This window comes from Euphorbia lathyris, chromosome 1 (genome assembly GCF_963576675.1).
Source record: "Euphorbia lathyris chromosome 1, ddEupLath1.1, whole genome shotgun sequence".
In the NCBI taxonomy this organism is placed as follows: Eukaryota; Viridiplantae; Streptophyta; class Magnoliopsida; order Malpighiales; family Euphorbiaceae; genus Euphorbia; species Euphorbia lathyris.
The window spans coordinates 94,875,590-95,019,768 of record NC_088910.1 but is presented as its reverse complement, the minus strand read 5'-3'; the positions used below and the strand labels follow the sequence as shown (position 1 = coordinate 95,019,768).

The 144,179-nt window shown below is 36.7% G+C and overlaps 6 protein-coding genes and 1 long non-coding RNA gene across 7 annotated transcripts; 1 reads left to right on the top strand and 6 right to left on the bottom strand.

Annotated features, from left to right (window-relative positions):
* Positions 1–57,610: 57,610 nt before the first annotated feature.
* On the bottom strand, positions 57,611–60,321 carry LOC136207460 (pentatricopeptide repeat-containing protein At3g02490, mitochondrial). The gene has a single exon (XM_065998719.1). The coding sequence runs from the start codon at positions 60,161–60,163 to the stop codon at positions 58,172–58,174; it is 1,992 nt and encodes a 663-aa protein (XP_065854791.1). The 5' UTR covers positions 60,164–60,321; the 3' UTR covers positions 57,611–58,171.
* A 5,788-nt stretch (positions 60,322–66,109) lies between these two features.
* Positions 66,110–66,579, bottom strand: LOC136211707 (stress-induced protein KIN2-like). Its single transcript, XM_066002731.1, has 2 exons — positions 66,449–66,579; positions 66,110–66,367 (listed from the first exon to the last, which is right to left on the bottom strand). The coding sequence occupies exons 1-2, from the start codon at positions 66,506–66,508 to the stop codon at positions 66,224–66,226; spliced, it is 204 nt and encodes a 67-aa protein (XP_065858803.1). The 5' UTR covers positions 66,509–66,579; the 3' UTR covers positions 66,110–66,223.
* A 635-nt stretch (positions 66,580–67,214) lies between these two features.
* On the bottom strand, positions 67,215–70,868 carry LOC136207443 (pentatricopeptide repeat-containing protein At5g38730). Its single transcript, XM_065998694.1, has 3 exons — positions 68,884–70,868; positions 68,616–68,755; positions 67,215–67,744 (listed from the first exon to the last, which is right to left on the bottom strand). The coding sequence occupies exon 1, from the start codon at positions 70,866–70,868 to the stop codon at positions 68,958–68,960; it is 1,911 nt and encodes a 636-aa protein (XP_065854766.1). The 3' UTR covers positions 67,215–67,744; positions 68,616–68,755; positions 68,884–68,957.
* Positions 70,869–70,920: 52 nt separating this feature from the next.
* On the top strand, positions 70,921–75,148 carry LOC136207452 (uncharacterized). Its single transcript, XM_065998706.1, has 9 exons — positions 70,921–71,128; positions 71,846–71,959; positions 73,297–73,410; positions 73,496–73,639; positions 73,785–73,883; positions 73,973–74,116; positions 74,262–74,359; positions 74,432–74,642; positions 74,764–75,148. The coding sequence occupies exons 1-9, from the start codon at positions 71,044–71,046 to the stop codon at positions 74,847–74,849; spliced, it is 1,095 nt and encodes a 364-aa protein (XP_065854778.1). The 5' UTR covers positions 70,921–71,043; the 3' UTR covers positions 74,850–75,148.
* Positions 75,149–81,411: 6,263 nt separating this feature from the next.
* LOC136207430 (S-adenosylmethionine decarboxylase proenzyme-like) lies at positions 81,412–82,959 on the bottom strand. The gene has a single exon (XM_065998687.1). It carries the CDS (start codon positions 82,797–82,799, stop codon positions 81,720–81,722), a length of 1,080 nt encoding a protein of 359 aa, XP_065854759.1. The 5' UTR covers positions 82,800–82,959; the 3' UTR covers positions 81,412–81,719.
* Positions 82,960–83,742: 783 nt separating this feature from the next.
* LOC136207438 (uncharacterized) lies at positions 83,743–84,045 on the bottom strand. Its single transcript, XR_010676617.1, has 2 exons — positions 83,887–84,045; positions 83,743–83,784 (listed from the first exon to the last, which is right to left on the bottom strand). It is a non-coding gene; the product is annotated as an uncharacterized lncRNA (long non-coding RNA).
* A 15,167-nt stretch (positions 84,046–99,212) lies between these two features.
* On the bottom strand, positions 99,213–107,556 carry LOC136207419 (uncharacterized). The gene is made up of 9 exons (XM_065998678.1): positions 107,334–107,556; positions 106,772–107,015; positions 106,455–106,650; positions 105,210–105,380; positions 104,999–105,115; positions 100,520–100,717; positions 100,371–100,430; positions 100,184–100,282; positions 99,213–99,612 (listed from the first exon to the last, which is right to left on the bottom strand). The coding sequence occupies exons 2-9, from the start codon at positions 106,912–106,914 to the stop codon at positions 99,541–99,543; spliced, it is 1,056 nt and encodes a 351-aa protein (XP_065854750.1). The 5' UTR covers positions 106,915–107,015; positions 107,334–107,556; the 3' UTR covers positions 99,213–99,540.
* Between the last annotated feature and the right edge of the window lie 36,623 nt (positions 107,557–144,179).

The window sequence follows — 144,179 nt, the reverse complement described above, 5'->3', positions numbered from 1 at the left end:
AACGTAGTTCAAGAACAAGAACAAGCTGATCAGCTTAATGCTGATCAAGAAGAAACTTCCTCCTCAGGAGAGTCTATTCAAGCTGACACTCCTCCTCGAAGAAGAAGATTAGTTAAGGCAAGTCAGAAGTCTGACATCGTCCCTCCTGTTCAAAAACCAACTGTCCCTGACTTTGTTATCCAGAAGCCGACCCAAGACCCTTCTAAACTCAAGCTGAAATTTTCCAGAAAACAACCATCTTCTACTCCATCGGCTTCCCTTGAAAAGCAAGCCTCTGTTTCTTCACCAAAGGAACACGCCGACTTGAATGCTTCTTCTAACTCTACAAGCCAAGTGGAGCCAATTCCCGTCAATGCTGTTACAATAAGCATTGTGCTGACTCAGGACATTCATGCTCCAGTTAGCACAGATAGCATTCGGATTACTTCTTCTCCAATCAACACTTCTGCCGATCAATCAGTTCTACCCGAGACTCAAGTGCAGATTGGAAACACACTTCCAGTCACTGACCATGTTATTCCTCTGACTCCTCTTCCAACCGGTCATACTGAGGAAGCTGGACAAGTTCATGAAGGCTCTCTCAGCTACTTGCATGCCACCGAGTCTGGTAAAAGAATCATCGACTCGGTGCAAACATTAATTAAAGACCTTCATCAAACCACTCCACCTGCTGCTGGGTCTTCTACTATTGAGACAACTCAGCTCTCCCAAGTAACTCAGCTTCTCAATGAAGTTAAGGGATTCAAGGATTTGCTGAGTGTTATAGTCTCCTTTCAAGCACAGCAACCTAAGCAGGATTCCATCACAAAGCTGGCTGAGCTCCAGCTGACAATTGTTCAACATCTCAATTCTCTTCAAGGTCAAGTTCAGACCCTATCAGCTGCGAACACGCGATATGCCACTTCTGATGAAGTTAAAATGCTCTTTGCTCAGCTTCACACCGAGCAAATCAAGACCAACGAGCAAATTGTCTCCTATTCTCAATGCTCAGTGGAGCAAATTGGTGAGGCTGTTCGACTGTTGAACTTGAACAAACAAGAGATGGACACTGACGCCATGAAGCAAAATGAAATACTGTCTGTCACCAGACAAACCTTCAACCATGTACATCACAGCAATATTCAGCGTCAATACTACGACACATCCTTACTGAAGACATTTCATCAAGTCGTTGCTGGTCTGTCCGAAGCACTTACCTGGATAGGTAAATCTCAAACCTTCATAGTAAGCATGATTAGCGCTGTTGAACTTAATATACCTGCAGAGGTCTCAGATGATGGAGTTGCTATTTTTGACGGTGTCAATGAAAGCGCCGGTAGACTTAAAGCGTTGTCCACCGAACTGACCAGAGCCGTCTTAACTGATGCCTTTAGGATTCCTCCTCCCGATGCTGACAAAACGGGGGAGAAAGAACAAGCTAGAACACAGCATGAGCATAGTCAGTCCAAGCAAAAGAAAAAGAAATAGAAATTAGGCTAGCTCAGTTATGCTAAGTTTGTAGTCTCTATGTTTATGCTTCTCTTTTGTTGTATACGCTGACTACTTCTAGTAATATCAATACTTGCATCTTTTTATCCAAAACCTGAGTTATCAGTTATTATATATGATGCTGAGTATTAAGTCATTATGTATCTTCAATTACATCAGCTATGGTTAATGCTTATAAAACTTATTGATTGAACCTAATGCTGATAACATGTTTGACATTGACTTGTATGTTTATATAACATTGTCTTATAAGACTCATTGAACAACAAATTACTCAGCGCCCTCTGAATGCTATAACTTCTGCTGCAACACTGAGTAAAATAGAATATGTTCCATGAGCTGACCTATATCTGAAAACTGGCCTTAGACTTACTCGATTAAACTTTCAAATGTTTAGAGTAAAACTAAGTCAGTAGCTCAACCCTGACGGGGGAGTTTGCTAAGTTATATTAGGTCAACTATCATGGGGGAGCTCAATACTGAGTTCTTCGCTGAATAGTTTTGCCAACATCAAAATGGGGGAGTTTGTTGAAACACCTTTCCACATAATTTTGATTTGACAAAATTGTTTAAGTATAATTAAAAACATATTCTAAACACACTAAGTTTAAATGCTTTGATTTATTCTACTAATGTGTTTGTTCAATGTTGAGTTAAATTGTTTATAAGACACAAAGATTAAAAGGCCCAAAGCCCAATACGGAAGTCAAAGCCCAAGTCAAACAGTTAAAGGCAACTCGACCCGCGTATGTCAAAATGTTGTCGTTATGTACAAAACGCAGCTCAGTGGAAGAAGGATCTAGAAGACCTTCGTGGAACAACTTCGGGACGAAGCTGCTGAGTTGATTCGACAAAGAGTACAAGACAGCAGCTGGCTAAGAACAACTTCCAGACAAAGTGTTTCCACTTTGGGTAAAGTTCAGACGATACAGAATGCTGTCTAGTTGACTTTACCATAAATGGAGAGACATTCTGCCGAGCTGACCAAAAGCTGACTGAGGACAGAAGATACTCAAATCTGATTGGCCGAGAGCTCTGAGCAAGACAGGATGACAACGACGGGAAGTCGTTGTTGGTCCCTTGTAAGGTTGCAAGTATAGTTCCAAGGGGGGGGGGGGGTTAGGAACTATTTAAACTTTTTTGCAATTAGGGCAAACTTCTTTTTCTAGGAAAAAGGTTTTAACAGCGGCGCTGAGTAAACAGCAAGATATTGGCTTAGTCAACTGGTGACTAGGTCAGTTTCTTAGCTTGAGTCAGGAGATAGCACTTAGAGTCTATTCCTGAGCTCAGATGTTCAACGCGCACAACTCTACTTGACCTCTTTACTTGGCCAGTTTTTGGTTATTTTAAGCAAGCAATATATATAAGGAGTTAAAGGTAAGAAATACTTTACTCAGTAGATTTATCCAGGTTCGGCTTCTTCTAAGCCTACGTCCTGTCCCCGGAACACGTTCCGAGATTTCGAATCCTCTACTGAGCTCTTTAAAGGTAGAGCCTCAAACCTTTTACAATCTTAGCAACTGAGTATAACAAGAGTACCTTCCTCTATACCTCTACTCAGTCCTAATCTCACGATGAGTACTATAACCGAGTACTCAGCCTCTCCTTTCTATCTTCTAGAAATGATAAGTGTTTTGTCCTATACAAAGATTTGCTAAGACACTTTAGACGATTGAAATAATCACTCTAGACTTTTACACAGATATAAGAATTGTAGTGTAAGATTTGCTTTGATTCTTTGCTTGCAGAACTTGTGTAGAAATTTGGTCAGCGTAATGGCTTGATCAAGTTCTGTGTTGAATGAAGCTTCTGATGGCACTATTTATAGAGACGTCTGGGCATCGGTCATTTCGAATTTCGAAATAACCGTTGGAGGGAAATGGCTATCTGTCGTTGTCATCCTGACTTGCTCAGAGCTCTCGGCCAATCAGAATTGTGTATCTTCTGTCCTCGGTCAGCTCAGAAGACTGTCTCTCCTTTTATGGTAAAGTCAACTGGACAGCATACTGTGTCGTCTGAACTTTACCCAAAGTAGAAATACTTTGTCTGGAAGTTTTCATTTTCCAGCTGCTGTCTTGTATGCTTTGTCGAGACTACTCAGCAGCTTCATCTTGAAGTTGTTCCCGAAGGTCTTCTAGATCCTTCTCTTGCTGAGTTGCGTTTTGTCCAAAGCGACAACGTTTTGACAAACGCGGGCCGAGTTGTACTGAGTTGTTTGACTTGGGCTTTAACACTTGTATTGGGTTTGGGCCTTTTAATTCTTGTGTCTTATAAACAATTTTAACTCAACATTGAACAAACACATTAGTAGAATAAATCAAAGCATTTAAACTTAGTGTGTTTTAGAATATGTATTTCAATTATACTTAAATAATTTTGTCAAATCAAAATTATGTGGAAAGGTGTTTCAACAAACTCCCCCATTTTGATGTTGGCAAAACTATTCAGCGAAGAACTCAGTATTGAGCTCCCCCATGATAGTTGACCTATTTCAATTTAGCAAACTCCCCCGTAAGGGTTGAGCTACTGACTTAGTTTTACTCTAAACATTTAAAGGTTTAATTCGAGTAAGTCTAAGGTCAGTTTTTCAGATATAGGTCAGCTTATTAAACATATTCTATTTACTCAGTATTAAGCGGAAGGTATAATCATATAGAGTGCACTGAGTAATTGTTGTTCAATGAGTTCTTAACAGACAATGTTTTATAAGCACATAAGTCAATGTCAAACATGTTATCAGCATTTGATTCAGTTAATAAGATTTATAAGTATAAGACATAGCTGATTTAATTGAAGATACGTAATGACTCAGTACACAGTAACATATATTAACATATATCATAACTCAGGAATAGGAATTAAAGATGCAGATATGATATATTTATAGTAGTCAGTGGTTACACAACAAAACTTATAGATAGGGCATATAGATTACATCTGACTTAGTCTATACTGAGCTAGCCTATCTATTTCTTTTTCTTGTGTTGAGACTGACTTCGCTCATGTTGAGCTCTAGCTGTTTTATCTTTCTCCCCCGTTTTGTCAGCATCAGGAGGAGGAAGTTTGAAAGCATCAGTTAAGACAGCTCGAGTCAGTTCTTTAGATAGCTCCTTAAGTTTGTCAGCACTTTCATTGACGCCGTCGAAAATTGCAACTCCATCAGTTGATACCTCTGCGGGTATGTTGAGGTCAGCAGCACTGAGCATATTGACGCTAAACACTTGAGCTTTGCCTTGCCAGATGAGAGCTTCAGTAAGACCAGCAAAGATTTGGTGAAAGGTCTTTAAAAGGGCTGTGTCGTAATACTGACGTTGAATATTGTTATGACGAATGTGGTTGAAGGTTTGTTGCATGATAGACTGCATCTCATTCTGTTTCATTGCGTCAGTATCCATCTCTTGCTTATTCAGATTAAGCAAGCGAATAGCCTCACCTATTTGCTCTATTGAGCACTGATTGTAAGAGACCATTTGCTCATTTGTCTTAAGTTGCTCGGTGTGAAGCTGAGCAAAAAGCATATTTACTTCAGATAAGGTGGCATAGTCGGTGTTTACAGCTGACAATTTCTGAACTTGTTATTGTAAAAAGTTCAAGTGTTGCACGGTTGTCAGCTGGATCTCAGCCAGCTTGGCTATTGAATCCTGCTTAGCTTGCTGTGCTTGAAAAGATATGATGACGTTCAGCAAGTCCTTGAGTCCCTTAACTTCGTTGAGAAGCTGATTGACCTGGGAGAGCTGAGTAGTCTCAATAGATGAAGACCCAGCAGCAGGAGGAGTGGAATGTTGAAGGTCTCTGATCAACGCTTGAACTGAGTCAATGAGCTTTTTGCCGGACTCAGTAGCATTCACATAGCTTTGGGAGCCTTCAGGGGCATCAGTGTGACCGGAAGGAAGAGGAGTGAAAGGAGTGATCTGGTCAGTGACTGGAATAGTATTTGCAATCTGCACTTGATTTTTAGGTATAATTGATTGATCGGTAGAGAGTTGAGTTGGAGAAGTGGTAATCCGAATACTGTTTGTGCTGACGGCAGAAGTGTGTGGAGTCAGCACCATGCTTGAAGAAATGGCATGAACAGTAATCGGCTCAACCTGACTGGTTGAGGTGGCGGAAGCATGTTGGTCGGCATGTTCCTGTTGAGAAGAAACAGAGGCTTTCTTTTCTAATGGCGTCGATACAGTAGAGGTTGGTTGGCGTTTGAAAAATTTAAGCTTTACTGAGGATGGGTCCTTGGTTGTCTTAGAAATGACAAAGTCAGGAAGAGTTGGTGGTGGCATAAAATCTTCACTGACAGGCTTCTCACTGGCCTTAACCAACTTTCTTCTTCTACGAGGTGGAGTGACAGTTTGAGTAGCATCTCCTGAGTGAGAAGGAGAAGATTCGTGTTGCTCATCATGAGGCTGGTCAGCTTGTTCTTGGACTGGATCAACATTGTGTTGATCAAGTACTTGCTCATCTTCAGTAGCAAACCCAGCATTGGCCTGCTCAGTCTCATATTCACTTGCTGTCTCCTCAGAGTCCTCAGCGTCATCCTGACCGCTGGCCTCTTCTTCGTCTTCTTCGGTACTGTCACCATCAAGTTCTTCTTCAACTTGTGAGATGAAATGATCATCCAGTTGTACCTTATGTTCTTCGGACTCAGCTATTGTACCTTGACACTGGGTGAAGTGAGAGTCACCCGGTACAACAAAGTCTGTAGGTATTGCGTTGAGGGGAGTCAGTGTAGAAGGCTTTTGCTTTTTCTGAGGTTGCTCGTCAGTTTCCTCAGTTCCAGGCTCACCTTGCTTGCTTCATTTTTCAGCTGACTTACCAGCTGACTTCTGTCTTTTTGCTGGAGACACAACATTTTTGGAAGAAGTCTCAGCAGTTTTCCTTTTGCGGGAAGCTGGGGCCGTAGTCCTTCGCCCTTTCTTTGGCTGAGCAGTTCCCTCAGCTTGTCCAGCAGCAGCAGCAGCTTTACCTTTCTTCAAAGGCTGTCCAAACTTTAATGCTCTCAGCGAGGCAGCTGTGATCTCAGTTCCTCGAGTCTTGTCCTCACCTTCGAGGTCAACTTTATGGTCGATGAGGATTCTTGTGATGATTGATCCTAGCCTCAGCGTGCCAGTACTTCGAAGGAAACCAGCAACAAGAAAGACTGGCATATTGATGGGAGTGTACATCAGCATATGCCATATAAAGCATTGCTCGAAGTTAGTTGCTGATGTAGTGCAGTTGATCTTTGGGTAGATGAAGTAGGTCAGCAAGTAATGAGCCATCTTCTGGTGCTGACCCATAGATGAAGCTGAGACTTCTCCTGAGTGGCCCTCAGGTTTGCAGAAGTTTTGTTCATACCCAGTGCCATCCTGATCTCTAGATCTTCTCAGCCTTGCTCCCTCAGTTTTTAATTTGAGAAGATTTCCTAAGTAGAGAGGGTTGATGAAGATGGTTTTCTCTTTAACCACTTTGCACAGATAGTCAGTGTTGTCATTTGCAACGCGGAGGTTGTGGTAAAACTCCCTTACCAGGTCAGGATAGGTTTCATCTCTAACCGAAAACAGCTCTATCCAGCCGTTTTGTGAAATCCACTCGCAGAAGGGTTGTTCGTTTTGTACGAAGTTTTCTGATACCCATCTTGAGGGTTCAACTTTCCATTCACGGACATTTTCAAAAACCTTTGAGTAGGTCCTGACCTTTACAGGCTTTTCCTGACCAGCTTTTCCTTTACCGGGTGTTGGAGGATTCCCTGTAGGTTCATCGGAGTTGGAGTTTTGGTGGCCAGCACCGGAGATGTTGTAGGAAACCTTAGTCATAGTTTAGGATGGGAAAGCTTAGATGGATTTTTTTAGAGAGAAGGAATTTCTTTGCTTGAGAGTTCGATAAGCGTAAAGAATAAAAATGGGGAAATACCCATTATTTATAGAGGTGATGTGTGGTGTGGATCTTAATCGAATCCATGTGTCAGTTTTGCCTTGGGATTTTGAACCGACAAAGATCCTGGCATTTATGACACATACGGCGTATACGTCATCCTAGGGCTATACGCGTGCTATTGCATTTATTCTAATGGATATAACACTCAGTGTTTAGAATACTAATCGTTTGATATTCTGAGTGGTCAGTATTGCATAAAGGGATAATTTCTAAGTTTAAGTTTAAACTAATTTACTCAGTGTGCAAGTTTACTCAGTATTTGCTGTTTAATAAATTTCAATGAGTACACAGCAAAAACAATCATTCAGCATAATAATTCACCCAGCATGCATATTCATTTAGTTCAGGAATTTACTGAAGAGGATTAAACATACCAATAGCTTCTCTCAGTATGCTGAACTGCTCACGAGCCAGTGGCTTCGTGAAGATATCCGCAAGCTGTTTGTCCGTTGGGACAAAAGTCAGCTTGATCTCACCCTTGAGTACATGGTCTCTAATGAAGTGATGTCTGATGCTGACATGCTTCATTCTGCTGTGTTGAATTGGGTTCTTAGAAAGATCAATTGCACTTTTGTTGTCACATTTGACTTCAATTGTCTTCGTTTGAACACCATAGTCTTCAAGCTGTTGCTTAATCCATAGGACTTGAGCAACACAATGACCAGCAGCAATGTACTCAGCTTCAGTGGTAGACAAGGCTACTGACGCCTGCTTTTTGCTGAACCAGGATACCAGACAGCTTCCTAAGAAGTGACATCCTCCAGAGCTGCTTTTACGTTCCAGCTTATCCCGTCCATAGTCAGCGTCAGTGTATCCGATGAGTGTAAAATCATGAGTATTGGGATACCATAAACCTGCGTTCTCATTCTCGTCAGCGCAGAGGACAGTGTCAGTGCCCATAGGAGTAGATATTGGCTTGTAATTCTCCAAGTCATATTTCTTTAATATATCCTTGGCATATTTGGCTTGACTGATGAATATGCCATTCTTTCCTTGTTTAATTTGAAGACCGAGGAAGAAGTTGAGTTCTCCCATCATGGACATTTCAAACTCAGTCTGCATTTGTTTTCTAAACTCCTTGCACATTGATTCGTTTAGTTGCACCAAATATTATATCATCAACATAAATTTGGGCCAGCAGGGTATCTTTACCCTTTCTCTTAATGAATAAGGTTGTATCAGCTTTGCCCCTGACATAATTTCTAGTCAGCAGGAAACTTGTCAGCCTCTCATACCAAGCACGTGGTGCTTGCTTGAGGCTGTACAGAGCCTTTTTGAGTTTGTAAACATGGTTTGGGAACTTAGGGTCCTCAAAACCTAGAGGTTGATTAACATAAACCTCCTCGTTTATAACTCCATTAAGAAATGCACTTTTGACATCCATTTGGAATAATTTAAAGTTCATGTAAGATGCATATGCACATAGAATTCTAATTGCCTCTAGCCTTGCCACTGGGGCGAAGGTCTCACCGTAGTCTATACCTTCTTGCTGACTGTAGCCCTGAGCTACAAGCCTTGCTTTGTTCCTGACTACATTTCCTTGTTCATCCATCTTGTTCCTGAAGACCCATCTTGTTCCAATGGTCTTTTGACTCTTTGGATGAGGCACTAGCTCCCATACATTGTTTCTTCTAAATTGATCGAGCTCTTCTTGCATTGCGTTCATCCAGAATTCATCGTACTCAGCTTCAGCGAAATTCTTCGGTTCTTGAACTGAGACGAAAGCAACATTGCTGAGGTACTTCCTGAGTTGATTCCTCGTCATCAGGGTATTCCCAGCAGAATCAAGGATCGCACTCTCTGAGTGCCCTCTTGGGATCCTTATCTCTTTAGGTAGATTCATGTCTTGTGCTGTCTGTGTTTCAACAATCTCTGCAGAAGTAGATGGGTCAGTAAAAGTAATCTTAGGTTCACTCTTACTCTTGGTCAGCCTTTTCGTGAATGACTCAGTAGCTGGTTCTTGGTCAGCGGTGGTTACTGAGTGTGGATCATCTTCGGTCAGCGGTTGGTATCTACCTGCAGGGTTAGTTCGTCGAACTCTACATGTACTGACTCTTCTAAAACTTGAGTTCGCTTATTAAAAACTCTGTATGCTTTGCTGTTTGTTGAGTAGCCCAAAAAGATAGCCTCATCAGCTTTTGAATCAAACTTTGCTAAGCTATCTTTGGTATTTAAAATAAAACATCTACAGCCAAAGGCACGAAAGTATCCAATATTGGGCTTTCGTCCTTTCCAAAGTTCATAGGGGGTTTTCTTGAGTATAGGTCTAACTAGAGCCCTATTAAGAATATAGCACGCTGTGTTAACAGCCTCTCCCCAAAAATACTTTGGAAGCCTATGCTCATCCAGCATTGTCCTGGCTATTTCAACCAGAGTTCTGTTCTTCCTTTCTACAACCCCATTTTGCTGAGGTGTTCTAGGAGCAGAAAAATTATGGTCAATGCCGCTGGCTTCACAGAATTCAACAAACTTGTAGTTTTTGAATTCTCCACCATTATCACTACGGATGTGAGCTAATTTTAGGTCTTTTTCATTTTCAATTTTTCTAACCAAATTTGAAAATGTCTCAAAGGTTTCATCCTTGCTGGTCAGCAAGATGACCCACGTATACCGAGAGAAGTCATCTACAATGACCAAGGAAAATCTTCTTCCACCCAGACTCAGCGGCTGGACTGGACCGAAGAGATCCAAGTGTAGTAACTCTAACGGACGTTTAGTTGAGACAATATTTTTGCTATGAAAAGATTGTTTGGTTTGTTTTCCAGCTTGGCAAGCGTGGCATAATTGATCTTTTTCAAATTTAAGTTCAGGCAGTCCCTCAACCAATTGCTTTCTTGCTAGTTTGGCCAGGAGGTCCATGCTTACATGACCAAGTCTCCTGTGCCATAGCCAGGAATTTTCTTCCTTTGATACTAAGCACACAGTTTTTGAAAACTTTTTCTCTAAGTCTAGCATAAAGACATTATCTATTCGAGGGGCAGTTAATATTAACTCATTTGTTTTACCCTCGTATATTTTACATCCAGTAGCATCAAATATAACTTTTCTCCCATTGTCACATAGCTGAGCTACGCTGAGTAAGTTATATTTGAGTCCGCTGACTAGGGAGACAGATTCAATAGTAGGATTACCTCCGATGGTTCCTGACCCTACTATCTTACCCTTCTTGTTGTCTCCAAAAATTACACTCCCTCCTCGTTTACGCTCAAACGTGATGAACTGAGTTTCATCACCCATCATATGCCTTGAGCATGCGCTGTCAATATACCACATCTTTGACTTCTCGGCACATCTCAGGCTTACCTGCATTGTAACTAGTTACTTTTAGGTACCCAATTCTTTTTGGGTCCTTACTTGTTAGGTGCAACAGGTAAAGCATCATATTTCATTTTATGGCGACATACATGAACAGTATGGCCATTCTTTCCACAGAAGTCACAGCTGACCTTCTGTTTAGGATGTTTCACTGACTTGTCAGCACCCCAGTGCTGAGCATGCCAGCACACCTTAGTGGTGTGTCCTAACTTCCCACAAAAGTCACACTGGACTTTTCGCTGGGGATTCCATCTCTGCTGAGTACCTTGGTACTGAGTTCTCAGAGGACTGTTTCTTTTATTTGGAACCTTTAGTTGGTCCTGGATAGTTGTGACGTCCTTTCTCAGTTTTTTTGAAACTGACTGGACTTCAGAGACAGACTCATGTATGATCTTCATGTTATCATGCAGAGTTGTATTGTCCTAAAGAAGGAATCTGAGGTCACTCAGTTTGACCTCTTCCACTTCGTCACAGCGCCTGCTGAGTGCTCTAACTTTTTTATTACACTTCTTGACAAGTGTGTAGAGATCACTCAGGGCATTAACCATATCGTTTCTGAGCTGGGGAAGAGAAATTACCTCATTTGATTTGCGACGGATAGGTCAGCATGCTCAGAGATGCATGGCTCAGCAAGTTCGTCAGCCATGAAGCATATCTTTGCTGACTCGGTGGCCTCAGTTTCTGTAGATGAAGACTCATCACTGTCGCTCCAAGTAGCCACCATTGCCTTCTTCCCGCTCTTCTTGTCTTTCCTCAGTGTGGGGCAGCTTGACTTAATATGACCAGTTTGATGGCACTCAAAGCATGTAATGGGCTTTGAGCTGTCCTTTTTGTATTTGATGTCGCTTGAGTCAGCTTTATACTTATCAAACTTTCTGTAAGGCTTCTTAGAGTATTTGTCATTTTTCCTGAATAGCCTTTTCATCTTCCTTGTGAACATAGCCATCTCCTCATCATCAGTTGAGCTCCCGTCAGTGGAGTCAGCTTTCATGATAAAGGATTTCTGCTTCTTGTCTTCAGATTTTTCCTTCACCTCGAAGTTCTTCATAGATATCTCATGGGTCAGCAATGAACCGATGAGTTCGTCATATTTGTAGGTGGTTAAATCCTGAGCTTCCTCAACTGCTGTCTTCTTTGCTTGCCAATCTTTAGGAAGACTCCTGAGTATCTTTTTGACTTGTTCTTCCTCAGTGAAGATTTTTCCAAGTCTCTTGAGCTCATTAATGATGTTGGTGAACCTTGCATTCATGTCTGAAATGCCCTCATCATTGTTCATCTCGAACAGCTCGTACAGTCTCATCTGCTGATTCACCTTGGACTCCTTTACTTTATTTGTTCCCTCGTAGGTGACTTCCAGCTTTTTCCAGATCTCTTGTGCCGACTCACAACCTGAGATTTTATTATATTCTGCAGCATCGAGTGCACAGTGAAGCATATTGATAGCCGAAGCATGGTTTTGGAGCTTCTTAAGATCATCCTCTGTCCATTTGGCCTCAGCTTTTACAACTGTTTGGCCAGCCACAACTTCGACAGGTACAAATGGGCCTTGGACTATAGATAGCCAGGCACTCATGTTTGTAGCCTGAATGAAATTTTTCATCCTATTCTTCCAGAAGGTATAGTTTGACCCGAAGAATAGGGGAGGCCTAGTAATGGACAGCCCCTCAGGCAGTATCTGAGTTGTTTGGTTTCCAGGGAGAAACCGAGTGCTGTTTACGCCCATGGTAGGGATCAGCTCAAGGTTGTTAGACCTTTTACAGTGAGCTTTTAAGCTCTGATACCACTTGTTGGTCCCTTGTAAGGTTGCAAGTATAGTTCCAAGGGGGGGTTAGGAACTATTTAAACTTTTTTGCAATTAGGGCAGACTTCTTTTTCTAGGAAAAAGGTTTTAACAGCGGCGCTGAGTAAACAACAAGATACTGGCTTAGTCAACTGGTGACTAGGTCAGTTTCTTAGCTTGAGTCAGGAGATAGCACTTAGAGTCTATTCTTGAGCTCAGATGTTCAATGCGCACAACTCTACTTGACCTCTTTACTTGGTCAGTTTTTGGTTATTTTAAGCAAGCAATATATATAAGGAGTTAAAGGTAAGAAATACTTTACTCAGCAGATTTATCCAGGTTCGGCTTCTTCTAAGCCTACGTCCTGTCCCCGGAACACGTTCCGAGATTTCGAATCCTCTACTGAGCTCTTTAAAGGTAGAGCCTCAAACCTTTTACAATCTTAGCAACTGAGTATAACAAGAGTACCTTCCTCTATACCTCTACTCAGTCCTAATCTCATGCTGAGTACTATAACCGAGTACTCAGCCTCTCCTTTCTATCTTCTAGAAATGATAAGTGTTTTGTCCTATACAAAGATTTGCTAAGACACTTTAGACGATTGAAATAATCACTCTAGACTTTTACACAGATATAAGAATTGTAGTGTAAGATTTGCTTTGATTCTTTGCTTGCAGAACTTGTGTAGAAATTTGGTCAGCGTAATGGCTTGATCAAGTTCTGTGTTGAATGAAGCTTCTGATGGCACTATTTATAGAGACGTCTGGGCATCGGTCATTTCGAATTTCGAAATAACCGTTGGAGGGAAACGGCTACCTGTCGTTGTCATCCTGACTTGCTCAGAGCTCTCGGCCAATCAGAATTTTGTATCTTCTGTCCTCGGTCAGCTCAGCAGACTGTCTCTCTTTTTATGGTAAAGTCAACTGGACAGCATACTGTGTCGTCTGAACTTTACCCAAAGTAGAAATACTTTGTCTGGAAGTTTTCATTTGCCAGCTGCTGTCTTGTATGCTTTGTCGAGACTACTCAGCAGCTTCATCTTGAAGTTGTTCCCGAAGGTCTTCTAGATCCTTCTCTTGCTGAGTTGCGTTTTGTCCAAAGCGACAACGTTTTGACAAACGCGGGCCGAGTTGTACTGAGTTGTTTGACTTGGGCTTTAACACTTGTATTGGGCTTGGGCCTTTTAATTCTTGTGTCTTATAAACAATTTTAACTCAACATTGAACAAACACATTAGTAGAATAAAGCAAAGCATTTAAACTTAGTGTGTTTTAGAATATGTATTTCAATTATACTTAAACAATTTTATCAAATCAAAATTATGTGGAAAGGTGTTTCAACAGTCATTTCCCTCCAACGGTTATTTCGAAATTCGAAATGACCGATGCCTCAGACGTCTCTATAAATAGACCCCTTCAGTTGCTTCATTCAACACAGAACTTGATCAAGCCATTACGCTGACCAAATCTCTACGCAAAGTTCTGCAAGAAAAAGCAAAGCAATCTTACACTAAATTTCATATCTTTTGTGTAAAAGTCTAGAGTGATTATTCAATCATCTAAGGTGTCTTAGCAATCGTTGTTTAGGACAAACACTTATCATTTCTAGAGATTAAAAAGGAGAGGCTGAGTACTCGGTTATAGTACTCAGCGAGAGATTAGGATTGAGTAGAGGTATAGAGGAAGGTACTCTTGTTATACTCAGTTGCTAAGATTGTAAAAGGTTTGATGCTCTACCGTTAAAGAGCTCAGTAGAGAATTCGAAATCTCGGAACGTGTTCCGGGGACAGGACGTAGGCTTGGAGGCCGAACCTGGATAAATCTGCTGAGTAACATATTTCTAACCTTAAACTCCTTTATATATTTATTGCTTGCTTAAACAAAAACTGGCCAAGTAAAGAGGTCAAGCTGAGTTGTGCGCATTGAATACCTGAGCTCAGGAATAGACTCTAAGTGCTATCTCCTGACTCAAGTAAAGAAACTGACCTAGTCACCAGTAGACTAAGCCAGTATCTTGCTATTCACTCAGCGCCGCTGTTAAAACCTTTTTCTCACGAAAAAGAAGTCTGCCCTAACTTAAAATTTTTAAATAGTTCCTAACCCCCCCTTGGAACTATACTTGTAACGTTATAAGGGACCAACACTAAACTTTCCATCCATGTCTGTCTTCTTTTTGAAGATCCACCTGCACCCAATGGGTATTATCCCTTCGGGTGGATCAACCAAAGTCCACACTTGGTTGGTATACATGGAATCCATTTCAGTATCCATGGCCTCAAGCCATGCTTTAGAATCTGGACTAGTAAGAGCCTCTTCGTAGTTTTCGGGTTCGTCGTCTAACACGGGAACCTCATTATCATCTCCCACTAGAAAACCATATCTAACTGGGAGTTCACGAGCTCTTTGTGATCTACAAATAGGTGGCACTGGAGTCTCATCTAATGGGACTCCTTTGGGTACCTCAACCGCCTCTGTTGTTTCAGTCGGTGTTTCTTCTTCTTGAACTTCGTCAAGTTCAATCATGCTCCCCTTTTGTGTTTCTTCGAGAAACTCTTTCTCTAAGAAGGTTGCGTGCTTGGATACGATTACTTTCTGATCATCTGGATGATAGAAGTAATATCCCATAGTTTCCTTAGGGTATCCAATGAAGAAACATTTATCAGATTTCGAATCTAGTTTGTCGGACGCAATGCGTTTGACAAAGGCTGAACAACCCCATACTCTCATAAATGAAAACACGGGTTTCCTACCAACGAACAATTCATATGGTGTGGAACTAGCGGATTTAGTTGGTACTCGATTTAGATTGAAGAGGGCAGTTTCTAAGGCATAGCCCCATAACGTCTTTGGAAGCAAGGCCATGCTCATCATGGATCGTACCATATCTAATAGGGTACGGTTTCTCCTCTCGGACACACCATTATGTTGTGGTGTATAGGGAGGTGTCCATTGTGAGCATATCCCACATTCAGTTAGATAATTCAGAAAATCATCTGAAAGATATTCGCCACCTCGATCAGATCGAAGCGTCTTTATTTTCTTTCCTAATTGATTTTCTATTTCATTCTTGAAGCATTTGAATTTCTCAAAAGCTTCTGACTTGTGCTTCATCAAGTAGATGTAACCATATCGGGTATGGTCATCTATGAAGCTTATGAAGAATCTGAATCCTCCTCTTGCTTGGACTGACATAAGACCACATACATCTGAATGAATGAGTCCTAGAGTGTCTGATACACGCTCACCTTTATTGATAAAGGGTGTCTTTGTCATTTTACCTTTTAAACATGATTCGCATGTTTCCAATGATTCGGGATCGATTGGATCTATAAGCCCATCTGAATGTAGCTTTAGCATGCGTCTCTTGTTTATATGGCCTAAACGACAATGCCACAAGTAAGTTGAATTATCTAGCTTATGTCTTTTGGTATCAATTGCAAAAGCAGGAATTTTGTTATCTAACACATAAATCCCATTTTGTGAAATTCCTGAAAAATAAAAGATCGAATTGCGAGAAATATGAAAACCTTCGTCAACAAGACGACTAATAGAAATAATGTTGCGAGACATTTGAGGAACGTATAAACAATTCCTTAATTCTATTACAAGCCCAGAGGGCAAATTTAAAACATAATCTCCAATTGCGAGGGCGGCATCTCTTGCTCCATTTCCTACTCGCAAGCTTATGCTTTCTTTCTTTAGTTCCCTACTCTGATTTAGCTCCTGCATATTTGTACAAATATGAGATCCACATCCGGTATCTAATACCCAAGATTCAGACAGTGAAACTGTATTTATTTCAATATAAAACATACCAGAAGTTGAAGCACCGCCATTTCCCTTCTTGAGGGAGGCTAGGTACTCCTTGCAGTTCCTCTTCCAATGCCCGTCTTTACCACAGAAGTGGCACTCTCCTTTGGGCTTCTTCACTTCCTTTCTCTTAGCTTTGTAGGGCACGGCTTTCTTACCTTTCTTGGGATAATTAGGATTGGGATAGCTCCCTTTCCTTTTCTTTGATCCCTCAATGACAAGAGCCGGTATGGCTTTGTCTTTCTTCATATTGGGCTCAACTGACTTGAGCATATTTGCAAGCTCTTCAAGAGAGGTTTGCAAGTCATTCATCTGATAGTTCATAATGAACTGTGAATAACTTTCTAGGAGGGATTGAAGAATTAAGTCTATACTCAATTCGTTATCCATCGCAAATCCAATACTAGAAAGTTTGGTAATGTAGCCAATCATCTTGACACAATGTGTCATGACAGATGTGCCCTCTTGCATCCTACTACGATATAACAACTTGGATATCTGGTAGCGTTCGCACCTGGTTTGTTTCCCAAACAATTCCTTTAGGTGCATGATGATGGAATAGGCATCCATTTCCTCATGTTGCCTTTGTAATTCCGGTGTCATCGATGCAAGTATGATGCATCCGGCATGATCATCATCAGCCTTATGCTTCTGGTAAGCATCAATTTCCTCAATGGGAGCATCATCAGCAGGGAGAGGGGGTATCGATGTATCAAGTACATACCCTATTTTATCAAACTTCAAAACAATTTTGAGGTTACGAAACCAGTCGGTGAAGTTTGAACCATTCAATTTGTTATCGGTAAGAATGTTTTGCAGATTGGTGTTAGTCATGATTATAAGAGTGGGTTTAATTAAACCTGAGAGTGAGAAAGAGTAAACGTATGTCATTCATTTGCTTAAAGTATATCAATCTAAAATTATATGCCTTTTAGTTTATTTTAGATTGCTCCCACTATTTTGCCAAATTAATAGCCCTCCATATTAATTCGAAGAATTTTACAAATCCTTTAGTGAGCTAGGATCCTAACTCCTGAGATTTCGCCTTGAGTTTACTCAACAAGCTAGTCTCATTCATTAGGTAGATTCATGTAATCAATCACATCTTTAATGTGATTCCTAGGTTATTGGGTTACTAACCACATTAGTAACTAATATGCTATTCATATTAATCCCAACCGTCTTGCCCATTAGTTTATGACAACATGAGTTTACTCATCCAATTATCATAATCTAATTTAAGTATTACCCCATATTCATGAAAATGATTTTCCATAATTCAGGTGTTGCCGAAAGGACCCCGAGCTTGAGTTTACTCAACAACCCAAAGGCCCTCAGCACTGCCGGCTGAATTATAATATTAGGGAGGGGCAACCGATTTTAATAACTTGTTTATTTACTTAACTTTTTAATGAGGGATTTTGTTTTAGGTCTCATAATCTAACTTAGTCTTGATTTTCTTTAGCATACATCAGACACATACATTCACATACATTGGCGTTATGGACATATCATCTAAATTATTCCGTCGAGCCAGAGACGGAATAAAAGGGCAAACCTAAGGAAATACTAACTATTACATATTTCTCTTTAGGTCCTCCGTCTTCTCCATGGCGCCTTGAAATTACATATTAATTTCTATACTACTAAAGAAAACTTCAATTGAATTGAAGGGAATCAGATGAGAGGAGAAATTACAATAGATAGTAGAAAGGCAGGACTCGCAGGCCCTATTTCAAAAATACCAAAAGACTAAAGAGGGTCCAAATATGTCCATAACTCCAAACGCGCATATACTCAATTAAATAAATTTAATTGGTTGATTACATAACTATCTTATGTAATATTTATGTTAATCACATTAACATATCAAATTAACTTTCATCCAATTTTACTTCTAATAGTTTCGTATCTTTTATATTAATCTTTAGATTAATATAACTATACAAAACTTTAATTATGCACGTCCCAATTATTTTGATTTTAATTCATTTAACATTTTGATTTACAAATTGGTAAAACAAATTTTTAAACAAATTTTCATTCGATAATCAAAACAGAATCTGTTAACCGTCATTTCATATAAAGAAGGATAAGAAGAAATAACTTTTAGAAGTTCTATCTACCGTTGCAAACGAAGTGCCCACAACTTCAAAAGAGATAGAAACTATCTACCAATCTTCCCCTATCCGAAATAGACCTTCCAGACGTCCGAACGACAATCCCTTTGGTGGAAACGTGGAAGAATATGTCTAGAAGCTCCTGTCCAAAAATCGCGACGATCCGACGGTTCAATCTCCGGGAATCCGCGAAATCGTGAACTGACCTGATGTAGGAGTAGTAAAACGAATTTCTCCATTTTGTTTGTTTTTCTTCTTCGAGTTCCGAAACACGAAATAAAACACGGGAAGATTAATTTGGAATCAACCATTGAATAGCAACCAAAGTAGATTGCCTCTAATTAATCAACACAAGATCAAGGATAAAAGAAATAGATGAAAATCAATTGATCAAACGAAGCCGTCAAGAAATCTCGTCCTCGAACTAGGGGTGTCGAATTTTCTCTCTCTTGGACTAGGTGATTTTCGAAAATCACAGTAGGGTATAGCTTTCTTGGATTTCGAAAATCTCAAGGGAAGGGGTATTTATAATCTCTTGTATCTAATCCCTAGTTAGATAGAATTAGGTTACTGAATAGGAATTCCATTCGGAATAGAATTCCTAATTATTATCTCACTATATATCTAATATATTAAGGATAATAATAATAACCTTATTGGATAATAATAGGAGTATATTAATCTAATTAAAACTCCTAACTTAATTATCTCTTAATTAATTTAATTCATATTCCTAATCTAATTAGGATTAACAAAATCAAATTAATTATTCATGTATATTACTACATGAATTTCGACCCCCTTATGTCCATGGGCCTTATTGGGCTCAATTGGGCTTCTATCAATTAATTAACATCTATCTCTCTTTTAGGTTCCAAGTCTTATGTGTGATCCATTAGGTTCTTATTGCTTCTAGCCGTATGCAACGTTATTAAATTAATTTTCAAAGAATTATATTTAATTTTTGCATAACGGAATGATGTACAGAGTATGTGATTAGCAAGTCCGTAATCATTCCGCCAGAGCTATAAGAAAACAGGCTGATTCTGTCGTTAACCTTTCCGTATTAGTTACAGTATAATTCGATCCTTCATCAACTACATCCTTGAACTGAATCTTATGACTATGGGTGATGTCAAGTCACATGTAGCGAGACGTTCGTTTTACTTGTACAGGCCGAGTCAACTCAAAAAGATAGGTTAAGTGAAATCTGTATTTCTTACTCTTAAGCTATCATATTGCAAGGATTTAGAGTCGAGTCTTCCACAAGCGATCCATGGATGTATCTCCCATTTATCGGGAGTGATAAATGCTCAATCCAATATATAACGACTCCGCAATTACTTCCTGTGATACCCAACGTCTACTGTTCACACCCCAGAGTCATCTCTGTTAAGGATCGTGTTACACCAGAGTCAAAGAATCACATTCCATAATCCAGAATACCAATTAATATTCCTTTGAGTCTGAGGATTAGTTATACCTATTAATACCAATGAGATGAACAGGTGACAAGGATGAATCTACCCATCCTGTTATCTCAAATCGGATCCCCAATCCTAATGAACAACGTTTCATCGGATCTATGTAACTGTCTAGATATCTGTATATATGAAGCTTGTGAGATCAGCTTTCTGTCGGACAGAAGACATTGTTACATACAAGTCTCAACAGTGATATGTCAATCCCAAACATATCACTTGACTTGGGGTGGTTTTAAGTTTATCAGTTTACTATAAAGTTTTGTCTCACTTCATGCTTGTATGAACACTTTATAATCACTTTAAATAAACTTATGGATTTCCTTTTATTAGACTTTATTTAGTGCTTAAAAGGGATTGCCTTTATATAGTTATAAAACATATATCTCATTAAACAAATGATATAAAGAACAATTCATTTACATTAAGTTTGTATCCTAGAACAATTGTTTATAGGATACTAAACCCCAACAATCGAGGTGCTTGAGATTTCCCCGACATGACCGGCAGGTTTGCAAAACTCAGCGGGATAATCAATTTTATCCTGGTCAACTGATTTCCTAAGTTTAGCTCCTTCGGTTTTTAGTTTTAGCAGTGAGGCAAGGTAAGAAGGGTTGATGAAGATATCTTTTCCTTGAACCTTGGTGACCATGTAGTCCCGGTTATCATCAGCTGCTCTTAGGTTAGTGTAGAACTCCTTCACTAACTCAGGGTAAGTGGCTTCTCGAGTCGAGAACAGCTCGGTCCAGCCGTTCTTTGAGATCCATTCACAGAAGGGTTGCTCAGCTTCCACAAATCCCTTCGAGAACCAGCGGGAGTGGTCAACTTTATATCCCCTTACGCTGCTGTAAACTAGGGAGTAGGTATGTTCCATCGGTTTCTTTCCCTTATCCTGCTTCTGTTTCCCTTTCGAAGAGGTAGCTTGGTCAGCCTGGGTTTTCTTGCTCGGGGTAGTGACCTTAGAGTGGTCACGCTGACCAGGTTCTTGAGACTTGGTGGGAGTCTCTCTATATTCCTGCTGAGCAGGAGATGGACGGTTTTCATCGGAGAGGTTATCATCATAACCGGCACTGGAGACATTCTGAGAATCGTTAGACATGATTCTTAGAGAAATTTGAGAAGTTTGGGATTTTTGGAAAAAGAGAGGATTTGAATACCAGAAATTTCTGAGCGTAAAGAGGTACAAGTGGGAATTCGTCCACTATTTATAGAGGTGTCGAGTTGATCTGAAGCGTTGAGGTGGCCGTTTGACCTTGAGATACTCAACCGACAAAGATTCTGGCATTTATGACACAATCGGCGCATGTATTTTTTAATTATTACGCTTACATCATCCTAGGTGGCTATTCAATTTGCGTGTTTAACATTAATTTGTGCAATGAATCTTTTACTCAGTGTTAAGAATTCTAAACATTTAATGTTCTGAGTACTCAGTTCTACGCAAAGGAATAATTCGTGTGTTTAGTAACTCAGTTTAAGATAACCACTCAGCGTGTATATCTACTCAGCATGGTAATCAACTCAGCATGCATATATCACATATTACACTTGGAATTTATTGAAGAGGATTAAAAATACCAATGGCTTCTCTAAGTATGTTGAATTGCTCACGAGCCAGTGGCTTTGTGAAGATATCAGCAAGCTGCTCATCCGTTGGGACATAGGTCAGCTTGATCTCTCCCTTGAGTACATGATCTCTAATGAAGTGATGTCTTATACTTACGTGCTTCATCCTGCTGTGCTGGATTGGGTTCTTTGATAGGTCAATGGCACTTTTATTGTCACATTTGACTTCAATTGTTTTAGTCTGAACACCATAATCTTCTAGCTGTTGCTTAATCCAGAGGACTTGAGCGACACAGCTTCCAGCAGCAATGTACTCAGCTTCAGTGGTTGACAGGGCTACTGACGACTGCTTCTTACTGAACCAAGACACAAGACAACTTCCAAGGAAGTGACATCCTCCTGAGGTGCTTTTTCGTTCAAGCTTGTCTCGTCCGTAGTCAGCATTAGTGTATCCAATGAGTATTGGGATACCACAAACCTGCATTCACCGAGCCTTGCAAATATCTAAGGATTCTTTTTACAGCTATGTAATGAGATTCCTTAGGGTTAGATTGATATCTAGCACAATAACATATTGAGAACTGAATGTCTGGCCTACTAGCAGTTAAGTAGAGTACAGAACCAATCATACCTCGGTACAATCTGCTGTCTACTGACTTACCATTTTCGTCAGCGTAGAGGACAGTGTTAGTGCCCATAGGGGTAGATATTGACTTGCAATTCTCAAGTTCATACTTCTTCAATATCTCCTTAGCATACTTAGTTTGACTGATGAAGATGCCATTTTTCCCTTGTTTGATTTGAAATCCAAGGAAGAAGTTGAGTTCTCCCATCATTGACATTTCAAACTCAGTCTGCATCTGCTTACTAAATTCCTTGCACATGGATTCATTAGTGGCACCAAAAATAATGTCATCAACATATATCTGAGCCAGTAGGGTATCTTTACCTTTCCTCTTAATGAATAAGGTTGTATCAGCTTTACCTCTGACATAATTTCTAGTCAACAAGAAACTGGTCAGCCTCTCATACCAAGCACGTGGTGCTTGCTTGAGACCATACAGAGCCTTTTTGAGTTTATAAACGTGGTTTGGGAACTTGGGATCCTCAAATCCTGGAGGCTGATTAACATAGACTTCCTCGTTTATAACTCCATTAAGGAATGCACTCTTAACATCCATTTGAAATAATTTAAAGTTCATATAACTTGCATATGCACATAAAAATTTTATAGCCTCTAGCCTTGCCACTGGGGCGAAGGTCTCACCGTAGTCAATACCTTCTTACTGACTATAGCCCTGAGCTACAAGTCTTGCTTTGTTCCTGACCACGTTCCCTTGTTCATCTAGCTTGTTGCGGAAGACCCATCTTGTTCCTATGGTCTTCTGGCTTCTTGGATTTGGCACTAAGTCCCATACTTCATTTCTTCTGAACTGATCAAGTTCTTCTTGCATTGCACTCATCCAGAACTCATCGTGCTCAGCTTCAGAGAAGTTCTTTGGTTCCTGAACTGAGACGAATGCTACGTTACTGAAGTATCTCCTGAGTTGATTTCTTGTCATCAGGGTGTTTTCAGCAGCATCAAGATTGGCACTCTCTGAGTGTCCTCTTGGTATTCTGATCTCTTTTGGTAGAGTGATGTCTTGAGCTAGTTGTGTTTCAACAATATCTGCAGGTATAGATTGGTCAGTGAAAACAATTTGAGTTTCACTCTTACCTTTGGTCAGCCCTTGGGGTAGTGACTCAGCGGCTGTTTCTTGGTCAGCGGGTGCTGAGTATGGATCATCCTCAGTCAGCTGCTTGTCTTTTCCTATAGGGTTAGTTTCATCGAACTCAATGTGTACTGACACTTCTAAGACCTGAGTTCGTTTATTGAAAACTCTATATGCTTTGCTGTTTGTTGAGTAGCCTAAAAAGATAGCTTCATCAGCTTTTGAATCAAACTTAGCAAGGCTGTCTTTAGTATTTAGAATAAAACATTTACAGCCGAAGGCACGAAAGTATCCAATGTTGGGCTTTCGTCCTTTCCAAAGTTCGTAGGGAGTCTTCTTTAATATGGGTCTGACTAGAGCCCTATTAAGTATGTAGCAAGCTGTGTTGACAGCTTCTCCCCAAAAGTACTTTGGAAGCATATGCTCACTCAGCATTGTCCTGGCTATTTCAACCAAGGTTCTGTTTTTCCTTTCAACAACCCCATTCTGTTGAGGCGTTCTAGGAGCAGAAAAATTATGGTCAATGCTACTGGCTTCACAGAATTCAACAAACTGTTGGTTTTTTAATTCTCCACCATTATCACTTCGGATGTGAGCTAACTTTAGGTCTTTATCATTTTCAAGTTTTCTTACTAATGTTGAAAATGTCTCAAAGGTATCATCCTTGCTACTCAGCAAGATGATCCAAGTGTACCGAGAAAAGTCATCTACAATGACCAAGGAAAATCTCCTACCACCCAAGCTCAGCGGCTGGACTGGTCCGAAGAGATCCAAGTGTAGCAACTCAAGTGGACGCTTGGTTGAGACAATGTTTTTACTATGAAAAGATGTTTTAGTTTGTTTTCCAGCCTGACAAGCATTGCATAATTGATCCTTTTCGAACTTAAGTTCTGGCAGTCCCTCAACTAATTGCTTTCTTGCTAATTTGGCCAGGAGGTCCATGCTTACATGACCAAGTCTCCTGTGCCATAGCTAGGAATTTTCTTCCTTTGACACTAAGCATACATTTTTCGAAAATTTCTTTTCCAAAGACATTATCAATACGAGGGGCAGTTAAAATCAATTCATTTGTTTTTCCCTCGAGTATTTTACATCCAGTGTTATCAAATATAACTTTTCTCCCATTATCACATAGCTGAGCTACGCTGAGTAAGTTATATTTAAGTCCACTGACTAGGGAGACTGACTCAATAGTAAGATTACCACCAACGGTTCCTGACCCTACTATCTTACCCTTTTTGTTGTCTCCAAAACTTACGCTTCCACCTCGTTTACGCACAAGTGTGATGAACTGAGTTTCATCACCAGTCATATGCCTCGAGCATGCGCTGTCAATGTACCACATCTTTGACTTCTCAGCACACCTCAGGCTTACCTGCAATATAGCTAGTTATCTTTAGGTACCCAAGTCTTTTTGGGTCCTTGTTTGTTAGGCTCAGCAGGTATAGCATCATACTTAATCTTATGACGACACACTTGGACAGTGTGTCTATTTTTTCCACAAAAGTCACAGCTGACCTTCCGTTTGGGAAATCTCACTGACTGGTCAGCACCCCAGTGCCAGCACACCTTTGTGGTGTGTCCCTTCTTCCCACAGAAGCCACACTGGACATTCCGCTGAGGATTCCATATTGGAAATTAGGCTAAGGTATAGCAGCGAAAATATAAAATTTTTTAACCTATTTCCACTAACCCTAGGATCCGTTAATCGTTATTTCATATAAAGAGGGATAAGAAGAATTACCTTTTGATGATCAATCAACCGTTGTTAATGAAGTGCCCACAACTCTTCTCCGAGTTCCCAAACACGAAATAAAACACAGGAAGATTAATTTAGAATCAACCGTTGAATAGCAACCAAAGTAGATTGCCTCTAATTAATCAACACAAGATCAAGGATAAAAGAAATAGATGAAATCAATTGATCGGAAGGAAGCCGTGGAAAATCTCGTCCTCGAACTGGGGGTGTCGAAATTTTCTCTCTCTTGCACTATAGGGGATTTCGAAAATCACACTAGGGTTGCACTCTTGGCTAGTGGATTTTGAAAATCCCATAGGGGGTTTATTTATAACCTCTTGTATCTAATCCCTAGTTAGATAGAATTAGGTTACTGAATAGGAATTCAATTCGGAATAGAATTCCTAATTATTATCTCATTAAATATCTAATATATTAAAGATAATAATAATAACCTTATTGGATAATAATAGGAGTATATAATCTAATTAAAACTCCTCACTTATTTATCTCTTAATTAATTTAATTCATAATCCTAATCCAATTAGAATTAATGAAATCAAATTAATTATTCATGTATTTTGACTACATGAATTTCGACCCCCTTATGGTCCATGGGCCTTATTGGGCTCAATTGGGCTTCTATCAATTAATTAACATCCATCTCTCTTTTAGGTTCCAAGTCTTATGTGTGACCCATTAGGTTCTTATTGCTTCTAGCCGTATGCAACGTTATTAAATAATTTTCAAAGAATTATATTTAATCTTTGCATAATGGAATGATGTACAGAGTATGTGATTAGCAAGTCCATAATCATTCCCCCAGAGCCATAAGAAGACAGGTTGATTCTGTCGTTAACCTTTCCGTATTAGTTACAGTATAATTCGATCCTTTATCAACTACATCCTTGAACTGAATCTTATGACTATGGATGATGTCAAGTCACATATAGCGAGACGTTCGTTTTACTTGTACAGGCCGAGTCAACTCAAATAGATAGGTTAAGTGAAATCTGTATTTCAAGTCTTAAGCTATCACCTTGCAAGGATTTAGAGTCGAGTCTTCCACAAGCGATCCTTGGATGTATCTCCCATTTATCGGGAGTGATAAATGCTCAATCCAATATATAACGATCCCGCAATCACTTCCTGTGATACCCAACTGTTCACACCCCAGAGTCATCTCTGTTAAGGATCGTGTTACACCAGAGTCAAAGCGTCACATTCCGTAATCCAGAATACCAATTAATATTCCTTTGAGTCTGAGGATTAGTTATACCTATTAATACCAATGAGATGAACAGGTGACAAGGATGAATCTACCCATCCTGTTATCTCAAATCGGATCCCCAATCCTAATGAACTACTTTTCATCGGATCCATGTAACTGTCCAGATATCTGTATATATGAAGCTTGTGAGATCAGCTTTCTGTCGGACAGAAGACATTGTTACATGCAAGTCTCAACAGTGATATATCAATCCTAAACATATCACTTGACTTGGGGTGGTTTTAAGTTTATTAGTTTATTATAAAGTTTTGTCTCACTTCATGCTTGTATGAATACTTTATAATCACTTTAAACAAACTTACGGATTTCCTTTTATTAGACTTTATTTAGTGCTTAAAAGGGATTGCCTTTATATAGTTATAAAATATATATCTTATTAAAACAAATTGATAACATTGAGATATTATCTTGAGGACCGAAAGGGATATTCACCTAGAGAATGCCGCGTATTAATCCCCAAAGGAGATCCGGCTGGCGGATCTCCACGATCCCGCTCAAAGAGATCCGCTGGCGAACCTATAAGGCGAATCTCCTCATCTACTTGGTTCGTCACTGTAACAACTAAAGTCGACTCGGCCATAAAGGCCATTAATGAGCTATCAATTAGCTAAACAGCCAGTTTAAGGATAACTTGTAACCGCCATTAATGGAACATTAATGGCGACTTTCTGGTTGCCGAAGGTTACAACTTCCTAGCTATATATAGCCTACATCCTTAGGCTATCAAGGTACACACACACTCATATCCTCTACCCTTTGTCATTTCAGTTTGTCTTTCTATTCATCCTTACTGACTTTGGCATCGGAGCTTCCCCCCGTCGAACCCAACGACGCCCCCACAGGGACAGAAGTTGATCGGAATTTCTCTACTTGTCATCAATTGGTGTGGTGATCGTGGAATCCTTAAACAAATAAAGGGTTTTCATTCACGGTTAGAAGAAAAATGACAAATGGAGATCATAACCCCTCCTCAGGGGTTGAAACACCACTAATAACTAGTGCTGGTCGCACTGATTCTAATGCTCCCCCAATGCAAGCTGAAAGTAGTATGCCCCCGGACGCATTCATTAACATGTGTGCAGAAGCTATAGGGGAAAGGTTTGGCCCTGAAACAGGTGATCGCCTACGGTCATTCACGACCATTCCCCCATTTTGGAGTTTGCCGCCTTCATCGACCAAACGCCCACAATTCTTCATTTCTCCAAGCCCATAATACGGAATCCATGGTAACCACCACGACGGCGTTAGGAGAACGACCAATCAATCGAGAGTTATTTCCTGCTGGCACAGGAGGGAGTCAAAGAACCACTCAAACTCTGGTGGGCGGATCCACTGGCCAGAGGATTGATCTGGGCGGATCAGATATCCCAAGGCGGCCACGGCCAAATCTCTCCTTGGGTGGATCGGAAGGGCGAAAACATAAGAAGCGTAGAAAGGAGAAAAGTAGGCGGTCTGAATCACCTTCGCCCCGAGAACCGAGATCTTCCCATAGAGGCAGGTCACCCCCATCTACTGGACGTAGGCAGAGTAAAAGGCCAGTAGTCACACCACATCCAAGTGGGCTGCCACCACTGCCACCACACCAGAGAAATGATGAGCATATTCCTTCAGGATGTTGGAAATAGGGCTAAGGTATAGCAGCGGAAATATAAAAATTTTAGCCTACTTCCTTTTAACCATAGGATCCGTTAATCGTTATTTCATATAAAGAGGGATAAGAAGAAATACCTTTCGATGATCAATCTACCGTTGCAAACGAAGTGCCCACAACTTCAAAGGAGATGTAAATTGTTTACCAATCTTCCCCTATTCGAAACAGACCTTCCAGACCTTCGAACGACAATCCCTTCGGTGGAAACGTGGAAGAATGTGTCTAGAAGCTACTGTCCAAAAATCGCGACGATCCGACGGTTCAATCCTCGGGAATCCTCGAAATAGTGAACTGACCTGATGTAGGCGAAGAAAAACGAATTTCTCCCTTTTGATTGTTTTTCCTTCTTTCGTGAACACGGTGAGATTAAGTTAGAATCAACCCTTATGAGATGCAACCAAAATAGATTGCCTCTAATAAATCAACACAAGATCAAAGAGAAAAGAGATGGAAGAGATTAATCGATTGACGGAAGCCGTATGAATTCTTGTCCACGAACTTGGGGATGGGAATTCACTTTCTCTCTCTAAATGCAATTTTTCGAAAAACTCAAGTAGGGGAGGAAGAAGCATGGGTCGAAATTCTAGTGAAGGAGGGGTATATATATTAGCTTGTCTCTAAACCCTAGTTAGATAGGAATAAGTTACTTAATAGGAATCCAATTCGGAATAGGATTTCTAATTATTATCTTACTATATATCTAATATAATTAGGATAATAATAAATAACCTATTTAGATAATAATAGGAGTATATTAATCTAATTAAAACTCCTAACTTGATTATCTCTTAATTAATTTAATCTCACAATCCTAATCAAATTAGGATGAATGGAATAAATTAATTCCTTGCTTAATACATATAAATTTCGGCCCCCATCCCTCCATATGGGCCTTATTGGGCTCAATTGGGCTTCCATCTATTAATCATATCCATCTCTCTTTTGTTTCCAAGTCTTATGTGTGATCCATTAGGTTCTTACTACTTCTGGCCGTATGCAACTATTAAATTAATTTCTTCAAGAATTATATTTAATCCTTGCATAACGGAATGATGAACAGAGCATGTTATCGGCATGTCCGTAATCATTCCCCCAGAGTCCGTTAAGAAGACAGGTTGATTCTGCCGTTAACCCTTCCGTATTAGTTACAGTATAATTCGATCCTTTATCAACTACATCCTTGAACTGAATCTTATGACTATGGATGATGTCAAGTCACATATAGCGAGACGTTCGTTTTACTTGTACAGGCCGAGTCAACTCAAATAGATAGGTTAAGTGAAATCTGTATTTCTACTCTTAAGCTATCACCTTGCAAGGATTTAGAGTCGAGTCTTCCACAAGCGATCCTTGGACGTATCTCCCATTCGTCGGGAGTGATAAATGCTCAATCCAATGTATAACTACCCTGACATTACCTCCTGTGACACCCAACCTTTGCAGTTCACACCCCAGAGTCATCTCTGTTAAGGATCGTGGGACCACGCGATCAAAGTCTCACATTCAGTAATTCAGGATGACCAATTAACATTCCTTTGAGTCTGAGGATTATTTATACCTATTAATACCAATGAGATGAACAGGTGACAAGGACGAATCTACCCATCCTGTTATCTCAAGTCGGATCCCCAATCCTAATGAACGACGTTTCATCGGATCTATGTAACTGTCCAGATATCTATATATATGAAGCTTGTGAGATCAGCTTTCTGTCGGACAGAAGACATTGTTACATACAAGTCTCAACAGTGATATATCAATCCTAAACATATCACTTGACTTGGGGTGGTTTTAAGTTTATTAGTTTATTATAAAGTTTTGTCTCACTGCATGCTTGTATGAACACTTTATAATCACTTTAAACAAACTTACGGATTTCCTTTTATTAGACTTTATTTAGTGCTTTAAAAGGGATTGCCTTTATATAGTTATAAAACATATATCTTATTAAAACAAATGATATAAAGAACAATTCATTTACAATAAGTTTGTATCCTGCAACAATTGTCTATAGGACACTAAACCCCAACATACTCCCACTTGGACTAAAGCCAATTGTTTCTAAAACTTATCCCACTAGAAGTTAAATGACGATCATGTACTTTCTGGGCTAATGGCTTTGTCAATGGATCTACAACGTTGTCCTCGGTAGGTACTCTTTCTATTCTCACATCTCCTCTAGCCACAATCTCTCTAATGATGTGGTATCGCTTTAGGTAGTGCTTGGATGCATTATGAGACCGTGGTTCCTTTGCTTGCGCAATGGCTCCATTGTTATCACAGTCCAGAGTAATGGGATTGACAATGTCAGGCACCACTCCTAGTTCTGTAATGAACTTTCTAATCCAAACTGCTTCCTTTGCTGCTTTCGCAGCAGCGATGTACTCTGACTCGGTCGTAAAGAAAGCTACGCTTCCCTGCTTGGAACTTTTCCAACTGACCGCGCCCCCATTCAAGATAAACAGGTATCCTGATTGGGATTTAAAATCATTCTCATCTGTGAGATGACTAGCGTCTGAAAATCCTTCAATTTTCAGATCTCCTTCTCCGTACACTAGGAACATATCTTTAGTCCTTCTCAAGTACTTAAGAATGTTCTTGACGGCAATCCAATGCTCGTCTCCCGGATTCCCTTGGTAGCGACTCGTTACAGATAACGCGAACGCTACGTCAGTTCTAGTGCATAGCATAACATACATAATCGAACCGATCGCACTGGCGTACGGGACAACAGCCATGCGTCGTTTGTCATCATCAGTTTTAGGACATTGATGATTGTTTAACTTTACTCCATGTACCATGGGTAAGTTACCTCGTTTCGATTCAAGCATACTAAACCGATTTAGCACCTTTTCAATGTATGTAGCCTGTGAAAGACCAAGCAGTCTACGCGATCTATCTCTATAGATCTTTATACCAATTATATAGGCTGCTTCACCAAGGTCTTTCATTGAGAAGTTACCGGATAACCATACTTTCACCGATTGTAATAGAGCAATGTCATTTCCCATTAACAGTATATCGTCCACATATAGTATGAGAAATGCTATAGAGCTCCCACTTGCTTTCTTGTAAATGCAAGCTTCTTTGCAATTTTGTTCGAAACCAAATTGTTTTATGGTTTCGTCAAAACGCTTATTCCAGCTTCTAGATGCTTGCTTGAGTCCATAAATGGATCTCTGAAGTTTGCAAACTTTATTTGCATCCTTTGATATGAAACCTTCAGGTTGCATCATGTATACATCCTCAAGCAGGTTTCCGTTTAGGAAAGCTGTTTTCACATCCATTTGCCAAATCTCATAATCAAAATGAGCGGCAATTGCAAGCATGATTCTGATTGATTTGGACATAGCAACGGGAGAGAAGGTTTCGTCATAATCAACGCCTTGTTTTTGACGATATCCTTTCGCTACCAACCTAGCCTTGTAGGTGCTAACCTTTCCATCCATGTCAGTCTTCTTTTTGAAGATCCACCTACACCCAATGGGTTTTATCCCCTCGGGTGGATCAACCAAAGTCCACACTTGGTTAGTATATATGGAATCCATTTCAGAATCCATGGCCTCAAGCCATGCTTTAGAATCTGGACTAGTAAGAGCCTCTTCGTAGTTTTCGGGTTCGTCGTCTAACACGGGAACCTCGTCATCATCTCCCACTAGAAAACCATATCTAACTGGGAGTTCACGAACTCTTCGTGATCTACGAATAGGTGCCACTGGAGTCTCATCTAATGGGACTTCTTCGGGTACCTCAACCGCTTCTGTTGTTTCATCCGGTGTCTCTTCCCCTTGAACTTCGTCGAGTTCAATCACGCTTCCCTTTTGCGTTTCTTCGAGAAACTCTTTCTCTAAGAAGGTTGCGTATCTGGATACTATTACTTTCTGATCATCTGGATGATAGAAGTAATACCCTATGGTCTCTTTGGGATATCCAATGAAGAAACATTTATCAGATTTAGAATCTAATTTGTCGGACGCTATGCGTTTGACATATGCTGAACAAACCCATACTCTCATAAATGAGAACACAGGTTTCCTACCAACGAACAATTCATATGGTGTGGAACTAGCAGATTTAGTTGGTACTCGGTTCAGGGTGAAGAGGGCAGTTTCTAAGGCATAGCCCCAAAACGTCTTTGGAAGTAAGGTCATGCTCATCATGGATCGTACCATATTTAATAGGGTACGGTTTCTCCTCTCGGATACACCATTGTGAGCATATCCCACATTCAGTTAGATAATTCAGAAAATCATCCGAAAGATATTCGCCACCTCGATCGGATCGAAGCGTCTTTATTTTCTTTCCTAATTGATTTTCTACTTCATTCTTGAAGCATTTGAACTTGTCAAAAGCTTCTGATTTGTGCCTCATTAAGTAGATGTAACCATATCGGGTATGGTCATCTATGAAGCTTATGAAGAATCTGAATTCTCCTCTTGCTTGGACTGACATAGGACCGCATACATCTGAATGAATAAGTCCTAGAGTGTCTGATACACGCTCACCTTTATTGCTAAAGGGTGTCTTTGTCATTTTACCTTTTAAACATGATTCGCATGTTTCCAATGATTCAGGATCAATTGGATCTATAAGCCCATCTGAATGTAGCTTTAGCATGCGTCTCTTGTTTATATGACAATGCCACAAGTAAGTTGAATTATCTAGCTTATGTCTTTTGGTATCAATTGCGAAAAACAGAAATCAACACATAAATCCCATTTTGTGATATTCCTGAGAAATAGAAAATCGAATCTCTATAAAAATTGCAATGTTTGTTCTTTATAGAACATACCATATGTTGGAGTACCGGCTTTTCCCTTCTGGAGGGCAGCTCGGTACAAAGAACAATTTCTCTTCCAATGCCCCACGTCACCACAATAGTGGCACTTTCTTTTGGGCTTCTTCACTTCCTTTCCCTTAACTTTAGTGGGCATGGCTTTCTTACCTTTCTTGGGATGTATAGGATTGGGAGAATTCCCTTTCCTCTTCTTTGATCCCTCTATGACAAGAGCCAGTATAGCCTTGTCTTTCTGAATATTGGGCTCAACTGACTTGAGCATATTTGCAAGCTCTTCAAGGGAGGTTTGCAAGTCATTCATCTGATAGTTCATGATGAACTATGAATAACTCTTTGGGAGGGATTGAAGAATTAAGTCTACACTTAGTTCGTTATCCATCGCGAATCCAATACTAGAAAGTTTGGTAATGTAGCCAATCATCTTGACACAATGTGTCATTACAGATGTGCCCTCTTGCATCTTGCAACGATATAACAACTTGGATATCTCGTAGCGTTCGCACCTGGTCTGTTTCCCAAACAGTTCCTTTAGGTGCATGATGATGGAACAGACATAGTTGCCTTTGTAATTCCGATGTCATCGATGCAAGTATGATGCATCCGGCATGATCGTCATCAGCCTTGTGCTTCTGGTAAGCATCGATTTCCTCGATGGGAGCATCATCCTCAGGGATAGGGGGTATCGATGTATCAAATACATACCCTATTTTATCGAACTTCAAAACAATTTTGAGGTTGCGATACCAGTCGGTGAAGTTTGAACTATTCAACTTGTTATCGGTAAATGTATTTTGCAGATTGGTGTTAGTCATGATTTTAAGAGTGTTTAATCAAACTTGAGAGTGAGAAAGAGTAAACGTATGTCATTCATTTGTTTTAAAGTATAACAATCTAAAATTATAGGTTTTTTAATTTATTTCAGATTGCTCCCACTATTTTGCCAAATTAATAACCCTTCATATTAATTCGAAGAATTTCACAAATGCTTTAGTGAGCTAGGATCCTAACTCCTGAGATTTCGCCTTGACTTTAGCCAACAAGCTAGTCCCATTTGTTAGGTAGATTCATGCAATCAATCACATCTCGAATGTGATTCCCAGGTTATTGGGTTACTAACCACATTAGTAACTAATATGTCATTCATATTAATCCCAACCATCTTGTCCATTAGTTTATGACAACATGAGTTTGCCCATCCAATTATCATACTCTAATTTAAGTATTACCCCATATTCATGAAAGAACGATTTTCGATAATCCAGGTGTTACCATAAGACCCCGAGCTTGACTTTAGCCAACAACCCAAAGGCCCCCAGTACTGCCGGCTGAATTATAATATTAGGGAGGGGCAACCGATTTTAATAACTTATTTATTTACTTAACTTTTTAATGAGGGATTTTTTATTTAAGTCTCATAATCTAACTTAGTCTTGATTTGCTTTAGCATACATCAGACACACATTCACACATACATTGGCATTATGGACATATCATCTAAATTATTCCGTCGAGCCAGAGACGGAATAAAAGGGCAAACCTAAGGAAATACTAACTATTACATATTTCTCTTTAGGTCCTCCGTCTTCTCCATGGCGCCTTGAAAATTACATATTAATTTTCTATACTACTAAAAGAAAACTTCAATTGAATTGAAGGGAATCAGATGAGAAGAGAAATTACAATAGATAGTAGAAAGGCAGGACGCGCATGCCCTATTTCAAAAATACCAAAAGAATGAAAGAGGGTCCAAATATGTCCATAACTCCAAACATGCAAAGACTCAATTAAATAAATTTAATTGGTTGATTACATAACTGATTTATGTAATATTTATGTTAATCACATTAACTTATCAAATTAATTTAATCCAATTTTACTTCTAATCGTTTTGTATCTTTATATTAATTCTTAGATTAATATAACCATATAAAACGTTGATTATGCATGTCCCAATTATTTTTGATTTCAATTCATTTAACGCTTTGATTTACAACTTGGTAAAACAAACTTTTAAACGAATTTTCATTCGATAATCAAAACAGAAAACTATTAATTTCCGAAACATGTATATATATATTTTATATTCAAAACTAATTTTAAAGTACATATATATATCAGATTTTCAAAACGGTTGAAAAGCGATTTTCAGAAATAGAAAAAAAAACTACAATAGATTTCCGTTTTATCTTTAGAATCAATAAAACTAATTTTATTAATCTAACCATAAAACTAATAGATTTTGTTATAATGATTATCAACCGAAATAATTAGGAACATAAGCATAATAAGTTTTAATTAACAATTAATCAAAACTTTATTTATCTTTAGAATTAATCAATCAATACTATTTGTCAATTAATCCTAACCATAAATATTTATTCAATCCTATTGAAAACTTCTATATTTTCATATATGAAATAACGGATTTAACGATGGCTCTGATACCACTGTTGGAAATAGGGCTAAGGTATAGCAGCGGAAATATAAAAATTTTAGCCTACTTCCTTTTAACCATAGGATCCGTTAATCGTTATTTCATATAAAGAGGGATAAGAAGAAATACCTTTCGATGATCAATCTACCGTTGCAAACGAAGTGCCCACAACTTCAAAGGAGATGTAAATTGTTTACCAATCTGCCCCTATTCGAAACAGACCTTCCAAACAATCCCTTCAGTGGAAACGTGGAAGAATGTGTCTAGAAGCTACTGTCCAAAAATCGCGACGATCCGACGGTTCAATCTCCGGGAATCCTCGAAATAGTGAACTGACCTGATGTAGGCGAAGAAAAACGAATTTCTCCCTTTTGATTGTTTTTCCTTCTTTCGTGAACACGGTGAGATTAAGTTAGAATCAACCCTTATGAGATGCAACCAAAATAGATTGCCTCTAATAAATCAACACAAGATCAAAGAGAAAAGAGATGGAAGAGATTAATCGATTGACGGAAGCCGTATGAATTCTTATCCACGAACTTGGGGATGGGAATTCACTTTCTCTCTCTAAATGCAATTTTTCGAAAAACTCAAGTAGGGGAGGAAGAAGCATGGGTCGAAATTCTAGTGAAGGAGGGGTATATATATTAGCTTGTCTCTAAACCCTAGTTAGATAGGAATAGGTTACTTAATAGGAATCCAATTCGGAATAGGATTTCTAATTATTATCTTACTATATATCTAATATAATTAGGATAATAATAAATAACCTATTTAGATAATAATAGGAGTATATTAATCTAATTAAAACTCCTAACTTGATTATCTCTTAATTAATTTAATCTCACAATCCTAATCAAATTAGGATGAATGGAATAAATTAATTCCTTGCTTAATACATATAAATTTCGGCCCCCATCCCTCCATATGGGCCTTATTGGGCTCAATTGGGCTTCCATCTATTAATCATATCCATCTCTCTTTTGTTTCCAAGTCTTATGTGTGATCCATTAGGTTCTTACTACTTCTGGCCGTATGCAACTATTAAATTAACTTCTTCAAGAATTATATTTAATCCTTGCATAACGGAATGATGAACAGAGCATGTTATCGGCATGTCCGTAATCATTCCCCCAAAGTCCGTTAAGAAGACAGGTTGATTCTGCCGTTAACCCTTCCGTATTAGTTACAGTATAATTCGATCCTTTATCAACTACATCCTTGAACTGAATCTTATGACTATGGATGATGTCAAGTCACATATAGCGAGACGTTCGTTTTACTTGTACAGGCCGAGTCAACTCAAATAGATAGGTTAAGTGAAATCTGTATTTCTACTCTTAAGCTATCACCTTGCAAGGATTTAGAGTCGAGTCTTCCACAAGCGATCCTTGGACGTATCTCCCATTCGTCGGGAGTGATAAATGCTCAATCCAATGTATAACTACCCTGACATTACCTCCTGTGACACCCAACCTTTGCAGTTCACACCCCAGAGTCATCTCTGTTAAGGATCGTGGGACCACGCGATCAAAGTCTCACATTCAGTAATTCAGGATGACCAATTAACATTCCTTTGAGTCTGAGGATTATTTATACCTATTAATACCAATGAGATGAACAGGTGACAAGGACGAATCTACCCATCCTGTTATCTCAAGTCGGATCCCCAATCCTAATGAACGACGTTTCATCGGATCTATGTAACTGTCCAGATATCTATATATATGAAGCTTGTGAGATCAGCTTTCTGTCGGACAGAAGACATTGTTACATACAAGTCTCAACAGTGATATATCAATCCTAAACATATCACTTGACTTGGGGTGGTTTTAAGTTTATTAGTTTATTATAAAGTTTTGTCTCACTGCATGCTTGTATGAACACTTTATAATCACTTTAAACAAACTTACGGATTTCCTTTTATTAGACTTTATTTAGTGCTTTAAAAGGGATTGCCTTTATATAGTTATAAAACATATATCTTATTAAAACAAATGATATAAAGAACAATTCATTTACAATAAGTTTGTATCCTGCAACAATTGTCTATAGGACACTAAACCCCAACACAGGAGGCGCTGGAGGAGATAACGGTGAGGCTCCCCCAGGCGGAGGAGGTGAATGTGGAGGTGGAGGCGGGCATGGAGGCGGAGGCGGACGTGGCGGACGATCACACCCTCGGATCCGTCTTCAGGATCCAGTTCGTCATCTTCTCCAAGCAGATCTCCACGGAGTGGTCGCCCAAGGGCGGATCCGGAGAATTTTGACGACAGAGTTCGAGCAGCGGTGCTCCGCATGAATGAGGAAAATGTCAGGCATAACCCATTCGCCAATCGGGATTCGCCCTTCACGGCTTGGATTGAAGCAGAGGAGACGGATAGGCATTTTAAAATACCTAATCTCGCTATATACACAGGTGCGACAACCCGGAGGCACATGTCAGAAAATACCGAATATTGCTTTGCCTCAATCGTGCAACTGAGCCAGTGCTATGCAAAATGTTTGTCACCACGTTAGGAGGTCCCGTTTATGGCTGGTTCCAATCACTGCCTCCTGGCTCGATTGATAGTTGGGACCAACTAGGCTGAGAGATTTGCGCTAAATTCGCTGGCTGTATCCCTCCAGTGGTCAAATCCAGGAAGCTCTTTGAATTAAAGCAGAAGGCGAATGAATCCCTTCGAGATTATATAAACTCCTTCAACAAATTGTGTATACAAATTGTGGATGTAGATATCTCCATGGCAGTGGAATCTCTGGTAAAAAATACCACTTGTAAAAGTTTACAAGAGGATTTAATTCGCAAGAAACCTACCAGCATGGTAGAACTAATAGAGCGATGCAAGGACTTTATGGAGGTGGATGACATTCGCCGCGAATCTCTATCTCCACCTAGAAGGGACAAAGGCGATTCTCGCCATCGAGATAGAGAAAAGGACAAGCACCAGGATTCCTCCTCTAGAGGTCGGTGAAAAGGTTCTAAGAACAAATCGGCATTTGTCACCTCTTTCACGCCTCTCAATGCTTCTAAAAGTGAAGTGCTTATGTGGATCGAGAACAGTCAACACAAACGGAGCATTTCATACCCCGAACCAAAAGGGGGGGAATACACCAATACTGGTAAAAATCCTAAAAATGATTGTAAATATCACAGGAAAAATGGCCATGACACCGATGCGTGTTGGGAGTTAGCTCGGGAAATCGAGCGTCTCATTGAGAGAGGCAAATTGGATCGGTTCATCCAAAATGATGGCAAGAAGGGAGATGGCGATAGATCCAGAGAAGACCCAAAGAAGAAGGGAAAGGGTACCATTAATGTCATAGCAGGCGGACCTGGATATCAACCAATGCTGAAAAAGGCAAAAACCATCGCTCTTGACAGGGCATCGTTAAATCGCCCCTTTGCCGATGTAGGTCCTGAAATCTCTCCCCATGCAGATGCATTGGTCGTTACTATGATGGTAGAAGGATGGGAGATGAAAAGAGTGATGATTGATACTGGGAGTTCGTGCAATGTCATCACCAGAGGAGCTTTCACCAAACTCATGATTGATCTGATCCAAGTGGAGCCAACCGTGGTAGATATTCTAGGAGTGACAGGACACACCATCCAAACAAAAGGCCAAGTCACTCTGGATTGCGAGTTAGCCGACGATGATCAGGTTTGGAAAGGGGATCTGGAATTTTCTGTCTTGGATGGTCAGTTAGCTTATAATATCATCCTCGGTCGGCCCTTTATCTCCGAAGCTGCAGCCCTTATCTCCATACGCCACTTAACGCTTTACATCCCCACGGCCAAGGGAGGTGTAATGATCAGAGGGAGCCAAAAAGTGGCTCAGGAGACGTATTCGGCATCACTAATGATTCGCCCACAATCTAAAGAAGAGGATGAGGAGGAGCTCGTCACAATGGCCTTGGGCGAGACAGAAATGTACCTCATGGCGGATGAAAAATAGGTGCGGATGGCTAAAGGGCTCAAGGGCGAAATTAAAGACGCAATCACCAAGGTACTCCATGAAGCGGAGGATGTCTTTGCATGGAGGGATGAGATCCTTCCCGGGATCAGTCCAGACGTGATCACTCACAAGCTCAACATTAACAAAGATGCAATTCTCGTAGCTCAGAAGCGAAGAAACCATGGGCCTGAAAGATAGAAGGTGATAGAAGAAGAGATCACCAAGCTCTAACGGGCGGACGCCATTGAGGAGGTACTATATACTCAATGGTTGGCGAACGTCGTTCTGGTGAAGAAAGCAGGCGGATCCTACCGCATGTGTATCGACTTTACAGATCTTAACAAGGCTTGTCCCAAAGACAATTACCCTTTGCCATGTATTGACATACTCATGGACGGAACTGTTGGGCATGCTATGTACTCCTTTACAGACGTGAAGTCAAGTTATCATCAAATTCCTATGGAGCCTTCAGATAGAATCAAAACCTCGTTCGTGACTCACCAAGCCACTTATTGCTTCAAAGTCATGCCCTTTGGGCTTAAGAACGTAGGAGCCACTTATCAGCGGATGATGAACAAAATATTCGCGGAAAGCAAGGGTGATAACTACTCAGTCTATGTGGATGACATGATCATTAAAAGCACAACCGTAGAAAGGCATGCAGATGATGTGAAGGAGGTACTGGACGTACTCCGACGCCACAATATTAAGCTAAACCCGGAGAAGTGTACTTTTGGTGCAACATATGGAAAATTCTTAGGGTTCATGATCAGCGAGAAAGGAGTTAGCCCAAATCCTGACAAGGTTAAGGCTGTCCTAGAAATGCAAGCACCACGGAACATCAGGGAAGTGCAACGCCTTAATGGGCGGATCGTAGCCTTGGGCAGGTTTATCTCCTGCTCAGCGCGCAGATGTCAGCCCTTTTATGAAGTCATCAAGAAGCAAAAGTCGTTCGAATGGAACGAGGATTGTGAAAAGGCCTTTGAAGGGATCAAACGGTTTCTAACGGAGCCACCCATGATGAGTCGGCCGATGAGAGGTGAGGACCTTTACATGTACGTATCGGTTACAGATAAAGCTGTGTGCACGGTCATGATACGAGAGGAAGATGGCCAACAGTTTCCGATTTATTATGTGAGCAAGGTTTTAAAAGATGTCGAAACCCGGTATTCTAAGCTTGATAAAATGGCGCTGGCTGTTGTCACCACAGCAATCCGCCTTAGGCCATATTTTCAGGCTCATACAGTTGTAGTTCGAACGAATATACCAATGAGAAAGGTGTTGCAGAAGCCGGACACTTCTGGAAGGTTGATGGAATGGGAAATTCGCCTTGGTGAATTCGATGTGAGATATGAAAGCAGGTCAGCTTTGAAGAGTCAGGTATTGGCAGACTTTGTGAATGAATTCACCGAAGAAGGGATAGATCATCCCAAATCTCAAGTGGAAGAGTGGACAATGTACACCGATGGTGCCTCCTCGGTGGATGGAGCTGGCATAGGCGTTGTGATCAAGGGTCCCCAATACATAAAGTTACGATACGCAGCAAAATTGAATTTTCATGCAACTAATAATGCCGCTGAGTATGAAGCTCTAGTATTGGGATTGCGCCTACTAAAAGAAATCACCCCCGAGCGGATTGTGATCTACAGTGACTCCAAGCTAATGGTCAATCAGGTGATCAAGAATTACGAGGTAAAAGATGATGTTTTGGCCAAATACGTAGCAGAAGTCAAAACATTGCTAGATCACCTTGAGGCTAAAGAAACTAAATGGAAACTAATTCATGTCCCCCGGGGATCCAATACTGAGGCGGATCATTTAACCAAAATGGCCTCTAGTGAGGAGAACTGGACGGACCCACAATGTCCCTTCGAAGTTAAAATAGCTCCAGCCTTCGCCTCGGAGGAAGTATCCCTGCTCACAACAGTAGAAGATGATTGGAGATCGGCCATTCGCCAATATCTGCTGGGTGGAACTCTACCTGAGGATAAGGAAGAGGCACGACGGATCGTCAGAAAAGCGGCTTATTTCTCCATAATCAACGATGGCCTCTATAGAAAATCTTTTAGTCATCCTTGGTTAAAATGCATCCTGTCAGAAGAAGGACGAAAAGTCCTCAAGGAGCTGCACGAGGGATCGTGTGGAGCCCATGAAGCATCCGCCTCAATCTTGAAGAAATCCAGGTTAGCAGGATTTTATTGGCCAACGACCGAACTTGATGCGCAAAAGTTGGTGGAAACTTGCCATAATTGTCAGATTCATGCGAATGAATCACATACTGCCAAAAATCTCCAGAGACCCATCATAGAAGGGCGTCCATTCGCCCTCTGGTGGATTGACATTGTAGGGCCATTCCCTCCTACCCACCGGCAGAGGAAGTACGTGGTAGTAGCAGTAGATCACTTCACCAAGTGGGTAGAAGCCGAAGCTGTTTCCTCAATCACTGCTAAACGAATGGTGGAATTTGTCAAGGACAACATCATGGGAAGATATGGCGTCCCCCACACCATCATCACTGATAATGGAACACAGTTCAACTGTGGTGAGTTCAAAACTTTCTGTGAGAAATTGGGCATTCTAAACAGATTCGCCTCCGTTTACTATCCCCAATCCAACGGAATGACTGAAGTTACGAATCGGACGATCGTAAAAGGCATAAAGAAGAGATTAGGGGAGCATGATAAAAAATGGGCGAATCAGCTAACAAGCGTCTTATGGGCCTATCGCACAACTCCTAGAACAGCCATAGGAGAAACACCGTTCACCCTCTCTCATGGTGTAGAGGCCGTGATCCCGATTGAGATACAGGTTCCAAGTGACAGATTTGCTTTCTATTGTGAGGAGGACAACGGTGACAGGTTAAGGGAGAGTCTTGATCAAGTGGAAGATCGAAGAGATGAGGCCTACGTACGTATGGTGGCATATAAGCAGCGGATCGCCGCTTACCATGACAAAAATGCCAAGCTTGTGGACCTAAATGTTGGTGATCTCGTGCTCCGCAAAGCTGAAAAAATCCAGTCTCGAGAGGGGAAGGGCAAGCTAGGGCTCACCTGGACGGGTCCGTATCAAATAGTGGACAAGATTGGATTCGCCACATTTAAAATCCAAAACATGGAGGGGAACACATTGCCACGCACCTGGAACCTCCAAAATCTCCGCAAATATCTGGTCAGGAAATAAAGTGTACATACGGTCTTGAGTACTCTTTTCCTTTAGTAAGCTTTTTCCCATGTGGTTTTTCTTATTAAAGGTTTTAACGAGGCTCACATATAAGACTTGTTTACTGTAATAAAGCATTTCTCCTATCAATAAACAAATATTATTCCATTCTCTATGTTCTTTTTAAGGTTTTTCTTGCAACAATATTAATATTCCAGTCTTAAAAAGAAGGGGGGCATCCAACGCTCCGCATTAAAAAGTATTGCTATCTCATAGCTACTTTTTTCTCCTCAGACATAGGAGAATCGATCTCATAAGCGGATCCATCTCTGAGATGATCCCCATTTTAGATAGAGTTAAAACGATCCTTGGACGCAAGGTCTTTACACTCACTTACATCCTTCCCAAAAAAGGATTCACAAGTCCTACGGGCGGATCACATCACCTCAAAGACAGGTAGCAAATTGATCCACTAGGCAGCTTTACTTCCTTCAATGGAATAAAACAGCTTCTAACCTTCACAAAGGTTCCCGCAATGGAGTATGGCTGGCCACCTACTCCAAAATAAATCCTAAATGCCTATATATTTACTTACGCAAACGTAACAGTAAAATAAATAGCTGCCATAAAGGATTAAACAGATTGTACTTAAAGATTTTTTACAAGTCAAAAGTAAAACAACTAAGTAATAATGGGAGCATCCTCCTTTGTACTCTTCTCGCTTGCGGCACTTGTTTGAGAAGCCTCCTTCTCCACAGCCTCAGATACGCCTACCAGGGGTACCTCCTTTTCCACGGAAGATGTGGGCCCAAGAGGAAGGGCGTTATCGTTGATTGGTTCTTCACCCGCCTTGGGGGGCACTTCCTCAAGCTACACTAGTTCGACATTAGTGGGGGGTTTGCTTTCTTCCATGGGTCCCTTCATCCATCTCCGAACGTAGTCACGGAGGTAGTCCTTAGCGTCTGGCATTTTGTTATATTTGGCTACATCATCTGGGTCTAGGACGGCGAACTGCGGGTCTGTGAAATCAATCTCGGGATGTGCCAGGGAGATGTACGCCATGAGCAGTTCGCCATAATAGAAAGCTTGCTCACCAGCCGTATACTCTGCCTCTCCTATAGCCACCTCATAGTTCTTAGCGTTTGTCACGATCTTGTCCTTTAGCTTCTTGATCTCTGCATCTTTAAGAGCCAAGGCGGACACGGCTGAAGCAATGTTTGCATTGGCAGAGGCGAGGTTCGTATTGGCATCCGCTACCTCTTTCTCCAACTTTTCAATGGTAGCTTTATCTGCCACGCCTTGAAGGATCTCAGCCTCCATAGCACGTATGCGAGTATACATCTATCACAGACAAACAGTTTCATCAAAAGAAAAGAGCAAAGGAACAACGTTGTCTACAAAAAGAAATCCTTTTTAGTCGGGGGGCTTACCGTGAGGAGCTCCGTTTTCCCCTTTTGCGCATGAGTGGAACCGGGGATCTGGTTCTGATTCCTTTGCACTTCGCCCAACTGGCCCAGAGCCTCATCTAGGTCGTTTATAATAGACTCATTCTCCAAAGATCCTTGGGCGCCATACTTGGCGGACCAATATCCGCCCAGATCAGGCTTCGCCCTCTGCATAAATATTCAAGGATCAAAACTCAGATCCAAAACTTGATGAACGGATAAAAATAAAAGGCAACTAACCTGTTCCATCTCCCCTACAGGCATTGCGGACCTCATGGCATCTGCCATAAGCTTAGGGCCTCCAGTAACTATAGGCTTCCTCCTTTTTAGTGGCGGCTCAATCACTACTCCAGCGGGACGCTTCCCGTCATCCTTTTGAGGATTAGCCGCTTGATCTTTCCTACGCGCCTCAGCCTCTAGAAACTTCCTACGCTTCTCTGCAATAGCGTGATTGGCCTTAGATAAACCCCTACCAAAGAAAACAATAAAGTAATTAAAGTTCAAGAAGAAATAAAAGTTACCTTGGTCAAATTGCGCAATCTTGGAGTAAATGAACTGCTCCCCCTGCTCCGCGTTGACCTTCTTCATGAGCTCCGCCACCACTTCATCGCTATCGCTCAATATTCGCATATCGCCTGTCATGTGTAAAGGTTTGGGATTCCAAAATAAGGGAAAACCCAGTGATTCGCCCTCTTTTATCTTCACGTAGAAGAATTTCTCATCCCAGCAATGGACATTGGACATTTTGTCACTGAATGGCGAATACACTCCGAATTTGGCGAAAGTGAGATAAGACTCGGACTTCTGTTTTGAGGGTTTATGGAAAGCTCTAAAGACACGACCCGTATATACCACTCCTAAATTTGAGGCGAGGTAGCAGTCTAAAGCGATATCCAACCAACCGTTGGGGTGTAGTTGGCTGGCAGTAATATCAAAGTAAGAGAGGATGTCCGCCATCATCTTTGGGAGAGGAAGTCGGAACCCTCTCTCTACATGACTACAGTATACGGTCAGAAAACCGCTAGGCGGACAGGAGGGTCGTTGATGGGTTGCGGCTAACTGAGTCTCATAATTATCGATCCAAGGGAAGCGATTCGCCAGATCCGCTAGATCCGCGGCACTCATACGAGACGGAGTAGACTCCGCTCGAGGGTTCTTTTTCTTAGGTTGAATTGAAGAAGAGGCCATTGTCCCCAGAAAACACCTAGACTTAATGGCCGGAGCAGCACCAGAGACAGAAGTAGAAAGAACTTGACTTCTGGTTAAACGAGTCTGATAGCGATTACGCGCCGAGTTATACAACCCAGCTAACTCAGAGCTAATAGAATCCTCAGAAGAAAATGAATTCTCCGATGACGAAGTGGTCCAACTAAAATTAACTACTATTTCGGGAGGAGGGGTCGAATTAAAAAGCTCAGAAGTTGATCTAGAAGATGATGAAGAACTCCTAAACATTCAGAACAATTCGAGTAAAGAAAGATGAACTTACATGAAATCGAAAAGCTTTGAAACTCCGAAATTCCTAGGGAAAAGCTTTGCGCAGATGAAAATGAAGATGGAATGAGGAAGAGAGAGAGAAGGAAGAAGAAGGCGTCTTTTCTTTCATTGAACAGAGCGCCCCTTACACGTGTCACTCTACGATTGGCATCGAATAGAGTGTTCATTAATGCAAGTCATCATGACGGCGCCCAGAAGCTCAAAAGCCCTAAAGGACTTTAAGGGAACTTTGGGGGGGCTTCTGATAACATTGAGATATTATCCTGAGGACCGAAAGGGATATTCACCTAGAGAACGCCACGTATTAATCCCCAAAGGAGATCCGGCTGGCGGATCTCCACGATCCCGCTCAAAGAGATCCGCTGGTGAACCTATAAGGCGAATCTCCTCATCTACTTGGTTCGTCACTGTAACAGCTAAAGCCGACTCGGCCATAAAGGCCATTAATGAGCTATCAATTAGCTAAACCGCCAGTTTAAGGATAACTTGTAACCGCCATTAATGGAACATTAATGGCGACTTTCTAGTTGCCGAAGGTTACAACTTCCTAGCTATATATAGCCTACATCCTTAGGCTATCAAGGTACACACACACTCATATCCTCTACCCTTTGTCATTTCAGTTTGCCTTTCTATTCATCCTTACTGACTTTGGCATCGGAGCTTCCCCCCGTCGAACCCAACGACGCCCCCACAGGGACGGAAGTTGATCGGAATTTCTCTACTTGTCATCACAAATGATATAAAGAACAATTCATTTATATTAAGTTTGTATCCTAGAACAATTGTCTATAGGACACTAAACCCCAACATTCCATCTCTACTGACTAGTACTTCGGTACTGAGTGTTCAGAGGAATATTTCTTTTATTCGGAATCTTAAGTTGATTCTGAATAGATGTAATGTCCTTTCTCAGTTTCTTAGAATCTGATTGGACCTCTAAGACAAACTTGTGCATAGTTTATACGTTGCTATGCAAAGTTGAGTTGTCTTGGAGAAGATATCGAAGGTCACTCAGTTTGACCTCTTCAATCTCATCACATCGCCTGCTGAGTGCTCTAACCTTCTTGTTACACTTTTTGATAAGTGTGTAGAGGTCAATCAGGGCATTTATCATTTCATTTCTTAGCAGGGGTAGTGATATTACCTCAGTTGAGTGTGCCTCATCGTCAGATGCAATGGAGGGGTCAGCATGCTCAGAAACACAAGGCTCAGCAAGCTCATCTGCCATGAAGCAGATCTTTGCTGACTCAGTGGCATCAGCTCCTGATGATGATGACTCATCACTATCACTCCAGGTTGCCACCATTGCCTTCTTGCTGTTCCTCTTTTCCTTCCTCAAGGTAGGACAGCTTGATTTGATATGGCCAGTTTGATGACATTCAAAGCATGTGATTAGCTTTGAGCTGTCCTTCTTGTACTTGCTGTCGCTGGACTCAGCTTTGTACTTGTCAAACTTCTTGTAACGCTTCTTTGAATATTTATCATTCTTTCTGAATATTTGTCTGTTGGTCCCGTATAACGTGACAAGGTTAGTTCCAAGGGGGGGATAGGAACTATTGAAAATTTTGTCCGTTAAGGCTGACTTCTTTTCTCTGGGAAAAGGTTTACACAGCGGCGCTAAGTAGTTTTAAGACACAAGCTTAGTCAACTGGTGACTAAGTCTGCTTCTTTCCTTGAGTCAGGGGATAGCACTTAAGTCTATTCCTGAACTCAGCTTCTTAGTGCACTCAACTCAGCGTTGAGTATGGAAGAAACTCGTCGATCTTGAACGGGCTCAAACCTCTCAAATCAAGCAAAAGTGTTATTCACAATGAATTTAGGAAGACCAGTCCACAAGATTCCAGATTCACATTCTTCATAAGAGCTTCATCCCTTATTTCAACTTGTGATTTGCCTCAGTTCTCATCCTCCTTGACATTCGTCTTCCACTTTCTACCGGCATCAAATGGAATATCTCGACGAAGCATGTCGAATCCCTCCTCAATAATACCTTAAAAGCTCTTCCAAACTCCCACATCATATTAAACGAAACAACCTTGGGCCGTCTTATCCTCCACTAACTCGAAAACTAGCCAAAACCATCTCCCGTCCATAGCTGACCTCAAATGGAATATCTCAGTAAAACGTGTCAAACCACTTTTTGGTGATCCCATAAACGCTTTTAGAAACTCTTAAATTGATTTGAGTTGAACGTCCTGAGCTTTTCTATCTCTCACTTCACTAACCCGAATACTACTCACAACTTTCTTCCGTCCGTAGCCGTCATCAAATGGGATGGTAGCAAAAAAGGAGGTGCTTGCAAGACGAATAACAAGACCAACTAATCATTAACCCTAAGGGGACATGAAAAAATTAGAAGTATTTTTTAAATAATAATTAAGGAGAAAATCGTGAATATTAACCGTTAATTTTGGGTGTTGCTATATACCACCTTTATTTTCCCACTTACCGCCCTGTTTTTACCTTTTTTGCCCTTTCCCTTGTTTTTCCTAAAAAAATAGAACTCTTTCTCTCAATTCAAAACAAACACAAAAATTAGAGGAAAAATGGACCTGAGAACCCCGGAATACGAAGATTTCTTCCCAAACGAGGTAACAATCGAACTTAAACCTTTAAATATGTAAATTACAAAAAATCAAAAAATTTCAGTTTTTAAAAAAAATTCCAGAAATTTTGTTGATGGCGGGTGATAGACCCGCCATTAACATAGTAGTGGAAGGTCGTGGACCCGCCATTACTTATATGTGGATGGGTCTAAAACCCGTCCACTCAAGACTAATGGCGGGTCTAAGACCCATCATCACACTCAATGATGGCGGGTGATGGACCCGCCATGTCTCATATAAAGGCGGGTCAGTTACCCGCCATCCATTGAATACAAGCGGGTATTAGGCCCGCCTGTCAATGTCTTGGGGCGGGTCAAGGACCCGCCCAGGCAAAATACAGTGGCTCCAAAAGCCACCGTTTTAGCCGTATTTTGCCTATTTTTTCATTTTGTTGAAATATTCAATCATTTTTGTTTAATTTCAGGAACCGGACAATATTTGGATTGGTGACGGGATTGATTATAGTCCATGTTTCATTACAAGCGTATTTTTCCACACAAGTATAAAAGCGATTCAGTGGGCTAAATCTGTGGCAATTAAAAATGGTTTCGAGATTGTTATTTCTTCGCACAAACACGACGGAATTGAAAAGCTTCTAAGATGTTCACGTGGCGAACGATATAGAGGAAATACGAATCCTTTAGAAGATGATTCACGTAGGAAAACTAAAACTAAGGCGTGTGGGTGTCCTTTCCGGATTACAGTCAAACAGTTGAAAGATTTTTCGGGTTGGGAGATCATTGTTTATGCCGGAGAGAAGGGTAAGCATAATCATGACTTGTGTGTTTATCCACAAGGACACCGACAGATGAGTGGACTCAGTCATGCATCGAAACAAATTGTGCGTGAAATGAGTTCGTATCAAGCAAAGTCGTGTGCTATTATGACGGCACTTCGTACACAACATCCCGGAGACAATCCAACAATAAAGCATGTATATAATTACAGAGACCGATTGAGGAAGGATGGGTTTGAGGGTAGAGATATGATTAGTCAGTTTTTCCATCTTGTCGTGGAGAATAATTATTCTCATTCTAGTGTTGCTGATCCAGAAACAGGTATGTTAACTCATGTATTTATGGCACATCCATCTTCTATTAAGTTATTTCGAACATATTACTGGTATGTTGGAATGGATTCAACGTACAAAACCAACAAGTATAGAATGCCATTCTTTGAAATTGTTGGGATGACTCCATGTAACGAAAACTTCAAGATAGCTTATGCTATTATGAAGGATGAGATGGAGTCGAGCTATCGTTGGGTCATGGAGAGGTTGAGAAATTTGATTGGGTTTGATGTTAACCCGACTGTTATTTTGACTGATAGAGAGTTGGGATTAATGAAGCCAGTTAGTGAGGTATTTCCAGATTCTGCACACATGTTATGTACCTGGCATATCAACAAGGATGTAGAAAATAGGGTTTACAAACTTATGGGCGAAATGAAATTTGCATCTGGTTTTAAGAATGGAAGATGGAAGAAACTAATTAATTCTCTAACAGTAGATGAATTTGATATCAATGTGGCGAGGATGAAAGATCAAATGAGAAAGTATGGTCATGTGATATCTTATGTTGAGAAGACGTGGTTATGCCACAAGGAGAAGTTCGTTGTTGCGTGGACGAAAAATTTCCTTCATTTTGGAAACACAACTACATGCAGAGTGGAGAGTGAACATTCTTCTTTAAAGAAATGACTGAATTCCTCCACTGGAGCCCTTGATACAGTTTGGGCGAAGGTTCACAACGAGATTGAATTGCAAGTAATCAAGATCAGATATTCATTTATTCCATTTTGCTACTGTTACCATTATATTTCCATTTATTATGATATATTTTGATTGATAATACAATTTTATTCATATCAGTGGTAGTCTTGAGTCTTCAAGACAGCGTAAACATGTTTTGTACTCCGGATTTCCATTCAGCCACCTATCATGTAAAGTGTCCCACCACTGTTTGGAGTTGCTCGGGAGTGAATATTTGTGTATGAAAAAGTTGAGTCATGAAGTGGATGAACGTTGTGGCTGCGTTTTGAGAACCTCTCAGCAGATCCCGTGTGCATGCGAGCTCAGCAGATTAAAGCTCGGATGTAAACCGATTAGTATTTCGATGATACACAAATTCTGGAATATTTATGTTTAGTGAACTTAATATTTAGTAATATTTCGATGTTTAGTGAACTTAATATTTAGTAATATTTAGTGAACTTAATATTTAGTAATATTATGTTTAGTGAACTTAATATTATTGCGGGATATAATGGTCAGTTATATTAATGTTCAGTGATATCACTGTTCACTGAAATTACTGTTTAATGAAATTACTGTTTAGAAAATAAAACGACTTAAACAACTGACGAGTAGCAAAATATTGGTAATACAAAATACTGAAGAGTAACAAATAGTCCCAAAATATTGTTTAGTAATAAAACGACTTAAAAAATAGTCCTTAATCATTTGGCCAGATCCCAATCACTCATAGCATGCTCCAGGATCTCTATCCAATCAGCTGACTTATCCGCATCGAACTGTTGTAAATCTGCTATCACGCCACGAGTGATGCTAGAAAAGCGCGTAACCCACTAGAAAAACAATTATTAATTGAGAATGTTAATTAACATTTAGTTTAAAATTAACAACTACAATCCAAATGACTTACAAGCTCACTGTTCGAACGACTGAGAACATCCTGTGGTTGTGCCTACGTATCGGGCAAGAGCTGCGGATGTGAATATCGAACGTACCATGACATGTACACCTCATCACATGCTGACTGAGTATCAGCGATAGTGTATATCAACATCATAAGTGTAGACGCCGCTGGAAAAAATTCCCAACTATCATGGGCAACCACAGTTGCATGCTCTAACCGATACCGAGAGCTACTCCAATCACGTACAACCCTCGTGGGCGTGAAAATCCGCATGGGCATGATCTGGACATACCCCAGCTGACAGAGGCATCAATCGGGCATATACGGCTCCATTATATCCCGGTACTGTATCCATTCCCTATAAATAGTCCTACGAGTGCGGACTACTATATCACGACCATACGGGAGCCACATCACCTGCACACATATACAAATAAATTAATAAATTTTAAATACATTACTGATATAATTAAGTGATAAACGTACCTCGGACGCAGTCAATAAGTCAATACGAAGACGTAACTCTCTCAACCGCTGATCAGTCATGGGCTGCTTTATCGACGACCAGATCCGAGCTCGTGGATCATCTGGTCGGGGGGTGTATCCCTCTCGCTGAGGTCTGAAACACGAGAAATACTCGTATATCCACGCCTGAAGAAGAGTCAGACATCCCATGATCTGTGAACAATCTCCTCTACTAGCAATACCTAGCTGACGGTATAGGTATGCTAGTGTAGCTGAGCCCCATGAGTATCCACCCACGCCCTCTACCCCATCCTGCACCTCCAACAAGCATACGGGTCGGATACGGTCGTCACTCTTGTGTATAAACAAAGTAGAACCTAACAACAAAAACATCCACCCGATCGCCTCAGAATCTGACATCCGACCTACGGAACACATAGAGACGATGGAATTGCAAACTACACCACCGCCCTTCCAATGCATACTCTCCAGCTCCTCCTTAGTCACCCCAAACAGCTCCATCACTGCGGACTTAGACTGCTCTGTTCCACTCTCAGCAGACACAAGTTGCCCATCCACTGGTATACGTAAAATCTCCCACACATCATATAGAGGAATAGTCATCTCACCGAAGGGCATGTGAAATGATGACGTATCCGGCTGGCAATGCTCGATAAAAGCACATATCAGGGGCATATCAATGTGTGGGTACATGATACTCGGGAGGTGTGACAGTTTCTAATCCTGTATAAGCTTTTTGACCTGTGGACTAGCTGTCGAGTACCATGTCATCAGTTTCTTGCAATAATGACCCCTAGTATGGCCCCTAAGCTAGGCCCTCATGTGCCCGCTCCACATCCTATAAGCAACATGTCCCAAAAAACTGGGAATCACAGAACCGTCTACTGGTCCACCTGGGACCGGATCCGTCACTATCCAATCCTCTTCAGCATCCCTGGATCGTTTGTTGCTGCTCCCTGCAATTATATTACACATATAACATTTAAACAATGACAGTCAAGTAATAATAACATAAAAAATAATGTAAATTATTTACCAAATGACTCAGAACGAGCAATACGACTGCCTCTCGCCTTCGACGACACAAATTCTGGGACAGTATCATCATCGGAAGACTCGTCTTCGAAAGACTCATTATCAGCATCTACGGCAACGTAATCCTCGTCCATGGGCTGATGCACTGTCTCGTGCGCCCTCTGTGCATCTGCCATCAATTTATCTGCTCTTTTGGTCCTCCGAACAGAAGCTGTGATACCACGCTTATTTGGTTCACGATCAACAGCTGAAACATCGGGCTGCTAAAATGTATAACAAAATTAAAATTAAAAAACAAAAAAATATTAAAAAAAATAAATTATATTGCCCGGACGGGCAAAACAGCCCGCCCAGACGGGGGCAAAATCCCAGGATTTTGCCTAGACGGGCCGGCGGTCCGCCAAGGCAAATCCCCTGGGATTTTGCTGGGCAAAATCCCTGTGGCGGGTCCGGCACCCGCCAGCCGTGCATAAGTGGCGGGCCTTTCGGCCCGCCACAGCCAAAATCCTCTGGATTTTGGCCGAGTTTGGCCAAAATCCAGAGGATTTTGGCCTTGGCGGGTCCGTGACCCGCCTCTACAATAGAAAGGGCGGCCCGCCAAGGCAAAAAAATTAAAAAAAAACAATTTTTAAATAGAAAAACTTACCGGGGGACAGAACAAGCTTTTTCCTCTACCTTCACGACCCGCCATGAAGTTTTTGATTTGAAATGTTCAAATGAGGAGATAAATGGGGAAGAGTTTCAAAAGTGGGGTGGGGGAGGAGTTTGAAAAGTGGGGGGAGGGGTTCAAAATCTTTATTTTGAAAAAAAGGGGAAGGGGCAAAAATGTAAAAATAGGGCGGTAAGTGGGAATTTAGGAGCGGTATATAGTAACCCACAATGTTATTGGAATTCCAATGTTAGAGATTAGAATTTTGTATGGAATCTCAGGAGCAAGTATTGAATCCTATAAATAATTTAGGAAAATTTATGGTGAGATAGAAAGTAAATTAAAAGAGAAAAATAATATATAGTTTTGAGAAACCACTTGAATATAAAATTATTTAGAAGACATTTTTTGAATTTGTAAGTTTCATAAATTCTTTTGTAAATTGTTCTAGGTTGCTTCAATAAAATGTTTGTACAATCCTGTGAACAAAAGTATAATTAGTTGAACGGTGTCTTCTATGGTTACTTTGTTTTTTATAAAGTACCATTACTTGATGTGTTTTCACAATTGGATGATGGATTAGAAAATTAATCCAATGGTAAAAACACACAAAGTAAGCCTTACTTTGTTAAAAACAAAGCAAGATGTCTTCTATGGTTACTTTGTTTTTGACAAAGTACCATAAATGTTGTGTTTTGAATTAATTTGTAATTTCTTTTAGGTATAACGAACTTATTTAGTCAATGTCGAATTCAATGTGAGTTTTAACAAATAAAATAATGTTTTGTTGTTAGATATAAATAGTGAGCTGCTATATACCGCACCTAAATTCCGGTCCACCGCCCATTTGTGACATATTTTTCCTCCTCACTTTTTGAAACAAGAAAGTGGAATTTTCTCAAATCCTCTCTACCTTCTTTGCATTTTCTCTCCAAAATCATAAACCCGAACAACAATAATTAAAATTATGAAAACAATTGATATGTGACAATCCGAACCTCGAAAATGGATGATTACGAGTCGGAAACATTAAGATTTATATTTTTTTTATCAAAGAACTCATGAAAATAATACATATTTTTCATGACGATTTTGCATTTTTCGTCATAAAAAATAGGAGAATTTTTAATTTTTCGTCATAAAAAATTGAATAATTTAGTATTTTTCGTCACTAAAAATTTTACGATTTTGTATATTTTAAAATTTGGCCTAAACGGATGCGTCATACCACCCGACCCATGGCGGGAACGGATGCGGCGTACCACCCGACCCATGGCGGGAATGGATGCCGCATCCGTTCCCAACATGGCGGGAACGGATGCCGCATACCGTCCGACCCATGGCGGGAACGGATGCCGCATACCTCCCCACCCATGGCGGGAACGGATGCCGCATCCGTTCCGACCATGGGTCGGACGGTATGCCGCATCCGTTTAGGCTAAATTTTAAATTTTCTCTCAAAATTTTTTTTCCTCAATTTTGACGAAATTTTTATGGCAGGGGCAAAATTATCTAATGGGGGCGGTGATAGAGAATTTGGATACGGTATATAGCAATACCCATATAAATATAAAGAAAATAAAAGTACATTAATAAAAACACTGTGCATTAAATAGAGATAAAGATGTAAAAATATCTTCAATGTTTATAGCTAATAACAATTTTTCCTTCAACTTTATAAATTGCATGATTATATCTCTAATGTTTGCAAGTTATATCAACTTTACCCCGACTACAATATACTCTACGAAGTCACAAATTTTGTTATTTTCACTTCACATCTGCAACATGTTATCACTCATCAGTAATAGATCAAAGATATGTGTACACATTATTTATTTTAAAAGTTAATAAAAAAAAATATATTGTATATACACCATTAGGGGTGTAATTGAACAATTTATGATGTCAGACATCGGAGGTGAAATCATTCTTTTTTTTAGCAGAGAGGTAAAATTATTCCTAGTTGCTAACGTTAGATGTATTTTTGCACTTTTTCTCTACATATGAATAAATAAAATAAAACAAAATTCAATAAGTCCTTAGATAAATTATTTTTAATGCATTTTAATAAAACCGTTTTTCATATTAAAAAAAAAAAGAATTTTTGCTCACAATAATGCTTCAGATAGGCATTATGTCTTTCAAATAGTCTGGTTAATAATTATTCTCTTAATAGTGGTGAGTTAATTATGATGAAATTAGAGAAGTTCATTTGATTTTAAAACTGTAAATAAGTCGGACGAAGTTCGTTCAACTTCTTTACAACCTGTGTAACTCAAGGATTAATGCTTGGATCACACTTTCCAATAGGAAAGTTGGATGAAATTCGTCCGACTTCCCGTTGCAAGAAAGGTGGATGAAATTCATCCGACTTTCGTGTATTTAATTTTTAAAAAGTAAATAAAAGGTTGGAGGACAAATCCTAAAACAAAAACCATTCTTCTTCTTTCAAAATAAACCCAAAACCACCTTTGTAACTTCAGCTTTGCTTCCTTTCCCTTAGGCTTAAAGCATTATTTGGCCCCTGACCTATTATTTGGTCACATTTGACCATTGACTTATCCCATTTGATAAAATTTCACCCAATTTGTATGAATACTTAACGAAATTGTTATCTCATTGATAAGTAACGATATTTTAACACTTAAACTTGAAACGTGATATTTCTTAAAGTGTTTTTTCCACGTTATGTGGAAATAATTAATTAGATTAAAAAAAGAAAAAACAAATACTAAACTAAAATCTATTAAGTTCAAGTTTCAAAATATCGTTACTTAATGAGATAATGATTCGGTTAAGTTTGAATCCATATTGGGTGAAAGTTCACCAATTTAGGATACATCAGTGGCCAAATATGACCAAATAATAGATCAATGGCCAAATGGCATAATTTTAGATAGATTAGGAGCCAAATAGTGTTTTAAGCCTTTCCCTTATTTGATTGTCTTTTCGTTTGCTTTTTTAAAATTCAAATCTTTTTTCATTTCTTAGAGCGGAATAGAGATAATAGAAGGTGAAAGTAGATATCTCCTCACTCCATTTGATGACTTTATCTTCTTTGATAACCAAATGCAGTCGTGTAGACAAGAGCAATAAAAGGAATCACTGTGTAAAACAGTTGAATAACAAAAATGAAATATCAAAAAATACGATGAATTTCATCCGACTTCCTTTCCTTACAATCGAAAATCAAAATCGGATGAAATTCATCTGACTTTACAGTTGAGAAGTATAATTCAAGCTTAATGCTTGGTTTACACTGATTGTAAAGAAGTTAGACCAATTTCGTGCAATTTTTTTACAGTTTTCAAGTCGGATGGAATTCATCGGTGAATTTCATTCTAGTTAATCCAGGACTATTCAGAAAATAATTTCTAAACAACCTGTTTGAAAGGAATATTGCTCCTTTGGACCATTACTCTGTGTAAAAGTCCAAAAAAGGAAGGTGTATATGGTCAATCATCACGAGATGATGACAATTTTTGTCATACATGGTGTAAGAACATATAAATATGTAAGTTGTGATATATAAAAAAAGCTTAATGAGAAGAAGTGAATGATATGAAACATGAAAAGAAAGCACTAAGGAGAATCTTCCAGTCCAGTGTCTTGTTCTGTCAATCTCATCACGTTTTGCTGCCTCGATAAGTCTCATTCTATTTCCTTAACAATTAATGCATTGCATACCAGCTTGCTACAATTTGGACACTTCCCTCATTATATCTCCTTTTCTTTCTTTATGGATTATCTTTCAAATATCTTTTTTCTTTAAATGTAACCCTTATGGACTAACAATCATGGAAATATACTTCGTTATAAATTCAACTTTTCTTTTCTTCAATTTAAATATGGAGTTCACTGTACATTATGATTTCATTGATTACTGTAACTTTGTTTTTAACAAAGTAATGGTTACTTTGTGTGTTTTCACCATTGGATGGTGGGATATAAAATTAATCCAATGTTGAAAACAAATAAAGTAATGGTTACTTTGACAAAAACAAAATAATCATAGCCTATACCGAAGGCCGAAGGATTATATTTTAGGGGCCGAGACAAGGGGCTTGGGGCCCTCCATCCCCCTTCTTCTCACAGAATCAGTTCCTTTCATTATTATTAAGTTGTGATGAGAAATTAGAGCGGTTTTGGTTGGGTGGAACGTGAGGCTCTTGAGGATTGTTCCTTTCATTGATTTCATATTGTGTTTGTGTGATGAGAAAACAGGTGAAACTAGGAAAAATAAGGTGAAAGTAGGTGATAGTGAGGAGAAGGTTTTGATCTAAAGTGGAGAGAGCGAATAAAGATGTAGTTGAGAATTGAAAAACGAAGAGAGTAGTTGATAGGCACTAAATCTAGCTTAATGCTAAGAAGTTTTAGAGGTAAAAAAAATGACTAGTTCGATTTAGCAAAAAAAAAAAAAAAATACGCATGCACGTATAAATTTAGCCCCCAAATGAACCAATCCTACATTATCCACAAAACTCACCAACTTAAAATTTAGAAATAGTATGACAAATTTTAGAACCATTTTTGCTCCAAAAAGTTTATAACATTTTCTACCAATTTCCTTCCTTTCTCTCCCTCTTCCTTAAGATGGCATATCATAAGCAAAAACAGTACCTTTCTGATACAGCCATGAAGACTGGACATTTTCCTAGTTTATTGACTAAATCCAATTCAGATTGAAAAACAAACTCTCAATAAAGAAAACAAGAGTATCTAGCAATGAATGATTTCCACACATTTTGAACAAATTATGTCATCTAAAGTAGCATGATCAAGATAACTTTTTTAGCATGCAAAAAAATCACATCTACAGTCATAACTTCTACCTTCTTCTCTCAAACTTCATTCTGCCCCAGCTCCAAATAAGGTAAATTAACCAGATATATTTATCATCTAAAGAATGACCCCGATGAACTGCTTTAAGAAACAAATTGCACTTTATCCTACAAAAATTAGCTCAACATATTGTTGTTTAAGTTTATGATTTGCAAATTCAGTATGACAGCATCAATTAAATATGAAAGAAATAGAAAACTGATCAATTATTTTTCATGAAAATTTACAAACAAAGTTAATAGAGATCAGAGCTAAAGATCTCAAGCTTAAAAAATAAGCAAATATCTTTAGTGAATCTTTCTTTCAATTGAACAAGCTGCTATGCTACAAAAGCTAAGAAGATTTTACGACTAAATTATTGTGCCACAACTTCACTTCCATCATGTTAAACTAACAGAAAACCACATATTCCTTGCAATAGCAATATCACAACAAATCCAGAGCTGATCCAAGAAAATTGAAATTCTCAGAACCCAAGAATTATGATCATGACTTCACATGGATAGCACAACTAAAACAAGTCAACTCATCCTCTTAAGAAGCCACGAACAAGGATGGAACTAAAAAAATTCCCTTTAATCAAGGTTAAAACTTGAACTAGTTTTATTTCAAAAAATAAAGCTAATTATACTCCAAAAGGCAAAATTCAAAGTGTTGTCAAAAAAAAATCATAACAAAACGTTTGAACAAATGCCACACTACATCATCATCATAGAATACAGTGTGTTGTACATTTCAACAAACTAGACAGCCAAAGTAGCAGAAGCTGCAGTATCTTTACCAGGTTGCATTTTATGGAAGAGATTCAAAACATCAGCATGGTTTCGGATATAACGTGGGGATTTGGCCAGGAAATCTTGAGCTTCAGAATGCCTTCCAGCCTTGAAAAAGGCTTCAAATAATCGGATAACCACAGATGTAGATGGAAACTTCTTCACAGTCATAGCCCTCATAAATGCAACAGCATCATCTCCAGTTCCTTGCTTTGATACGTGCTTAATGAAAGGATCCACAGAAGGTGGGAAACCATGACTTTTCATCAAATCTAATACATTCAAAGCATCTTTAAAACCGCCTTGAATCAATAATTTATTTATCAATGCTTTGTAGGTAGTATGCCAAGGCTTTAACTGTTTATGAGTCACATAATCATGCAAAAGCTTGCTTGCATCTATTGCTCTTTTCTTGCAACAATATGCATTTATCAAAGATTCAAAAACATAACCGGTGTTCGAAGCTCCCCCTTTCTCAACCATTTTCTGGAAACACTCAGATGCTTTTTCAAGGTCCCCAGATGCACAATGCCTTTGAATTAAAGATGCCCAGGCCTTGTAATCCAAATTACCATCAGATTCTTTCAAACTATCCACAAATTCGCCAACTTCATCAGTTTTACCAGCATTGACAAGCCCTGACACGATCTTACTCTGCATATTACCAATAGGTACATACCCACCTTCCTTCATTTCTTTCAGAATCTTATTGCACTCTCCATATCTACCAACACTTGTTAGAGATTTAAGAAGTGCATCAAGTGTAGAATTTGTCAAAGCATTGTCATTGCCAACAAAGATCCTAACAACCCTTGAAAACAAATCCATATCCAATTCTTTACTCACCACTATCTTTTTCAACAAAGAAGTACAGCAATGTACAGACGGCTTATTAGCACCAGCCATTGCAAACTCATACAAGTCCACAGCCTCCTTAATCATTTTCCTCTTTACAAACCGTTCAAACACTTTAACATATGTCTCCAAATCCAGTTCATATTTATTACTCTTCATCTCATCAAGCACCTTCTGAAACCTGTCAATACAATCTTCCCTACCCAGAACACTGGCCATTGCATTATAAGTTGTTTCATCATGCTTATACAGCCCATCCTCCTCAATCCACCTAAAAAATATCAAAACTTTCACAGGTTCCATAGCTAAGTTGTCCAACACAATCTTCACTAAATCACTTGTAAATACAGCATTCAAATCCTTGATCTGGCTTTCAACTTCATCTCCCCAAACATTATTTCTAACAATCCTACTGATCCTCAATCCAATTTTTTCAACAGAATTATCCACAGACCCTGATGCAAAAACCCCTTTTAGCTTCTCCAAATCGTCCTTCAATCCTTCTTCCTCAAGTTTCTTTACTACTCTATCCCGTGCACCCTTTGACACACCATAGCCTTTTTTCTTCATGGTTTCAACTATATCCCAAAATTCCTCCATTGGCCCATTGGCACCCACCATTCCTACCATCAAATTATAAGCTTTGGAGCTTAATTTCTCACTGTCCCTCTCCAAAACCCAATGGAAAAACCTCCGAGCCACAACAGGGCTAGAATTGAGTGACTTTAACACTTTCAACACAATTTCATTAGTGATAACCACACTATTCAACTCCAATTCTTTGTTAATAAGATCAGCATCAGTAAATTTAGTGAAAATATCACATACAAGAGAACAGTGATCCGGGTCCTTTTCCGGTTCAACTAATGGCTCGGATGAGAAACTATAAGTAATCGGGTTTTTGGAATTAATGAAGTTAATAATACGGCCAGAGAAATGAGCAGCCTGGCCTGACAAGGTGTGAAGCGAAGAGAGAGATCGAAGACTAGAGAGAGAAGGAGAGGAGTTTACCTGAAACTGAAAATGATGAGGCGAGGAATATCCCGGGGTTCTGAAAGAAGAGCGAAGGTGGTTACGGAAGAGAAGCAATCGCCATGAATGTCTCATTTTCTGTGCAGTGGGATTTAGGGTTCTTCGAAGAATTGAAAGGTTGCTTGCTTGCTTGCTTGCCTGCAGGGATTATACTGTGTAACTGGAGTTTTTAGGGTTTTAGCGGGGATTTCAGTGGATCGGATCGCGAGTTCGATACGAAACACCAGCAACTGCAAATTTGAACTGTTAAATGAATTTTTGACAAAAACAATTTTTTCATGGGCCTGTTTTGACATATTTTGGGTTGGACCTTAATCTCATCCAAGCCCACTCTTTATTTATAAATTTATATAGATTATAGTTTTTCAAAATTAAAAGAAATTTATTTCATCAATATTTCTCCAGCCTTAAATTATAATTTCTCATAAAATGGTATGTTTAAATAAATAAAAAATAATTGGTTCACACTTAAAAAGAAAGAGTATCAATTGGACATTAATTTTAAGAAACTGAAATGTTAAGATGGGGAATGGTAAAAGAAAAAATAATTTTTTTTTTTGAACTATTTAAAGGAAAATTAAAATAAGAGAACGTTAGAAAATAAAAATAAAAATGTTGATTTGATTATCTAGTATATCAGCAAATTTAGTTAGGATCTATTTATTCTTTCGTAGTCTTTCAACACTCTTTGTTGGAAGATTCTTCTTCATACATCATAGGCTCATTTGCAACTTCTTCTACCAATGTTGCATTCACGTATGTAGGAGTTGGTCTCCATTTTCTTGTTAACTTTCGTACTGGTAATTTTTTTTCTTTTGTTTTATCATCGTCGATAATCTCTTCGAGATGACTTGGCTGTTCTTCTATGTGTTTGATTATGTACTCTTGTACTCCATGGAGATTGAGTCTTCTCATATGAATTTCTCTCAATGTTTTCTTCTACTAGTTCCACCTCTTGCGTGATTTCTTCAGTTGCCTTATCCCTTTCAAATGTTTCTTATAATTTCTCCTCGATTTATTTTGAATCGGGTAGAACAACTTTATAGGGAGACCATTAGGGTGAAGCGTCGTCAAACACCACAATTTTTCAAGTATAACACCTACCTATTGCTAGGTCACAACACTTCCACCCTTTTCTTTGATTGTCACAATCCACAAAGATGCATCTTATAGCTTTCTTATCAAATTTGCTATGTAAATGATCAGGAACGAAAACATAACATACACAACCAAAAACTTAAAAGTGACTTATAGTGGGTTTGATATTCCATTGCTTTTTGAAGGGTGGAATGAATCCCAGTGGTTCTTCTAGTAGTTTGTTGATAATATGTATAGTTGTCTTCATACACTATGCCTATAATTAAGGTTGAACGTTCTTGACATATAACATATTTCTGCATATCTCAACAAGGTGTAAGTTCTTCCTTTTTGCTACTCCATTTTGTTGGAGTATAAAGGCAGATCACTTGTCATTGAATATTATTATCTTTCAAATATCTTGAAAACTCGTGCGGAGTATGCTCTCTCCATTGCCAGTACAAAGACACCGGATCTTCCGATCAAGTTCCTTCTCGATCTTCTCTTTGAACTTTTAAAACTTGCTAAATGCCCCTGAATTATTTTTCATAAATTACACTCATACGCACCTTGAGAAGTCGTCAATGAAGGTTATCGTATATTGATGACCATTGACCGATGACTGCTTGACACGACCAAATACATCAGAGTGCACCAACTCGAGCGACTCTATTGCTCGATACTAAGAATATACGTAGGGCAGTTGGTGTGATTTCCCAAACTGGAATCTATCACATACTAATATCAAGTTGTGTAAGTCCCTTGTAGACCTGTTCAAAGACCCGTTGGCCCGCCCAAGCCCGCGCTCTATGGGTTGGGCTTGGATATGTATATTTATCATTTGGCCCAGTCCGACCCGAACCCTTACAAGCCCGCATATAAAATAGGTTGGGCTTGGTATTTGTTTCAAAAACCCAAGCTAGCCCAGCCCGGCCCGCTCTTATATATATATATATATATATATATATATATATGGAGGGCGAGCCTTGGCGCAACGGTAAACGTTGTTGTCGTGTGACCAAGAGGTCACGGGTTCGAGTCTTAGGAGCGGCCTCTTGCCAAATAAATTGGCAGGGGAAGGCTTGCCCCCAGTACACCCTTATGGTGGGACCCCTCCCCGGACCCTCGCTCAACAGGGACGCGTAGTGCGACCGGGCCGCCCTTTTATATATATATATATAACGTTTTCAATTGTTACCATAAATGAAATCAAATTTTAATCCAGGGATTTAGGTTTTTTTTAAAAAAACGATTTAGATGATTTAGATTATTAATTTGTTATAACAATTGGTTTTGTTCATTTTAAGTTTCTGCTTCAATAAATGAATATAAATTGAGTTGACAAAAAAGTTTTCTTCCACACTAATTAATTAAATTTCAATTGCATTTTTATTTTTTATAATTATAATTAATTTTTATTTTATTTTATTTTTAATTAATATATATTATAGGTGGGCGGGTTGAACTGGGCTTGAGAATTAGTTTTTTTAACCCAGCCCGGCCCGAGCCCGATGTAAATATAATGCTAGTTGGGTTGGGCTTGGACAAAGTAAATATATGTCAAACCCAATTAGGCCCGGCCCGACCCGACCCAACCCATGAACAGGTCTAGTCCCTTGATCATTGACTTTTTCATCATCACATTCAACTTATGGTAGCTGATGTGTCCCAGGCGTGCATGCCACATATTGACTATCTTGTTCTCTCTAGCCTTATCTACATATGTTGTTTGTATTGACATTACGTATACAAACTCAAATTCATCCCTCCATAAGTGGTGTGCTCGTCGGCCTCAAACTTTAGTTGGCATGTACATTGTTCAGACCAAACAATGCATACTTGCCCGAGAATGTCAGCTGCGACAATGATATCAAGTTCTTTGTCATCTCAGGTACATGTAATAAATTCTCTAATTGCACTTCTTTATAGTTGTATCAAGGCACGACCATCATCTTGCCAACATGTGTGATTGGTAGTTTTGAGTTGTTCACGGTGATAACTCGCTCCCCTTTATACTCTATCGTGCTCGATAATTTTTCCTTGTCTTCAGTCATATGGTTAGAGCATCCAGAGTCCACTATCTAATCATCATTATAATTGATAAATTTATCTTATTCTGTGCATATACTTTGGAGGGCAAGACTATATAATATGTCATTAGCTCTATAATTGCAAATGATGCCTCGAAGCCCCAATCTTCCTCTCTTTCATCTTGATAGTGTGTGGATGTTGCATTGTTTTATTCTACTTTCTTATATTGGCAATCTCGAGCATAATGACATCTTTTTTTAGAATTATAACATTTATTATTCTTGTGTCGATGTGCCTTTTCATCTGTTTGGTTATGGGTATTGGTGAGCTCCTCTTTGTTTCCAACTCCCTCACTGTGGAGTTTCTTCCATCATTATTGTTTGAACCTTTTATGATTTTTCGATCTCGTGGCGTTTGGATCCTTACTCATTTTATTGGTAAAAGGAGATCCTCTTTCTTGATTGAGAATTTAGAAATTTTCTTGACAACTAGTCCTAACTGTCTTTTCTGATACCACTTATTGAGAAATTGAAGGATTTAATTAAACAAACTTTATTTATTTAATTAAAAACTTAAGTTTTAGTACAACTCACACACACAATTTTCAATGCTTACTTTTATTTTGGACATTCACGCTTTTGATTTCTTTTCGCAGGTAAAGGAAATGCCCGCTTTTTCTTTCCTACAGTAGAGGAAGGTACCATGCAGAGTAGGTACGGAAGGCGGGGCCTCTTCAGAGGTAGTGAAAACCCTTTCTTTCAGCGAGGCAAGAGAGGATCTTTCTTTTAGGATCACACACCCTACTTGATTGAGACCCCGAGGGAAGTAAGGAAGCGAAAGCTGGATCGACTCTAAAGTCGAGTAGCTGTACTTGCCTTTTTCTTAGAGTGGATTGAGGAAGAAGTGGAACTCCGATGAGAACGTAGTCTTACTGCATCCCCTGAAGGAGAAGGGGCTAACCTATCCTTAAAAAAAGCTGGATCATCCGGAGTTAGATCAGCTGGAGTATGCACACACCTTATGGATAAAGGTTTATTTATATTAGGAAGGGATACACATGGTGAGTTAACCAGTCTAATACGGTTAATTCAACCGGTTAACTATTTGATCAGGTTTTTAAAAAACACTAACCATACAGTAATACACTAAATTCAGTTAATTATTAATCGGTTAATCAATTATTTCGATCTGTTAACATTTTATTTTGGTCTCTAACCATTAGTAAATAAAAATAAAAAGGCTTAATACATCATTTGCCCCTTGAACTTTCAAAGTGTCCTGATTGCCCCCTCAACTTGCATAAAATGTTCAGTTAGCCCCCTGAACTTGCGTAAAATGTAATCAATTGATCACTTGGTCGTAAAAAAAAAGTAAGTTAAATGAGGAAGATGTATTCCACGCATTTTAGAATGTTATTACATAATTCAAAAACAGTTAAAAAGAAAGTTATTACTTGCTCAACTATAAAACTTTTTTTCTCTAATATTAGAACCGCATACTCCGATTTTGGTTGTTTTACTTTTTTTTTTAAGACTCATGCAATATATCTTCCACATTTAACTTACTTTTTTTTTTTGCAACCGAGTGATCAATTAATTATATTTTGCGCGAGTTTAGGGGGCTAACTGAATCTTTTATGCAAGTTGAAGGGGCTATCGAGACACTTTCAAGATTCAGGGGGCCAGTCAAGCTTTTAGGACAAGTTCAAAGAGCAAATGATGTATTAAGCCAAATAAAAAATAATAAAAGAATTCTAATTTTTTATTGTGAGTGTGACAATGGCGACTTGAAGTATATATTCATATTATTCACTTTTTTTAAATTAAAAACCATACACTAATCCATCGGTTTCGATTTAGTTTTCGGCTTTTTGGATTTTTGTGTGCACCTCTAATTTATACTATTCCCAAATGAAAAAGAGAAAGTATATTCATACTATTCACTTTTTTAAAATTAAAAACCATACATTAATCCATCGGTTTCGATTTAGTTTTTCGGTTTTCTGGATTTTTATGTGTACCTCTAATCCCAAATGAAAAAGAGAAAGTATATTCATATTAGTCACTTTTAATCACACATTTAAATAACATTACCCATAAGTTGTGTAAAAATCTTGTAAACATTTTATATTTTAAATATTAGTCCCACATTAAAAAAATATTTAAATAATAAAAATGATTATATTTTATATCACCTGTTGTGTGCTATAAAACGTGGGTTTATGCAATTAATTAAAATAATAGATTTATCATGAAATCAATAAATAAAAGATAACAAAATCTTTTTCTTAATATTTTTAATTTTTTTTTGTACAACTCAAACAGATGGAATATATATAATCAAGAATAAAAAAAAAAAAACCTAATAAATTATTAATAGATGGTTTGTGAGAATTTCATAGACTTATACTTCAACTTGTTCTCATCCAAAACATCCAATTATAGATATGGGCTCAGCAAATATCCATGGAAGTCAGTGATTTTGATTTTGTTAGAAGCTAACATCACAAATCAAGTTGTCCAATTTATTTTGAGCTTCCCATAGAAATTATTTAGTTTCATAATCTTCGAAAGTAGGCAGAAAATTGGTGAAGTTGAACCATATTAGAAATCAAAGCTTTGTCATGGAACTTTAATTTAAATTTCAAAATCCTTATCCTGCTAAATGCACCTTTATTATTTTCATCTATATTAAACCTATAGAACATCACGTTGTTTAACTAGTACAACTAAATTAAAAGGCACATATTATTATCATTTTATAAGTATCATGGAATGATTCTATAAGTGGATTATTAATCTTTTTTATTTATTTTATTTTAAGTTAGAGATAGAGAGAATATCTAGGTAAAAGAAAAAATGAAAGGCAAAATAAATAGAAAGAAAAATCAAAATTGAATTAAAGTGAGAGAGAGCTACATCAAATCAAACAGAAATAAAAAAAAAAAATTAAAAAAAAGCTCTCTTGTTGAGTCTGAAAGCATATAATAAAAAAGCATGATGATGATGATGGATGAGGTTGTTCACTTCACTTGTTGATCCCAGTAGCGTTCTTGACAGCATCAACTGTTCCCTGTGCTGTGGCCTTAACCTGCTGTCCAGCCTCTTGGACTGATTCCTTTGCTGACTGTGCAACATTGCTAGCCTTATCCATCACGGTGTTGGCCTTCTCCTGCAATATATATCTTAATTAATTACTAACACAGTTAACTAATTAGAAGATTAAAGAAGGATTATTAGGCTATGCAATTACCTGGCTTTGGCCCTTGGCCTCACCAGCATTGAAGGCCATCTGCTGACTGTTGCTCGACATTTTTAGGATTTGATGATTTACTGAAAAAACTGCTTTTGGTGTTTGTTGAAATGAGAAACTCTTAAGAGGGAATATTTGTTTTTGATGATTTTAACTCCTCCCACCTCCCATTATTTATACTGTTTCATGTTGCTCTATTGTTTGACACGTGTGTTTCTTTCTGCTACTCAAGTTTGAGGAGGTTGAGATTTTTCAGGCACTTGACTAGGTCTCTCTTCAGAATGCTTCAATGGTTAATTATCATGAAATCTGTTTCCTATCCATACGAGTTTTCAAAATATTTAGTATATTTTATTTAATTATATTGTCATTGTTTCTAAAATTTCTCTAGAATTGAAGATGATATTCATGTATAAAATACATTCATTACCCTTCGACTATATTATGACCCATCCATCAACTCCATTTCACAACATAAAGTCCTTGCATCAATGCTAATATTGTAGCATTTCGACTTCATTTCATTTAATTTTACGTTATTATAAATTAAATCAAAAGGAAAATCCTTTCAAAAAATATATTTTGGACAATTTTAACTATATCAATGTCTTTTTCTTTTTAATTTGTTTTATCACAAATTATGGTTAAATATATATACCTCATTGTGATTATTACTTTGTTTTCATATTTTCTTTGATTCTGACTTCGATTTCATGTGAAGTGCAAAGACTTTTATGCAACGAAACAAAATTTAACGATCATAATGTTAACAATGCTATAGTTCAGGTAGGAAGGGAAAGCTTTGTAAACATATTACAGCCAAACTTCTATTGAGTATTTCAACACAATAAATAAATAAATGGCGGCCATTAATATATTTCAAATTACAGAACTTTCCTTTGTAATTTACAAGGCAACTGTAAAATCCTAAGAAACTGCTAAACTAGTGACAGAAAGGTACACACTTCTCCCCCATCTTAAGGGCTTAAATCAGGATATTCTTGGTAATGATACCCCAAAACCTTTCCATTTTTTCACCATGATTCCCTGGGCTTATCTCCAGTTCTTTACTTGATTCATCTTATAAAAATCCATCTCCAGACAGTTTGGATGAGCAGTGAGAGATAGGATATCAGGGAGGCAAACAGCAAATTCACATCACAGGTCGGACATGATCGCGAATAATAATTCCTTCCGTTTTCTTTACCAATTTGAAGGAATCCATGCGGAATCATCAATATGTTAGCTCAATCTGCTTTAAGGAATAGTAGCCTTTCAAGTTGAGCAATTTATCACCTGTTTCCAAAAGACAGAAAACAGAACAACAACCAAGATAGATCATGAAACGCAACCAACAAAAACAACAACCAAGATAGATCATGAGACTGCTTTGGATTGGGAAAGGACATTCATTACAAAAAAGAAAGGTTGCAACAGAGAAAGTCACACCAGCTTGCAATACTTATGATCGTTTTTGTGCCATTCATATCATATATAATCAAGTGAGATATATAGATCACACAACACGATTATGACTCGATAACCCGTTTTGACACCCCTAACCTAACCAATATAATCTACAACAAAGCAGTAGCTGATTTACTTGTCTTAGCACTAGTGATCTAAACATGTCATCATAGCTGAAGATATTTCATCTTCAAGGAAAGAAAAAAAAAAGTTGGCCTAAGCATGAAAAACAGTCTTTTCATGCATTCATTAGTTAAACAAGTTCTCTAACCATGCTATTGTTACTAATTCAACATATTACAGACATTAAAATTTATAGAGTTGCTTCATTTAATAAGTATGTGTTCGTTTCTGCTGTTTTCAGATAAAAATAGCATTGCAGATTTTTTGAAAAGCCATATCAAACATCAGAACTTCATTTGTTCTATCAGTGGCTTCAGAGAATCTGTCTATTGGCTCAACATATTATTGAAGCATTAATTTCAATTGACAAGGTTCAATACTTTTCTCATAATATCAAAAAAGAGTATCTGAAATCCAACTCATTGGAGCTTTAAGCGCTAGATAAATCCTAAAAAAGCTAATTGAATAATGTTAGTTCGCCATTTCACATTCAAAGACTCGAAATCATAATTCTATTAATTCTTGGGGAAAAAGGGTGAGAATATCATCTCTCCACAGTGCAAGAACACATACTAACCTAAAACAACGTATACGTAAAAGCTGTTTCCACAATGGCATGTCCAAGTTCTGGTAGCTTATTTGAATCAGACAGTGACCTGTTGAAGTATATCTTCCAAAATCGAACTCGTTGGAGCTTAGAGGTCTCAGTTCTTACATCTGAAAATGGTTAGTAGCAATACATCTATTTACTATCTCATATTCAACAACTAAATAACATAATGCCATTTAAAGCCTAGGAAAAAAAGGATGCGAAGACCTATTACATATAATGTAAGATCACTAACCTTGGAAAAGGATGAACATTTTAGCATTGTCATGCACAATTTCCTACTGCCGTATTCAGTAGAGTGCTCGGATATTAACTTCTCTGATCCATATCTTTTAATATATTCTTTGACATTAAGCGTCTCTCAGCCACATGATTCCAGAAAATATTTATGATGCTGCTGTCCGCAGCATAAGATGCATTAAAGCATCTATATATTTTCAGCGTAATCATCAGCCTTTTCTTGTACATCTCATCTAACAAAACTGAAGCAACATTTAAATTTCCCAATTTCCAATAAGCATATGCTAGACTGGTATACACAACACTATCACCTGATATACCCTTATCTTGCATGAGAGTAAATATTTTTTGAGCACAATCGACCTTTTCTCTTTTGCAGAATCTCCTTATTAATGCCCTATATAGTGCTACATTAACACAAAGACCTCTTCCTAGAAATTCATTTGGGAGTTCGATAACTGCGTCTTCCATTTGTTTGCTGCAGTAACCATCTACGAGCCATGAATAGGTGCAATAACTAGGACAAAAACCCGCATCAATCATGCTAAATAAGAACTCCTTGGCACTGTCAATCTCGTGTATTTTGCAGAATCCATGGATCAATGCTTTGTAAGTAAACTGATCTAGCCTCAAACCAGCTTCTACCATCCTGTTCTTCACTTTCAAGGCCGACTTCATATCTCCTATCTTGCAATAAGCATTAATCAATGTGTTACATGTGATGTTATCTGGTTCAATCTTCTTTGCACTCATCTCATTCAGGAGTTTATTTGCATCTCTTATTCTGCCTCCTTCACACAACTTTCGCAGAATTGAATTATAGGTAACGACAGTAGGATATAACCCTCGCGATTCCATTACTTCAAGCAATTTCAGAGCTTCATCGAGATCATCCACTCTACAATAACCATCGACCAAAGTGGTGAACGTAATATGGTTAGGAGTAGCATCTTTAATCTCTCGGAAAAGATTCAGAGCCTCTCGCATTCTACCTTCTCTACAAAAACTATAAACAAGCGAGTTATAGGTAATAATATCAGGGTTGACTCCTCCTCTCTCCATTCTATCTTGAACAGATAGAGCTTGATAGTGCATACCCTTTTTGCAATACAATGAAATCAGTGTATTGTATGTGATTAGGTTGGGAAAAACACATTTTAATTCCATTTCAGTCAGCAATTTCTCTGCTTTTTCCACATCTCCAGATTTACAACAAGCATGAATCAACACATTATAGACATGAATATTAGCAGTAACACCAAGTCTAAGCATCTTCTTATAAAGTTTCCAGACCAAATCAGTCAACCTATCTTTAGCCAAAGAATTCAATAACACAGTACAAGCATGCAAATGTGGCATAAACCCTCGAATACGCATTTGCTCAAACACCTGGATTGCTGCTTGTGTCATCTTTGATTTGGCATAAATTATCACAAGCCAACTAAGAACATGAGAATTCACATCTGGGTCATCATGAATCTCCACCACAGCACTCAAAACAGATTGACTCGACAAGAAATCCTTAAATGCAATCTTCTCAAGCAAACTCTGTGCAGTCTTAAAGTGATTGTATTTGGTTAAAATGTGAACCATTGTCCATGAAGACTGTAAGGGGTGTTTATAGCTAGGAATCGATGATTCCATCCATTTAAAGAATGCCCAAGAAAGAGAATGACTATTACTATGTACAGAAAGCTGTAACAGTACCTGATGGATGGTTGTTGTGGTCAGATTACAACCAATCTTAGGTTTCAAGAGACTGTTCCAGCTACCCTTTAGTACAGCGGCGCATATGCTTTGAACAAATTGGGTTTCATTGCTCAAAGCTACTAAAGTAGCCATTTTTATCGAACTCCTGCAATGAGTTTGTTGATATTGGGCGTCTTCTAGTTCTTTGAAATTGTGGGTCAAGGCAGGGAAATACGAACTCTGTAGGGGTAGAAAATAGAAATATAAACCTACTAAGGGGAGGAAACTCATATTCCCGAAACACTACAAAAAAACACAATTGAACCGGGTTCGTCAGTAGAACGAACCGGATTTGTAGGTTAAACAACAAAAGAAAGCGCCACGCTCTATTCTTCCCTGCACAGGTTCTCTTCACTGACTGGAAATATTTGCAGGCAGAGAAAGGAGGATTTTTTCGGTGAAGAACATGGGAAACTTGAAACTGGAGGAGAATAAGAAAAGGAAGAAGGTGAAGAAGGAAAAGAAGACTGGCGCGGAGCTTTTCCAAAAGGGTATGTCGCGCTTAAAGCTCATACCTTTTTAATAGTTTGTATCTGAAAAATCCTATCTCGTTTTCCTTTTCTGTTCTTGTAGTTTATTATTAACAATCTTTCGACTCAAAATTCTTTGATAGTTCATGCTTACTCTTTTATGTTTGAATATCAAAGGTTAGCAACTAAGCGCTTTTGTCTCCTCTTTTGGTATCTGTACTCTTTTATGGTGGATGGTATCTGTACTCGTGCAGAAATACTTGGTTTCGGTTGATCCACACCTTGTTGTTTGGTGCATCCATTAGTTACGTTATTCGACATTATTTACTAATCTAAATTGACATGGTGACCTATTTTTCTTAGTGAAAATTTCAATTGTGAATTAGACACTCCTTTGAATGGCACTGAAAAAACAGGTTCTTCAGTGTTATAGAATTATCCTTAACAAGTTGTAAGCGTCTCAAACGCAAATACTTGCTTAAGATACACTATGTTGTGCCTTACCTTAAGCATCTCAGATCATAACTTCATTTGGGGGGTTATTCTTTTTATTGGAAGCATCAACTAGTTCACGGTCTCAGTTGAATTTCACCATCTCTAAGGAAGGCTCTTTGCTAATCATGATCTTTTATCTAATTGTCTTTAGTTTGAGCAATTATTTTTTTTCATGCAAATCATGGTATTGTATTTTTTTAAATATACTATCAGGTGCTTGTGCTTAACCTTGTTCAATTTCAGAAGTAAATAAAGAAGAAGAAGAGAATGAAAAGATCAAGCCCATTGAAAAGAAGAAAAGAAAGAGGGATAAGGGAAACAATGCTGATACTGGGAAAAGTATTCAACCCATTAAAGGTGAGAATGCTCTAAAATTAAACAAAGGTGTTAACGATAATTCCTATCAGGACAAAAAAGTGTTCTAAAATTTACAATTCCATATTTGTGGTGCATGGTATCTGTACTCTTTGCAATTTCAATTATGTGCACTCCTTTGAATGGTGGAGAATCACTTTGCTGCAAAAACAGGGTTCAGTGTAATGTAAATATCCTTAACAATTTCTAAGAATTTTAGAAGTAAATACTTGCTTAAGATAGGTTGTGTTGTACTTTAAAGTCTTTGAGAATGAAGTAGGCAATTTATGTCGGTTTCTGAAAGATCAAGATAAAAGGAGTGAAGAAATTTCAGACGCATTCATATTATAAGTAAGAGCTTGTTTTAACATTTTTAGGACAAAAAATATCACTCTTATATCTATGGCATCAGCTAGTCTGTCACCAATCAGTTACAAATGAGTTACACCTAGAGTGGACAAGCAGATCATTAGGAGAATACTTATACAAGTGAAAACAATATGGCATACTTCATACACTTCCGTTGAGATTAAAAAAAAGGCATACTAGATACACTTCTATTGAGATAAAAGAAATTTGGCTTAATACATAATTACACAACTGAACTTGTAACCATTTGCCGTTTGACACCCTGTATTTATACTTGGATCTATCACACACCTTAACTAGTCAATTTGAACCTATCAATTTTGGACCTCCAACACTTTTATTTGCTGATTTGGCGGACTACAAATCTGACATGACATGCAACATATTTTTTAATCCTTAATAATAAAGGGTGCCAAATCAGCAAATAAGGTTGCCGAAGGTCCAAAATTGATTCAGATGTGTAATAGGTCCAGATTGACAAGTTCAGTTTGAGTGTTGGTCAAAATATAAGGACTGGGTGCCAAACAGAAAAAAGTTACAAGTTTAGGTGTGTAATTATGTATTAAGTCAAAAAATTCTTTCCAACTGTGTTCTACTTGACTGCCTTCTGCAAATTTAGTACTGGCTTTTCAAAATCAGCAATCCCTATTGTAGACTAATGAGTGAGATTTGGAGTTCATCTGTGTCGTATTCTTTCTTCTTATTAGAAAAATCAATTAGTTGAAGGAAGAAGCGGTCTTAGGCCTTCACTTCAGTTCTTACCACTTGTTAGGAAAGATCTGATAGATTAGTAGCTACCTAGAGTGTAACCAAACCCTTTGCTAATCATGGTCTTTTATCTAAATAGCCAGTGATTGGAAATTTGTGAAAATATTAACTTATATTATTCTTAGTTTGAACCATTGTACAAGTCATTCATGAACTATGAGAAGAAATTTTGTATTCTGATGCTTAAATTTTTTCCATTTCAGAAGTAAAAGAAGAGGAAGAAGAGAGTGAAAAGATCAAGCCCATTAGAAAGACGAAAAAGAAGAGGGAGAAGGGAAACAATGTTGATAATGGGAAAGTTGTTCAACTCGTTAAAGGTGAAAATGGATGAGGCATAAAAGATTTTCTCACTCTTACTAGATATATAATGATCGTCTTATTTATGGTTTGTTGATTTCACAGAAAAAAATATTGAAGCAGAAGGAAAAAAGATAAAGAACAAAGCATCTAAGAAGAAAAGAAAACACGACGAAAAAAACAATTCACTAGTTAGTAAATCAAACCAGCTGGATACTGAGGACGAAGGTGGATTAGATAAACAAAATGGTGAGTATGTTGATAAGGTTGCATTGCAGCATATTGCTATAATACTCTTACTTCGGCACCTCAAGGAGCCAGCTTATGGCGTGCTATTTTACTATTTCATTTATATTACTCCACTTAACTGATTGATTATGTTTTGTTTACCCAGATGATGGAGCAGAAGACAAAAGCCCAAGTGAAAATCAAGCAAATATTGATGATCTCAAATTGAAATTTGAGGCTATAGATGGAACTGAGACCAGAGCTAGTAATGACATTATCACTTTTTTTTTTTACAATTTCGTTGTAAAAACATTATACTATTTCTCTCACGGTGCTTTATTTTTTTTATTATAGGTAAATCCAAGAAATCTAAGAAAAGGAAAAAGGAGAGTGACGCATCGCAGAAGAGCGAGAATCTTTTGAAAAAGAAAGAAGTTATTGAAGATGAGGTTCAATGTATTTCTTCAGGAGAAGAGGACTGCTCAAAAGGAATGAAAAGTATATACTTCGAACTTCAATGCAATATATTTAACCATATCCAGCGACCTTGCATATGTGTTTTTCGAAGTTCTTCCTATATATGTATATATATTTCAAAATTATCAATGTTGTTAAATATTCATATTTGGAACTTGCTTAACAGAATGGCTTACGGAATACCATCAAAGTAGACCAGGTTTGAAGGTGTTGCAACAAAGGATCGACGATTTTATAAATACTCATGATGAAAAACTTGAACAGGTATGTTTGTCCTATCTTGTTAATGGTGTATGTGTTTTCATTTTTCGCTCATGTTGTTGCGGCATGGTACAGGAAAAAAAAGAAAGAGAAGCTGAAGCTTCAAAAGATGGGTGGACAGTTGTTGTACATCATAAAGGAAGGAAGAAGACAACAGATTCAGAAAGCGGAATCACTGTGGGTTCTGTTGCCCCAGCTGTTGCAGAGAGTCTGGGGACTGCCAAGAAGCACAAAGAAGTTAATCTCGATTTCTATCGGTTTCAAAAAAGAGAATCTCAGAGGAACGGTATGATGAATCTTGCTTCATTTCCTTTTCATTCTTATTACATTACTTTTCCCCAGAAATATGTTGAACCTTCAAAATCAAGAGAGATGCAATATGTAAAGAGTATTTAATTTTTGTGCAGAAATTTTGGCGCTACAAAGCAAATTTGAGCAGGATAGAAAGCGGATTCAGCAATTGCGAGCTGCTAGAAAGTTTCGACCATACTGAGAGCTGCAGAAGCAAGGCCAGAGAATATATCCAGGCTTTTTTAGCATCTTGATTTTGCAATATGAGAAAGAGGGTTGAAGTTTAAGAATTTTGTAACCCCTCTTGAAATTTTTGTACAATTCTTAAGTTTGGAGAAAATGAGAAAGTCTATTTGTAAGGCATATATGTATCAGTCTGAAAGTACAAGTTTTTAGATTTTGGGCTGCAATAATTTTGCAGCATTTGTTAATTGTATTCGGATGGTGCGGTTTTACTGATCCATCCCATCTTTAGACAATGGATACAAGTTATGCTAATCATCTAGATCCGAGCAAAAAATGGTTTTAAAAAATGGTAATGAGAGTAGAAATCAATTGTATTTTACATCGGAAATAGCAAGGAGTGATTGAGCTAGAATATGGATGTCTTTTGAAGTTGTGAGGTTTAATCTTCAAGCCGTGAGGTCTGAAAGCGAACAACATTCGACAAGATTTCGAAGTTGTGAGGTTTAATCTTTAAGCCGTGAGGTCCGAAAGTGGACAACATTGGATAAGATTTACATAGTAGGCTGTTACTATCATGCTAGGCTGTTACAATTAATTGTGAAAATCAAAAGATTATTAATATGTTCCTAGAGCAATAATAATGAGGAGATGAGCCTTTTATTTAGTATTAATGAAAAGTATTTGTCGGGTTTCTTGTTAAGGATCAATTTGGAAGTTGACTAGTAGATTAAGTTTAGGTCATAATACATTTAAAATTAAATTAGTTCAGAATGACACATGTCAGCATAATAAAGTGATATAATATGTGTCAAATAACTACTAATTATATGTTGATATGCGTAGTTTTAGACTAATTTAACCCTATATGTCAAATTAAAAGGTCAAATTATACTAAAACTTGGTATTTGACTAAATTAATCCCTAACTTAAAAGGACCAAATTGACCCTTAATTCAAATGTCCAATTAAGTATTTAGGATAAATTGATAAAGGGGACTTTGGGTATCTGATTTCCTTTTCAGTACAACAAAAGCTACACATCTCATATCTCAAACTCCAATATGGACACAGTCCTAAGTCTTAAATATTGGTTTGAGGAAGTTTTTGAGGGCACGATGTAAATTACTTATGAGTCTTCCTATCCTATCCTATGGTGTTATTTGAGAAAGGCTTAGCTATATTAGTAGCTACATTAGTGGCCGACGGCTCCGTTTTTCTGTCAATCCTTAATGTTTGACGACGTTTGTAATTTAGGACATGTTCGCTTTCTTTGATTCTTTTCTTTTCTTTTCTTCTCTACCCCTTTCTTTGTATTTTTTTCATTTTTTATTAATAATATCTCGGTTGTTGGGAGTGTGCCGGGGTGCCAACCTAGTTGGGATGTCCGGTTCTCCCTTCGCGTCCCATCCTTTCATTAAAAAAAAATATTAGTAGCTACATTAGAAGTACTATATTAGTGGCAATTCCGTACAATTTTTTTAAGTTATCTATAACTATATTAGTAGCACTATATTAGAGCATCTATGGTAACAACCATTCTCACTTGAGTGCACTTAGTAACAAGGTTACGTAACATTCTACTAGAAGGGTTGTCGTTTATAAAAATATTGTGGGGTGAAAAAAATTATTAATTAACAAGAAGGACCAAAATTGTAATTAATCAAAGATTAAACGGAATTTTATATAGAGGTGGCAAAATGACACACGACCCGATTACACGACACGAACACGACACGGATTTTTAGTGTTAGTGTTGAGCTTAATAGGTAATAGGTCATTTTTGGGTTGACACGAAATTGACACGCTAATTTGTGGGTTGGGTTAGTGTTGATATGTGAACCCGAAAACGACACGAAATGACACGGATATTGAAAATTATTGTTATATTCTCTCGTGTTTTTTATGTGATTTTATTAATAAAGATAATAAAATTATAATTATTAATTGCAAATATTGATTTGAATTTCTTAAATTGTTATAAACACATTACATGATCCTCTAACATGATATTATTGAACTTTTCGATAATTATTGTTAACATACTAATCTAAAAATGATACAAAATGTTTAAAAACAGTACCATATCTTCTTATATTTTTAAGAGTTATTATTAATATATATGCATAACAAAATTACATGTAACCCGAAAACACGACACGAAATCGACACTAACCCGAATAGATTAACACGACTTTGACACGAAAGTTTTTGGGTTGGGTTTGGGTTTACTCTTTTTGACACGAACCCGAAATGACACGACACGAACACGACTCGAACACGACAATTGCCAGGTCTAATTTTATACATAAAAAAGCAACGTGCCAAATCTAGCGCTCCTATACCCTGCTGTGTGGGCTTCAAACTACTTAATTTTGGAAATTAGGGAATAAAAAACTGTTTGCCATTAACAAGGGATAACAAACTTAATTATGCAACAACCAAGTAACCTCTCTTAATGGTTAGTTGTTACTATTTTATAATTATGTTATAGAACTTGACATTCACTTTGTCCGCGAAAAGGTTCAGAAAGGTGAGGTCCGTGTTCATCACGTTCCTTTCCGCTATCAGATTGCCGACATCTTCACTAAAAGATTGCCTCGTGTTCTTTTTGATGATTTCCGTGACAGTTTAAGCGTCCGGCAACCTCCCGCTTTGACTGCGGGGTGTGATAGATATTGTACATATTTTATCATTACTATAATTAGCTATTTAGAATATTCTCTATTATCTTATTTGTTGTATATATATCCTATTCAGTGATTAATGAAAGGCAGTCAATTACGTATCTTTCATCGCCGAGACCTACCAAACTTTTGAATTTTTTTTTCTTTTTATTATTATTTGGACTTTACTATAAAATTAAATGCAAGCTTCTTATATATATGAAAATAAAATTTATTTATTTGGGCCAACAGATTCTTATCTAGTTATAGTGTTTATAATTGTCCATAGCACGTATTGTGTATTCCTAATCCTACACTAACTCCTCTATTTATCACTATAAATAGAAGGCTTCAGGACTAACCCTAATTAATAGAATTCATTATATTCTTATACTTCTCTCTATCTTCATTATACATACATCTTTACAATATATTCACTGTATCTATTATACAGACGGACTATTAGAAAATGCAATTAATGAAAGAATTGTTTAGCGAGGATGAAGCTATTGAAATCCTTAAGATCCCGTTAAGTCGTTGTTTACCTCATGGACAATTTGATGAATTATTTCTCAAATTAACTTTACTCACCAATGTTAGTGATAAATTTACTCTTTGTTGCCAACAGTATGGATGAAATTGTATCATTTTAGACGTTAAAAGTAAAACTGCTCTTGGTTGTCAATATTGAAAGTATTCTTGTACCTTATTCCAAACCAAAAAAAAATATATATTTTAGAATTTAATTTCAGAAAATAATAAAGTAAAAATAGTTGCATTTTTTTAAGCAAAATCATTTATACTCTTATAATGAATAGCTAAAAAAATACTTATTGTTGCATTTTATTTGAAGTAAAATCACTAATACTCTTATGATAAGTAAATGCAACAAAAACAGTTATAGTTAACATTTATAAAAGGGTAAATTTCAAATAAAACCCCTGTGGTTTTACTAATTTTCAGATAAAGGATTGTGGTTTACTTTTTGTCAAAACGAGGATTGAGGTTTTTAACTTTAACAAAATAAGGACTTTTTCGATTGATACTATTAAAATCACCTTTGACGACTTCAAAAATGACATATTTTAAGAACTACTAATATTTTAAGCAACTTTAATTCTTCAACTTTTTTATTTTGAGATTGTTTAGATGATGTTTGGTAAAGAGAGAGAAAGTTAATGTTTAGAGAGAGAAAGTTCCAAAAAAAGATGATTTTCAAAAATCGAAAATGTAGTTCCATAAAAAATATGACATTGAACAACTTTAATTCTTGAAATTTTTCATTTTCAGATCGTTAAAGATGGTTTTAATAGCATTAATCCAAGTTTGAAACCTCAATTCTTGTTTTGACAAAAAGTAAACCACAATCCTTTATCTAAAAATTAGTGAAACCACAGGGGTTTTATTTGAACTTTACCCTTTATAAAATAATCAAATTATTTTAAATAACTCAATATTTCAATAACAATTTTTTTTGGTTCTAGTAAAATAGTTCCTAAATTTGAAGTCTTGAAATAAAGAATATTTTATGTAGTTGCAGTTATTGCACACCCTTAAAACCCACCATGACCGCACATATATTTTGTGGATAGAAATAGGGTTTGGAAAATGAAATTGAATTTGAGCCTTAAATAAATATGTATGGTTGACAAAAAGTAGAAATAATGATAATAGTTTTTTCTTTGAAAATTTGGTCCTACACTTCTGTCAATAAATAATTTCACTTTTATTATTCCTTTTCTTCTTCCTCCTTTTCGTGGGGAAGGTTAGGTGCTCTCTTTGCCTACTTTAAACAATCTTTCTATCTCCCACCCATTTTATTACCTATTTTCCTCATTTTCTTTCAAATAATATTATTTTATTCTTATTTAATTAATATTTACATACTCTTTATGTTTTTATTTATTAACAAAATATATTTAAAATTATAATTTATCGTTTTTTTATTTTTTTATTTTTACATACTTCTTACGTTTTTATTCATCTATAAAATATCACAAAACTACATCAAATCTGCTTCTAGCATCAATTTGATGTTGGCTATATCTCATAATTTTATTTTTTCATATAAAAGAGCTTTAACGTTCAAATTATATACATAACAAAATTTAAATTGGGCTTAAGATTCTTATGTCATAACTTTATTTTTCAATATATACATGTTTCAAAGTGCACATTATATAACCAAAAGAACATAGAATTCACATGAAATTTATCCCTATTATCATTTAACGATTTTTTCTTTTATTTGTACCACATTATTTCATTCATTTTTCGAAATTGGACTTGTATTATAATAGAATCTCGAATGAATTACTAATACATAAAAAGGAAAGAGGTAGAGGTGCACATGGTCGGTTAACCAGTCCATTAAGCTTAATTCGGTCGGTTAACCATTTGATCGGTTTTTTAAAATCACTAACCATACACTAGTCCACTTAATTCGGTTAACCATTAATCGGTTAACCAATTATTTCGGTCGGTTAACCTTTTATTTCGGTTTCTAACCATTAGTAACTAAAAATAAAAATAATTAAATAATTCTAATTTTTATTGTGAGTGAGATAGTGGATCAGTAGCGAGTTGGCGATTAATGGCGAAAAGAGAGATATACGTGCATTGTGTATATGTGAACTATGCACTAGAGTGAATGAGGTGGAGAAATGGTAGTAGAAACTAAAAAATATGAACCAAATAAAAATAAAAATAGGATTCAATTTTAATTCAAAAACTTATTTTTATTTTCATCATATTTTTATTTTTATTTGGTTCATATTTTTTTGATAATCTCGTACATTGTGTATGTTGTTTTTATGTTGGATAAGTTTCTGCTGCAAAATTGGATGAGATAAACCCTAGAATTGGATAAGTTTCTTATTTCTATTTTGATAATCTCGGGCATTGTGTATATTGTTTATTATATGATTTAAGTATCTTATTGTTTTATCTTTATTTTTTTGTTACGAGATTATCTTTATTTTGAAAGTTCATTTTTCGTATGTTCTTTCCTTTTTCTTCAACAAACATCACTAAGTATATAGTTAATTAGATAAGTATAATTAATTATTTAACTAATTAATAATTAATATAGTTGGATAATATATAATTATATAAATATAAATAAATATATTCTTATTTTTTAATATTTAATTGAGATTCGATCGATTTCGGTTAACCGCGGTTTTTGGAATAAGAAAACCGTAACCGTAACCATTAACCATTATTTTTAAAATTAAAAACCGTACACTAGTCCATCAGTTTCGGTTAACCTTATTTTCGGTTTGGTTTCGGTTTGGTTTTTCGGTTTTTTGGATTTTCGGTTTTTTGTGTGCACCCCTAGAAAGAGGTATATGGAAAGCTACCGCTCTTGCAAGAGCTTATGACCATGTTTGGTAAAAAGCGTTTTGGAATAAAAAGATCGGTTTTGACCAACTTTAGCGGTTTGACCACTGAAACCGCTGATTGGAGTGTTTGGTGGAGAAAGGTTTCGGAGAGAGTTTTGGAATGAAAACGCTAATTTAGAAAAAGCTCCTTTTATGAGCTTTTTGAATTAGCGTTTTGCAATATTAAAATTAATGGACTTCTTTAACCCTAATTATTTTAAATATATTTTTATGTATTAAAAAAAGAAATGCCATTATTAGTCTTTTTGCATAAACCGCTATTATCAATCAGCTAATTTTTGGCTAACAGGTCTACACCAACAACTAGTCAAATCAGCTAATGTAATCGGCTAACAGCTAATTCTCAAACAGAGCCTATATATTTAAGGCTCTCCTAACACGCCTTAAAACCACTGATGAAGCTCACAACAATTTGTGGGTTAGATTCCAGTAATACTTTACTTCATGAAGTGGGAAAAAAAAAAAAAAAGCAAAGAAAATAGGCAACAAACTAGATATTGAATGCACTTGAATTGCAAAAACAAAAATGGGTTTTTAGTATAATACTATCATATATTATTCCTTAATTTCTCAATAAGCAACATAACTATCTTAGTCCACTCTCACAATTGAGACTATAAAGCCTGCTGGGAGGCTTCCTTCATAATACAAATAATAATATACTAAGACTCTGCTCTGCCATGTGAATCACACAGCCAACATAACTCTGAAAAACAAACTCTATCCATGTCTAGGCAGCCATTAACCACACCAGCTAACAGCATTTTATTGAAACTCAACTTAAAAATAAAAAACAACAAGACAATTTGAACTACTCTCTTCAACTTTCCTCGTCCTTCTCATCTTCACTCCAGCAACATTTATTAAGTGTTGACCTTGGAGATGCACACCCATTGTTTCTCTCGAAACTGCGGTAGATTATGGATCCACCATTCTCAAGCTCTTCATAGTTGCTCCCTTCGCAGCTAAATCCCTTCACACCAATCGGCAACTTCTTTCCAAGTTCATCATTCACAACGTTAAGATGCAATGCCACTGAGAATTCAGTGGGATCAAAGCACGCCAAAACCCTCTCAAGCAGCTGTCCCAAATTCATTTCTTCAAAATTGTAACCCATAGACTCGAAGCTTGCATAACTGAAACCATCTTCCGGAGTAACATGAATTGTAGAGATGGCCTCGCCTTCAATGGAATTCATGGAATAACCACATGGATCAAACTCAAAATCGCATATCTCTGAACGCGGAAGAATCTTCCTTATACCAGATTCTTTGGTCATAGCAGCAGCTGAATTGGAATTAGTTTTGTAGAAAACAGACGCCCTGTCCTTGTCTAGACCAGTCATGCACATTTCAAGTGTGTAAACAGGGAGAAAAGATTGCTCCGTGTTAACAGAAGCAGAGTACACATGCCATTTCTGTGTTTTATCAGCGCTACCCATCACATATGCAACGCTTCCTAGACCAAGCTTGCCAAAATGACCGTCAAGGATAGCTACTTCCTCGGAGAAGCTACGATGTGGGAAAGACTGAGCCCCGGGAAATATGAAGCTCCCACGACTATACCTCACAGAATGCACCTTGAGTGCAAGAGTATCAGCTAATTTTAGAATGGCAGGGATTGAAAGAAGCAATTTAGTAGTCCCGCAAGTTTTGATGATAATTTTGTAAGCGTACACAAAGAGGCTAGATTCTGAAAGAACATATGAATCAACATGTTCATTCGAAAGTGAGCTGACAATGGTGCATTCAGCTGGTTTGAGAATCTCATCTATTTGAGATTTGGACAGAGCACGGAGGCCTATCCCTCCAGGATCAGCAAAGAAGCCAGGCTCAGAAAAGCAAACTTCGAGCCTCTTTTCATAGCCTTCAAATCCAATAGCAGAGACAGGAACAGCCATCTTGACTCAATAGCACTGAAAGGGTGTACCGGAGAACAAGAACAAGAGAACGAGGGAAGTAGAGAGGTAATGCTGACAAAAAAAATAGCTGAACAGAAAAAAAAAATGGCAATTTGAGCGGACTAAAATAAAAAATTATGTCAACAATTGGGGAATCTCAGGATGGTTTTCGCACGCACTGCAAAACAAAATATGGAATGAAATCAGTAAGCCAGTTACACGAAAGAAGACAGAGGCAACAATAGTTTACAATCAAACTCACGTTGGAGTATGCAGCAGATCTGAATTTCTTGATTCCACCGTGAGGTCTAACGTCTTCAATACTGTAACCTAACGGAGCTTCGTAGAACAATGATGAATTACTACTACTAGACTTCTTCTTCCCACCTTTAGACTCCATTAGATCATTCAGTCTTGCCTGCCACAGCAGAAAACAAAAATTAGCACCACATACCATCTCTCATGGAGTATATATAACTGGTAATATAACTTGAATAATTGGGCGTCTGAACAATGAAAAAAGTAGAATATAGAAGGAGCAAGCCCAGATACCTATTAACACAGATTTTGCATTAACATAGACAATTGCCGAGAGGAGAAGTATAATTGTTAATTACTTCATTTTCTATAATAGAATAACAAAGCCCTAATTCTATCCCAATCGAGAAAAAAAAAAAACTATTTACACCGGTAGTTAAGAAAGAAATAGGAGAAAATTCCTGGAAAACAACAATTGCGAACGGAATCTCAGGGAAGAAAACAAAATTCTCATAACAAATATCATATATTGTTATTAAAACAAAGAGTACAAGTCATGATAATAAAAATAATGGCTACGCAACCCCAAACAATGCCATGTAAACATGAAGAAGCCAAAGAAAATATCAATAGCGGCGAACAAAGGACTTACCGATATGAGAATATTCCGATTAGAGAACTAATGCTCTTTTACAAATCTTTCTTTAGCAAAACTCTGAATCAAATCCTGAAAGCCAAAGACAAACAAGACATTAATACTCCAAATGCAAAGAATCTACAAATAACAAAAAGGAAAATATATATTAGAAAAAGATAAAAGAATTGTTACCGGTTCAAACACCGAAAACCAGAAAAGATCAGATCGTGATACTGAAGAAGACGCTAAACCAAAACCCGGTGATTTCTATGGAAATTCGATGGAAGCTTTTTTCATTCTAATGGGAGGAGGGAGAGCATTTATATAGGGGGAAGATGCGCGTTTCGTGTTACGAAATTACACTTATTTATCCGAATATTAACATTCATACCCCTCTCTTATTGGCTTTTTCTTAATTTGACCTAATTTAAATGACTAAAGTACCCTTCATGCTGTTGGATTATTATCATTTGCCATTGGGGCTGCTGTATGCGTGTTTACTACGCTTAAGGTCCGTGACGGTTTTAAACTGAGACACGTCGAAGGGGTATTTCAGGTATTTTACATTGTATTATTTATGAAGGGTCCAATTTTCTATTTGCTTTCTAATAAAGAAGTCCAAATTTGGAAAGTCCAATTAACGTGAAGTTATTGTTTAAATTAGTCCAATTTGGGAAGTTAATTTATTTGGGATTACTATCTTTGGCAATTCTATAACTCTTCAAGCTTATTCCTATCATTTGCTTTTAATAACTTCAATTTTTATAAATAGCTTATAACCACCAATTAGGATTGATTTATAATAAGGTATTTACGGGGTGTTTGTTAGAAGGGATATAGGAGATGTGATAGGGATAAAAAAACACGAAATAAATTATCCCGTGTTTGTTTGGGAGATAGAAGAGTGAAACGGATGAGGGATAAACTTCTTATCTCTCAAATCCTATACCCAAGAGGGGGGTGGTATAAGGAGGTGGGATAAGCTCATGCGATTTTAATAGGATGGAAAAATTCATCTTATCCCTCAAATTAATGTTATGTAGTTTAAATAAGGTTAAAATTCATCAAAAAAAAAAAAAAGTTAAAATAGTAAAATATATTATTTTATCCTCATCTCTATCCCACATACCAAACATTGAATAATAATTCTCAACTATCATATTTTTATCCTTATCTCAATCATTTATCTTTATTCTTATCCCAACTTTTATCCTTATCTCTATCCCAATAGAATACCAAACGCACTGTTAGGACATGTTCGGTTTAATTTACTGTTGTAGTTAATTGTTTGTTATTGTTGTTAGTGATTTATTATTAGCTGCATTTTAGTAAAATTATGATTAATTATTGATGTTATTATGTAAAATGTTTAATATGAACATATTTTAAATTAATCAATAAATAAATTGTAATACAAAACTAATAAAAATAATCTAAAATAATTAAATAATAATTTATTGAACAAGGTACAACTTTATTCGTTATTCTTTCGACAATAATATTATAGAGATAAATAATATTAAAAAAATATGTTTTGTAAAAATAAAAAGAATAATTTTATCAACATCAAATGTAAATATAAATAGTTATTCATGAGTTTTTCGTAAAAAATTTCAAACGTTATTATTTTTATAAAAAAATAATTAAAAACAGTTGTATAAACTTAACTAAACATCATTCTGCGATTTGAAATAAAACGTTAAAATTATTTTAAAAAGAAGTTGAAACAAAACACTCCTTGGAGTGATCATAAAAATTAGATAATATTTTAAATCCATGGTGAGAATAAATAGGTGTCATCCAAAGATGTACAAATGTATTGTAGAGGAGCAACATAAGAGATAGAAGAGGTAGAGAAAATGAAGTTGATGACTTTTATTGTAAGCACATGACAATTTATAAAGGAGTGGTAATTGGAAATAAGATGCCTATGAATTATAAGATATGGACATGACCCTTAAAAATTAAATATTTAAAAAATAAATGTTACTCCTGCATTCTACGTTTTTTTAGAGAATTTTTATTGTTTTATTATATGAAGTTTTTTTTTTTGGTAGAATATTATATGAAGTTTTGATATGATGCATGTAAATTAATTGATTTTTATCAAATATATCATTATTTAAGTTTTATTTATTTATTTTGAAAATGGATAAAAATTAGTTAATGGATGTAATTAATTTAAAGATAATTTTTTAATTAAAATTAATTACAGTTTTTAAGTTTTGTACTTTAATCTTAGAAAATATCTATTATGGAATATAGAATAAATTATAAGGGTTGAATATTAGTACTATTTTTTACTTTTAGTATAAATAAATAAAATTAAGAAGGTATTGATATCGGGGTAAACGATATCATGTGTGTGATGTCATCAGTACCCTCGTTGCAGTCCAGGCCCATGCATAACAAAGGCCCAAAATGGTCCCGGTTGGACGGAAATCATTGATGCGTCCAAGCCCAATTGAGCGGCGGTCCATTACCAAACGTCCAAACCTCCAAGTCTCAACACATCAAAGGGCCTTCTAGAATCCTACAAGATAAAGGATTCCTCCCCAGATTCTGAATCCTTGAGGGATACAGAATCCTAAACTTGTAAGGATTCCTAAGGAGGTGACAAACCTTAAACCTAATCATGCACTATAAATACACATGTATAAGCACAAAGTTCGGTACATTAACTACTATCTCTAAACTAGTCCATTCGGTCCTAGATCATAAACTGACTTAGGCATCAGAGCGGATTTGTCGGACTCCGGTCTTGCTTATTGTTTTACAATCTCTAATACGACATCGGATCATCATCACGGTCGAGTCACGTGGCCAAGTTCAAGTAACAAGTTATCATTAGTACGGTCAATGTGGATTTTGACTATCCATCATCTGTCAGAATATTCAGCAATGGCTAAATCCGATCGAGTTCATTCGGAAATCCATCGGAGTAACGATGAAGAGGTTGATCAACGTGTAGAGCATCTGCCCCGGTTAGACCCTCAGTACTAGCTCTTATCGGAGGAAGTATCCCGCAAATTCACCCAGAATTTAGCAGCCATGAAAAAAGAGATGGATGACGTGAAAGTCACCCATGAGTTAGAGATGGCCGATCTGCGGTGACAATTACAAAAAGCAAAAGAGTGTGAGCGAGAAAAGTCCGACTGTGAGGTAGAATCAGGCGGGGAATTCTTCGGGATCTCTAGGGCCTTTTCCCGAAAACTGTCACCTAGGCGAAGGTATTCCAGATCAAAAAACATGACAAGCACCATGCAGGGCGAAGCAAGCCGATGGACGATGAAAAGCCCTAGGGACGAAGCAAACATCATTCCCTAACGAAATTCCAAAACAGTCGCCACCGAAGGCCTGAGCCGGAATGGACGAAGGTTAAGGAGGGCACACCACTCAGCAAGGAAGATATATTGGACTATCCACCTTTCAATGCCTCTATTGTCCCATCACAAACATGGTACTTTAACACTAGAGCAACATATCATAAAGCAATTACAGTGGTCAGTTACAAAATTCTATACCCTATCAAAGGTATGAGAACATTCATCTTGGTAATGGCAAGGGTCTGTCTATAACTCACTCTAGGTACTCTAATTTGAGATTCACGATTAAAATTTCATCCTATTAAAATTTAACATTACTCTGACACAATTTCTAGATTCTAGGTAAAAGAAATTTTCAATGTTTTATTAGACTAAAACAAAACTAAAATGAGAATGATCTATTCAAACAATCCTAATAATTTTATTCAAAACTATATTATTTATTTTATTTTATATATATATATATATATATATATATATATATTGTTATTACTATTAATATTTTATTTCATTTTAATTCTATTTAATGAAAAATGAAAACAAAAATAATTGCTAAAATGAAACGAAAATATATAGGATAGAAAATTGGCAAGCGCTAAATTTAAAATTAGTTAGCTCGATTTATACTTCTCTTTTTAATGTGAATGTGTGGAGTTGTATGAAAAATTCAAATTCTTTGATAGAAATCTTGTAAATATACATTGGATTGTTAAATTGAAAATAACTTAACAAAATCCATTACATAAATTTTAAAAAAATTATACCAGTTTCGATCTCCAGCTTTTTGACTCTTGTAGCAAATCATATAATATAATATAATGCATAAAAGGCTTGAGTCAAGACTATCTAAAACTATTCGATCGTTGATTTTTTTCCACGAAAGGTTTAGGGCTTATCGGTTTGCTTAATGAGTGATTAAACTTTTCACTTACCTTGAAAATTTCTGCTCTTCTTGTTTTATTGAATAATCTTCGGAAGTTGTTACTAAACTTACTTTTGAAATCTACTCAAGGACTTCTTCATGTTGCGGTTTAACCGAAGTAGGTGCTTTAATGGGCGAATCTAAAAATGCCTCTCCAATTGGTGAAACATTGACCAATAAACACATTTCTTTAATTTGTTTCAACAACTTCGAGATTCTGATTTTAAATGGATCTTGTACTCATTTGATGTTTTCTATTGAAGCTTTGTTTTTTTACCTATTTTAACAAGTGATAGATAATGATTTCCTTCTTCTCTTGTAACAAGTTCGGCATTGAGCTCATGCTTTCCACCCGATTCAATAATTCAGATGGTGTGAGGTGCTCCTCTTATCGTTCAAAGGTTGGTATTGAAGTCTTGCTTTCCGTTATCCAATAATTCAGAGTGTGAACTCATCCTTATACATGTTTGTATTATTGTGGTTTGTTGACCAATTCATCCTCTATGGATAACCGTTTACAACCATAACCTCGTAAAAAAAAGGAAATGAAGTGAAGAAACAAAATAAAGTACACATAAAATTTATACGAAAAATAAATGAATGCCTAAAGTACCTATAATTCTTTCGACTCAATATCGAACTAGTAGTCGCTGACAATGATGCCAAAAACTTGATGCATGTGAAATGTAACTCTTAAGAAAAGTAAATCCTATTACTATCAAGTAATATAATGAAAGTAAGAGTCGGTCCCACAAGGACTAAGTTCAAGTATTAAGTCTAGTGAAATTCTTGGTTATTTAGGCAATCTTTAAGTTGAGTCGCTTGAAACAAAATTAAAAAGAACAATCAACAGGTCCGTCTTTGAGTCTGGGTAGGAGGGGCGTTTGTTCAGAGGACAGTGATGAAAGATGGCCTAGTTATAGTAATATATAGTACTAAGGCTTTTAAACTATACTTAAATTAAAAAAAAATGTACTTTGATTAAAAACATCGTCATCTGATTCTTTCCAAATTAAAAATGTTGGCATTGGATTAAATTCAAAAAGAAAATATACTTGATTAAAAACATGGACATCAGTTACCAAATTTTCTAATTTACCTCAAATTCTTTCCAAATTTTCTAATAAAAATATTGGACATCAATTCCATAATTTATTTTAAAATCTTTCCATAATTATCTCTTCCACCCATCAATTCTAACAAAATTTCTAATTTATGTCTAATTTCCTTAATCACACTCCAATCTCAAAGAATATTGAACAGTAATATTATCCTTCATCTTCAGTTCATCTTCAATTTATGAGTTATACAATCAATTTTGTTCTCTAATCACCTCATTGTGAAACTTCCAATTGCTACTAGCATTTTTTTTGTCTTTGGAAAACTCTATCAGATTATGATTTACTTGGTCTTCAGAGGCAATTTGGGAGAAACGCGTCACAATCTTCCAATTTCAAGAACTTAGCCCCTAAAGCTCGTTAAGTGAGATGATTTTTATATTTGGTTTTTCATTTTTCTGTTATCATGCTTTGTGTCCTGAAAAGCATAAAATCTATTAGCACTATTTCATAATTTATTAAATTTGAGAATTTTGCATTTAGAAATGCTCATAAACATCACTGTGTATAAGAAATTGAGTACTTAAATCTATGTTTTTTCATAGGGACTAATAAATTAATTACCCTATAATTTATTATAATTATTTGGTGTAGTTAAGTTAAGTTAAGTTAAGTTCAGTTCAGTTAATTTAATTTAATTTCAGTCAATAAGAATAGGGCCTTAGTCTTAACGTATGGAATAGTGTAAATTTAACTCTAACGTTTTCAAGTAAAAGCAATTTTAGTTCTATAGGTGTCCGCTATGGTTACTTTGTTTTAACATATAGCAGACACCTAGTTCTATATGTTGTCAAAAATAGAAAAAACTGGTTTGACTGGTATTAAACTGTCACTCCAAACCTTCCAAATATCAATTATGTGTAAGATATTTAATGTATTACTAATAAAATTACAAAAATTATGTTAAAATGCTAAAATTTAAAACTACTGCATATAAGTTAATTATAAATTTTTTATCAAATTGTCTAAAATATTTACTGTTTTATTAATATAATTAAAAAAACCAACTAAAAATATATGAAACTGCTTCAATTTATCAAAGAACTTGTTTATAAAGTCTGATGTAACAGTTAAATAACAGTCAAATCGATATTTTCAAATTTTTGATAGCGCAATGATAAAATTGATCTTTCTTGGAAACATTAAAATTAAATTTACATTATTTTACATGTTATAGTTAAATATATTTTTTACTTAAAATATTAGGGTTAAATTGTCCATTACCACTATATATTTTTACTTGTTCTTTTTATGTATTAGTTTTGAAAGTAAAGTTTTAAATTTGATTAATTCAAATGGTACAATTATAAGTTAGAAACACAAAGTATTTTCATTGTTCTTTTATTTTTTATTTTAACTTCTTTAATTATGGGATATATATATTAAAAAAATAGGAAAAAAGTAATTAATTTTGGCCGAAGCCTAGCCAAAGTCATGGCTTCGGCCACCTTGATCGGCTGAATGATGTCTTTTGGAGATGCATTTAGGAACATGTAGACCAATGAACATGTTAGATTCCAAATTCACGCTCCTCGTGTTCAGAAATATTGTGACACATAAAGTTACGGTCAGAAAACCTATCAGGTGCTGCCACGTATCCAAATATACTATTTTATCTATAAATAGTTGAGACATTCTATAAATTCAAATATTTTACTTTAATTAATCAATATTTCATTTACATATTACTCCCTCCATTTCATATTACATGTCGTTTTAGAGAGTTGCATAGAAATTAAGGATATTAGAAAAAAGACATTGTTATCCTTTATTTATTTATTTTTTTTGGTAAGAAGGGAAGAAAAAAAACAAACAAACAAAAACCTAACCCGGGATCAGTCTAGGAAGACTGACCCCAATCCTATCCTCAAGAAGAGAAGGTAACAGAAAAGAAGGAGGAACGGAAAGGGTAGAAACACCTAACATCCCCCCATGCCCAGCAGCTGCCAAGCGATCCGCCACGCGGTTTTGCTCCCTATAAATATGGGAGAAGGTAAGAGAATCGAAGGCAGGACGAAGCCTCAAGATGACTTTAATGAGATTCTGACTCTTAAGACAAACAGCCTGTCTATCCGAAATCCTGTTGATAGCCTCCAAATTGTCAGACTCCATCGAAAGTCTTTTAACACCCATGCGAATGGCGAGTTTAATGCCAGACAAGATCCCCCAGAGCTTTGCAATAAAGGAGGAGCCCGTACCTAAGTTATGGGTAAATCCAGCCAGCCAGGCGCCACCAGCATCCCGAAGAACTCCACCAACAGCAATTCTGCCATTACTAAGGCAAGAGCCACGTTGTCCTTTATTTATTAATTCTACTATTTATTTATTCTATAATAAATCAATTATTCTAATTAATTTTTATAAACTCACGTTTTATAGCAGGAAAAGAGATGACTTAACGTGTACTGACTATATAAAATGACATGTAATATGAAAAAAAAATCTCTAAAAAAACATGTAATATGAAACGGAGATAGTATACGGGTTCGTGAGTTCCCATTTTATTAACGTTAAAATTTTGAAGAAATAAATAGCATCGAAATGCTAAACAAACAGACAAAAAGTGAGTCGGATTTGATTTTTAATTTTAATTGATGGGTTGATTCTTATCCTATATAGAGATAGAGATAGAATAGAATCAGATCTCCTTCTGTGTTTGCCACGCTATTATTGCGTGTCTATTACTAAAATGCCCAACCCCTCTTTTCATTCATTCCTGCTCTGCTCTGCTCTGCTGTCAATCAATTTAATTTCTCCATCCACTCTCAACCTCATATCAATTATATTTATATTTAATTAATAAAATTATTATTTTTTTTAGTACCTTTTCACCGATATATTCAACCATTTCACCTTTTTGTATTTTTAGCAATTAATTAATAATTGTTCGCAATTATCCTAATCATTTATCTTTATCTTTACTCATGTTGTTTTAATGGAATATCAAACATTCTATTAGTTAATAGTTTAATAAAATAAAATTTATTAAAAAAAGTTTTATAATTGAATGGTTATATTATAGATATTTTTATTAATTTCTATTAAATTGATTAATGCATCTATTTTATATATATATATAGATCATTCTAGTAAATTAATTTTTTACTTGAATATAAATCATTTTAGTTTTTAAAAAAAATTTAGTTTAATTTTTTTGATTCAAGCACTAATTCTTATATCATATTCTTAAACTTCTTTAGCATGTTATTTAACTTTTATGTTGGAGTGGTTAAACTTCTTGCCTTGATCATTGGAATTAATTCCAATTGAAATGCTTCACCATAATGTGGTCACATTGATGCTATGGGTCCATTTGTTTTATCTGCTATTTGCTGTTGCTGCTTTTTGTTACCGTTTGCTGTTTACTATTTGAAAAGGCTGCTGTTCCAAAAAGCAAGGATTCCCTACTTTTATAAAAAGCTACTTTTCGGCTACAAAATGCAAACAGGAGATGTCTAACCAAACACATTAAACTCTCATTTTCAAAGTGAAAAGGCAAACAGGAGGTCGAAAAGCAGCTACCAAACACCCCTTATGTGTGTGTTGGGTGCATCTTGGTACGCTCCCAACTATTTAGGTAATAAACGGATAATAATTGGAACTTTTGTTTCATTGATCAATTTATGACCAACATCATTAAATTCAATGATCATATTTAAAATGCCTTTGGGATTTTCAACATATCATGATCATGACATTTGTGATAAGTGTCGATCTTGATCGTCAAATAACAGAGCTATATCAGAGTCATGTCTTCGAGCTTGTCCTTCAAAGTAGTCCATAGATGCTTTTGTTCCCACACTTACAAAACATCTTAGTGATATTATCATCATTCAATTGAGTAAGATGATTCGAGCTATGAGATCCTTTTATTCTAAGCAACATAAGCCTTTTGGTCCCTTCTATGCTTAGTTGTGACTCCTTTTCGGATTTAAGCTTTTTCCTCTTCTAGCACATATTGGATTTTAATGATACTTCCGACTTTAACTATAGCTCGATATAAGTAATTAAAAAATTACAATCTAAAAGTACATTAAAAAGCTTAAATTTGCATATTCAATAGTATAGATCATGATAGAGCAATAACAGACAATGTTTGAATTTTTTTTTTGCACCACGATGAGAAACATACTCCGCTTTTAATCGACTTTATAGTCTTTTTATGACTTTATGATCTTTCAATGTGCGAGATTTATGTGATGATAGACAAAGTTCTTCTATTTTTCCATGAGAAAAATATGATAACACATATCTAGGAAGACAAGCGATAACCATCCATATATGGAGACATACCACAACCAACATAAAGGAGAAAAGAACAAAAGACTACAAATAAAAAAACTCATTAAACCTACAATAGTTGAATCAATCAAAACATTTAATCAATAAAATAAAGTAAAATAAAGTAAAGGATGTGTTTATTTTCCGGTTAAAAGTTAGAAGAAAACCTCGAAACCCATGAAATATTGGATGCTTTTTAAACTTCTGTTTTCTTTACATTTTTTTTATGGATGTTTTCTTTATATTTAATCACTAAAACAATTTTTATTTTTAAAAATGATTTAATTTATTTTTTTTTTGATGAAAAGAAAGTGCAAATCCTAGGAAAAGAGACCCCTAGGATATCTTGCTCAATAAGGTTACACAACTCCAAAGGCGGTTTATACAAAATATGCAAACCAATGGGGAGAGTCCCAGCAAAGTTAGCTAACCAGTCAGCACTTCTGTTTCCTTCCCTTTAGATTAATGGAGACAGTCCAATCTCTCCTAGTGAGACTCACAATGTCAATCACTAGACTAGCAAACTCACTAGGGAGAGTAGCCGATTGGGAGAGAAGGTCCACACAAACTTGACTGTCCACCTCTAACATTACCTTTTTGTAGCCTAGATTCAAAGCCAGCCGAAGGCCTTCTTGAATCCCCCACAACTATGCTTTGACCACAGAGCAAACTCCCACATTTTTGCCAAAACCTCGAATCCAATCCCCGTTGTGGTCATGTATGAGCCCCCTGTCGAAGCTTTGTAGGAGTTCCCCTTGACTGTCCCATCAGTATTGAGCTTAACCCAATGAGGGTTTGGGGCAGTCCACCCAATCAAAACTTCCCCCCTTACAAGGCTATGAGCACCATTAGGACCCGAAAGGGAAAGATTGCTACTCACAATGCTAGTAACTTGTACCTGTATAGTTTGCACCATTTCCTTTATCGATCTCTTAGTCTGTTGGAAAATGATGAAATTATTGTTCTTCCATAGGATCCAACAGGCAACAACAAACCAAATGTACCAATCTTCCTGCATAAACCTACTGATAGGGTTGAGATTCTCAAGGAGCCACTTCTCCTCATCCCAGTTGATAAACTTCAAGAACTCAGTTTGGGGCAGGAGCTGAAGCCAAACAGAACGGGCCATAGGCAATCACGCAGGACATGGGTAATAGACTCCACATGTAATATGCAAATTGGACAAACTTCCTCACAAGTAAGGTGTAGGAGTTTACCTTTCACTGCTGGCCAAAGAAAACAACGAATTCTCTGTGGGCCCGATCACTTCCACACTCGATCCCAATAGTTGTTGAGGTTCGAGAGATCAAATTCTTCAAGCATACCATAAACAGACTTAACAGAAAAGCACCCATTACTTGAGCCAATCCAATAGCACTAATCAGGCCCTTACATTGAGCTACAAGGAAGAGCGGCGGCTAGGAGATTAATGCAGTCAGTAGGGAGGAGGTGGAGAAATATACTCCAACGCCACTGTCCAGAATCATCCACCATATCACAGACTCTCAACTGTCTTAAGTTATCACAAATGGGACCCGTTGCAAGGAGGTGCAAAGGGCCAAGGTCTCCAAGCCAATGACCAGACCAAAAGAGGGTGTTAGAACCATCCCCAATTGATCACTTGATACCCAAAAAGAAATCCCCTCTAATTTTCAACATCGCTTTCCAGAGAGGAGACGAGCTAACCCAATTAGTAAGAGTGTGATTAAAAAAAGAGGGAGCTTTGTACTTACCCGCCAAAATACGAACCCATAAAAGGTTGGGGTGCGATATAAAGTTGAAGCCTAGTTTGGGGTGCGATATAAGAGGTTGGGGTGCGATTTAATTTCATAAACAATAAAAGTGACTAAAATGATTGTTGTAAAGTTAAAAGTTGCCAATTGGGGATGAGAATCATGTTTTAGCACTTGGTAATAATGGATAACAATAATTCAGTGCAAATGCTCAATATAATATAGTATGTACCTTAGTGAAGTATGAGTTCAAAAAGCAATTAATCATATAAAGGGATTTAATTTGCATAATGGATACATTAATTTTTAGAATTTTCTGAATAAATATTAATATCTCATTGACATTTGACATTAGGTGATAAGTATGTGACTATGAGTCGATTGGGATGGAGCCCAAGATATATAAAGTTTAGGGAAATTTACAAGGAAATTCATATTTTTTTAAAATCTATATGTCAATTTTTTTTTTGCTTCTATCTCACTAAAACCACTTAAAGATTACATTTAACATTTCTAAAATAAAAAAATATAATCTTCATATATTAAGAATTAAATTACTAATATTGATTAAACAATAATATTTTTGTTATTTATAATTTTTATATAAAGAACCCTAAAAATTTATCAGCACATGAAGTGAAGAGTAGAGTTAGAATTGAAGAGTTATTTTCATTCACGACCCTCAACTTTTTTACCTTTTTCTTATCACATTTGATCTTTAAATTTTTAATTGAATATTTGGAAGATTGAAAATTGAAAGGCTGAATTTTGAATACTATGGTATTTGATAAAATTGAAAATTAAATATTAGAAAAATATTTAAATGATACAAATGTTTTTTTTTTTTTGGTAGAAAAATGATACAAATGTTTAATATCACAAATAAGTAATAAATTTAAACATATTAATTGAAAATGTTCAATTTAAAATTTTAATTTAAATACACTTCGTTCAATTTTAACTTAATTAAATAATTTAAATGATTAACAATAATAATTATCAAACACATTTAAACTAAGGACATGTTTGGTTCAGCTGTTAGTTGTTGTTAGCTGTTTACAGTTGTAGTAAGCTGTTTAATTACTAGTGTTTAGTAAAATTATATTGAACTGTTGCTGTTCGGATTTAAATGTCATAACATTAGTAAGTTGGGTCGATTTCATATATTATTAGAAAACAATAAATATTTTATTTCTTATTCTACACAAATTGCACATATTAGTAGTTACAAAAAAGAGATTTCATATTTTTTTTTGCGATTTAATAATAAAATTGAAAATTAATATTTATAAATTTGGTAAAATATTGTAAATTTTTTTGTCCAACTCGTACAAAAGATAATATATATTTTTTATTTTCTAAAAAAAAACGTTTAATCATATGTTTGTGATCTGTTACTAATGATGATAAAATGGTGCACATGTGAAATGTAGATGACAATATTCATGACCAAGAGGACAGTTTGATAAATTATTTCTCAAATTGACTCAACTTGTCAATGTTAGTGGTAAAATTGCTTTTGGTTGCCAACATTAGAGATATAATTGCATCATTTTAGATGTTAAGGGTAAAATTGCTCCTAGCTATAAATGTTTGTGGTATTTTTACACCTTATTCTATTATAAAATAAAAAATGTGTTACACAAATTAATAAAAATAATCTATATAAAAAATAAAAAATTTATTGAACGCAACAAAACCTTGTTCTTCCGGTAATTATGTTGTAGAAATATAAATAATGTTAAAGAATAAACATATTTTATAGAAATAAAAAGGATAATTTTGTCAATAACCAAACGCTATATTTCTTGTGGCTTGAAATGAAACGCTAAACGCTCTTTCGAAAAGCTGAAACAAACACCCTCTAAGTAAGTGTTCATTTAAATGATTTTTTTTATTATCCAAAGAGAACTAACATTGAAAAGCTACATATTGAGAGAAAAAAAAAGCTACATATTAGAAGTAACTATCTGAATGAATACACATAAGAACCGTGAAGAAAATTCCAAGCAGAAATTATACAAGTTTTGCCTGTAATCCAACTTACTTTTTTATTTGCATAAAGTTTTTATATAAAGGACAAATCTGTATTAACATTTTCATTCAGAACTTATTTTAAAGAAAAACAAAGCTCTGCTTCCCTGTTTATTGTTGTTATTGTTAATTGTTTTCCATTATCCTTTCAAAATGTAGTTATAAGTAGTCGTTTCTCATTCCTAACTAAATATTTATAGTGAAAATACAAAAAGTAACTAAAAGAAGATAATGAATCGGATAGTAAATAAATTAAGTTCTCCTAAAATCATCTGACATTCGGTTTCAAAAAAAAAAAAAAATCATCTGACATTCTCTCTCCTCTTAGAATTATATCGTTTTATAACCTTGAGTGATCAGTTCTAGTAGCATTTCCAACAAAAATTCGAATAGAGAATTAAAACTCAACTCCAACAGCCTCTTATCAAATCACTAAAAACTTCTACATCCTCTCTATTATTAAAAAGCTCCTAGTGCCTCCTTTCATTTTTAATTAATATGTCTTAATCACTCCTCAAATCAGGGTAAATTTCGCCAATAGTGTACAACCTTTGTCCAATTTCACACTTTGGTGTACAACTTTCATTTTGTCACACTAAAATGTATCACCTTATGGGTGACCTCCCACTATGGTGTACAACAGGTAAAAATGACCGGTCAACTCGAAGTCAACACGCCACATCAACATTTTTTATCATATTCATTAATAAAAATGGGACCCACAAATTATAAAAAAAATTAATTTTATTTATTTTCATTTTTTACCCTTATCTTTCAATTTCTTCAATCTTCTTCCCTATGTTTCTTTCTCTCTCTAACTCCCCTCCCTCTCATAGATTTTAGATTTTATCACAACAGTTAGATGTTATCAGACCTTGAATTTACCCATTTCCTTAATCTTAAATGAGTAAATTTCAATGCCATTGGTTTAATTTACCATAAAAATGTGGCTAGATTCAACCACTGTAAAATGATGAAATGCCATGGCAGCCACATCAGAGCTTTTCAAAGAAGAACGCAGCTATTGATTCAATAGCTACCATGAATAACCCAATGTGAAGTGAGTGATTTTTAGACTGATGTCTTTTTTTCTCAAAAGCTTACATCTTTGTTTCTAAGAAAACCCAAACCAATTCGTCAATCACCATTCTCCAATCTCCTACACCTCCAAACTTTATTAATTTTTTATTTAATTTTATTTTTAACTCAAAATATTAAATTGAAACAATGGCGAAACCTTATTTAATTTCAAAGTCCGCAAATCGACGTTCAGTACCCTTTTTTGGTCCATACCTTGCTTGCAAAAGGTCAATTGAATTTGTTTTTGTTTTGCTGGGTTTGATTTGCCCAAAATTATGCTAAAATCAGGAGGAGTAGGAGTAATGGCATGAAATGTCTCCAGGTTCTGCACTGCCCTGCATGCCAATGGCTCTATAGAACAGATAAGAGTGAAAATGAAAAAGGTAGATTTGTGCGAAAATGGAGTTGAAGTAATTTTGTACAGATTCATTTGAAAATGAAAAAAGGGTGAAAATTCACCAAATTCAAAGTGTAAAAATGGGGTCATGATGCCTTTTGAATATGAGTTTTGTTTTAATTTTGTGTTTTTATTTATTTTAGTTTGATTTTAAGAGACACATCTTTAAATTCACGGGATTTAATAGGTTTGTTTTGATTTTGGTTGTGTTTTCAAGGGGAGAATTCACGGGATTTAATAGGTTTGTTTTGATTTTGGTTGTGTTTTCAAGGGGAGAGAAGTAGAAAATATGAAGAGGAGGGTATGATGGTAATTGAACATGAAGTGGTCCCCATATTTTCTAAAGAATGAGTTGAAAAAAAAGGTGATGTGACAGTTTTGATTTTGGTTGTGTGATAAAATGAAGGTTGTAGACCAAAGTGTGAAATTGGACAAAGGATGTATACCATTGATGAAATTTACCCCCTCAAATCACTACTAGTCAATTATTTATATTATTTTTAGAGAGTGGACTAATTGTTTTTTTGGAGATACTCCGAGAACTTAATTATTTTTCACATATGGTGAAAGTGTAAATTTAAAAAAAAAAAAAGATTTCAATTTTGTTATACTTTCCATAGGCTGATAAGCAGTAACAAATTTTCCATATAATTTCATCAGCAATTTTCATTTTTCAATATAGGATTTCTGGACTTACATTACAAATTTACAAGATCCCCAATCAATTTTTGTTCCCTATCTTTAAAAATTGCAGTAAAGTCCAATTATCAATACACTTGGAATCAGAGAATTGAATCCTAATAAGGGAGGTTACTAACCAGATATGAGTATTGATATTCTTCTCCTTCTGATAAAAGATTCCACATAATAACAGGGGATTTAATTGATATTTTCTACTGAGAAATATTTGATATACACATCTCCACCTAACAAACCTGCATTTTTCGGAACTAAATTATGGAGGTTGAACTAGCTTTCCGTTCTTCTTGTCATACTCATGCTTCAATTCTTCCAATCGCTTCGTCACCTGAGAGTATTGATGTTAACATATTTATATGATCTATAAATATTAAAAGTATTGATGTTAACAGATATGTGAAGAATTTGTGCACAGGAAAGGCTTATCGAGAGAACAGAAGAATCCTAGAAAACTCAGAAAGAAAATTGCAAGGAGGACAAGACTTATGTCATTTTGAATCATCTAATAAATCAAAGGGTACTCCATTATTTCTATTAAATAGGCTCAAAGGGTACTCCATTATTTCTATTAAATAGGCTAAGGATCATTACAATTACTTTATCATGAGCAGCTGATTACTACTAACTGTTCAGATATATGAGAAGGTACATGAGTATGGCTCGGTAGCAACCAAACACATTAGGATTTTAGAACCAAACATAAATTCCAAAAGTCAGATGTTCGCTTTCAATGTCATAATTCTTGTCAAGTTAAGGTGTATAATTGTCATCTTCAAATTAAAATTACATCAATGCAAGCATATATTTGTTTTATATGACATATTTGATGGTTTAATCCTCAAACACAAGCATATGTGTGTGGGTGTGTGTGTGTGAGAGAGAGAGAGAGGAGAGAGAACCGTGAATGAGTAAGCCAGAGGTAATAAAGTATCTGGATCCATCGCATTCTCAGGAAAGTTGCGCAAAGCATGTATAAGTTTCTCAAAGGGTAACTTTACCTGAAATCAAAGTTAACATTGTTTAAATCCTATCTGACATTATTTACAATTCGGATACAAAGCAAAGCGAAGGACCAAGAATATTTACCAAGTCATCATGGCAATACTTCAGTAGAGCCAAGCCCACCTTAAAGACAATTTTAACACCCTGGCAAAAGACCGTTATGGATACATATTAACATCCAGACAAAATAATGACTACCAGAAAGAAATTATGCAATGGTAATAATGACTAACCTCAAATAGAAAGACATCCCAAATTCGAAGAGCCAAATGGAATGGGAAAGAGTAAGAGAAAACAGTTATAAACCACTGACTTGCATACATGCTAGGATTTATCATTTCGCGAGTGAAGTGCTCTCCCAGCTTTGGCATATGCTCCTTAACCAAGAGGTCAAACTGAAACAGGTACTGTTGTACAAGAGGCAGCCCTACCTACAAAACATATACCAGACCTCAGAACTAAAATCTATTATATCGCCCAAGATTAGAAGATGAGGCAGAAAGCATTTTAGTCTTGGCCTAAATAATTGATAAGGGGACTTGAGCCAAGTCTCATTCGAAAATTTTAACTATTATAAAGGCAGAAAACTGAAAAGAAATATTTTAAGAAATGATGTTGGATAGTTCAAACTCCGCCTGTGAGGGTCTACAGCCGGTCCCAAGCCCGGACAAAGGAGGAGGGTTGCGGTAGGTTTGTGGCGGCCAGCGTAAAACTTAGCCACATCTTATGACATGAACCATAATATAAATATCGTTGGGGCGTTCCCTACTCAGCGACGCGCTGCACTTCCTAGACCCGGGTGTAGTGATAAATGTGCAAGGGTTGCTAGGTCGTCGCCCCGAAGCGACGCGCCACCCCAGGACCCGGGGGTGGTGTCAAATATGCAAGGGTTGCGGGTAAATAAGCTAGTCCACGGTAATGGTAGGGGTAGGGGTAAGGGTAGTAGGTTACGCTTTGCGACATGGAACATAGGTTCTTTGACAGGAAGATTAGCTGAAATTGTAGATGTTATGAAGAGGAGGAGAATAAATATATTATGCCTACAAGAAACCAAGTGGGTTGGAGCCAAGGCTAGAGAGATAGCTCCTTGGGGTTATAAGCTTTGGTACTCAGGAAAGGATAAGGTTAGAAATGGAGTAGGTATTCTTATTGATAGGGAGTATATTGATGATGTAGTAGCGGTGTCTAGGAAGAGCGATAGAATTATGAGTGTTAAGCTAGTGATAGGGGATGAGGTTGTGAATGTCATTAGTGCATATGCGCCACAAATAGGATTAGATGTGTCTATAAGACAAGCTTTTTGGGATGACTTAGAGGAAGTGGTGCAACAGGTTCCTAGGGATGAAAAAATGGTACTAGGGGGTGATCTCAATGGACACGTGGGTTCTAGGCGAGATGGGTTTGAGAGTGTTCATGGAGGGTATGGTTTTGGAGATAAGAATGAAGCAGGAAATGATATTTTGGAATTCGCATCAGCCTATGACTTGAGTATCATGAACACATGGTTTATGAAGAGAACATCCCACTTAGTGACTTATCGGAGTGGCGGTAATGCGAGCCAAATTGACTTCTTCTTAGTAAGGAGTGCTTGGAGAAAGAGTTATATTGATTGTAAGGTGATCCCTGGTGAGAGTACGACAACCCAACATAGAGTAGTGGTGATAGATTTTCGAAGTAGGAAATGTATAAGAAAACAAACACCTCAAGTAGAGACTAAGATTAAGTGGTGGAAATTGCAAGGGGAGAATCAACAAAAATTTGTGGATGAGATGACCAAAAAAGATATTTGGACTTGCAATATGGATTCAGATATAGATTCGATATGGAATAAGATGGAGCAGAGTATAAGGGAAGTAGCGAAGGAAGTTCTAGGGGAATCTAAAGGTAGCATGCCACTGGGTAAGGACACATCTTGGTGGACAGAAGAAGTACGACAAGCAGTAAAGAGTAAGAGAGAATCCTATAAACTATTGGGGAAATGTAGGAGTGACGAGAACTACGAAAAATACAAAGAGGCTAAAAGGGAAGTAAAGAAGGTCATACGAGATGCTAGAGCAAAGGTGAATCGGGATCTGTATACAAGATTGGATACGAAAGAAGGGGAAAGAGACATATATAGAATTGCTCGGATGAGAGATAGGAAGACGCGAGATCTCGGAAAAGTTAAATGTGTGAAGGATGTGGACCAGAAAGTCCTAGTTGGAGATAAGGATATCAAGGAACGATGGAGGTCCTATTTTGATGACTTATTTAATGGAGATCGCCAACAAGATGTTGGAGATATAAGTATCCATCACGATATGATAAATCACGAATGCCTGCGGAGAATTCAAAAGGGTGAAGTCAAAATGACATTAAGTAAGATGAAGTTGAAGAAAGCAGTAGGACCTGATGGCATCCCTATTGAGATTTGGAGATGTTTGGGAGAAAGAGGAATCGAATGGTTGACGACGTTCTTCAACAAAATTTGGAGAAACAATAAGATGCCATCAGAATGGAGGAAAAGTACCTTAATCCCTTTGTATAAGAACAAAGGCGATGTCCAAGATTGTGCCAACTATCGGGGAATCAAATTAATGAGTCACTCTATGAAACTTTGGGAGCGAGTGATCGAACAAAGGTTAAGGAGGACGGTGAAGATCTCGGAAAACCAGTTTGGCTTTATGCCGGGAAGATCAACTATGGAAGCCATCCATCTAATGAGACAATTAATGGAGCACTATCGAAATAAGAAGAAAGACTTGCATATGGTTTTCATTGACTTGGAGAAAGCATATGATAAGGTACCAAGGGAAGTACTTTGGTGGGCCTTGATAAGGAAAGGCATTTCGCGGAAATATATTGACATCATAAAGGACATGTATGAGGGAGTATGCACGAGTGTACGTACTAGTGTTGGGAAGACTGAAGAGTTTCCTATTACGATTGGAGTGCATCAAGGTTCCGCACTAAGCCCATTTCTTTTTGCCATCGTTATGGATGAACTAACAAGTTCACTTCAAGATGGTATACCATGGTGCATGCTGTTTGCAGATGATATCGTGTTGGTTGATGAGACGAAAGGAGTGGAGAGGAAGTTGGAACTATGGAGACAAACTCTAGAATCTAGAGGCTTTAAGTTGAGTCGAAGTAAGACAGAATATTTGGAGTGTAAGTTTAGCGGCCGTAGGAGTAGGGAGGCAGGGACAATCGCCCTAGATGGGAGAGTTGTTCAGGCCTCAGATTGCTTCCGGTATTTAGGATCTATTATCCAAACGGATGGAGAAGTAGATGGAGATGTTGCTCATAGGATTAAAGCTGGTTGGTCGAAGTGGAAGAGTGCTACGGGTTTCCTTTGTGATCCCGGCATGCCTAATAGATTGAAGGGAAAATTCTACCGGACGGCAATTAGACCAGCATTGTTATATGGTACGGAGTGTTGGGCAGTGAAACACTGCCACATCCATAAGATGTCGGTGGCGGAGATGCGTATGTTGAGATGGATGTGTGGTCATACGAGAAAGGACCGGGTGCGTAATGAAATAATTAGGACAAAAGTAGGGGTCACATCTATTGAGAATAAAATGAGAGAAAACCGACTAAGGTGGTTTGGCCATGTGAGACGTAGAGCGCTTGATGCGCCGGTTAGGAGAACCGAAGAGTGGCAAAGGGATGTAGTGGTGAGGGGTAGGGGAAGACCTAAGCAAACTTGGAGGAGGGTGATCGAGAGTGATATGAGTTTACTGGGAATTGAGGAAAATATGGTAGTGGATAGGACGGATTGGAGGGAGCGAATCTGTGTCGCTGACACGACTTGACTTTCACGGTTTTATACGATGGTTCATGTTAGCCGACCCCGAATCATTTCGGGACTAAGGCTTTGTTGTTGTTGTTGTTGATGTTGGATAGTTCAGCAGTCATTAAGCAATTCCTTAAACAAGATCAATAACAATAATAATTTTCCCATCTAAAGGAACACTGATAAAGATACCTTAATATGAAAGGGATAACTAATCAAACCTAAAACTAAAATTGATAAAACATCTTACTGAAAAATATAATATAGAAAAACACAGCCAACAAAAGGGTGTCAATACTGAATAACAAGCCAACATTCTGTTAACTGCTGACTGAACTTTGCACCAAACCAAATATGCACACGTAAGGGAGCCTCAAATATCCTATTCAAGAATAATAATATGATGGAAAGGCCAAAATGGTCCACTAATTTTTGAAAAGTTATATGATTAACAAAATACCTTGTTACTTTTAATTGATTCTACAAGGAACTTGCCATTTTGGGCAAACTTTTCACTATAATTTTCCCTTTAGAAAAAATGAAAAGCAATTTAACTTGATGACATAATGTAGGCTATGAATTGATATACAACTAGATAAACCCTTGACAAATATGACTACAAGTGGGAACACCAGAAAACCCCCTTTTATTTTATTAGCAAGGTGCCCAAGTGGATCTAGTCGCATGAGATATTATCTCAAGTTAGATCAAGCGTCACATGAGCGTAGACAGTCTTTAGATATAATATGCATCCAGTACCATATTCAAATATACTTTGGGCAGTTAATGTTTTCCATCATAAAAAATTAGTTAAAATGTTCCCAAATTCTTTACAATAACATGCATAAAACAAAAAGAATAAATCTCAAACCAAATGTAACCAAGCAAAGCAAGGGACTAAATTGTATAAGCTCATATGAAGTCGTATGTTTACCTGATATAATCCTTCCATTGGAGCATGGACAGCTCCTTTCAGTAATGCAACCAGCAACCAAAATGCATCCTCTTCGCTCATGTAAAGAAGTAATAGTCCAGCCAAAAATCCCATTCCCTACACTTGTAATAATTGAATGGCATTCTTCATTTTGTATTTACAGCAAAATGATATAGGAGCATTGAGAGTGTTCAATACAAGAGATGCTAACCTGAACATATCCAACATCTCTATCAAAGACAGAGTATGCCTTCAAAACATTATAGAGGGACCTTTGACCAGGTCCATGTCTTTGCTGGAAGAAAACATGCGATGGGAATGTGCGAGAAATATCTCTTATTATATCCAGCTCTGATGCTGATGTCTCATATATAACTAGTTGCTGAAATAGATTTATAGATTTATCAAAACAATGCAAAATAGCCGCGTGCATGTACACGTTAAAATAGAAAACATCAGTGCAGAAATTTGAATACACAGGAGAAACAAAATACATGGAATTTCAACTATGACAACAACTCAACTTGATGGTGCTAGTACCATTTTATGCTTGAATTTCTCGAAAACCCTACTTACTGGTTAAAAATGAGCTGAGCAAGTTCTACTATGACTACAACTCAAGTTGGTGCTCCTCGTGCCATTTTATGCTTGGATATCTTGAAAGGCCTAGTTACCTATTAGGAATGAACAGTGGAAATTTCTACTATGACTACAACTCAAGTTGATACTGCTCGTACAATTTTATGCTTGAATATCTTGAAAGGCCTGCTTACCTATTAGGAATGAGCAGCCATGGAATTTCTACTATGACTTCAACTTACCTATTAAGATTGACTAGTACAAATTTTTCCAGCCATGTGTGTGCATAGAGAAAAAAATGAACCAAACAATAAAAGGGAAGGATAAACAGAAAACAAACAAGGAAGAAATTTTACCAAACACGTATCCACATTTCACAGAAGTTAGAACAAGCAATCAACAGGAATGCAGAAACACACGCACATCCAAATATTATCAACTTTGAGGTTGTTCAAGACTTTGTGCAGAGTTCAGAGACATTAAAACCATGACCATCCACTATTATTTTGTTTATCTGGCAATGCCAGCTAAGTCTATTGGCACAGTACCAGCAAGGACTTTTGTTTTCCATGGAAGCTGCCATGCCCCACTTTTATCAGCTCAGGTACTCTGTAGCTATCAGTTCAATATACAATGCTAAACTAATCAATGTGATTACAAATTTTGGTCAATTCTCACAGCTGTGCCCTCTACCCTATGTGTAGCAAAAGAAATAGAAACAAAGAAACTCACTTAAAGACCTCAAGGTTAACCACAACACAGCTAAAGCTCAAAGATAAATCAAGCAGAGCTCATTGCAACACAAAAACAACAATTCACCAGTTAAAGAGGCAGTAAGAACTACCAAGATTATCAATCAAAATGAAGAAAGAAGTACCTCATACACTCCAGGATTCATCAGCAGAAGGTCTCGACTTCCGGATATCAACTGCCAAACGAGGCCTCTTAAACAATCTGGAATGCCCTTCCGAATACGCCTCTTAACAACATGAGGTTTTCTCCTAAGATAAAGCTTCCAATCACTACCTCCAACCCCAATCATCTTCCTCCATTTCCGTACCTTCCTTTCCTCCCTGAAAGTCCATAACAATAATGATATTAGCACTGAGAAAGTTAAACTGACATTCACTCCAACAGAAGTGTTCAAAATGATTGATTGGAGGGGGCAAAACCAAAACAAGAAAGAAACCACACCTCACAAAATGGTGGGCTGATCTTCCCTTGGTTAACACTTCAGGAGGATTATTAATTTCTTGCTTCACAAAGCCAAATCTGTCCAATGCTTTGGGTGAAGGAGGTGTCCCCGGTTCATAATCATCTATTTTTCTTCTTTCCATTGTACCAAGTTAAAACTCTCTAGCATGCCACAAGGCGAATAATCCATCGCATTGTAATCTACTCAGAAGTAAATAAACCAACACAGCCAAAACCTGAACAGCTGAATTGGGGGAAAAAACAAATAATTATACTCACAAATTAGCACAATAATATTAGAAAGAGAAAACGAAAATCCTAGTAGAAAACATCCAATTGAAGTCCTAAAATCAGGTAAACAAAGAGAAAATACAATGTTAACAACATAATTATATAATTAAGTAAACAAAACAAAAGGACTTTGTCTAGACCGAAAATGCAAGGCAAACACGATTATTAAAATAACAAAATCAGATAAAACCCCCAAAAGCAGGATACGGTAAAATGGTAACGTCAAAGCATAGAACGAAATCGAAAAAGGAGAAATTGAAAGAGAACTTACAATTCAATTTTTTTTGAATGAATATCTGCAAAAGAATGGATTCCTGGAGACCTAAGAGGAGTAGAGAGAAAATTTCAGAAAATGATACATGAACAGAGGGCAGAAGTAGAGAAGAAAGCGGGGATGGAGGTATGGGAATTAGAGAAACTAGTTCCGATGATGTTTAAGAAGAGAATTCCATGAAATGATAGAGACAGATCGAAATTATCTGTAGAACTGAAAGGAAAGTGAATATCACATAATTATTAATTAATTAAAATCCAAATTTTTCTAATAACGTAAATGACTGTTAGTTTTGATAAGCCAATTGTAGAAAAACGCGTGCTTCCGAAATGTTTATTATGGGGACTATTTTAAATTTTTAACCAACTATAACTTTTTTTTTCTTTTCCCTCCTGTGGAAAATTTTGTTTTTGTTTTTGTTTTTTTTTTTTTTTTTTTCTGTTTATTCATGAAGTTCTAACAAATTAAATTAATTTGCAATTCTTTTGAACACAATAGATTTTACTAATTATACTAGTTAACCAAATTATGAATTTATCATTGCTTTATTTCATTTTTAAAATAATTAAGTACTTAAATTTCATAAAAAGAGTTAATAAATTATATTAAAATAAAATATTTAAGATGTTAAAATTAAGAACGAAATCATAATTTTTGAACTAAATGCATGATATTAGACTTGATTCAAATCGCAATAATTGAAACTCAAGTATAAAAAGTAATTAATTTATTAAAATTTCATAAAAATATAATACATTATATTAAAATAAAATATTTAAGATGTTTTTCTGAAGAATTAATTTAGTTGTTTTTTTTTTTTTGAAAAAATTAAGAATGAAAACATAATTTTTGAACTAAATGCATGATAATGGACTTGATTCACCGTGGAGTAGAAATTAGTGAAATAGTTAATCTAACCATTTGATTATTAATGTTAGGTTTAATATATAAGTTGCCTTTCAAATTTGTCTAAAAAACTTGATTGACCCACTGAATTTATATGGTGTTTCATTAGCCCTATAAACTTGCTTAAAATATAATTATTAAATCCCTAAATTTATAAAAACGTCGTCGAAATATATAAAATAAAAAGTTAATTTGTTTTAAACACTTAGAATTATGAATTAGGCCTTTATGTTTGAAGTTTTGAATTTTTTTAAAGATTTAGGCAAATTGTGATGTTTATCACTTTAAACAAGTTCAAGAGGCAAATGGATCACTGTAAGTACGTTGAGAAGGTCAATAAATCACTTTAAATAAATTCAGGTGGACAATAGAGTATTTGAAACAAGTTTAACGGGAGACACCATTTGATATATGAAGCCTTAATGTTATCTATTATTTATTATAAAAGAAAATAAAGTATCAACCATCTAATGTGGCACTATGTGTCATTTTTAAAAAATTTAGAATTTTATTAATTTTTGTTTCCAATTTTTTGTTGTCGCAAAAAGAGTTGTAAATTTTAGATAAACATATTCTCTCTTCATATATTAAACTTTATTTCCGCATAATCGACTTTTTCTTTATTTATCATCATCTTTTCCAAGTGCTTGGTTATATTTATGGAAAAATTAACTCATCTATACACACGCTCATAATCAAGATTCTCACCCATTTCAATACCTAAAACTACAAAACCACGAGCACTGTGTTTTAGAAATTGCAGAAACATCTCTTTCACTAAAAAAACATTTCCCTAACTCAATATCCCATTAAACCCCATTTGGCAAAAGACGGTATGTAACAAAATTAAGTTGACACAAACAACTCAAAATTACATTTCGGAAATTGATATGCTAGTACTAAGATGGGCCGTCACATATACTTGTAGGCCCAAGATTTTTGTTATATTCCTCCTCGCTAAACTAATCCACCTTCACATAGCACATTCTCCAGTTCCATCTTCGTTTCTTACTCTACAATCTGATAAAATCAGGTTCCTTTTCTTTCTTATTCTTTTCCACACTTGTGAAATCCGTTGTTCTAATTAAAGCTTGAGCTCACGTTAACTCATATCAAATTCATGGATATGGAGGATAGATTTTCATTATCATAACAGACAAATTGACACCTGAACTTCTTGGTTGTTGAAATGTCCAATTAGCTTCAAAACAATTTATGGACATCGGGCTTAATTCCTTTGACATATTCTTCACGTGAATTTGCATAAAAAATTATGAATTTTGTATACAAAGTCTTCATTCTAATATGCATGAGGAAACTGAATTTAGTATATTTCTTTTTTAGAGCGGCCTATCATTGGTCTTATTTGGCTGAAAAATGTCCAGAAGGATATTTTAAAATGCAAGAATTTAGGGTCTAAACTCTAAATGAACATTGGTCAAGTCAGAAGCTGGTTTTCCCATTTATCTCTTTTTGATCTATCAACTGAATTTTTCTTTTTTATGCCCTACTTAGTCTGATTAAAAGACCTGTGACCAAAATTGAAAAAAAGAATTATTGCACATTAAAACTTTTTCAGAAAATAAATTATGCCTAGGAAGAATTGAACATAATTACAAAACCTATGGTTACAACTATCAAACTTGTCTATGCACCTGGCTGATTGTATAAGATTCTCAACAGTTATTTACACTGGATGGTGTAAAAATGCCTTTGAGCAATCTAATCTACATATGATTTTGTATTCAATCAATTCAAAGTCTCAACAGTGTGATGAGGAGGTGCAGTTAAACCTGAGGTTAACTAGTTTTTTAATCCTTATTACTCTTCTGTTTCTGGTTTTCGGATGGGGCATCGTCTAGATGCCAAATATTAATTAGGAATTAGTAATGTATTCATTCAATCTTCGTTCCATTATGTTTATTGACACAAGTCATGTTTGTAGGTTGTTTCATGCCTGCAAGGAGCCATAAATTACCAAAAACTAGGAGCAAAGTTGCCTAGAGGCGTGCTGCTTGTTGGCCCCCCTAGAACAGGGAAAACATTGCTGGCTCATGCTGTGGCTGGAGAAGCAGGAGTGCGCTTTCTCAGTGTATCGGAGTTATTTTTTGGAAGAGGAGCAGCTCGCATTAGAGATCTCTTTACTACAGCTAGGAAATGTGCTCCATCAATCATATTCATTGATGAACTTGATGCAGTGGGCGGAAAACGTGGTAGAAGTTTCAACGATGAGCGTGACCAAACGCTAAATCAGGTAATCTAAGCTAATGATTCAGCGCTAGTTGCAATGCTAAAGTTAGATTTGTAATTTTTCATCTGGCTTTTACTTTTCAAAACTGTTTATTTTTCTTTTGTAGTTGCTGACCGAAATGGATGGATTCGAGTCGGATATGAAAGTGGTTGTCAATGCAGCAACTAATAGACCAGAAGCATTGGATCATGCACTTTGTAGGCCTGGTCGGTTCTCTAATAGGAATAAATACGTTTATTTACCTTTTACCATTTGTATTCTATTTAGCTGTATTTAATCTTATCATTAAGTTAAAGGGTAGAATAGGTTATTTACATTATCACTAGATCAAAGGTCTTTGTATAAATATTGAGTCCAGATAATGATAGACTCACTTCTTTACTTTTCAATCCAATCTATTTTCCTTCTTCAACATTTGTTATGGTATCAGAGCGCTCCTCCCAATTTCCGCATTTTTCTTGTTGAAGATTTCTTCTCTGTTTCTTAGTTTGATTCATTGGATTAAATCATTTTTTCAGTTTTTCATATTCTTGCGATCTTTCCTTCTTGTGCAATATGTCTTATGTTGCAGCAGTTATTAGAGGAACTGGCAATGATAATGGTAATCGGAATATCCAAATCCCAATCGGAATGTTGAGATTCCAATTCCTAATCGTAATCAAGAGATTCCAATTCCTAATAGTAATCCAAAGATTCCAATTCCGAATCGTCGATTTGATGAATTTCTTGATCCAGGGGTCTGCAGAAACAACAATCGAGGGGTTGCAGATGTGACTCAGAATCCAGTAAGTCCATTCTTTATTCATGCAGGCGAGAATCCTTCTCTTGTGCTTGTAACTCAAACTCTCACGAGTAGAAATTATTTCTCTTGGAGTCGATCAATGAAGGGTTCGCTTTTGGCAAAGAACAAGTATTGCTTTGTTGATGGTTCGATGCCATTGTCTGCTATTCCAGTCCAGAATCAACCAGCTTGGCATCGTTGTAACCAGATGGTCCTTTCTTGGATCAAACATGCTTTGTCACCATTGATCGCTCAATCCATTATTTGGATCGACACGGTAAGAAAGGTCTGGAAAAACCTCAAAAAATTGTTTCTCACAAGGCGATGCTCTTCACATAGCAGAGTTGCAAGATGAAGTTTTGGCTACAACTCAAGGTGATATGTCTGTAACCGACTATTATACTAAATTGCAAGTTGTATAGGAAGAGTTTATCAATTTTAGGGTTGTTCCTTCTTGTACTTGCATGCCTGGTAGTGAAGAATCTTGTGTTGCTATTAAAACAGTGAGGAATTACCAAGAGCAAGATTTGGTTATTAAATTCCTAAGAGGTTTGAATGCTAACTTTGGAATGGTCAAATCCCAAATTCTGATGATGGAACCCTTACCATCTAAAGATCGTGTGTTTAATCTTGTTATCCAACATGAGAGACAGTTGGAGGGGGTTCATATGCAGTCTTTTTTAACTGAGTCTAATGTTCATTATGCTAAGTCTCAAAAAGGGGAAGGTTCCAATATTCATCAGAATAAGAAGTTTTATAATAAGAAAGGGACAGTTTGTAGTTTTTGTGATAAAGAAGGTCATACCATTGACCAGTGTTTCAAGAAACATGGGTATCCACCCAATTTCAAACACAAGAAGAGGTTTGCAGCCAACATTGTTACAAAGGAAGATGTTGTGGAAGCATGTCAACATAGTTTTGTTCCGCAAACAGCCAATTCTCAGGTTCTTGCTCCAAGAAATACCCAAAACGCTTTCAATTTTACTCCTGATCAGTGCGCTAAGCTGTTGCAGTTGCTTCAAGGGATGGACAAAGGGTCAAGAAACACAGAACCTGCTATTCATGGTATTACTTCTCATCAAACCAATGTTGCTACCAATGCTTTGCAGCCTGCTTTTTACACAGACACTACAGGTACACATCTTTATTCAAATTATTCACATTCAAATGCTGTTTTTTGGATCATTGACTCTAGTGCCACAGACCATGTGGTCAACACCAGAGCAACTTTTATCAATTTACATCCTATTGCTGACAAAGTGGTTCATTTACCTAATGATACTACTATTATTGTCAAAGAAAAAGGTACTGTTCAGTTATGTGATGATTTAGTCTTGAAAGATGTCCTGTTTATTCCTGGATTTACTTTAAATCTAGTTTCAGTTTCCAAACTATTGCATGATAATGATTGCAATGTAGTGTTTGGACCTAATGGCTGTGTTTTTCAGGCAAATACCACCCAGAGGAGGATTGGTACAGCTGAAGAACACAATGGCTTGTATTTTTTCAATTTTTCATTTCCTAAGGTGCATTGTTTTGCACATTCTTTTTCTTCTTTGACGGATATTGATAAGCATGTGTTTCCTCTGTGGCACTTTAGATTAGGTCATTTGTCTGATTCTCGTTTGAAAGAATTGTCACATCATGGAATTTCAGATTGTATTGCTTCTAAGAATTATGTTTCTCCTGTTTGCCCTTTAGCAAAATAGAAACGTCTATCTTTTCCTGTTAGTGCTAGTGTTTCATAGGCTAGTTTTGATCTCATTCATTTAGATGTATGGGGGCCTATGAATGTTGCTTCTATATCCGGTTATAGATATTTCTTAACAATAGTTGATGAATATAGTCGTTATACTTGGGTATATTTTTTGCACAGTAAGGATCAAGCTTCTAATGCTATTATAAAGTTCTATAATTATGTTTTTACTCAATTTGACAAGCGTATTAAAGTTGTTAGGTCAGATAATGCAAAAGAATTGCATTTAGAATCTTTTTATGCTTCTGTTGGTATAGTACATCAATTGGCATGCACTTATACTCCACAGCAAAATGTTGTTGTAGAGTGTAAGCATCAACATATTTTACAAGTAGCACGAGCACTGAGATTACAAGCAGGTATCCCTTTAAGTTTTTGGTTTTATTATGTACTTCATGTCGTGCATCTTATTAACTTGATTCCTACTCCTCTTTTGGGCAATGATATGCCATATAAATTGTTATATAATGCTGAGCCTATAATGGATACACTCAGAGTTTTTGGATCGCTTGTGTATGCTACTATAGTTGTCAGTCACAAGAAAAAATTTGATTCAAGAGCCCTACCATGTATATTTGTTGGTTTTCAGTCAGGTATGAAAGGTTACAGGTTATTTGATCTCATTCATAGGAGATATTTAGTATCTAGGGATGTTGTGTTTTACGTATACATATTCCCATATCCAAAGTTTAAAGATCAGTCCCTAGAGAACTTGACCACTAGTAGTTGTGAATTTGTGGAGTCATTGCATATGGAAAATGGAACTACTAATATAGCAAATGATGTTTTAGTTCAGGAACCTGTTATAATCAATAATGAATTGCTACATGATACTGCTGATGTTTTAGGAATCACTGACACCTCTGTTTTAGATGGTCCTGTATCTGATTCTAGTTCTGTTCCGTTTGACACTACTCAATACGTCACACAGTCTACTAGGAATCATCGTGGGTAAATTACACCCATGGCCACTGAACTTTATCCATTTTCACATTATGTCCACTGAACTTCATTTCTTCCCGGTATGGCCACTGAACTTTACACTTTTTAACACCGGTGACCACTCAATTTTAACTAACTTCTCAAAATGACCGTTAACGACCTTAAAATGAAAATATTCAAGAATTAAAGTTGTTTAGAACGACATTTACCATGAAACCACATTTTTTATTTTCAAAAATCACATTTTTTGGAGCTTTCTCCCTCTAAAAATTCATTTTCTCTCTCCTAACCAAACAATACCTAAATGACCTCAAAACGAAAATTTTCAAGAATTAAAGTTCATTAGAATATCATTAACGCTTTGAATTTTTTATTTTTAGCCGTCAATGGTCGTTTTGAGGCGTTAAATGGCCACCGGTGTTAAAAAGTGTAAAGTTCAGTGGCCATACTGGGAAGAAATGAAGTTCAGTGGCCATAATGTGAAAATGGGTAAAGTTCAGTGGCCATGGGTGTAATTTACCCGAATCATAGTACACCACCACAACTTAGAAAGTCACACAGAACTAGACATGCTCCTCAGTACCTGAGGGATTTTTTCTGTAATCATATGAGAGTGAAAAAGGATATTCATTCTTTGAAATATCCATTGTCTAGTGTACTAAGTTTGACAAATTTTCAGACAAACAGAAGTCCTATTCTTGTGCAATATCAATAGAGCCTGAACCTAAGAATTACAAATCTGCAGTTAAGCATGATTGTTGGAGAGAAGCTATGGAAAAAGAAATTCATGCTCTCCAACATAATGAAACTTGGGAAATAGTAGATCTCCCGAAAGGAAAAATACCCATTGGATGTAAATGGGTATATAAAGTCAAATTGAAAGCAGATGGCATCTTAGAACGATATAAAGCAAGACTAGTTGCTAAGGGTTACACACAAACTAAGGGTATAGATTACTTTGACACGTTTCACCCGTTGTTAAAATGACTACTGTTCGTTTGATTCTAGCTATTGCAGCGATAAAACAATGGGGACTTTTTCAGTTAGATGTAAACAATGCCTTCTTACATGGCAATTTAGAAGAAGAAGTTTACATGACTTTACCTGAGGGCTTTCAAACAGAAGGTACCAACAAGGTTTGTAGGTTAAAGAAGTCGCTATATGGCTTAAAACAAGCCAGCCGACAGTGAAATGCTAAATTGACCGAGTCATTATGCTCCTTTGGTTACAAACAATCTCCCTATGATCACAGTCTTTTTCTAAAACAAACATCAACTGCCACCACTTGTCTTTTGGTTTATGTGGATGATATCATCCTTACAGGGGATGATAATAAAGAAATAGAGGTTGTCAAAAAATTTCTGGATAATCAATTTAAGATTAAGGATTTAGGAAATCTTAAATTTTTTCTAGGGATTGAAGTTTGCAGAAATTCAAAAGGAATATTCCTTAATCAAAGGAAATATGCCTTAGATTTATTATCTGATGTAGGGTTATTAACAGCTAAGCCCTCTACTGTTCCCAGGGGCGGATGTAGGGGGGAGGGGGTCAAAGGGGGCATTTGCCCCCCCCCCTTCATCCCCATTTAAAAAAAAAATTGAGTCCAAAAATAAGGTTTAAAGTGCAAAAATCCCTAATGTTTTGGGTCAGGAGCAATTTTATCCATAACGTCTAAAATGGTACAATTTTTATCCCTAATGTTGGAAACCAAGAGCAATTTTACCTCTAACGTTGATAAATTTGGTCAATTTGAGAAATAATTCATCAAACTGTCTTCTCAATCATGAATAATAGTATCTGAAATTGATCCAATTTATCAACATTAGAGGTAAAATTGGTGCAAAATTACAAAATTGATATGCAATTGGTGCAAAACAAAGAAAAAAATGACTGTATTTTATAATAGTGTCTGAAATTGATCCAAGTTATCAACGTTAGGGATAAAATTGCTCGTGGCTACAAACATTAGGGGTAAAATTGCACCATTTTAGATGTTAGGGGTAAAATTGCACCTGACCCAAAATGTTAGGAATATTTGATGCGTAACAATCCGAGAATCCCGGAAATTGATGATTACGAGTCGGAAACATTATAATTTACGTTTTTTATAAAAAAAAATCATGAAAATAATGCATGATAATTGTACGATTTTGCATTTTTCGTCACCAAAAATTGAACAATTTTGCATTTTTTAGCATAAAAAATTGAACAATTTTACATTTTTTGTCTAAAATTTTTTTACGTAGAATTTTGCCACCCGCTTCCTCAAATCCTGGATTCGCCACTGACTGTTCCTATGGATTATACTCTCAAACTTTGCAAAAACACAGGTACTTTGCTTGATGATAAAACTGCGTATAGGCGTTTAATTGGTAGGCTTATATATCTGATGACAACCCGCCCAGATATAGCTTACTCGGTTAACCAATTAAGTCAATTTTTAGATTGTCCAACTGACATTCATATGCAGACAGCACTAAAGGTTCTCAAATACATTAAATCTTCTCCAGCTCAAGGACTTTTTCTATCCGCTACTTCATCGCTCCAGCTACGGGCATTTAGTGATTCTGACTGGGCCGGATGCCCAGATACAAGGAGGTCTGTTACTGGTTTCACATTTTTCCTTGGTGATTCCTTAATCTCTTAGAAAAGCTAGAAACAACCTATCATTTCAAGGAGCTCAACGGAAGCAGAATACAGAGCTCTCGCTGTCACCACATGTGAACTACAATGGCTACAATATCTTCTTACTTCGTTAAAGATTCCAGAAACTACAACAATGATTTATTGTGACAATAAATCAGCAATTCACCTCGCTCATAGCCTAATCTTCCAAGAATGCTCGAAACATATCGAGATTGATTGCCACTTTCTTCGAGAAAAAAATTCAAGTTGGCATTGTTCGCTTGATGGCTGTTTTGACCACATCACAATTAGCTGACATTCTTACCAAACCGTTATCACTGAAGCCATTCACAGATTTGGTGCAAAAGTTGGGTCTTCTGAATCTCCACCATCCAGCTTGAGGGGGGCTAAAAGGAATAAATACGTTTATTTACCTTTTACCATTTGTATTATATTTAGCTGTATTTAATATTATCATTAAGTTAAAGGGTAGAATAGGTTATTTACATTATCACTAGGTTAAAGGTCCTTGTATAAATATTGGGTCCAGATAATGATGGACTCACTTCTTTACTTTTCAATCCAATCTATTTTCCTTCTTCAACATTTGTTATTCTCACGAAAGATATATGTAGGAGAACCAGACGAAGAAGGAAGGAAAAAGATATTGTCTGTACATTTCAGAGGAGCTCCTCTAGACGAAGACACGGATCTCATCTTCGATCTCGTTGCTTCTCTGACTCCAGGTTTTGTAGGTGCTGATCTTGCAAACAATGTTAACGAAGCCGCTTTACTTGTAGCTCGGAGAGGTGAGATTCGCTTATGCTTTGTGTTATTTTTCCCTGTCAATAGTAGTAGTTGAAAACCATTTTCGATTATCTTTGAGGTTTATACAGGGGGTGAGAGGTTGACAAGGGAAGATATAATGGAAGTAGTTGAAAGAGCAAAGTTTGGGATTAGTGATGTGAAGCTGAGACCAAGTGCAATAAGGAAGGAGCTGGGGAAGCTGTTTCCATGGATACCATCTTTAATGGGAAGGAATGAGATAAGAGAAAATGGTGTACAAGGGCCTTTTTGGTCATCAGACTCTTAGCTGAACAATATTTTGGTTACTGCCTTGACTGTATTTTATGGTTACACTTCACAAATTGAATGTGATGCTTCATTGGCTCATATAATCTTCATTCTCCAATTCAATTCTTTGACCCCTTTTAGTCTGTAATTATGTTGTTTGTAATATGGTTTCAGGAATTAGCTTTGAGATGCATGTTCAATTTTAGGAAACCCTAATCCTACAGAAAGAATTACCATATATAAAAATAGAAGAATTACCTTAATTGCATAAAGGAAACCCAGGCGAGGCAGTTGAGTTGTGAATAGGCAATTGACCTAGGTTAGATAGTAGCTTGGATCCATACTCAAAAACTAGAGTAATCTGAAGATTTGATGAAACATCAGTTGATATTCGAAAATCTAAAGCAAAGCTGTGGTTTGAGTGGTAGAGCAACGAAACGCCAGAAATCCCTAATCCTATAGAAAGAATTACCATATATAAAAATAGAAGAATTACCTTAATTGCAGAAAGGAAACCCATGCGAGGCAGGTGAGCTGTGAATAGGCAATTGACCTAGGTTAGATAGTAGCTTGGATCCATAGTCAAAAACTAGAGTAATCTGAAGATTTGATGAAACATCAGTTGATATTTGAAAATCTAAAGCATATTTGTGGTTTGAGTGGTAGAGCAACGAAACGTTAGAAATCCCTTATCCTACAAAAAGAATTACCATATATAAAAATAGAAGAATTAACTTAATTGCAGAAAGGAAACCCAGGCGAGGCAGGTGAGCTGGGAATAGGCAATTGACCTAGGTTAGATAGTAGCTTGGATCCATAGTAAAAAACTAGAGTAATATGAAGATTTGATGAAACATCAGTTGATATTTGAAAATCTAAAGTAGAGCTGTGGTTTGAATGGTAGAGCAACGAAACGCCAAAAATCCCTAATCATACAGAAAGAATTACCATATGTAAAAATAGAAGAATTACCTTAATTGCAGAAAGGAAACCCAGGCGAGGCAGGTGGGATGTGAATAGGCAATTGACCTAGGTTAGATATTAGCTTGAATCTATAATAAAAAACTAATGTTATCAGAACCGGACCAGACATCAAACCGGATTTATAGTTGGGTCAAGGGTCACTTGGTCGGATCAGATGACTCAGATTGGTCAAACCGGATGACGTAATTAAAAAATAAATAATATTTATATATATTAAATATATATAATAATTAATTTGAAATTATTTTTACAAATTATATATAATGTAATACATCAACATGGTATTCTACCAAAAAAAAATACATCAACATGGTATAGTATATATATTTTAGATTAAAATTAAACATTGTCAAGTAAACAGGACCAAAGATGTTAATGAAAAGAGTTGTTTATAATATATAATATTCACAAAGGTTATAATTAATAATAAGAATTTTTTTTTAAGAAGAAAGAAGAATAATTTTATAAGAAGTTGGAAAGAAACATGAAGGAAAAGTATCGTTGAGCTTTTGGATGAAAATGGTGGGTCCTAAGTATTAAAATACAGTAAAACCTCTATATAGGAATACGTTTGGGACCGGACAATTTGTATAACAATTGGGAGGTTATTCTTATATAGAGTTTGGTACCAAAAAAAAAAAATCAACACTTAAAGTTTATAAATTTAACAACAATAAGAACTCTCTAATTGGAAGAGTTTTGAGTTTAGTTTAATAAAACAAATTAATGTTTAGCATATCAAGTCTACGAGTTTTATTTCCAATACCTAAAGAATTGGAAGAGTTTTGAGTTTAGTTTCCAATACATAAAGAAAAGAGTTTTATGGGAAAATGGTAAGAATTTATAGTTAAAGTTGGAATTTGTGTGCCAACTCATATTTAATCTCAATAATTTTTAAATTTTTTAATAAATTTTGTTTAAATCCTTAATACATATATACATTATTTACATAATTATTCCTATATAGAGGTATAGTTTCTAAAGGTGGGACTTGGATTATGCATAACAATTAACATTTGGGAAGTTATTCTTATTTATAACCGGCCCAAGTTGGGACCGAAATTTTTTATAACAAATTGGAGGTTATTCTTATATAGAGTATTCCTATATAGAGGTTTTACTGTACTAATGAATTTGAAATAGGACATTTTCCCACATCGGAAGTTCCTTGGAAACTAAGTGCAAGGAAAGTCTATATACAGACTTTCAACACAATGCCTTTAATTCATATGGTAAACACTCACTCTGCGCTGATGTATTATTGGTGCGGATGAAAAATGTTTGTTGAACCGGAGTCATTCTGATTACTGGTTGAACCGCTGGTTTCCGGTTTGATTCCGATTCTTTCCGATTTGTTGCAAATACAACAAACCAGTTCAACTCGGACCGTTGATCTGTCCGGTTTCCGATTCAACTGGTCAAACTGATCGGTCCGGTCCGAGTTTGATAACATTGTTCAAAACTAGAGTAATCTGGAGATTTGATGAAACATCAATTGATATTTGAAAATCTAAAGCAAAGCTATGGTTTAAGTGGTAGAGCAACAAAACGCCAGAAATCCTACTCCTACAGAAAGAATTACCATATATAAAAATAGAAGACTTACCTTAATTGCAGAAAGGAAACCCAGGCGAGGCAGGTGAGCTGTGAATAGGCAATTGACCTAGGTTAGATAGTAGCTTGAATCCATAGTAAAAAAACTAGAGTAATCTGAAGATTTGATGAAACATCAGTTGATATTTGAAAATCTAATGTAGAGCTCTGGTTTGAGTGGTAGAGCAATGAAACGCCAGAAATCCCTAATCCTACAGAAAGAATTACCATATATAAAAATCAATGTTATCAAAACCGGACCGGACATCAAACCGGATTTGTAACTGGGTCACGGATCACTTGGTCGAATCGGATTGGTCGGACCGGATGACGTAATAAATAAATAAAAAAATATATATATTTTAATTTAATTTAAATTATTAAATTTATTAAGAGTTTTAAATTTTATTTTATATATATTTAAAATTTAAATACTAAGTAAACTTTGTTTATATTGTAAAGATCAATTAAATTTTTAATAATATTTATTAAAATATATAAAAAATAAATACTAAATAATATTTAAGTTTTAAATTTTAGTATTAGTATAATATAGGCCTAACCCCTTCCCAGCCCCTTAAACTTGTAACTTTTTTTCATTTAGCCACTTTAATTTTAGGTCTTCCCATTTAGCCACTTAAACTCAAAAATTGTAAGTCTTTTGGCCTCTTTTTCCAAATCAAAATTTAAAAAATTGGTTCGTTAAATGCAGTTGTTAAATTCATCATAACCAATTAAATTATTAAACAACTAACCCCATAATTTGGACATCCATGTTATAAAATAATAATAATAATAATAATTTGGACATCCATAAAACAATCTTTTCGGATTTGAGGGTTTCCGTGATACTTTAAGTGGTGAAATTTTACCGTTATACAACCTAGAGGAATAGAAATTTAATATCTTACGTGCCTCCTAATGTTTGGGAAGACAACAAGTAACACGTAAGTGTCATGTAGGCTTATAAGGGCTAAAGGTGTCTCATTTGTTGAGTTTAAGTGGTTAAATGGGAACACTCTAAGTTTAGGTGGCTAAATGAAAAAAAGTTACAAGTTTAAGGGGATGGGAAGGGGTTAGGCCTATAATATAAGTATATAGTGTTATTATTAAACATAGGTTGAAAGCTAGCTTAGTGGTAAGGTGTTTATTATCATAGCTAATGGCCTAGGTTTGAATCCCTCCTTCTACACATTTTTTTTTTAACTAAATATGGATGAATAGTTAATCGGACCGGTTCACGATTGACCTGGCCGGTTCACACGGTTCAGTCCGGGTTGTTGAGCCTTCTAATAACCAGTCTCAACCGGATCAGACATCTGACCGGTTCGCGGTTGAACCGGCCGGTCCGGTCCGGTTTTCACAACATTGATAAAAATAAAAGAATTACCTTAATTGTAGAAAGGAAACCCAGGCGAGGCAGGTGAGATGTGAATAAGCAATTGACCTAGGTTAGATAGTAGCTTGGATCTATAGTAAAAAACTAGAGTAATATGAAGATTTGATGAAACATCTTTTGATATTTGAAAATCTAAAGCAGAGCTGTGGTTTGAGTGGTAGAGCAATGAAACGCCAGAAATCCCTAATCCTACAGAAAGAATTACCATATATAAAAATCAAGGTTGTAAAACGCGCTAGGCGCTAGTCGGGTGGACAAGGGCTTAGAGATTAATCGGCGATTAATCAAGTATGTTATGGGGGAGCAAGGCTACACGAATACTACTTCAGATCACTACGTTTTTGTTCAAAAATTCTCTAACGATGATTTTATTATTTTATTGCTCTATATGGATGATATGCTGATTATTGGCAGGAACATCTCTAGAATTAACAATTTGAAGAAACAGTTGAGCAAGTATTTTACGATAAAAGACATTGGGCCAACAAAACAAATTCTAAGTATGAGAATCAGTCGAGACAGAAGCGCCAAGAAGATATGGTTGTCACAGGAGCATTACATTGAGAAAGTACTTCAACAATTCAACATGGATAAAGCTAAAATGGTTAGTTATCCCTTTGTTAATCATTTTAAACTCAGTTCCAAGAAGAGCCCTTCTATTGATAAAGAGAAGGAAGAAATGAGTAGAGTTTCGTATGCTTAGCAGTTTGAAGCTTAATATACGCCATGGTATGCAAATGACCAGATATTGCACATGCAGTTGGTGTCAAAAGTAGATTCCTTTCAAATTCAGGAAAGGAACATTGGAAAGTTGTCAAATGGGTATTCAGGTATCTTCGCGGTACTTCCAAAATATACTTATGTTTTGGTGATACTGAACTTGTGTTAGTTGGCTACACAGATGCAGATATGGCTAGTGATGCTGACACAAGGAAGTCTACATCAGGTTACTTGATTACATTTGCAGGGGGAGTTATGTCATGGCAGTCAAGACTACAAAAGTGTGTTGCACTTTCCACAACTGAAGCAGAATTCGTTGCAGCAATAGAAGCATGCAAAGAGTTTTTATTGATGAAGAAGTTCTTCAATGAACTTGGCTTTCGTCAAGAAAAATATCAGCTATTATGTGACAGTCAGAGTGCTATACAATTTGGAAGAATTCCTCTTTCCATTCTAGATCAAAACATATTGATGTGAGATATCATTGGATCATGGATGCGTTGGAGATGAAACTACTACAACTTGAGAATATCCATACAGATGAAAATGGATCAGACATGTTGACAAAAATTCTACCAAGGGAGAAATTTGAGTTCTGTCGATCGGCTGCAGGAGTAACAAAGGCCCCATGTAATTAGGAAGGGGGAGATTTGTTATGTGAGGTCCCAAATAAATGGAGACCCACACATTCTTGTGTATATTTATTTTAAAAATAAAAAATTTGAATGTCGAAATCGGTGCCTCCATTGTTGAAAAAGAAGGGGGTTATTAAATTTGACTACTTTAAAAGTAAAAAATTGCACACCTAATATGAAATTACTAAAATACCCTCATCTCCTTTCTTGCAACTTCTCTCTCACTCTTCCCTTTTCTCTCTCTAAGTCCTCTTTCTCTATATAACTCCTTGGATCATTGCAATCAACAACCAATACAACATATAACCATTGAATTATAATCAAGTGATTAATTAACTTAATTAGTGGACAATATATATATTTTTTCTCTTCTAATGGATGTTGCTCTCACTTCCAACCCATTTCCATAGCAAACCACCACCACATTTCTAGAGATTAGAAAGAAGAGGCTGAGTACTCGGTTATAGTACTCAGTGAGAGATTAGGATTGAGTAGAGGTATAGAGGAAGGTACTCTTGTTATACTCAGTTGCTAAGATTGTAAAAGGTTTGATGCTCTACCGTTAAAGAGCTCAGTAGAGAATTCGAAATCTCGGAACGTGTTCCGGGGACAGGACGTAGGCTTGGAGGCCGAACCTGGATAAATCTGCTGAGTAACATAATTCTAACCTTGAACTCCTTTATATATTTATTGCTTGCTTAAACAAAAACTGACCAAGTAAAGAGGTCAAGCTGAGTTGTGCGCATTGAATATCTGAGCTCAGGAATAGACTCTAAGTGTTATCTCCTGACTCAAGTAAAGAAACTGACCTAGTCACCAGTTGACTAAGCCAGTATCTTGCTATTCACTCAGCGGCGCTGTTAAAACCTTTTTCTCACGAAAAAGAAGGCTGCCCTAACTTAAAATTTTTAAATAGTTCCTAACCCCCCCTTGGAACTATACTTGTAACGTTATAAGGGACCAACACAGTTGACACATTAGATAAATCACTCCATTCTGTTCTCTCAAGTCGGGTCCCAATCCTAATGAACTCCTTCATCAGATCTATGTAACTGTCTAGATATCAGAATATCTAAAGCTTGTGAGATCAGCTTTCTGTCTCGACAGAAAACACTGCTACATGCAAGTCTCAACAGCAATATGCCAATCCCTATAACATATTACTTGACTTGGGTTTACTTTAAGTCTATCAGTTTATTATAAAGTATAGTCTCACTTCATGCTTGTATGAACACTTTATAACTACTTGAATAAACTTAGGATTACTTCCTTTGCGAAAGATTTGTGCCTTTATATATAGTTACATATTAATGCTATATATCTGATTAAACAAATGACCAAATAAACAATTTATTCATTAATATTAATATCCAAAACAATTGTATTTAGGACACTAAATTCCAACATTCTCCCACTTGGACTACAGCCAATTGTTTCTGAAACTAATACCAGAAGAACTAAGATGTTTATCGTGAGCTCTTTGTGGTAACGGCTTGGTCAACGGATCTGCAACGTTGTCCTCAGTGGGCACCTTTTCTATTCTCACATCTCCTCTAGCTATGATCTCCCTAATGAGATGATATTGCTTGAGATAATGTTTGGATGCATTATGAGACCGTGGTTCCTTTGCTTGTGCAATGGCTCCATTGTTATCACAGTACAGAGTAATAGGATTTACAATGTCAGGCACCACTCCTAGTTCTGTTATGAACTTTCTAATCCAAATAGCCTCCTTTGCTGCTTCTGCAGCTGCGATGTACTCTGATTCAGTCGACGAGAAAGCAACACATCCTTGTTTGGAACTCTTCCAACTAACTGAACCTCCATTCAGGATAAACTGGTATCCTGATTGGGATCTGTAATCATTTTCATCAGTCAGATGACTAGCATCTGAATATCCTTCAATTTTCAATTCTCCTTGTCCATATACGAGGAACATGTCTTTAGTTCTTCTAAGATACTTAAGAATGTTCTTGACAGCAATCCAGTGATCAAATCCTGGATTCCCTTGATATCGGCTCGATATACTTAATGCGAATGCCACATCAGGTCTAGTGCAAAGCATAGCATACATGATCGAACCAACCGCGCTGGAGTAAGGAATTACAGCCATGCCATTCTTGTCACTGTCCGTTTTAGGACACTGACCATTTGATAACTTGACACCATGGACCATTGGTAAGTTACCTCTTTTCGATTCATGCATGTCAAAACGTTTTAGCACTTTGTCAATATATGTAGATTGGGATAGTCCGAGCAGTCTCCTTGATCTATCGCGATAGATCTTGATCCCTAAGACGTAGGCTGCTTCTCCCAAGTCTTTCATGGAGAAATTACCCGATAACCAAACTTTTACTGTTTGCAACATCGCCACATCGTTTCCCATAAGTAGTATATCATCAACATATAGTACTAAGAAAACGACTGAGCTCCCACTTGTCTTCTTGTAAATACAAGCCTCTTCTGAGTTTTGTTCGAAACCAAATTGTTTTATGGTTTCATCAAAACGCTTGTTCCAGCTCCTAGATGCTTGCTTGAGTCCATAAATGGACCTTTGAAGTTTGCAAACCTTGGTTGCATCCTTCGATGTGAAACCTTCAGGTTGCATCATGTATACATCCTCAAGTAGGTTTCCATTTAGGAAAGCTGTTTTCACATCCATTTGCCAAATCTCATAATCAAAATGAGCGGCAATTGCAAGCAATATTCTAATGGATTTGAACATAGCTACTGGAGAGAAAGTCTCGTCATAGTCAATACCTTGTTTTTGACGATATCCTTTCGCTACTAACTTAGCTTTGTAGGTACTAACCTTTCCATCCATGTCAGTCTTCTTCTTGAAGATCCACCTGCACCCAATGGGTTTTATCCCTTCGGGTGGATCAACCAAAGTCCACACTTGGTTAGTATACATGGAGTCCATTTCAGAATTCATGGCTTCAAGCCATGCTTTAGATTCTGGACTAGCAAGAGCTTCTTCGTAGGTTTCAGGTTCATCATTTAACATGGGAACCAGTTCGTTATCTCCCACTAAAAAACCATATCTAACTGGGAGTTCATGAATTCTCTGAGACCTACGTGTAGGATATGACACTTGTGTTTCATCTAGTGAAACGGGTTCGGGTCCAACTTCTTCCGCGTTTTTAATATGTGATTCCTCTTGAACTTCTTCAAGTTCAATCGCGCTTCCATTCTGTGTTTCTTCCAGAAACTCTTTCTCTAGAAACACTGCGTGTTTGGATACTATTACCTTTTGGTCATCTGGATGATAAAAGTAATATCCCATAGTTTCCTTTGGGTATCCAATGAAGAAACACTTGTCAGATTTGGGATCTAATTTATCTGACACAATACGTTTGACGTATGCTGAACATCCCCATATTCTTATGAAAGAGAAGATGGGTTTTCTACCAACGAACAGTTCAATTGGTGTGGAACTGGCGGATTTGGTTGGAACTCGGTTTAAGGTAAATAGGGCAGTTTCTAAGGCATAGCCCCAGAATGATTTTGGAAGAGCAGTGGTGCTCATCATGGATCGTACCATATCTAGTAAGGTGCGATTTCTCCTTTCTGATACACCATTGTGTTGTGGTGTATAAGGAGGTGTCCATTGTGAGCATATTCTACATTCATTTAGATAACTCATAAATTCTTCAGAAAGATATTCTCCACCTCGATCAGATCAAAGTATTTTGATAGTCTTTCCTGTTTGATTCTCAACTTCATTCTTAAACCATTTGAATTTCTCAAAAGCTTCTGACTTGTGTTTCATCAAATAGATATAACCATATCTAGTATGATCATCTATGAAACTAATGAAAGTATCTGAATCCTCCTCTTCCTTGTCCTGACATAGGACCACATACATCTGAATGTATTAATCCTAGAGTGCCTGATACACGCTGACCTTTATTGCTAAAGGGTGTCTTTGTCATTTTTCCTTTTAAACATGACTCACATGTCCCCATCGATTCACAATCAATTGAGTCTATAAGCCCATCTTGATGTAGCTTAAGCATGCATCTCTGGTTTATATGGCCTAAACGACAATGCCACAAGTAAGTTGAGTTATCTAATCTAAGTCTTTTGGTATCAATTGTGAAAGCAGAAACTTTATCATTCAAAACATAAATCCCATTCAATGACATTCCTGAAAAATAGAAAATACTATTTCTATAAAATTCACAACCATTGTTCTTAATTGAAACATGAAAGCCATCATCAATTAGACACCTAATAGAAATAATGTTGCGAGACATCTCTGGAACATACAAACAGTTCCTTAATTCTATTACAAGCCTAGAGGGCAAACTCAAAACATAATCCCCAATTGCGAGGGTGGCACCTCTTGCTCCATTTCCTACTCGCAAGTTTATGTCTCCTTTCTTTAATTCTCTAGTCTGCTTTAGCTCCTGCATATTCATACAAATATGAGATCCACATCCGGTATCTAATACCCAAGATTCAGACTGTGAAATTGAGTTAATTTCAATATAGAACATACCAGAAGTTGAAGCACCGTCCTTTCCCTTCTTGAGAGAAGCTAGGTACTCTTTACAATTTCTCCTCCAATGCCCATCTTTACCACAGAATTGGCATTCCCCTTTGGGCTTCTTGACTTGCTTTCCTTTAGCTTGGGCCGGCTTGCCTCCCTTGTTCTTCTTAGGATATTTTGGATTGGGAAAATTCCCCTTCCTCTTCTTTGATCCCTCAATCACAAGAGCGGGTACCACTTTATCTTTCTTCACATTTGTCTCAACTGTCTTGAGCATATTGGCAAGCTCTTCAAGAGAGGTCTTTAAGTCATTCATTTGGTAGTTCATGGTGAACTGTGAATAACTTTCTGGGAGGGATGTAAGAAGTAAGTCGACACTTATCTCATGATCCATCGCGAAGCCAATACTAGAAAGTTTGGTGATATAGCCAATCATCTTGACACAATGTGTCATAACAGATGTGACCTCTTGCATCTTGCAGCGAAACAGCAGTTTTGATATCTCAAAACGTTCACAGCGAGTCTGTTTCCCGAATAGCTCTTTTAAGTGCATGACAATAGAATAGGCATCCATTTCCTCATGTTGCCTTTGTAGATCTGGTGTCATCGATGCAAGTATGATGCACCCAGCGTGTTCATCATCGGATTTATGCTTCTGATAGGCATCAATCTCTTCAATGGGTGCATCATCAGCCGGAAGAGCGGGTATCGATGTATCGAGTACATACCCTATCTTTTCGAACTTCAAAACAATTTTGAGGTTACGAAACCAGTCGGCGAAGTTTGAACCATTCAACTTGTTATCGGTAAGGATATTTCTTAGATCGGTTTTCGAAATGATTGGTTTTAGAGTACGAAAAATTAATAACCTGAGAGTGAGAAAAGGTGACGGATGTTATTCATTTGTTTAATTCACTTACAATTTAAATACGTTGGACTTTTATGTTTTTAAATTGCTCCCACTATTTCACCAAATTAATAACCCTCTATATTAATTCGAAGGATATTCACAATTCCTTTAGTGAGCTAGAATCCTAACTCCTGAAATTTCACCTTGAGTTTACTCAATAAGCTAGTTTCATTCATTAGGTAGATTCATGTAATCAATCACATCAAAACATGTGATTTCTAGGTTGTTGGGTTACTAACCACATTAGTAACTGATATGTGTCGTTTATCAATCCCAACCATATTGCCCATTAGGTTAGAACAGCATGAGTTTACTCATCCAATTATTCTATCCTAACTTAAGCATTACCCCATATTCGTGAAAAATAATTTTTCAATAATTCAGGTGTTACCATAAGACCCCGAGCTTGAGTTTACTCAACAACCCAAAGGCCCCCAGTACTGCCGGCTGAATTATAATATTAGGGAGGGGCAACCGATTTTAATAACTTGCTTATTTACTTAACTTTTGATTAGTGAGGGATCTATTTAAGTCTCATAATCTAACCTAGTCTTGATTTGCTTTAGCATACATCAGACATTCATACATTCAACATTGACAATTATGGACATATCTCTAAGTTTATTCCGTTGAGCCAGAAACGGAATAAAGGGTCACCCTAGGGAAATACTAACTATTACATATTTCTTTTTAGGTCCTCCGTCTTCTCCTTGGCGCCTTGAATTACAACAATATTCAATTTCAAAGAAAACTTCAATTTACTTGGAGGGATTTGGATGAGAAGAGAAATACAATAGAGAGTAAGAGAAGGCAGGACACACAGGTCCTATTTAAATACCAAAAGACTAAATAACTATTAAAGAGAGTCTAATATGTCCATAATGCCAAACATGCATAGACTCAATTAAATTAAATTTAATTGGTTGATTACACAAACCATTTATGTAATATTTAAGTTAATCAAATTAACAAATTAAATTAATTTTAATCCAATTTCAATTATGCATATCCTAATTAATTCGAATAATTCATTTAATACTTTGAATTACTTATATCAAATATTTAGGTAAAACAAACTTTTAAATAAATTGATTTTGATAATCAAAACAAATTATTATATTCTGAAACATATATATATATATATATATTTAAAATGGGTTATTTTAAAACAATTTTAAAACCCGGTACCAATAATCGGGCCGGGCCGATTTAATCGGCCCGACCCTTTGGCATAGCTGCTGCCGTAGGGCAGCAACTAGCGGACAGACGCTGCTGACGTAAAGGCAGCGGCGTCCGCCGCTACTGGTTGCTGCCGCAAGGCAGCAACCAGCCGCAAATAGCGGGTCGGGGTTGCCGCCTCGCGGCAGCGACCCCGAACTGCTATCAATATATATATATATTTTTAAATATAAATATATATAATTGTTCTAAAACAGTTTCAAAACAATTTTCAGAATATTAAAACAGTTTTATCTTTTAGATTTAATAAAACAAAACGTTTTAATTATCTAACTATAAAACTTTTAGATTTTGTTTAAAACAGATTATCAACCGAAATAATCAGGAACTATGCATAATCATTTTTAATTAACAAGTAATTAAAACTTATTTATCGTTAGGTTAATTGAATTAATCGATTAATTAATTTAACCTAACACTAAATCTATTCAATCTGATTGAAAAACTCTTTTATTTACATATATGAAATAAGAGATTAACATATGCTCTGATACCAATGTAGGAAAATAGACAAGTCTAGGCATAGCGGAATAATAAAATTTTATCTATTTTATCTATTTCCCTTTTCCAAGATCTGTTAATTGTTATTTCATATAAAGAGGGATAGATAGTAATACCTTTACTGATGAACTATCTATCGTTGCAAACGAAGTGCCCACAACTTGTTATTATCAACTCGTGAACCACGAACGTTTGATTCAACACAAAACAAAAGATAATCAGTGATCAACCTTCAATGAATAGCAATCACAATGATTGCCTCTAACAGAAATCGATACGAGATCAAAGAGGGAGTAAGAAATAAAGTAAATTAGCCGAGATGAAAGACGGAACGATTCCTCCTCTCCCTTTTTGTGTTGGTCGAATTTTAGGGGTTAGGGAGTCTATTTATAGACTTTTCTTAACCCTAATTCCAGTTGTGTTAGGTAATTAAATAATTAGAATCTTATTCGGAATAGGATTCCTAATTAGATAATTAAATAAACACTTTACAATTATCTAAATAATAACTAATTATATCTAGATAATTATTATTAATCAAATTAATAATTAATTAATGTTAGGGATAATTAATTAGAGTTTCAATCACATAAAAACTTCTAATTAATATTATCAGATAATCTTTTAATTTAATTGATAACCATAATCAAATTATAATTATTAATCAAATTAATTTATCCCTAAATTAATACAAATTTCGGCCCATATGTGTATGTCCCACTAATTACATTTTCGTCCTCCGATTCCAAGTCCCATATGCGACCCATTAGGTTCTTTATTGCCACTAGCCGTATATATCATTTGAAATTATTCATTACGGTTAATTCCAACATATATATAACGGAATACCGTCGAGAGCTGTTACTAGCAGAACCTATGATATTCCCCTAGAGCAATTAAGAAGTCATGTTGATAACTGACATTAACCTTTCTGTATTAGGTACAGTATAATACGATCCTTCATCAACTATATCCTGTTAGTCAATTCCTTATAACCATGGAATGTGTGTCAAGGTTACATATAAAGAAGAGTCCGATTTTACTTGTACAAGTTGAATTCACTCTGAAAGATAAGTTAAGTGAAATGTTTATTTCTACTCTTAACTGTATCACCTTGCAAGGATTTCAGTCAATTCACCACAAGCGGCCCTTTGGATATATCTCCCATTTAGCAGGAGTGACGAATGCTCAATCTGACAACAACCATTCTGTAATTACTTCGCGTGATACCCAACCCTGCTCTCACACACCCTAGGCTCTCACCTATTGGATCGTGCTCGCACAGAATCAAAGTATCAGACTCCGCAATACAGAATTACTAATTAATGAATGTTTGAGTCTGAGGATTAGTTATACCTACTAATACCGATGAGATGAACAGTTGACACATTAGATAAATTACTCCATTCTGTTATCTCAAGTCGGGTCCCAATCCTAATGAACTCCTTCATCAGATCCATGTAACTGTCTAGATATCAGAATATCTAAAGCTTGTGAGATCAGCTTTCTATCTCGACAGAAAACACTGTTACATGCAAGTCTCAACAGCAATATGCCAATCCCTATAACATATTACTTGACTTGCGTTTACTTTAAGTCTATCAGTCTATTATAAAGTATAGTCTCACTTCATGCTTGTATGAACACTTTATAACTACTTGAATAAACTTAGGATTACTTCCTTTGCGAAAGATTTGTTCCTTTATATATAGTTACATATTAATGTTATATATCTTATTAAACAAATGACCAAATAAACAATTTATTCATTAATATTAATATCCAAAATAATTGTATTTAGGACACTAAATTCCAACATTCTCCCACTTGGACTAAAGCCAATTGTTTCTGAAACTAATACCAGAAGAACTAAGATGTTTATCGTGAGCTCTTTGTGGTAACGGCTTAGTCAACGGATCTGCAACGTTGTCCTCAGTGGGCACCTTTTCTATTCTCACATCTCCTCTGGCTATGATCTCCCTAATGAGATGATATCGCTTGAGATAATGTTTGGATGCATTATGAGACCGTAGTTCCTTTGCTTGTGCAATGGCTCCATTGTTATCACAGTACAGAGTAATGGGATTTACAATGTCAGGCACCACTCCTAGTTCTATGAACTTTTTAATCCAAACAGCCTCCTTTGCCGCTTCTGCAGCTGCGATGTACTCTGATTCAGTCGACGAGAAAGCAACACATCCTTGTTTGGAACTCTTCCAACTAACTGAACCTCCATTCAGGATAAACTAGTATCCTGATTGCGATCTGTAATCATTTTCATCAGTCAGATGACTAGCATCTGAATATCCCTCAATTTTCAATTCTCCTTGTCCATATACGAGGAACATGTCTTTAGTTCTTCTAAGATACTTAAGAATGTTCTTGACAGTAATCTAGTGATCAAATCCTGGATTCCCTTGATATCGGCTCATCATACTTAATGCGAATGCCACATCAGGTCTAGTGCAAAGCATAGCATACATGATCGAACCAACCGCGCTGGAGTAAGGAATTACAGCCATGCCATTCTTGTCACTGTCCGTTTTAGGACACTGACCATTTGATAACTTGACACCATGGACCATTGGTAAGTTACCTCTTTTCGATTCATGCATGTCAAAACGTTTTAGCACTTTGTCAATATATGTAGATTGGGATAGTCCGAGCAGTCTCCTTGATCTATCGCGATAGATCTTGATCCCTAAGATGTAGGCTGCTTCTCCCAAGTCTTTTATGGAGAAATTACCCGATAACCAAACTTTTACTGTTTGCAACATCGCCACATCATTTCCCATAAGTAGTATATCATCAACATATAGTACTAAGAAAACGACTGAGCTCCCACTTGTCTTCTTGTAAACACAAGCCTCTTCTGAGTTTTGTTCGAAACCAAATTGTTTTATGGTTTCATCAAAACGCTTGTTCCAGCTCCTAGATGCTTGCTTGAGTCCATAAATGGACCTTTGAAGTTTGCAAACCTTGGTTGCATCCTTCGATGTGAAACCTTCAGGTTGCATCATGTATACATCCTCAAGTAGGTTTCCATTTAGGAAAGCTGTTTTCACATCCATTTGCCAAATCTCATAATCAAAATGAGCGGCAATTGCAAGCAATATTCTAATGGATTTGAACATAGCTACTAGAGAGAAAGTCTCGTCATAGTCAATACCTTGTTTTTGACGATATCCTTTCGCTACTAACCTTTCCATCCATGTCAGTCTTCTTCTTGAAGATCCACCTGCACCCAATGGGTTTTATCCCTTCGGGTGGATCAACCAAAGTCCACACTTGGTTAGTATACATGGAGTCCATTTCAGAATTCATGGCTTCAAGCCATGCTTTAGATTCTGGACTAGCAAGAGCTTCTTCGTAGGTTTCAGGTTCATCATTTAACATGGGAACCAGTTCGTTATCTCCCACTAAAAAACCATATCTAACTGGGAGTTCACGAATTCTCTGAGACCTACGTGTAGGATATGACACTTGTGTTTCATCTAGTGAAACGGGTTCGGGTTCAACTTCTTTCGCGTTTTCAATATGTGATTCCTCTTGAACTTCTTCAAGTTCAATCGCGCTTCCATTTTGTGTTTCTTCCAGAAACTCTTTCTCTAGAAACACTGCGTGTTTGGATACTATTACCTTTTGGTCATCTGGATGATAAAAGTAATATCCCATAGTTTCATTTGGGTATCCAATGAAGAAACACTTGTCAGATTTGGGATCTAATTTATCTGACACAATACGTTTAACGTATGCTGAACATCCCCATATTCTTATAAAAGAGAAGATGAGTTTTGTACCAACGAACAGTTCAAATGGTGTGGAACTGGCGGATTTGGTTGGAACTCGGTTTAAGGTAAATAGGGAAGTTTCTAAGGCATAGCCCCAGAATGATTTTGGAAGAGTAGTGGTGCTCATCATAGATCGTACCATATCTAGTAAGGTGCGATTTCTCCTTTCTGATACACCATTGTGTTGTGGTGTATAAGGAGGTGTCCATTGTGAGCATATTCTACATTCATTTAGATAACTCATAAATTCTTCAGAAAGATATTCTCCACCTCGATCAGATCGAAGTATTTTGATAGTCTTTCCTATTTGATTCTCAACTTCATTCTTAAAGCATTTGAATTTCTCAAAAGCTTCTGACTTGTGTTTCATCAAATAGATATAACCATATCTAGTATGATCATCTATGAAACTAATGAAGTATGTGAATCCTCCTCTTGCTTGTCCTGACATAGGACCACATACATCTGAATGAATTAATCCTAGAGTGTCTGATACACGCTGACCTTTATTGCTAAAGGGTGTCTTTGTCATTTTTCCTTTTAAACATGACTCACACGTTCCCATCGATTCACAATCAATTGAGTCTATAAGCCCATCTTGATGTAGCTTAAGCATGCATCTCTGGTTTATATGGCCTAAACGACAATGCCACAAGTAAGTTGAGTTATCTAATCTAAGTCTTTTGGTATCAATTGTGAAAGCAGAAACTTTATCATTCAAAAAATAAATCCCATTCAATGACATTCCTGATGGAAATTAGGTTAAGGTAAAGCAGCGGAATTATAAAATTTTAACCTATTTCCATAAACCACAAGATCCGTTAACCGTTATTTCATATAAAGAAGGATAAGAAGAATTACCTCTTCACGATCAATCTACCGTTGTTAATGAAGTGCCCACAACTCTTCTCCGAGTTCCAAAACACGGAATCAAACACGGGAAGATTAATTTAGAATCAACCGTTGAATAGCAACCAAAGTAGATTGCCTCTAACTAATCAACACAAGATCAAGGATAAAAGAAATAGATGAAATCAATTGATCAAAGGAAGCCGTAGAGAAATCTCGTCCTCGAACTAGGGGTGTCGAATTTTCTCTTTCTTGCACTAGGTAGATTTCGAAAATCTCAATTAGGGGAATGGCTTAGTTAGATTTCGAAAATCTCAAGGGGGAGGGGTATTTATAATCTCTTGTATCTAATCCCTAGTTAGATAGAATTAGGTTACTGAATAGGAATTCAATTCGGAATAGAATTCCTAATTATTATCTCACTATATATCTAATATATTAAGGATAATAATAATAACCTTATTGGATAATAATATGAGTATTTTAATCTAATTAAAACTCCTAACTTATTTATCTCTTAATTAATTTAATTCATAATCCTAATCTAATTAGGAATAACAAAATCAAATTAATTATTCATGTATTTAATTACATGAATTTCGACCCCCCTTGGTCCATGGGCCTTATTGGGCTCAATTGGGCTTCCATCAATTAATTAACATCTATCTCTCTTTTAGGTTCCAAGTCTTATGTGTGACCCATTAGGTTCTTATTGCTTCTAGCTGTATGCAACGTTATTAAATTAATTTTCAAAAAATTATATTTAATCTTTGCATAACGGAATGATGTACAGAGTATGTGATTAGCAAGTCCGTAATCATTCCCCCAGAGCTATAAGAAGACAGGTTGATTCTGTCGTTAACCTTTCCGTATTAGTTACAGTATAATTCGATCCTTTATCAACTACATCCTTGAACTGAATCTTATGACTATGGATGATGTCAAGTCACATATAGCGAGACGTTCGTTTTACTTGTACAGGCCGAGTCAACTCAAATAGATAGGTTAAGTGAAATCTGTATTTCAAGTCTTAAGCTATCACCTTGCAAGGATTTAGAGTCGAGTCTTACACAAGCGATCCATGGATGTATCTCCCATTCATCGGGAGTGATAAATGCTCAATCCAATATATAACGATCCCGCAATCACTTCCTGTGATACCCAACGTCTACTGTTCACACCCCAGAGTCATCTCTGTTAAGGATCGTGTTACACCAGAGTCAAAGCGTCACATTCCGTAATCCAGAATACCAATTAATATTCCTTTGAGTCTGAGGATTAGTTATACCTATTAATACCAATGAGATGAACAAGTGACAAGGAAGAATCTACTCATCCTGTTATCTCAAATCGGATCCCCAATCCTAATGAACAACTTTTCATCGGATCTATGTAACTGTCCAGATATCTGTATATATGAAGCTTGTGAGATCAGCTTTCTGTCGGACAGAAGACATTGTTACATACAAGTCTCAACAGTGATATATCAATCCTAAACATATCACTTGACTTGGGGTGGTTTTAAGTTTATTAGTTTATTATAAAGTTTTGTCTCACTTCATGCTTATATGAACACTTTATAATCACTTTAAACAAACTTACGGATTTTCTTTTATTAGACTTTATTTAGTGTTTAAAAGGGATTGCCTTTATATAGTTATAAAACATATATCTCATTAAAACAAATGATATAAAGAACAATTCATTTACATTAAGTTTGTATCCTAGAACAATTGTCTATAGGACACTAAACCCCAACATACTCCCACTTGGACTAAAGCCAATTGTTTCTAAAACTTATCCCAGTAGAAGTTAAATGACGATCATGTACTCTCTAGGTTAAAGGCTTTGTCAACGGATCTGCAACGTTGTCCTCTGTAGGTACTCTTTCTATTCTCACATCTCCTCTAGCCACAATCTCTCTAATGATGTGGTATCGCTTAAGGTAATGCTTGGACGCATTATGAGACCGTGGTTCCTTTGCTTGCGCAATGGCTCCATTGTTATCACAATACAGTGTAATGGGATTTACAATGTCAGGCACCACACCAAGTTCTGTAATGAACTTTCTTATCCAAACCGCTTCCTTTGCTGCTTCCGCAGCTGCGATATACTCTGACTCGGTCGCAGAGAAAGCCACGCTTCCCTGCTTAGAACTCTTCCAACTGACCGCGCCCCCATTCAAGATAAACAGGTATCCTGATTGGGATTTAAAATCATTGTCATCTGTGAGATGACTTGCATCTTAAAATCCTTCTATTTTCAGATCACCTTCTCCGTACACTAGGAACATATCTTTAGTTCTTCTCAAGTACTTAAGAATGTTCTTGACGGCAGTCCAATGCTCGTCTCCCGGATTCCCTTAGTAACGACTCGTTACAGATAATGCGAACGCTACGTTAGGTCTAGTGCATAGTATAACATACATAATCGAACCGATTGCGCTGGCGTATGGGACTACAGCCATGCGTCTTTTGTCATCATCGGTTTTAGGACATTGATGATTGTTTAACTTTACTCCATGTAGCATGGGTAAGTTACCTCGTTTCGATTCAAGCATGCTAAACCGATTTAGCACCTTTTCAATGTATGTAGCCTGTGAAAGACCAATCAGTCTTCTCGATCTATCTCTGTAGATCTTTATACCAAGTATATAAGCTGCTTCACCAAGGTCTTTCATTGAGAAGTTACCAGATAACCATACTTTTACCGACTGTAGTAGAGCAATGTCATTTCCCATTAATAATATATCGTCCACATATAGTATGAGAAATGCTATAGAGCTCCCACTTGCTTTCTTGTAAATGCAAGCTTCTTCGCAATTTTGTTCGAAACCAAATTGTTTTATGGTTTCGTCAAAACGCTTATTCCAGCTTCTCGATGCTTTCTTGAGTCCATAAATGGATCTCTGAAGTTTGCAAACTTTATTTGCATTCTTCGATATGAAACCTTTAGGCTGCATCATATATACATCCTCAAGCAGGTTTCCGTTTAGGAAAGCTGTTTTCACATCCATTTGCCAAATCTCATAATCGAAATGAGCGGCAATTGCAAGCATGATTCTGATTGATTTGGACATAGCCACAGGAGAGAAAGTTTCGTCATAATCAATTCCTTGCTTCTGACGATATCCTTTCGCTACTAACCTAGCTTTGTAGGTGCTAACCTTTCCATCCATGTCTGTCTTCTTTTTGAAGATCCATCTGCACCCAATGGGTATTATCCCTTCGGGTGGATCAACCAAAGTCCACACTTGGTTAGTATACATGGAATCCATTTCAGAATCTATGGCCTCAAGCCATGCTTTAGAATCTGGACTAGTAAGAGCCTCTTCGTAGTTTTCGGGTTCGTCGTCTAATACGGGAACCTCATTATCATCTCCCACTAGAAAACCATATCTAATTGGGAGTTCACGAACTCTTTGTGATCTACGAATAGGTGACACTAGAGTCTCATCTAATGGGACTCCTTCGGGTACCTCAACCGCCTCTGTTGTTTCAGTCGGTGTTTCTTCTTCTTGAACTTTGTCAAGTTCAATCATGCTTCCCTTTTGTGTTTCTTCGAGAAACTCTTTCTCTAAGAAGGTTGGATGTTTGGATACTATCACTTTCTGATCATCTGGATGATAGAAGTAATATCCCACAGTTTCCTTAGGGTATCCAATGAAGAAACATTTATCAGATTTTGAATCTAGTTTGTCGGACGCATTGCGCTTGACAAATGCTGAACAACCCTATACTCTCATGAATGAGAACACGGGTTTCCTACCAACGAACAATTCATATGGTGTGGAACTAGCGGATTTAGTTGGTACTCGATTTAGGGTGAAAAGGGCAGTTTCTAAGGCATAGCCCTAGAACGTCTTTGGAAGTAAGGCCATACTCATCATGGATCGTACCATATCTAGTAGGGTACGGTTTCTCCTCTCGGATACACCATTGTGTTGTGGTGTATAGGGAGGTGTCTATTGTGAGCATATCCCACATTCAGTTAGATAATTCAAAAAATCATCTGAAAGATATTCGCCACCTCGATCAGATCGAAACGTCTTTATTTTCTTTCCTAATTGATTTTCTACTTCATTCTTGAAGCATTTGAATTTCTCGAAAGCTTCTGATTTGTGCTTCATCAAGTAGATGTAACCATATCGGGTATGGTCATCTATGAAGCTTATGAAGAATCTGAATCCTCCTCTTGCTTGGACTGACATAGGACCGCATACATCTGAATGAATGAGTCCTAGAGTGTCTGATACATGCTCACCTTTATTGCTAAAGGGTGTCTTTGTCATTTTACCTTTTAAACATGATTCGTATGTTTCCAATGATTCGGGATCGATTGGATCTATAAGCCCATCTAAATGTAGCTTTAGCATGCGTCTCTTGTTTATATGGCCTAAACGATAATGCCACAAGTAAGTTGAATTATCTAGCTTATGTCTTTTGGTATCAATTGCAAAAACAGGAACTTTGTCATCTAACACATAAATCCCATTTTGTGATATTCCTGAAAAATAAAAGATCGAATCTTTATCAAAATTGCAACTCTTGTCTTTTATTGAAATATGAAAACCGTCGTCAATAAGACGGCTAATAGAAATAATGTTTCGAGACATTTGCGGAACGTACAAACAGTTCCTTAATTCTATTACAAGCCCTGAGGGCAAATTTAAAACATAATCTCCAATTGCGAGGGCGGCAACTCTTGCTCCATTTCCTACTCGCAAGTTTATGCTTTCTTTCTTTAGTTCCTTAGTCTGTTTTAGCTCCTGCATATTTGTACAAATATGAGATCCACATCCGGTATCAAGTACCCAAGATTCAGACTGTGAAACTGTATTTATTTCAATATTAAAACATACCAGATGTTGAAGCACCGCCATTTCCCTTCTTGAGGGAGGCTAGGTACTCCTTGCAGTTCCTCTTCCAATGCCCGTCTTTACCACGGAAGTGGCACTCTCCTTTGGGCTTCTTCACTTCCTTTCCCTTAGCTTTGTTGGGCACGGCTTTCTTACCTTTCTTGGGATATTTAGGATTGGGATAATTCCCTTTCCTCTTCTTTGATCCCTCAATGACAAGAGCTAGTATTGCCTTGTCCTTTCTCATATTGGGCTCAACTGACTTGAGCATATTTGCAAGCTCTTCAAGAGAGGTTTGCAAGTCATTCATCTGATAGTTCATAATGAACTATGAATAACTCTCTAGGAGGGATTGAAGAATTAAGTCTATGCTTAATTCGTTATCCATCGTGAATCCAATACTTGAAAGTTTGGTAATATAGCCAATCATCTTGACACAATGTGTCATGATAGATGTGCCCTCTTGCATCCTGCAACGATATAGCAACTTGGATATCTCGTAGCGTTCGCACCTAGTCTGTTTCCCAAACAGCTCTTTAAGGTGCATGATGATGGAATAGGCATCCATTTCCTCATGTTGCCTTTGTAATTTCGGTGTCATCGATGCAAGTATGATGCATCCGGCATGATCATCATCAGCCTTGTGCTTCTGGTAAGCATCAATTTCCTCAATGGGAGCATCATCAGCAGGGATAGGGGGTATCGTTGTATCAAGTACATACCCTATCTTATCGAACTTCAAAACAATTTTGAGGTTACGAAACCAGTCGGTGATTTGCAGATTGGTTTTAGTCATGATTTTAAGAGTGTGTTTAATTAAACCTGAGAGTGAGAAAGAGTAAACGTATGTCATTCATTTGCTTAAAGTATATCAATCTAAAATTATAGGCCTTTTAGTTTATTTTAGATTGCTCCCACTATTTTGCCAAATTAATAGCCCTCCATATTAATTCAAAGAATTTCACAAATCCTTTAGTGAGCTAGGATCCTAACTCCTAAGATTTCGCCTTGAGTTTGCTCAACAAGCTAGTCTCATTCGTTAGGTAGATTCATGTAATCAATCACATCTTTAATGTGATTCCTAGGTTATTGGGTTACTAACCACATTAGTAACTAATATGCTATTCACATTAATCCCAACCATCTTGCCCATTAGTTTATGACAACATGAGTTTGCTCATCCAATTATCATAATCTAATTTAAGTATTACCCCATATTCATGAAAAGTAATTTTCGATAATTCAGGTGTTACCGAAAGAACCCCGAGCTTGAGTTTGCTCAACAACCCAAAGGCCCTCAGCACTGCCGGCTGAATTATAATATTAGGGAGGGGCAACCAATTTTAATAACTTGTTTATTTACTTAACTTTTTTTAATGAGGGATTTTATTTTAGGTCTCATAATCTAACTTAGTCTTGATTTGCTTTAGCATACATCAGACACATACATTCACATACATTGGCGTTATGGACATATCATCTTAATTATTCCGTCGAGCCAGAGACGGAATAAAAGGGCAAACCTAAGGAAATACTAACTATTACATATTTCTCTTTAGGTCCTCCGTCTTCTCCATGGCGCCTTGAAATTACATATTAATTTCTATACTACTAAAGAAAACTTCAATTGAATGGAAGGGAATTAGATGAGAGGAGAAATTACAATAGATAATAAAAAGGCAGGACTCGCAGGCCCTATTTCAAAAATACCAAAAGACTAAAAGAGGGTCCAAATATGTCCATAACTCCAAACATGCATAGACTCAATTAAATAAATTTAATTGGTTGATTACATAACTATCTTATGTAATATTTATGTTAATCACATTAACTTATCAATTAACTTTCATCCAATTTTACTTCTAATAGTTTTCGTATCTTTTATATTAATCTTTAGATTAATATAACTATACAAAACTTTAATTATGCACGTTCCAATTATTTTGATTTTAATTCATTTAACATTTTGATTTACAAATTGGTAAAACAAACTTTTAAACAAATTTTCATTCAATAATCAAAACAGAAAACTATCAATTTCTGAAACATATACATTTAAATATAAAAAAACGATTTTAAACAATTTAAAATCAAGTGGGTCTCGGACCGGGCCCGAGAGTGGGCTGCTGCCGATTGGCAGCAGCCCTAGGGCGGCTGGAACGCCGCTGCCTTACGGCAGCGGCGCCCAGGCACCGCACGCGGCCGCTGCCGCGAGGCAGCAGCCGCGAGGCGCGACTCGGGCTGCTGTCGTGTTTATTGGATCCGTGGGCGTGTTCTGGTATCAGAGCCTGGGGGGGTATATTTATAGAAAATTCGTGTTTATTTTGGAAAGATCTTTTGTAAGAATAATTTATTTTCCTGAGTGTTTTTGCCTAAGCTTGTGTCTGGGTAGTAAGCCAGTGGAAAGGCTGTGAAACCTAGAAAGTGCTTTGGATTGTAAGGAAAATAATTTATTATTGCAAACAATCTTTTTAAAATGGATGCCTTTTTCTATAGAACTACCTCTACAAATTCTGTATCAACCACTTCTTCTGATTCCAAGAAAATAATAAACAGTGAAGAAATAGTAATAGAAGATTTTCAAAAATCAATAGATAATTGGCAAATTCCAAAGAAAGAAAAGGATGAAATTTATGAAACTTCTAAATTTCATTTTTTCAAAACGAATTTTACAATTAAGACTGAAGAAAGAGACCTTCAATTAACAAAACCTTTTGAAACAATAAATCTACTTCCTCAACAGTCTTTGAAAAAACATCGGGATAAAAATTTTAAATATATCCATATAGGTTTAATCCAAGTCGGAATTAAGCCTTTGACCAAAGAAGGACTAGATACCTCCATTCTTGCCATCCTAAGAGATGCTAGATTCACGAACTTTGGCGATTCCCTATTAAGTTCCGTAGAGTCTAGTCTCTGTATAGGTCCAATTTCTTTTGAATGTTATCCCAATTTTACTATCTCCTTAAATGATAAAAATATGAAGTCTTTGGTTTTACAAATCAAAACTCACAATTATAGAATGCTTGAAGGGTCAATTCCAGTTGCTTTAATCTATAGAATTCACTATAAGGCCATGATGTCCGCCTTTGCCACTAAGGTAAAATTCCATAGCAAGAAGGGTGAAACCATCCTTCTACAAACAGACTTAACCAAGTCAAACACTGTGATACCTAGATCTATACTTTGGAAGGAAGTTACGCTTCCTGAAGAATGGATATTGGAAGGGGTAAATGAACCTCGACCAGTTAGACCATTAGTGACTCCCAAACCAAACTCTGAGCTGAAACATATAACTCAGTACCAAGATGGGAAAGTTAAACTTTCATTCCATCGACATTCTACCAGCAGTAGATATTCAGATAATTCCTCGGTCTCAGATACCATAGACCTAGGAAAAGTTACTAGTTTGCCATCTGTTGTAAACTTGCCATACTCAAATATGGCAAGACATTCAACTTCTGAGATTCCTGATTCTATTTTAAGAGGTGTAAACTTCACCTCAGTGATACCCAGGGTAGTTTATGACAATCCTAATAGAGCAGAGAGTTCTAGAACTCAAGCTCGTATTGAGGAGACCCATAATACCCAAAACCAACAAAATCAACCTCACATTCCTGAAATGGACTTACCTAAAAGCCCAATGTTTTCAGCTGTCACGGAAAATGTTTTTAATGAATTGAATGTTATTTCAAGAGAATTTCATGTCAACAAACAACTTCTTCATGATGACTTTTATTCAGAAAACAACATTGAAAAAAGATCATGGTTTTTTAAAAATTTTATGGATTCCAGAAAAGCAATTCAAAATGAATTTTATGAATTTGTAAATCAAAATCAAGTTCATATTTTGTTTTTTGATTGGTTTGAAATTTATGCTTTAAAAAATTCCATTGATTATCCTTTTAGAAATTATGTTAGTCCAATTACCCTTAGAAATAAGGCACCTGAGTGGGAAATGTTAGATAACAGGAAAGTTCAATCGACTCATCCACCACTTAGGGGTATAAGGCTAGATCACAATAACCAAAAGGTAGAAGCGATTCCCTATAAGACACCGAGTAATGATGACAAAACCAATGTTAAAAATATAATCCTCCAAAATAACTATACGAATACCAATTTGAATACAATAGGAAGACAACTAGATAGGATAGAAAAACACCTTGATAAACAACCTATAGTTTTTGATTCCTCCAAACCCGTTACCAAACCTAAAATCCAAAATCCCATTTTTAAACCATATCAAATGACAAATCAAAGTTCAAAAAATATCCAAGACAGCAAATCTGAATACATTAAAGCCATTCGTGATCAATTAAGTAGGATGACTCCTACGAATACCAACTCCAACCAAGATTCCGCTCAAATTATCCCTGATACTCCTACCCATTCGGCCAGCAAAGTTAATGTCATAACTCAAGACTCTGAAACTGAAAGTCTCATTGAACAATTCCAAGAAGTCACTCCTGAAATTAATAAACTTCATTGGTCTAGGATTCCACAAGACCGTTTACAAATCATCCCTGCTCCT

What these genes read in the sequence shown, in the direction of transcription:
- LOC136207430 (XM_065998687.1), bottom strand. Translation starts at nt 82,799, where the DNA reads ATGGCTGTTCCTGTCTCTGCTATTGGATTTGAAGGCTATGAAAAGAGG.
- LOC136207452 (XM_065998706.1), top strand. Translation starts at nt 71,044, where the DNA reads ATGGGAAACTTGAAACTGGAGGAGAATAAGAAAAGGAAGAAGGTGAAG. An exon ending in CGCGGAGCTTTTCCAAAAGG is followed by an intron (nt 71,129 to 71,845) that starts GTATGTCGCGCT and finishes GTTCAATTTCAG; the next exon opens with AAGTAAATAAAGAAGAAGAA. An exon ending in ATGATGAAAAACTTGAACAG is followed by an intron (nt 74,360 to 74,431) that starts GTATGTTTGTCC and finishes GGCATGGTACAG; the next exon opens with GAAAAAAAAGAAAGAGAAGC.
- LOC136207419 (XM_065998678.1), bottom strand. Translation starts at nt 106,914, where the DNA reads ATGGAAAGAAGAAAAATAGATGATTATGAACCGGGGACACCTCCTTCA. An exon ending in GGGATGTCTTTCTATTTGAG is followed by an intron (nt 100,431 to 100,519) that starts GTTAGTCATTAT and finishes GTCTTTTGCCAG; the next exon opens with GGTGTTAAAATTGTCTTTAA. An exon ending in CTCTGGCTTACTCATTCACG is followed by an intron (nt 99,613 to 100,183) that starts GTTCTCTCTCCT and finishes CAATACTCTCAG; the next exon opens with GTGACGAAGCGATTGGAAGA.
- LOC136207443 (XM_065998694.1), bottom strand. Translation starts at nt 70,868, where the DNA reads ATGAGTTTCCTCCCCTTAGTAGGTTTATATTTCTATTTTCTACCCCTA.
- LOC136211707 (XM_066002731.1), bottom strand. Translation starts at nt 66,508, where the DNA reads ATGTCGAGCAACAGTCAGCAGATGGCCTTCAATGCTGGTGAGGCCAAG. An exon ending in AGGCCAAGGGCCAAAGCCAG is followed by an intron (nt 66,368 to 66,448) that starts GTAATTGCATAG and finishes TATATATTGCAG; the next exon opens with GAGAAGGCCAACACCGTGAT.
- LOC136207460 (XM_065998719.1), bottom strand. Translation starts at nt 60,163, where the DNA reads ATGAGACATTCATGGCGATTGCTTCTCTTCCGTAACCACCTTCGCTCT.